Source organism: Lotus japonicus, chromosome 4, assembly GCF_012489685.1.
Source record: "Lotus japonicus ecotype B-129 chromosome 4, LjGifu_v1.2".
Classification (NCBI taxonomy): domain Eukaryota; kingdom Viridiplantae; phylum Streptophyta; class Magnoliopsida; order Fabales; family Fabaceae; genus Lotus; species Lotus japonicus.
The window spans coordinates 10,619,710-10,763,389 of record NC_080044.1 but is presented as its reverse complement, the minus strand read 5'-3'; the positions used below and the strand labels follow the sequence as shown (position 1 = coordinate 10,763,389).

General features: G+C 36.4%; 11 protein-coding genes and 3 long non-coding RNA genes across 17 annotated transcripts; 8 read left to right on the top strand and 6 right to left on the bottom strand.

Annotated features, from left to right (window-relative positions):
* Positions 1–5,391: 5,391 nt before the first annotated feature.
* On the bottom strand, positions 5,392–9,764 carry LOC130712275 (translocase of chloroplast 101, chloroplastic). The gene is made up of 2 exons (XM_057562108.1): positions 9,488–9,764; positions 5,392–5,903 (listed from the first exon to the last, which is right to left on the bottom strand). Exons 1-2 carry the CDS (start codon positions 9,762–9,764, stop codon positions 5,392–5,394), a joined length of 789 nt encoding a protein of 262 aa, XP_057418091.1.
* Positions 9,765–23,343: 13,579 nt separating this feature from the next.
* Positions 23,344–25,878, bottom strand: LOC130715959 (uncharacterized). The gene is made up of 4 exons (XM_057566126.1): positions 24,940–25,878; positions 24,669–24,856; positions 24,419–24,581; positions 23,344–23,964 (listed from the first exon to the last, which is right to left on the bottom strand). The coding sequence occupies exons 1-4, from the start codon at positions 25,015–25,017 to the stop codon at positions 23,650–23,652; spliced, it is 744 nt and encodes a 247-aa protein (XP_057422109.1). The 5' UTR covers positions 25,018–25,878; the 3' UTR covers positions 23,344–23,649.
* Positions 25,879–33,154: 7,276 nt separating this feature from the next.
* Positions 33,155–33,925, top strand: LOC130712274 (putative F-box protein At1g67623). The gene has a single exon (XM_057562107.1). It carries the CDS (start codon positions 33,155–33,157, stop codon positions 33,923–33,925), a length of 771 nt encoding a protein of 256 aa, XP_057418090.1.
* A 6,780-nt stretch (positions 33,926–40,705) lies between these two features.
* On the top strand, positions 40,706–41,979 carry LOC130715675 (uncharacterized). 2 transcript variants are annotated; one of them, XR_009011726.1, is made up of 3 exons: positions 40,722–40,840; positions 40,949–41,188; positions 41,303–41,979. It is a non-coding gene; the product is annotated as an uncharacterized LOC130715675 (long non-coding RNA). The 2 variants fall into 2 exon arrangements; XR_009011727.1 differs by having other exon boundaries at positions 40,706–40,840; positions 40,949–41,979.
* A 116-nt stretch (positions 41,980–42,095) lies between these two features.
* LOC130715673 (glucan endo-1,3-beta-glucosidase 14-like) lies at positions 42,096–44,409 on the bottom strand. The gene is made up of 3 exons (XM_057565790.1): positions 44,228–44,409; positions 43,054–44,108; positions 42,096–42,714 (listed from the first exon to the last, which is right to left on the bottom strand). The coding sequence occupies exons 1-3, from the start codon at positions 44,277–44,279 to the stop codon at positions 42,634–42,636; spliced, it is 1,188 nt and encodes a 395-aa protein (XP_057421773.1). The 5' UTR covers positions 44,280–44,409; the 3' UTR covers positions 42,096–42,633.
* A 10,113-nt stretch (positions 44,410–54,522) lies between these two features.
* Positions 54,523–58,183, top strand: LOC130714848 (protein C2-DOMAIN ABA-RELATED 7-like). The gene is made up of 4 exons (XM_057564813.1): positions 54,523–54,736; positions 54,943–55,038; positions 55,154–55,459; positions 57,970–58,183. Exons 1-3 carry the CDS (start codon positions 54,626–54,628, stop codon positions 55,457–55,459), a joined length of 513 nt encoding a protein of 170 aa, XP_057420796.1. The 5' UTR covers positions 54,523–54,625; the 3' UTR covers positions 57,970–58,183.
* Positions 58,184–58,439: 256 nt separating this feature from the next.
* LOC130714847 (uncharacterized) lies at positions 58,440–63,218 on the top strand. The gene is made up of 7 exons (XM_057564812.1): positions 58,440–59,102; positions 60,016–60,279; positions 60,861–61,377; positions 62,070–62,269; positions 62,484–62,596; positions 62,685–62,825; positions 62,982–63,218. Exons 1-7 carry the CDS (start codon positions 58,581–58,583, stop codon positions 63,061–63,063), a joined length of 1,839 nt encoding a protein of 612 aa, XP_057420795.1. The 5' UTR covers positions 58,440–58,580; the 3' UTR covers positions 63,064–63,218.
* Positions 63,219–66,170: 2,952 nt separating this feature from the next.
* Positions 66,171–70,885, top strand: LOC130715528 (uncharacterized). 2 transcript variants are annotated; one of them, XR_009011685.1, is made up of 8 exons: positions 66,171–66,512; positions 66,727–66,940; positions 68,108–68,178; positions 68,265–68,395; positions 68,484–68,583; positions 68,671–68,731; positions 69,940–70,034; positions 70,224–70,885. It is a non-coding gene; the product is annotated as an uncharacterized LOC130715528 (long non-coding RNA). The 2 variants fall into 2 exon arrangements; XR_009011684.1 differs by lacking the exons at positions 69,940–70,034; positions 70,224–70,885 and having other exon boundaries at positions 66,179–66,512; positions 68,671–68,919.
* A 25,886-nt stretch (positions 70,886–96,771) lies between these two features.
* On the top strand, positions 96,772–100,315 carry LOC130714707 (WUSCHEL-related homeobox 6-like). The gene is made up of 4 exons (XM_057564632.1): positions 96,772–97,421; positions 98,249–98,545; positions 99,246–99,322; positions 99,721–100,315. Exons 1-4 carry the CDS (start codon positions 97,265–97,267, stop codon positions 100,117–100,119), a joined length of 930 nt encoding a protein of 309 aa, XP_057420615.1. The 5' UTR covers positions 96,772–97,264; the 3' UTR covers positions 100,120–100,315.
* A 3,066-nt stretch (positions 100,316–103,381) lies between these two features.
* LOC130709991 (phytanoyl-CoA dioxygenase) lies at positions 103,382–108,492 on the bottom strand. Its single transcript, XM_057559144.1, has 9 exons — positions 108,335–108,492; positions 108,122–108,246; positions 107,966–108,026; positions 107,808–107,876; positions 106,932–107,050; positions 105,894–106,041; positions 105,645–105,789; positions 105,443–105,529; positions 103,382–103,613 (listed from the first exon to the last, which is right to left on the bottom strand). Exons 1-9 carry the CDS (start codon positions 108,378–108,380, stop codon positions 103,571–103,573), a joined length of 843 nt encoding a protein of 280 aa, XP_057415127.1. The 5' UTR covers positions 108,381–108,492; the 3' UTR covers positions 103,382–103,570.
* A 3,537-nt stretch (positions 108,493–112,029) lies between these two features.
* Positions 112,030–120,072, bottom strand: LOC130709990 (protein ESMERALDA 1). Its single transcript, XM_057559143.1, has 10 exons — positions 119,525–120,072; positions 118,887–118,956; positions 118,214–118,281; positions 118,027–118,115; positions 116,776–116,973; positions 115,586–115,790; positions 115,326–115,493; positions 114,950–115,117; positions 114,681–114,871; positions 112,030–112,809 (listed from the first exon to the last, which is right to left on the bottom strand). Exons 1-10 carry the CDS (start codon positions 119,885–119,887, stop codon positions 112,647–112,649), a joined length of 1,683 nt encoding a protein of 560 aa, XP_057415126.1. The 5' UTR covers positions 119,888–120,072; the 3' UTR covers positions 112,030–112,646.
* A 9,336-nt stretch (positions 120,073–129,408) lies between these two features.
* Positions 129,409–131,391, top strand: LOC130711973 (mitochondrial import inner membrane translocase subunit TIM17-2). Of its 2 annotated transcripts, none has more exons than XM_057561779.1 (2): positions 129,409–130,154; positions 131,113–131,391. In XM_057561779.1, the coding sequence occupies exon 1, from the start codon at positions 129,490–129,492 to the stop codon at positions 130,141–130,143; it is 654 nt and encodes a 217-aa protein (XP_057417762.1). In that variant the 5' UTR covers positions 129,409–129,489; the 3' UTR covers positions 130,144–130,154; positions 131,113–131,391. The 2 variants fall into 2 exon arrangements, with proteins under 2 accessions (XP_057417762.1, XP_057417763.1); XM_057561780.1 differs by having other exon boundaries at positions 131,096–131,391.
* Positions 131,392–137,662: 6,271 nt separating this feature from the next.
* On the bottom strand, positions 137,663–138,398 carry LOC130716082 (10 kDa chaperonin, mitochondrial-like). Its single transcript, XM_057566270.1, has 3 exons — positions 138,199–138,398; positions 137,974–138,113; positions 137,663–137,878 (listed from the first exon to the last, which is right to left on the bottom strand). Exons 1-3 carry the CDS (start codon positions 138,301–138,303, stop codon positions 137,830–137,832), a joined length of 294 nt encoding a protein of 97 aa, XP_057422253.1. The 5' UTR covers positions 138,304–138,398; the 3' UTR covers positions 137,663–137,829.
* A 3,636-nt stretch (positions 138,399–142,034) lies between these two features.
* LOC130715544 (uncharacterized) lies at positions 142,035–143,480 on the top strand. The gene is made up of 2 exons (XR_009011689.1): positions 142,035–143,148; positions 143,347–143,480. It is a non-coding gene; the product is annotated as an uncharacterized LOC130715544 (long non-coding RNA).
* Positions 143,481–143,680: the final 200 nt, after the last annotated feature.

Genomic DNA, 143,680 nt, shown 5'->3' with positions numbered 1-143,680 from the left:
ACGTCGCGGTGGTGAGAATATCAATTACCAAAACTCTATATGAGACATATAAAAAGTAAATAAAAACAAATAAAAAGGAAAACTCTAAAATACCCTTGATCATCACTAGTAACTAATATGAACTCAACTAGAGTTAACAAGAAAATTGTAAGTTTGAAGAATATATAAGATTATTATTGTTAATGTTTAAAACTTTTCCTCAAGTTGGGATTAATTATTAGATTTAAATATATGAGAAATTGAAAGTTTTACCATTAGTAATAAATATTATGAATAATATAAAAGATTATTAGTAATTAATTAATTTTTTATTAATGAGAGTTAATTTTACTTTTTCTTATTATTATTATCATTTATTGTTTTAAATTTTTTCTCATGATTAATAATGAATAATAGAAAGGTTATTGATAACTAATTAATATTGCTATTAATGTATTGGTCAAGTCAAGTTTTCCAATTGATATTGTTTCATCAATTAGTGAAATATGATGATACACAATAATTGACCCACTGAAGAAAATAATATTTATTGAGATCAAATATTACAAAAGTTGGGTTTTTCCTTATGAAAGGTTTTCCTGTGATTTCACAAATCCAATGGATTTATATAACTTTTAAACAAGTCCCACATCGGTAAGCGTAGAGTAACCTTCTGTCCAAATCATTTATAAAATGGGAGTTTAGATTGAAAGAAAATTACACCAAACGAAGAAAAAAAAACTTTATTGTGATGGGAGAAATCCTCTTAAAGGGTAAGGGAAAGGGTAAATGTAATAAGGAATGTGAAGAGTGTAAGTTCGTGCTAGTAGTTTCTTGTCACCTTTTTTTTCTTTAGTTATTTTGTAAGTTTTTTACCACCGTTTTCATTTGTGTCTTATTGAATTTGTTTTCATTCTTAGAAAAACTTCATTATTATTTGTACCTGGTTTTGAACATCTTATGAAAACCTCATTATTATTTCATTTTGTTACTGTTAACCACTAATTTGTTTTGTGATCTTTAGTTGGATTTTTCTTCAAATATATATCACCAACTTAATTATTATTTATTTCTAAATCACTTTCAGCAGAACTTTCATCTCATTCAGATATGTACAAGTTGACGTTTAACTACTTTGTGCCAATGATATCATGATTAATCGAGAATACAAAATACGTCACCATGTGGTATGACCATATATAGAACAAGCCTTATTATATTTACTATTTAGATATAAAATGATGTTTCATATTAAGTTTCGGCGCATAGCTAAAGTTTTTCAGCATGACATTTTCTAGGTAGACGAAGCTATACATACTCTTTTTAGAAGAAATTTTTATAATCTTAGATTGTTTTCTCATAAAGGACCACAAACTATATGCACTCACTTTGAAAATGGAGACATATCAAGTTTCAACCTTTGTCAGCCTTGTCCTTTTGTTTGCACATTGACATATGAGGGACATTTTAAAATTATATCATTATCTGGCGAATTAATACAACATGAAAGTGGTGGAACACTGAGCCAATCTGGTGGCATGAGAATTCTTTAGCAAGTCCAGATATACTTGTTGTAGGTCGTGCATTAGATCGGTTTAGTGTCCGGACTTGCTACAGCAAGTCTATCTGGACTTGCTAAAGAATGTTCATCCCACCAGATCGCCTCACTGTTCCACCACTATCATGTTGTATTAATCCGCCAGATAATGACATAATTTCAAAATGTCCCTCATATGTCAATGTGCAAACAAAAGGACTAGGCTGACAAAGGTTGAAACTTGATATAAGTCCCTTTGCAAACTGAGTGCATATAGCTCTGGGTGCTTTTTGAGAAAATAGCTCTAAGATTATAAAAACTTCTTTTAACAAGAGTTTTTATAGCTTCGTCCACGTAGAAGAGGTCATGTTGAAAAAATTTCGATATGCGTTGAAACTTAATATGAAACATCATTGTATATCTAAATAGTAAATAGAATAAGACTTGTTATTTATATGGTCATACCACATGTGATGTATTTTTGATTCTGGATTAATCACCATGTCATTGACACAAAGTAGATACACATCAACTTTTACATCTCCGAATGAGATGATATTTCTGCTGCAAGTGATTTGGAAATAAATAATAATTAAGTTGGTGAGAGATATTTGAAGAATTATCCAACTGAATTGAAAAATGGGTTTAAAAGTAACTAAATGAAATAATAATGAAATTTTCCAAAGATGTTCAGAACAAGGTAGAAATAGTAACCAAAGAAAAGACGGCTAGAAACTTACAGAATAACTTAAGAAAATAAAGGTTATAAGAAACATTTAGCAGAAAATTACGATCTTCAAATTCCTTCCCTTACTCTTTAAGGGGATTCCTTCCCTCACTCTTTAAGGGGATCTTCACATTTGGCGCCGTCTTTTCTTTGTCTATCTTCAAATTACGATCTTCAAATTCCTTTATTTTGAAGATCGTAATTTTCGGATGGGGCCTATATTGTCTATCTTGGCGGGGGACCCGGCGGAAGTAGAGCAATGCACAAAGGAGCAGCGGCGAGAGGCGAGCCACTACACTCTCATCGACGGACACTTGTATCGCCGTGGTTTTTCGGCGCCATTGTTAAAATGCGTGCCGCCAGAAAAATACGAGGCGATCATGTTTGAGGTGCACGAGGGAGTGTGCGCAAGCCACATTGGGGGGAGATCTTTGGCTTGCAAGGTGTTGAGGGCGGGATTCTACTGGCCCACCCTCAGGAAAGATTGCATGGACTTTGTGAAAAAATGCAAAAAATGTCAAGTGTTTGCTGATTTATCTAAGGCACCGCCAAAGGAGCTGGTAACGATGAGCGCCCCGTGGCCTTTCGCCATGTGGGGCGTGGACTTGGTCGGACCTTTTCCGATCGCCAAGTCGCAAATGAAGTTTATATTGGTGGCGGTGGATTATTTCACCAAGTGGATTGAGGCCGAGCCCTTGGCCAAAATAACCTCTGCAAAAATAGTCAACTTCTACTGGAGTCGAATTGTTTGCAGGTTCGGGATCCCAAGGGCGATCGTATCCGACAACGGGACCCAGTTTTCAAGCAATCAAACTAGAGAATTTTGCAAGGAAATGGGCATACAGATGAGGTTTGCCTCTGTGGAGCATCCGCAAGCAAACGGGCAAGTGGAATCTGCAAACAGGGTAATCCTGCGTGGATTAAGGCGACGGCTCAAGGAGGCTAAGGGAGCATGGCTGGAGGAACTCCCGGTGGTGCTATGGTCATACAACACCACTGTGCAATCCACTACAAGGGAAACCCCCTTTAGAATGACTTATGGGGTTGATGCTATGTTGCCAGTGGAGATTGACAACTTCACATGGCGAACCCAGCCAGATTTTGAAGGGGAGAATCAGGCCAATATGGCGGCGGAGTTGGACCTTTTGTCGGAAACGCGTGACGAGGCGCACATTCGGGAAACAGCGATGAAGCAGCGCGTGGCGGCAAAGTTCAACAACAGGGTTCGCGTCCGAGATATGCAGGTCGGCGACCTGGTCCTCAAGTGGCGATCGGGAGCCCCGGGAAACAAGCTTACTCCTAACTGGGAGGGGCCCTACCGCATTATTAAAGTTCTTGGTAATGGGGCCTATCATTTAGAAGAGCTTGATGGAAGGCGGCTACCTCGGTCGTTCAATGGTTTGAGTTTGCGCTACTATTATAGTTGATCGCAGGCGAGAAAGCGAGCAAGGCGGAGTCGCCGGAGCCAGAGCAAGGCGGAGTCACCGGAGCCAGATATCTTTAAAATTTTCTGAAAAGTGTTTCCAAATTCTCCAATGTATTGCAATAACAAAGCGTGCTCTTTTTCTCCGAAAGAAGTTTTTTAATGAGGCGCTCCATCAATAAAATAAAACGAAAATTCACGAAATTCGTGTCCAAAAATTCCAGGGATTCCCTGACGATCGGAATTGCCGATCGACTTAAAGAATTACGGCGATTACTAAGTGGGGCAAGCTTGATCCCCAAAGGGGCCTGCTAGAACCCTGATGGTGGCGGCGATTCCACAAATGGCCTTTGATGCCTGGGAATCGCCCCCCGGAAAATCTAATGTGATCGCCGGTCCCGTAAACGATGTGCTGGGTAAGTCTCGCCAGAATACGACGAGGACCGTTAACTAGGCAAAAGTCTTGGGACCCCCAAATGGCCATTGGGACCCAAGCATTGTAAGCCCCGAGCGGGCAAAGCCCCGGGCGAAGCCCTCGAGAATGGAGGTCATTTATCCCTTTGTGGAAAATGTTAAAGTCTTGGTGGGGAAATACCAAGCAACAAGTCCTAGTTAAAATTAGCACACAGAATCGTTAGGCGTAATTCAATCATATGACGCGTGAAAAAGTGGCGCAAGATATAAGGTCGGCGGATGGATATTTGGCGAAAGCATTCCAACATGATTTATAAAATATCTAACGGCGATATAAAAGCTATGGCGAAAAGTTGCTTATATATATGAATGGCAGAAAAGTGCATGACAAGAAGGCAGTAAAAGCTAAGTGATGTTAAAATTACATTATTCATTGTTTTCTTTCTCTTTCTCTTGTTCTTCTTCTTCCTCTTCTTCTTCAGTCGCTGTCCAGAGGTGTTGGTCGATCAGGGGAGGATCGTCGGGACCAACCAGTCCTTCAGCGGTTATCTCCTTCATTACTCCCATGGCGCTAAAGTCAAAGTTCGGGTACAAATGTTGGGCCTGATCTTTGGCGAGGTAGAAACCGCGCTCGCGGTTGTCAAGGGCGATGTCAGCGGCTTGTTCCCTCGCCTCAGTGGCTTTGGCTTTCTCCGTCGCCAGCTCGTCCTCGAGCACTTTGATTCTGGCCAGTTGGGAAGCAATCTCGGCATCTTTCGTGGCGAGGGCCTCAGCGTGAGCGCCGGTCGTTTTCTTGATTTCCTCAGATGTGGCTTGCATCACCGCCTCCATGTCAGACCTCGCCAGGGCCAGGGACTCGGCAGACTTTTTCTCTTGCTCCGTCAGCGCCTTCTTCGCTAACTCTAGCTCAGCGCGCAATGTTGCGAGCTCCGACTCCTTAGCAACCAGCATCTCACCTCTGGCGATCAGGTCCTTCTCAGCTTGCTCTTTTTCCTTCTTGCAAGCTTGAAGACTTGCGTCAAGATCATCCGCTTCTTCCTTCATCAGCACCAGCTGATCCTCCAATTCGCCGATTTTAATCCCCGCCGTGCCAATCATCTTGTCGGCATAGACTTTGTCTTTTCCTGCCTGTGTCGCCAGTTTGTCGAAACGCTTTTCCCAAGCAGCGGCGGCTTCTTGATGCTTAGCACTTTCGACCTTCAACCGCTCAGCTTCAACGGCGGCGGCGTTGAACTTCTCAAACGCGTGGGCAAAGATGCACCCAGCACGTAAAAGACTGGCAAGGGTTTCCTCCTTAGTCTCGTTGATGCCTCAGCTCAGCGCTTCTTTTTCTATGGCGTCGCGGTTGAGGTTAGTGAGCAGGAATTCTGAGGGTTCGATGGCGTTGGGGAGCATATTGTAATAGCTTGAAGAGCCGCCCTCGGGAGCAGGAGCTTGCTCAATCCGGGCTGCTTCAGAGGTAATGGTGGCGCCAGGGCAGGATCTTTCCTCTTGATGAGGCGGGGAGGGCATGGAGCCCCCATCATTTGTTGGGGGTGGGCTAGGTGGTGCGTCCTGGCGGGTGGGAGATTTCGGGGTTTCATTTTCTTTTTCTTTCTCCCCAGCAGGAGTATCGGAAGACGCAGCAGCATTGGTGGCAGCGGGTTTCTCAGCAGCCGGAGATTGGGAAATGTTGGTGTTTGTGTCAGCGGAGGAGGCTATGGCACCGGAGGAGGCGATTGTGGCGCCAGCAGTGGACTCGGCGCCAGCAGTGGACTCGGCGGCGGCAGTGGCAGAAGTAGGAGCCGGGACGGTGGTTGTCTCGGTGACCGCGGCGACGGAGGCTTCAGCGACATTTTTGCCTTTAGGCGCAGCAGCAGTGGAGGTCTGAGCACCAGGGTTGGAGGTGCCGGCGCCAGAGGAGGCTTTGACTAATTTTCTCCTCTTGGGAGCTTTGGCGCCCTCAGCTTGGTTCTCGGCACCGCCCCGCTTTTTCACGTCGCCCTCAGTGTTGAACTTTGGGGAAAAGCGAGCCATTCTCCTATCGCGGGCCTTCAGGAGCTCGGCGTTCGTGAAATTCATATCTTCTGCAACAATAAAAAACATCAGTGGCAACTCAGAAGACGAGAAAAGAAGGTGTCGATAAGAAAACCAAGCTATGGACAACCTAGGTATTTGGGAGTCCTTGAGTGGTCAGCGCCCTCAAGGACTGTTGAGCAGTCAAGGATGGGAAACGGGGCAAGGAGATTCAGAAAAGCTTTGTCGTTGGGGGACAAGGATTCCTCTGAAGGATCAGTAATCCCATTAGGCTTCTCCGTCCAGTAAAGAGGGAAAAGGGCGGTCCCATCCCTAAGGGTAAAGGCCTCTGGATAGGCAGGGTGAACCGCCACGCGAAAGTACTTCCGCGCGAAGGAGGACTTCGCGTTACTTTTGTGGGGATTCAAGCACTTCCGGCCGGCTCGGGCCTTTAAGGAAATCCATCCTCTGTTTTTGATGGACTTGGGGTCAACATCGTAGAGGTAGAAGAAACTGGTGGGAGAGGGGGCGATGCCAACCGCGGCGCATAAGATTTCAAAACACCGAATGAAGGCCCAGGCGTTGGGGTGGAGTTGGCAGGGAGCCGCGTTGATGTCGCGGAGGACGGTTTGGACGAAGGGCGGGAAAGGAAGCCTGATGCCAAGCTCGTTAAACATGTATTCATACGCAAAGAAAAAGTGGGATCTCTTTACGTCGCCGTTTGGCTTATGAAGCCAGGGGCGATCCCCGGGACTGCAAATCCAGATCCTGAGTTTGGCGTTAAACTCATCGTCATTGGACAAGCCACCCAGGGAGTTCACGAATTGCACAATGAGATCGCTATCTTGGAAGATGGAAGGTTGGTCTATAGCCTCGTGTTTGGGGGCTACTTGGACTGGAAGGGGCAGAGTGGCGTAGGTTTTTAGTCGGTAAGCAGGGATCTCCGGAACCTCTAAACGGAGGCCGCCGGCGGCGGTGGAATCAAGGTCGCTTTCGGAGGAGGAAGAGGAGTGATTAGGGGAGGTAGGGTTTGAAGCCATTTTTAGAAGGCAGCGAAGTGAAAGAAAGGAAAAGATGAGTATGTGTATGATGCAGAGATAAGGACAGTGGGACTCACCGGAGTAAGATGTGAAGAGTGGGTAGCGGAAGGGGTGATAAGCGATGGCTCCGGAACGGAAGTTGGCAGAAGGAGTCTGGTAAGCGATTAGGGAGGTGAAGAGGGGTTTCGGAAAGGGGTGATTGTAGGGAAGAAGGGTTTTTATAGGGAAAGGAGGGAGTCTGGAAGGGTGACGCGTGTTGGACGCGTGTGGAAGGTTGGAAGTCATGATGGTTTTGGGAAGGTGGGTCGCGTGTAATGGGGAGTTACTGCGCACGATGGGACGGTTATGAAAAGTGAAGTGACGGTTCCGGAGAAAGAGGGAAATTGATGTAACTGACACATCACGTGGGGCAGTCACGTGGGGCAGTTAGGGATTTGAAAGAGTTTTGAAATAAGGGAAAGCGCGAAAGGCCTCGCCACTGAAGAAACCAAACGCCATCGCCTGACAGGTGATACCAGCAACAAAGTTTAGTCGCTCCAGAATGATGCCCGCCGGCGAACGATCATGTACCTGCTCCAGCTAATCGCCAGCACGGAGCAATCGCTCTCGCCGCTTGTGGACTTGCCGGCTCGGGTTGCTCGCCAAGTCAGTGGACTGGGTGGCTAAAGATGTTAGTTCCCTTTTGCTCACGCCATGTTGGCGATATAGTTTACCCCACATTTCTCAAGTCATGTTGACAGCTTAGATCCCAGTGTACAATAGGACGCATGTAAAGGCATTTAAAAGACACACTTAGCTCTCATACTTCGAGCTCGGTGTCTTGTGGACTAGTGGACTGGACGAGCCCCTAGGGGGGCAACGCCCAGCATGTAGCCCGCCCTGTGGCGGGGCCATGGCCTTAAAATTGGGCCTTGATCTCGGAGGCCCAATTGGCCCAATAGGTAGTACCCAAGCTCTATAAATAGGAGGTAGTTACCAATTGTAAGGGACTTTTGCTCATTTGATGAAATCATACATGAAATTCAGCATTCTCTCTCTAGCGCAATTCTCCACTCTCTAGGTACTATACCTTTCATCAATGTTCATTGCAAGAACACGAATGTATATGAATTTGTACGCAAACATATACGATGTTACCCATGAAACGCGAATAATCTTGAATTTCGCGATAGTATAGAACCGAAAAGGGAGTGTCAAACTGAAGTTGGGAGTGGACAAGAACCACATTTGGAGAAGGAAGACAAACCCCTCCTAGATTTGAATATGGAACCTCTTCAGGAGCATTGATATTGAGGAATTCTTATGATCGTTAGGAAGAAATATAATTGATTTTAATGAAATAACTCCCAAAAGCATGGTAACAAAGAAATAACCACCTAAAGCTCAAATGGGGCTGCAAAGGGACATAACGAAACAACAAATTTGGGAGGACAAAAAAAAGTCCTCCTTGCCTCTCTCAAATTCACAAACTACTCTATCATCTAATCGATATTCTTGTCAAGACAGATTGAAACATGTTCAAGTATATAAGATATCATCACTCAACCACAAAGATAATGGTGTATATATGTAACCCAAATAAGGTAAAAAAATCTTGACATCATACCTAATCATATACTCATTTAATGGAAAACTCATAAAAAAAGAGACATTAACCAATGTTCAACCGCGGAAAATTTTCTTTAATCACCTTTCACATGATTTTCCAGACATTTAAAAACTAGATTGCATGCTAAAGAGTTGATCAATGAGAGAACATCAATATGATGCATTAAAGCGTACATCATAACAATCATAGTAAATCACATCATACAGAAAAAGAAAGATAAATTTTCAATGCTTTCCCCTCTCTCCTTCTACTTTCTCATGTACCAGAAATCACGACTATGCCACTTAAGGAACGTGATCGCGGCCAATTAAAAGTCAGCCACGGGCAATCTTGAGGTTGAGCAAGACCGTGCTTCTTCTTCATCTCGAGTCAGATTTTGGAGAGTAAAAAAACTTCCCGTGACAGGGTTATGTAGCAATGAAGCCACATCATCCAGCGTAATAGTCATCTCCCCGAATGACATAGGAAAAGATGACGTCTAAGGATGCCATCTCTCCACAAATGCCAACAACATGGCCTTATCCACTGACGGTAGATTGCATGTCATCGAAGTATCAAGACCGGCTGCTTTAACCCTTCCCTTTATGTATTTTTCATAATACTTTTGTTCATTCTCGGAAGCAATCCCATGATGTTAAGTTTTCAATATATCCCAACATGTATCTTTTGCATTGATGCAAGACTTCCAAACTGGATTGGCCACATGTGTCTTGTAACTCTTCAGTAAATCCGAATTAAAAAGCCCCCTTATAAAGTAAAAAACATCTCATCGACATCCTCATCCTCTTCGTCATTATCATTCTCATCATCATCCTCTTCCTAATAATCTTTTCATCATCATCATTATCATCCCCACCGTCGTTATCATCATCATCTTCCAGATCATCATCATCAATTCTGGCCTCACGCATATCATCATCCTCCTCAGCATCATTTACAATGCGAGGAACCTGTACAGATTCAGGGTCAAAAACTGCTTGAGATGCACGGGATTCTTGACGCCTTTTATGTTCCAACGCCGTCGAATGACGTCTACTCATGAGAGCTTGAAGTGGGTGGTTGATATTTTTGTCCTTGCCATTTTTGTATCAAAATTGGAATGATTCAAAAATGATACGTTGGGATAGCATCAGGGCACTAAGCAAACACACTTTTAGGTGCGTAGGTAATGCACTTTAAATCGATAAGTTAACACACTTTACAGTGTTATGTTAACGCACTTTAATGTTCAAAAAAATACAAAAGTCGAGGGAAATAAAGGCATACAGAAAACAACGACATAAACAGGTCTGGGCGTCCTACAACAGTGGTGGACGACGAACACTACGTTGGTGGTTGCGCTGGGGACTCCGCTGGGGGATGCGTTGAAAGAGAAACGAGAATGGAAAAATCATGAAAAATGAATGGTAGAAGAAGAAGAAGGATATGAAAATGGGAGAGTTTGAAATGAAATAGGGTGGTGGTTGGTTTAGAGGGAAAACTTGAAATGAAAGTGGGGCTGTGGGTGGTTTGGAGAAGTTATTTTTAAAAAGGGTATTTTATACTTTGCGCACTTTAAAGGGTGGTCTGGATAGACGTGGGTGTGGTGAGAATATCAATTCTCAAAACTCTATATGAGACCTATAAAAAGTAAATAAAAACAAATAAAAAGGAAAACTCTAATATATCCTTGATCATCACTAGTAATTAATATGAACTCAACTAGAGTTAACAAGAAAATTATTAATTTGAAGAATATATAAGATTATTATTGTTAATGTTTAAAACTTTTCCTCAAGTTTGGATTAATTATTAGATTTAAATATATGAGAAATTGAAAGTTTTACCATTAGTAATAAATATTATGAATAATATAAAATATTATAAGTAATTAATTAATTTTTTATTAATGAGAGATAATTTTACTTTTTCTTATTATTATTATTGTCATTATTGTTTTAAATTTTTTCTCATGATTAATAATGAATAATAGAAAGGTTATTGATGACTAATTAATATTGCTATTAATGTATTGGTCAAGTCAGTTTTCCAATTGATATTGTTTCATCAATTAGTGAAATATGATGATACACAATAATTGACCCATTGAAGAAAATAATATTTATTGAGATCAAATATTACAAAAGTTGGGTTTTTCCTTATCAAAGGTTTTCCTGTGATTTCACAAATCCAATGGATTTATATAACTTTTAAACAAGTCCCACATCGGTAAGCGTAGAGTAACCTTCTGTCCAAATCATTTATCAAATGGGAGTTTAGATTAAAAGAAAATTACACCAAATGAAGAAAAAAAAACTTTATTGTGAAGGGAGAAATCCTCTTAAAGGGTAAGGGAAAGGCTAAATGTAATTAGGAATGTGAAGATTGTAAGTTCGTGCTAGTAGTTTCTTGTCACCTTTTTTTCTTTAGTTATTTTGTAAGTTTCTTACCACCGTTTTCATTTGTTTCTTATTGAATTTGTTTTGATTCTTATAAAAACCTCACTATTGTTTGTACCTGGTTTTGAACATCTTATGAAAACCTCATTATTATTTCACTTTGTTACTGTTAACCACTAATTTATTTTGTGATATTTAGTTGGATTTTTCTTCAAATATATCTCACCAACTTAATTATTATTTATTTCTAAATCACTTTTAGCAGAACTTTCATCTCATTCAGAGATGTACAAGTTGACGTTTATCTACTTTGTGCCAATGATATCATGATAAATCCAGAATACAAAATGCGCCACCATGTGTTATGACCATATATAGAACAAGCCGTATTATATTTACTATTTAGATATAAAATGATGTTTCATATCAAGTTTCGCGCATATCTAAAGTTTTTCATCATGACATTTTCTAGGTAGACGAAGCTATACATACTCTTGTTATAAGAAATTTTTATAATCTTAGATTGTTTTCTCATAAAGGACCACAGACTATATGCACTCACTTTGCGAATGGAGACATATCAAGTTTCAACCTTTGTCAACCTAGTCCTTTTGTTTGCACATTAACATATGAGGGCCATTTTGAAATTATATCATTATCTGGTGAATTAATATAACATGAAAGTGGTGGAACACTGAGCCAATCTGGTGGCATGAGAATTCTTTAGCAAGTCCAGATAGACTTGTTGTAGGGCGTGCATTAGATCGGTTTCGTGTGTCCGGACTTGCTACAACAAGTCTATCTAGACTTGCTAAAGAATGTTCATACCACCAGATCGCCTCACTGTTCCACCACTTTCATGTTGTATTAATCCGCTAGATAATGACATAATTTCAAAATGGCCCTCATATGTCAATGTACAAACAAAAGGACTAGGCTGACAAAGGTTGAAACTTGATATGAGTCCCTTTGCAAACTGAGTGCATATAGCTCTGGGTGCTTTTTGAGAAAATAGCTCTAAGATTATAAAAACTTCTTTTAACAAGAGTTTTTATAGCTTCGTCCACGTAGAAGAGGTCATGTTGAAAAAATTTAGATATGCGTTGAAACTTAATATGAAACATCATTGTATATCTAAATAGTAAATAGAATAAGACTTGTTATTTATATCGTCATACCACATGTGATGTATTTTTGATTCTGGATTAATCACCATGTCATTGACACAAAGTAGATACACATCAACTTTTACATCTCCGAATGAGATGATATTTCTGCTGCAAGTGATTTGGAAATAAATAATAATTAAGTTGGTGAGAGATATTTGAAGTATTATCCTACTGAATTGAAAAATGGGTTTAAAAGTAACTAAATGAAATAATAATGAAATTTTCCAAAGATGTTCAGAACTAGGTAGAAATAGTAACTAAAGAAAAGACGGCTAGAAACTTACAGAATAACTTAAGAAAATAAAGGTTATAAGAAACTTTTAGCAGAAAATTACGATCTTCAAATTCCTTCCCTTACTCTTTAAGGGGATTTCACCCTTAACAATGAAGATGATTTTTTCATTTGGTGTGATTTAATTTCAATCAAAACTCTAATTTTATAAATGATTTGGATAGAAAGTTACTCTACACTATCTGTTGTGGGACTGGTTTAGAAGTTATATAAATCCATTAGATGTGGGAAATCATAGGAAAACCTTTGATAAGGAAAAACCCAACTCTTGTAACATTTTAACTCAATAAAACGGGCATCAAGGGGTGCAAAGTATAGTTTACAATGACTTATCAAACATCATAAGGGTATATTTTAGTCATTTTCATAAATTCTTTATGGATAAAGATGTCAAGATCAAAATTGTTGCTTCCGTAATGTTAAATAGGAGAAATATGGTGGAAATTCCCTTTATTGCTTTAGATAAGGGATACATAACCCAATGAATTTTCCGGTTCTTAATGAGGGAGATTAAATATTTCCTTTGTATCTTCCAAGTCAAAACCATCACTATTCCATCTCTTCTAGAGACTGTTTCAATGTGGAAGCAGATGTATAACTTAGTGTACGTAGCAGAGAGATGAAGAGAGATATATCTTCTTACCAAATTATGATGTTCCCTCGAGCTACACGAATGTATATGAATTTGTACGCAAACATATAAGATGTTACCCATGAAACGCGAATAATCTTGAATTTCGCGATAGTATAGAACCGAAAAGGGAGTGTCAAACTGAAGTTGGAAATGGACAAGAACCACATTTGGAGAAGGAAGACAAACCCCTCCTAGATTTGAATATGGAACCTCTTCAGGAGCATTGATATTGAGGACTTCTTATGATCGTTAGGAAGAAATATAATTGATTTTAATGAAATAACTCCCAAAAGCATGGTAACAAAGAAATAACCACCTAAAGCTCAAATGGGGCTGCAAAGGGACATAACGAAACAACAAATTTGGGAGGACAAAAAAAAGTCCTCCTTGCCTCTCTCAAATTCACAAACTAGTCTATCATCTAATCGATATTCTTGCCAAGATAGATTGAAACATGTTCAAGTATATAAGATATCATCACTCAACCACAAAGATAATGGTGTATATATGTAACCCAAATAAGGTAAAAAAATCTTGACATCATACCTAATCATATACTCTTTTAATGGAAAACTCATAAAAAAAGAGACATTAACCAATGTTCAATTGTGGAAAATTTTCTTTAATCACCTTTCACAAGATTTTCCAGAGATTTAAAAACTAGATTCCATGCTAAAGAGTTGATCAATGAGAGAACATCAATATGATGCATTAAAGCGTACATTATAACAATCATAGTAAATCACATCATACAGAAAAAGAAAGATAAATTTTCAATGCTTTCCCCTCTCTCCTTCTACTTTCTCATGTACCGGAAATCACGACTATGCCACTTAAGGAACATGATCGCGGCCAATTAAAAGTCAGCCACGGGCAATCTTGAAGTTGAGCAAGACCGTGCTTCTTCTTCATCTCGAGTCAGATTTTGGAGAGTAAAAAAACACCCCGTGACAGGGTTATGTAGCAATGAAGCCACATCATCCAGCGTAATAGTCATCTCCCCGAACGACATAGGAAAAGATGACGTCTAAGGATGCCATCTCTCCACAAATTCCAACAACATGGCCTTATCCACTGACGGTAGATTGCATGTTATCAAAGTTTCAAGATCGGCCGCTTTAACCCTTCCCTTTTTGTATTTTTCATAGTACTTTGGTTCGTTCTCGGAAGCAATCCCGTGATGTTAAGTTTTTAATATATCCCAACATGTATCTTTTGCATTGATGCAAGACTTCCAAACTGGATTGGCCACATGTGTCTTGTAACTCTTTTGTAAATCCGAATTAAAAAGCCCCCTCATAAAGTAAACCACATCTCATCGACATCCTCATCCTCTTCGTCATTATCATTCTCATCATCATCCTCTTCCTAATGATCTTTTCATCATCATCATCATCATCCCCACCGTCGTTATCATCATCATCTTCCAGATCATCATCATCAATTCTGGCCTCACGCATATCATCATCCCCCTCAGCATCATTTACAATGCGAGGAACCTGTACAGATTCAGGGTCAAAAACTGCTTGAGATGCACGGGATTCTTGACGCCTTTTATGTTCCAACGCCGTCGAATGACGTCTGCTCATGAGAGCTTGAAGTGGGTGGTTGCTATTTTTGTCCTTGCCATTTTTGTATCAAAATTGGAATGATTCAAAAATGATACGTTGGGATAGCATCAGGGCACTAAGCAAACACACTTTTAGGTGCGTAGGTAATGCACTTTAAATCGATAAGTTAACACACTTTAAAGTGTTATGTTAACGCACTTTAAAGTTCAAAAAAATACAAAAGTCGAGGGAAATAAAGGCATACAGAAAACAACGACATAAACAGGTCTGGGCGTCCTACAACAGTGGTAGACGGCGAACACTACGTTGGTGGTTGCGCTGGGGACTCCGCTGGGGGATGCGTTGAAAGAAAAACGAGAATGGAAAAATCATGAAAAATGAATGGTAGAAGAAGAAGAAGGATATGAAAATGGGAGGGTTTGAAATGAAATAGGGTGGTGGTTGGTTTAGAGGGAAAACTTGAAATGAAAGTGGGGCTGTGGGTGGTTTGGAGAAGTTATTTTTAAAAAGGGTATTTTATACTTTGCGCACTTTAAAGGGTGGTCTGGATAGACGTGGGTGTGGTGAGAATATCAATTCTCAAAACTCTATATGAGACCTATAAAAAGTAAATAAAAACAAATAAAAAGGAAAACTCTAATATATCCTTGATCATCACTAGTAACTAATATGAACTCAACTAGAGTCAACAAGAAAATTATTAATTTGAAGAATATATAAGATTATTATTGTTAATGTTTAAAACTTTTCCTCAAGTTTGGATTAATTATTAGATTTAAATATATGAGAAATTGAAAGTTTTACCATTAGTAATAAATATTATGAATAATATAAAATATTATAAGTAATTAATTAATTTTTTTATTAATGAGAGTTAATTTTACTTTTTCTTATTATTATTATTGTCATTATTGTTTTAAATTTTTTCTCATGATTAATAATGAATAAAAGAAAGGTTATTGATGACTAATTAATATTGCTATTAATGTATTGGTCAAGTCAAGTTTTCCAATTGATATTGTTTCATCAATTAGTGAAATATGATGATACACAATAATTGACCCATTGAAGAAAATAATATTTATTGAGATCAAATATTACAAAAGTTGGGTTTTTCCTGATCAAAGGTTTTCCTGTGATTTCACAAATCCAATGGATTTATATAACTTTTAAACAAGTCCCACATCGGTAAGCGTAGAGTAACCTTCTGTCCAAATCATTTATAAAATGGGAGTTTAGATTGAAAGAAAATTACACCAAACGAAGAAAAAAAAACTTTATTGTGAAGGGAGAAATCCTCTTAACGGGTAAGGGAAAGGGTAAATGTAATTAGGAATGTGAAGATTGTAAGTTCGTGCTAGTAGTTTCTTGTTACCTTTTTTTCTTTAGTTATTTTGTAAGTTTCTTACCACCGTTTTCATATGTTTCTTATTGAATTTGTTTTGATTCTTATAAAAACCTCATTATTATTTGTACCTGGTTTTGAACATCTTATGAAAACCTCATTATTATTTCATTTTGTTACTGTTAACCACTAATTTATTTTGTGATATTTAGTTGGATTTTTCTTCAAATATATCTCACCAACTTAATTATTATTTAATTCTAAATCACTTTTAGCAGAACTTTCATCTCATTCAGAGATGTACAAGTTGACGTTTATCTACTTTGTGCCAATGATATCATGATTAATCCAGAATACAAAATGCGTCACCATGTGGTATGACCATATATAGAACAAGCCTTATTATATTTACTATTTAGATATAAAATGATGTTTCATATCAAGTTTCGGCGCATATCTAAAGTTTTTCAGCATGACATTTTCTAGGTAGACGAAGCTATACATACTCTTGTTATAAGAAATTTTTATAATCTTAGATTGTTTTCTCATAAAGGACCACAGACTATATGCACTCACTTTGCAAATGGAGACATATCAAGTTTCAACCCTTGTCAGCCTAGTCCTTTTGTTTGCACATTGACATATGAGGGCCATTTTGAAATTATATCATTATCTGGTGAATTAATACAACATGAAAGTGGTGGAACACTGAGCCAATCTGGTGGCATGAGAATTCTTTAGCCTTTCCAGATAGACTTGTTGTAGGGCGTGCATTAGATCGGTTTAGTGTGTCCGGACTTGCTACAACAAGTCTATCTGGACTTGCTAAAGAATGTTCATACCACCAGATCGCCTCACTGTTCCACCACTTTCATGTTGTATTAATCCGCTAGAAGATGACATAATTTCAAAATGGCCCTCATATGTCAATGTACAAACAAAAGGACTAGGCTGACAAAGGTTGAAACTTGATATGAGTCCCTTTGCAAACTGAGTGCATATAGCTCTGGGTGCTTTTTGAGAAAATAGCTCTAAGATTATAAAAACTTCTTTTAACAAGAGTTTTTATAGCTTCGTCCACGTAGAAGAGGTCATGTTGAAAAAATTTAGATATGCGTTGAAACTTAATATGAAACATCATTGTATATCTAAATAGTAAATAGAATAAGACTTGTTATTTATATCGCCATACCACATGTGATGTATTTTTGATTCTGGATTAATCACCATGTCATTGACACAAAGTAGATACACATCAACTTTTACATCTCCGAATGAGATGATATTTCTGCTAAAAGTGATTTGGAAATAAATAATAATTAAGTTGGTGAGAGATATTTGAAGAATTATCCAACTGAATTGAAAAATGGGTTTAAAAGTAACTAAATGAAATAATAATGAAATTTTCCAAAGATGTTCAGAACCAGGTAGAAATAGTAACTAAAGAAAAGACGGCTAGAAACTTACAGAATAACTTACGAAAATAAAGGTTATAAGAAACTTTTAGCAGAAAATTACGATCTTCAAATTCCTTCCCTTACTCTTTAAGGGGATTTCACCCTTAACAATGAAGATGATTTTTTCATTTGGTGTGATTTAATTTCAATCGAAACTCTAATTTTATAAATGATTTGGATAGAAAGTTACTCTACACTATCCGTTGTGGGACTGGTTTAGAAGTTATATAAATCCATTAGATGTGGGAAATCATAGGAAAACCTTTGATAAGGAAAAACCCAACTCTTGTAACATTTTAACTCAATAAAAAGGGCATCAAGGGGTGCAAAGTATAGTTTACAATGACTTATCAAACATCATAAGGGTATATTTTAGTCATTTTCATAAATTCTTTATGGATAAAGATGTCAAGATCAAAGTTGTTGCTTCCGTAATGTTAAATAGGAGAAATATGGTGGAAATGCCCTTTATTGCTTTAGATAAGGGATACATAACCCAATGAATTTTCCGGTTCTTAATGAGGGAGATTAAATATTTCCTTTGTATCTTCCAAGTCAAAACCATCACTATTCCATCTCTTCTAGAGACTGTTTCAATGTGGAAGCAGATGTATAACTTAGTGTACGTAGCAGAGAGATGAAGAGAGATATATCTTCTTACCAAATTCTGATGTTCCCTCGAGCTACACGAATGTATATGAATTTGTACGCAAACATATAAGATGTTACCCATGAAACGCGAATAATCTTGAATTTCGCGATAGTATAGAACCGAAAAGGGAGTGTCAAACTGAAGTTGGAAATGGACAAGAACCACATTTGGAGAAGGAAGACAAACCCCTCCTAGATTTGAATATGGAACCTCTTCAGGAGCATTGATATTGAGGAATTCTTATGATCGTTAGGAAGAAATATAATTGATTTTAATGAAATAACTCCCAAAAGCATGGTAACAAAGAAATAACCACCTAAAGCTCAAATGGGGCTGCAAAGGGACATAACGAAACAACAAATTTGGGAGGACAAAAAAAAGTCCTCCTTGCCTCTCTCAAATTCACAAACTAGTCTATCATCTAATCGATATTCTTGCCAAGACAGATTGAAACATGTTCAAGTATATAAGATATCATCACTCAACCACAAAGATAATGGTGTATATATGTAACCCAAATAAGGTAAAAAAATCTTGACATCATACCTAATCATATACTCTTTTAATGGAAAACTCATAAAAAAAGAGACATTAACCAATGTTCAATTGCGGAAAATTTTCTTTAATCACCTTTCACAAGATTTTCCAGAGATTTAAAAACTAGATACCATGCTAAAGAGTTGATCAATGAGAGAACATCAATATGATGCATTAAAGCGTACATCATAACAATCATAGTAAATCACATCATACAGAAAAAGAAAGATAAATTTTCAATGCTTTCCCCTCTCTCCTTCTACTTTCTCATGTACCGGAAATCACGACTATGCCACTTAAGGAACATGATCGCGGCCAATTAAAAGTCAGCCACGGGCAATCTTGAAGTTGAGCAAGACCGTGCTTCTTCTTCATCTCGAGTCAGATTTTGGAGAGTAAAAAAACACCCCGTGACAGGGTTATGTAGCAATGAAGCCACATCATCCAGCGTAATAGTCATCTCCCCGAACGACATAGGAAAAGATGACGTCTAAGGATGCCATCTCTCCACAAATTCCAACAACATGGCCTTATCCACTGACGGTAGATTGCATGTTATCAAAGTTTCAAGATCGGCCGCTTTAACCCTTCCCTTTTTGTATTTTTCATAGTACTTTGGTTCGTTCTCGGAAGCAATCCCGTGATGTTAAGTTTTTAATATATCCCAACATGTATCTTTTGCATTGATGCAAGACTTCCAAACTGGATTGGCCACATGTGTCTTGTAACTCTTTAGTAAATACGAATTAAAAAGCCCCCTCATAAAGTAAACCACATATCATCGACATCCTCATCCTCTTCGTCATTATCATTCTCATCATCATCCTCTTCCTAATGATCTTTTCATCATCATCATCATCATCCCCACTGTCGTTATCATCATCATCTTCCAGATCATCATCATCAATTCTGGCCTCACGCATATCATCATCCCCCTCAGCATCATTTACAATGCGAGCAACCTGTACAGATTAAGGGTCAAAAACTGCTTGAGATGCACGGGATTCTTGACGCCTTTTATGTTCCAACGCCGTCGAATGACGTCTGCTCATGAGAGCTTGAAGTGGGTGGTTGATATTTTTGTCCTTGCCATTTTTGTATCAAAATTGGAATGATTCAAAAATGATACGTTGGGATAGCATCAGGGCACTAAGCAAACACACTTTTAGGTGCGTAGGTAATGCACTTTAAATCGATAAGTTAACACACTTTACAGTGTTATGTTAACGCACTTTAATGTTCAAAAAAATACAAAAGTCGAGGAAAATAAAGGCATACAGAAAACAACGACATAAACAGGTCTGGGCGTCCTACAACAGTGGTGGACGGCGAACACTACGTTGGTGGTTGCGCTGGGGACTCCGCTGGGGGATGCGTTGAAAGAGAAACGAGAATGGAAAAATCATGAAAAATGAATGGTAGAAGAAGAAGAAGGATATGAAAATGGGAGAGTTTGAAATGAAATCGGGTGGTGGTTGGTTTAGAGGGAAAACTTGAAATGAAAGTGGGGCAGTGGGTGGTTTGGAGAAGTTATTTTTAAAAAGGGTATTTTTATACTTTGCGCACTTTAAAGGGTGGTCTGGATTGACGTGGGTGTGGTGAGAATATCAATTCTCAAAACTCTATATGAGACCTATAAAAAGTAAATAAAAACAAATAAAAAGGAAAACTCTAATATATCCTTGATCATCACTAGTAACTAATATGAACTCAACTAGAGTCAACAAGAAAATTATTAATTTGAAGAATATATAAGATTATTATTGTTAATGTTTAAAACTTTTCCTCAAGTTGGGATTAATAATTAGATTTAAATATATGAGAAATTGAAACTTTTACCATTAGTAATAAATATTATGAATAATATAAAATATTATAAGTAATTAATTAATTTTTTTATTAATGAGAGTTAATTTTACTTTTTCTTATTATTATTATTATCATTATTGTTTTAAATTTTTTCTCATGATTAATAATGAATAATAGAAAGGTTATTGATGACTAATTAATATTGCTATTAATGTATTGGTCAAGTCAAGTTTTCCAATTGATATTGTTTCATCAATTAGTGAAATATGATGATAAACAATAATTGACCCATTGAAGAAAATAATATTTATTGAGGTCAAATATTACAAAAGTTGGGTTTTTCCTTATCAAAGGTTTTGCCTGTGATTTCACAAATCCAATGGATTTATATAAATTTTAAACAAGTCCCACATCGGTAAGCGTAGAGTAACCTTCTGTCCAAATCATTTATAAAATGGGAGTTTAGATTGAAAGAAAATTACACCAAACGAAGAAAAAAAACTTTATTGTGAAGGGAGAAATCCTCTTAAAGGGTAAGGGAAAGTGTAAATATAATTAGGAATGTGAAGATTGTAAGTTCGTGCTAGTAGTTTCTTGTTACCTTTTTTTCTTTAGTTATTTTGTAAGTTTCTTACCACCGTTTTCATATGTTTCTTATTGAATTTGTTTTGATTCTTATAAAAACCTCATTATTATTTGTACCTGGTTTTGAACATCTTATGAAAACCTCATTATTATTTCATTTTGTTACTGTTAACCACTAATTTGTTTTGTGATATTTAGTTGGATTTTTCTTCAAATATATCTCACCAACTTAATTATTATTTAATTCTAAATCACTTTTAGCAGAACTTTCATCTCATTCAGAGATGTACAAGTTGACGTTTATCTACTTTGTGCCAATGATATCATGATTAATCCAGAATACAAAATGCGTCACCATGTGGTATGAGCATATATAGAACAAGCCTTATTATATTTACTATTTAGATATAAAATGATGTTTCATATTAAGTTTCGGCGCATATCTAAAGTTTTTCAGCATGACATTTTCTAGGTAGACGAAGCTATACATACTCTTGTTAGAAGAAATTTTTATAATCTTAGATTGTTTTCTCATAAAGGACCACAGACTATATGCACTCACTTTGCAAATGGAGACATATCAAGTTTCAACCTTTGTCAGCCTAGTCCTTTTGTTTTCACATTGACATATGAGGGCCATTTTGAAATTATATCATTATCTGGTGAATTAATACAACATGAAAGTGGTGGAACACTGAGCCAATCTGGTGGCATGAGAATTCTTTAGCAAGTCCAGATAGACTTGTTGCAGGGCGTGCATTAGATCGGTTTAGTGTGTCCGGACTTGCTACAACAAGTCTATCTGGACTTGCTAAAGAATGCTCATGCCACCAAATCGCCTCACTATTCCACCACTTTCATGTTGTATTAATCCGCCAGATAATGACATAATTTCAAAATGTCCCTCATATGTCAATGTGCAAACAAAAGGACTAGGCTGACAAAGGTTGAAACTTGATATGAGTCCCTTTGCAAATCGAGTGCATATAGCTCCGGGTGCTTTTTGAGAAAATAGCTCTAAGATTATAAAAACTTCTTTTAACAAGAGTTTTTATAGCTTCGTCCACCTAGAAGAGGTCATGTTGAAAAATTTTAGATATGCGTTGAAACTTAATATGAAACATCATTGTATATCTAAATAGTAAATAGAATAAGGCTTATTATTTATATGGTCATACCACATGTGATGTATTTTTTATTCTGGATTAATCACCATGTCATTGACACAAAGTAGATACACATCAACTTTTACATCTCCGAATGAGATGATATTTCTGTTGCAAGTGATTTGGAAATAAATAATAATTAAGTTGGTGAGTATCCAATTAAAATAAAAAAGTATTTAAAAGTAACAAAAGGAAATAATAATGAAGTTTTCCAAAGATGTTCAGAACCATGTACAACTAAAGAAAAGGCAGTTAGAAACTTAAAAGGGTGTGCTTATGTCTGAAATAAAAATTTCTTCAATCAAAATTTGCACTATCTATAAGGTGATAATGTACAGACACAGAAATTAGAGGGAATTGCTATAAGAAAGTGTAAAATCTTAATAGTACTCATCCTCCATGTACATTATCCCTTGTATTAGTTAAGGATGCTGAAGTTTTGTTCCTCGACACTTAATCCTCACCAAATATTTCTTCTTCCCCCCAATTAGACAGTCACTAAACCAAAATCTCAGTCCCTCTAAACTACCCTCTTCTTCCCTTCTGTGAGATGCCAACACTTCACACCCTTGAACCTTCGTTCCTTTTGATAGTAAAGCATGATTTTAATATTTAATTTAGATAGACACAAACTATTGAAATAAAAAATAATTCTTGTTATCCCATTGTACACAATTTAAAGAAATAACAAAATTTCAATACATAGAAAGCAAGATGAACTGAAGACATATAACAAAAAGTTCAATACCTTCGTATCGACTAATATCATATCATTTCAATAGATGAAATTGACTTCCCCATCTCACTGGCAGAGACATTCCACTAGAGTATGGAGCAACTGGTCCAAACATTTGGACTTCACACTTCGAATTTGTGTATCACAATTAGTGATCAATCGGGTTCTTATATTATGTTTTATGTTGAGCAGATTTGCTTTAACTTGTTGTTTTTAATTGTCAATGCAAAGTTGGTGAAGACGTATATTATTTGTTAACTGTTTATAGGAACGTAAATTAATGCTCTCTAGCAAGAAAAACACTACATTTAATTTGGAGATATTAATTTCAAATTTATGGTAACCAAGACCCAAGATTAGGTTGAGGTGGGAATTTTTGGAAGATCTTCATAGGTCAGCCCACTATCTATTTTAACAAGGCAATGGATATGTATATCTAACAAGTTTAGAACCCTTGACCAAAGATTTGTTGCCTAATTTCTGCTCACCCACCTAGGCTAACTAAGATCGATTGGGAACGTGTTATCAGAATGTTCTTTCGTTTGTTTTCCCTTTCTTAGTAAAAATGAAGTGCTATGCCCCTAGGAAAAGAAACTAAGGAACTGAAGAAGACAAAGCTGCCTGGGAGGTTCCCATGGAGATGCAATCCAAGTATCCAATACCGAGGCTATGAGCTTGTGAATTTAGCTGGGTAGTCTTCAGTTCTATTCCCTTTTCTTGTGCTTGTGTCATCAGAATACTTTGCAGCTGTTTTTGCAACTGTGCTTTTATTTGATGGTTAGATTCGACGTTTCTACACACCCTTTCCTTCTCAGCCAGCAGTTCCATCCTTCTCATTTCAGCAGCAGCGATCTCGGAATCACTCGAGTTCCCATTGTTGCTTTTAAGTTCCATGAAAGAAGACCTCAGCTGAAAACAAGAAAGACACATCAATTCAATGCAAACAACACCTTTCAATCATCAACTCATATTGCTATACACATCATGCAAATTGATATCAAGAGGAATCCTCCACCATATTTTAACAAAGCAAACACATACAGCAAATCATCATACCTCTCAATCATCAACTCATGTTGCTATACATTTCATGCAAATTGATAGCCAGAGGAATCCTCACCCATATTTCAATACAGCAAGCATACAACAAATAATCATAGTTTTAAATTTTAGTCCAAAACTGCAATTGCAACCACAAAATATCACAATTTTGATCCCATTGCATATGTAAATGCAGACACATCCACGATACACGATATTTATCAGTAACTTCAAGTATCATTTTGCGTCCTTGACCGCAATTTAAAACTAGCACACCAAAAACATACATTGTTATGCTAATTTCTCTCTAGTTACTACCAACCTCATTTACTCTATTCTTCAAATTCTCCACTTCCAATTGACATTTCACCAAAAAATTATCAGCAGTTTCCTTGAATTCCTTCATTTCCACTCTCTTGGCCTCGTAAAACCGATCTTTCCTCTGGCGCATTTCCTCAAGCACCTCAACCTCATCCTGCAGTGGCCTAAAACCGTCAAACAATAATTTCACTCAACAATTGAAATTCCAGTTCAACACACACTCCAGTAGTTGGGACTAATGCTAGCTATACCTCAATTCTTGCGAAACCGAATCGTGTTTGGCTTCGAGGTTCTCAATTTGAGATTTCAGAGTGAGAATCTCGAAATTCCGTGATGCGATTTTTCGGTCGATTAGGAAGCATCTCTGCTCCATGGTTCTGATATTCTCAAGCTTTGACGCTAGGATTCGAGATTTGTGAGCTTGCAACTCTTTCTCGGCCTGGGAATGGAAATTGAGGTGAAGTTTGTTTGGTTCTCGGGAAAATGAAGAGGAAAATTGGATTGGATTGAACTGAGAAGAACCTGGAGTTGAGAGAGACGTTGGATTCGAGTTCGGTCCATTTGTTCGAGGCGTTCATGGAATGCTGAGGAAAGCGCCATTGTTGCTGGGCTCGACTGAATCACCTGGAGGAAGTGAGGGTGAAAAATCACAGCACTGAGCACAGTGTGTTTTTGCTCAGAATTTCAGTTACTCTTATACTACACTATTACTTATTTCTTTTTCATGTTCACTTATTTATTGCTATGAAAAATCAAATTTTAATTATAAAAGTATAAAATATTCTAAGGATTTTTGGATGAGGCCAACTTATTTTGGACTTAAAAGCTACTTTTAAGTCAAAGTTAAAAATAAGAGCTTTTATAAAAAGTAGAAATTGTTTGCCAATCTTTTTTTTTTTTTTTTTTTTTACTTTTTAAGTTAAAATGAACCTACTAATGCACTGGGTACCACTGTACCAGTTACCCACTACAAACATGAGCAATCCTGCGCAAGGAGTAAAACACATATGAACCGTGGCTCACAAAAACTAGCACACAGGTGACAAATACCATAAATCTTCCGGCGACAAAGGGAGTACAATAAAGAAAACTATCACAAGTCATGAGAAAAGCCAACGCGATTTAAGAAAACAATAAAATCAGATTTTGATTTAAGAAACCTATATGAACCAATTTAAGAATTTAAACACCAAAACCAATTTGAAGCATATCTTATTTCTGGGGAAAACTCACAATCATGAATTACCATGGCGATAGAGCAAAGAAAAGTAGAAAGAAGAGAAGTTTGTTTTCGCAGAGAAGTGAGTCCATTGTTATCGTAGAGGAAGACGACTGTAGTTCGCAGAGGAAGATAACAGAGAAAGAGAGTTTGCTCTTGCACAGCCGCAGAGGATACATCAAGGGTTTCAGGAGGAAGAGAAGAAAACACGATAGAGAGGCCAAGGATTTCACGAGATTTGGCTCAAGCAAGAATTAAAAAAAAGCTCCTTTTTTTCATAGCTCCTCAGAATATCTTTTTCTAAAAAGTTACTTTTAGCATTTTTCTTCAGTAAAAAAAAGTAACTTTTAAGTCAATGACTTTTTAATGAAATCTGTTTGGCCCAACTTTACCTTAAAAGTGACTTTTAAGTCAAAAATAAGCTGGGTCAAACACTACCCAAGTATCACCGCCAACACAAATGACGAATCCACTCTTCGAAAAAAAAATAATAATAATAATGACTAATCCACTCTTCGCAGGTGGTACTAAGAGGTAACGACTAATCACAGTATATGCTCCATATATTCTAAGGATGATTATTAACTAGTAAATTATTGGTTGAGTAATCATCTATATAACATAAATAATTTTATATATGTATAACATACCCCCTTCCTTTGTTTATGCATCTCTGTATTAAGATGCAGTTAGCTAGTTTATATTTTCTGTTAATTTTCCTCTTGTAATAAAAAAAATTAAAAAAATTATAACAAAGATATATAATTGACCATTGAACATATTACTACATGATATTTTATTTTTTAATATATATTATGGGTTGATGCACCCCTTGTGCGTCCAAGTATTTCTCATTAATTATTTGAAATTATGTTCTTTTGTTATGTAAGGATAAGATTTTTTATGTTCAAGTGCTTCAAGAGACCTAAGGGTATCTCAAGACATTTGAGGGGTGAGCTTCAGAATATTGCTGGATTCCTTTTGTTCATGGCATTCACGTGTATTTGGGGTTTCCTCTTATTTAATGAAGGGTTTCTAAATCTACCTTTAGTTAACTCCCTTGTGATGATCTGTTGCTTCAGTTTCTTGACTCTGATTTTCGGAATTGGTGGTGACTGGCTTGGTCAATATGTCTGTTGCACTCTGACGCTCGAACTCCACCTTGCTCAACACTATGTCCTGTGTCTATTAGATTCGTGAATTTCTCCTCTCGGTGACTTCTGCAATCCTCATGGCCTTTATCCGCAGCGGAAGATATCCAACCTTGCACCGCTGTTCGCTCCACCGTGAGAAACGGAACACTCCACTTGACCACACCGTCAAGGGATACTTTCGGCACACCAGCCTCGGTCCCACGAACCAAACGCTTTGATGCCACTTGTTGAGAGAGACAGGGGAGCCCATGGGCCAAGGAGCAAGACACCAAGAGATCTCGACGCCACATCTTAACCCAAAACCTTAAGGCATTAGGTTTATGGGTCACATCTCTTATAAAGTCTTCTCCTCACCCAAACTTAATCAATGTGAGACTCCAACTCCGTACTTGAATTCTCAACACAGATCATGCGTGTTTGGCGAAATTAGTACCCTCTTCAATTCTAATTTATTCAAAAAATATTTTCTAGCCACCTCAAAATGTGTTTGGCATGAAATTGACTGCACTATTAGAATCTTTGTGTGATCTAACGATAGAGTGTCTCGTGGTGTGCATATGGTTAGCTGGTGATGAATGCTTACCTCTCCGAGGGATTCATAAGGTGTTGGTATTAATTAAGGATTCGAGACAGCAAAATATTTCTCTCCTTGGTAAGCTAAATTGGAATTAATTTCAGAGGATGATAATTTTTGGGCTAATATTTTGAGAGCTAAATATATGAGCAATCAGGGTCGACCCGGTCTCCTTAATTGCCGTGGACCCAAATAGTTCCTATGTTTGGAAGAGTACTGGTAAATCATGGGTTCAAAGTTCAAACATCATCTTGGGGATGGAAAATCTTCCTGCTTGTAGTATGCAAATTAATTTGGTTTTAGCTTGCGTTGTAATAAAGTGAATTTTGTGCATATTGAAGATATATCATGATTTGCAGATAAAGGATATTTCAATACATGGGGCTTGGAATTTTCATTGCTTTGCTCTTATTCTTCCCGCAGACTTGAAGCAGAAGATCTCGGTTATCATGGGTCCTCAAAATCACAATGTTGATGATGCTTGGTGTTGGGAGGGGTGTGTTTCGGGTACTTATTTATCCAAACCAGCTTATTTATGAGCAATATTGCACCATTCCTCTTTGCAACAACTTGACGAGTCTTTTCAGCCGGTGTGACACCTTAAAATGCAAGTGTTTAAACATGTTATGATGTTTCCAACATGTATTTTACCACCCTTTCCAAAAAAAAAAACATGTATTTTACCACACAATATTTAAACTTTAAAGTTTGAGACACCCTATGATGTTTAAAAAAAAACATGTATTTTACCAACTTTAAACATGTTATGATGTTTCCAACATGTGACACCCTATGTTGTTATTTTATAGTATTCATCAACAATCTGAATTGGAATATGATTTATAGTTTTTTTTTTTGAATCTCGAAATATGATTTATATTTTTTTTTGAACGTATGATTTATAGTTAAATGTGTAGTAACTGATTCACTAAATTTATAAAAATAATTATTTTTTCAACTTCCTAAAGAAAGATTTAAAAATTAATTCTAGCATGTGCATATCACGTGCAGTGCACAAGATTTTTTCTTAAAAAAATTTATTTAAGTTGCAAATATAATTTTTCAATAAATAAATTTTATATTTTTGGAAATTCAAATATATTAATTATAATAAAAAGAAAGAAGCTAAGCTCGAGAATAAGACAATGTGGATTACAAAAACAAAAATCATTAACTATCCACAGAAATATACATTCACTTAATTAACCCCCCACCCCCTAAAAATATAAACAAATAAACCTCCCACAATAAAAGATAACAACGAACGGAAGCAAAACCGAAGACCTACACCAAAACCAAAGATGAATGAATTTTATATTATAATTTTAAATAAGCTATTCAGTAAATTTATATATAGATACAAAGGTAGTATTTTTAAATCAACAATTTTTTAATCTATGATTTAATTATAAATATTATTATTTTTAATTGGTAATTTTATTGATTAAATAAAATTTTAAAAATATATATTGACACTTAAATTTTAAAAAGTATTAAAATTTAACTTAAATTGTTTTGACTTAAGAGAATCTCACTCTCGTGTGATGAGTAGACCATTCAACCAGAGAAGAGAAACTGTTAATTATAAGTTCTATGAAATAATGGGGTGAGTGATTGCCTCACTCTAGAAGTAGAAAGTTCAAATATATGTAATAGATAGTTGGTTAATGTGAAAAGTCTTTGTTTTTTAATCTTATAATTTGCACTAAGATTAAAGTAATTATGAATTTAATGTGTATGTCAGTCAACAAAGCCAACTGATATGTGCTCTGCTAGGGTTTTGGAGTGGCGCACGACAGATGGGATTCTAGAGTTGCGCATGGTGGCTGCGGAGCATGGGGAAGAGAGATGTGTCTGCGATGACAGGAAGAAATCGAGGGCTGAAGAGGCTGGTAAGGAACGTCGTTGTATCAGTCTTTTTGGTGGATGGAATCTCAGACAAGGCGGGCTATAGCCAGATGAAGGAACTATTTGAATAGCATGGGAAGCTATTGTTTTTCTTCATTTAGAGTAAGGCAATGCGTGGCAAGAAAACCCGTTTTGGATTTATTTGTTTCTCCCATAAGCAGCAGGCCTTGGAGGCTATTGAAGAGTACATGGCACTCGTGTGGGTGGGTCGAAGTCGATGACTCTGGCGAGGTATCCTTTGAAGAGATGACTTTGTTAGGTCATTGTCGGCTAGGGTTTTGGACGGCAGCGAAAAGGTATCTGCAGATGCTCTTTTCTCAAAAATCTCATAAGGTAATCCTTATAATTGTTAAAATTTTCCTCGCACTTTTTTATTAGGGGGTGATGAGAGGAGAGGATTAATAATATTGATATCTTGTATGCTGATGAGATGTATGTACTTCAGATGGAGGATGGTATTTGCGGTTTATTTCCATAAGTATTGGGTCCTGCTTATCCCTTGGTTATGTTGTTTCTGAGACTTCGATGGATGTATGTGTTTGGAGAGGATGATTGCTGGACTTGTAGCCTTTGTGTGCCTGCGGTGGTCCCTTTAAGGGTTATTTTCTCGTTTTTCAGCTCACTGTCTAGTGAGACGTACAGTCCTGTGAAGGCATTCGCTTCTATGGTTCATCCATATATTGGTCTTCATAATGCGAGGATGAGGGGCATCCAAAGGAAGTTTTCAAATGAGGTAGGGAGAAAAAGGAGTTCTAATCTATCATTTCACGTGATTTGGGTCGCTGGGTGTGTTAGACGTTTCACTGGACTAGATGGTACTCTTGCGGTTGTTTGAGTAACATTCCTCTAAATGCGTGTTTTCGAGGGCTAGTAAATATGGCTTCAAGGGAAGGAGATTAGCTTATCTTGTGATGAGACTGATGAGGAGGCCATTTCCTGCAATGTGGGGAGCATCTCAAAATGTCTCATCCAAGTAAATATGGAAGCCCCTAGAGCTAATTTGGCATGGTTTCTTTTGGATGGTTATAGAGTCGGGTTTTTTGTTTGTACTCTGTTCATTTTAGACTTCATGTTTTTTTTGCCTTTGGGTGGTTTTTTTTCTTCTTTTAGGCGGGCACTTATTTTTCTTCGATTGTGTCTTTTCTGGGGTCTTCCTTCGAGATAGGTAGTATCTCGTTGCGTTTTGACTCGATAAAAGTTTTTCTTCAGAAAATAAAAAGAATTTAATGTGTATTTTAACATTAAAAAATTAACAATTTAAATCAAATTTTTTTGAAATGAACAATTTAAATCTTCACCATACATGTTTTGATGATATCTTATTATCCATTAATAATCTGAATTAGAAGAAGATTTTAAATTAAATGCATAAATCATTTACTAGTTTCACATAAACAATGATTTCTCCTATAACATCCTTAAAGAATGATTTTAAAAAAAATCAATGTGAAAAGTTTTTTTTTCTTTCAATCTTAAAATATTCAATTAGAAATCATATAATTATGAAGTTAATATGTCTTTTATCATAAAATATTTATCCTTTTCAAGGATAATATCTTATTATTTATTACTTATGTGAATCGGAATATATTTTTTACTTAAACACATGACTCATTAAAGGCTTACATATTGATAAATAGTTGTTTTACTTTGTGAAGCAATATTATTATTTATAAATAATTTAAAGAAAGTAATTGTGAGTGATAATTTAGGAAGAGTTATAAAACTTTGTAAATGTGTATTAATAAAATTTACATCCTTCAATTTTTTTAAATATAACTTAATTAAAAAAGAAGTAATTATAACTAATTAATATAATACCAAAAAAAGTATATAGCCTTGAATATATACATTTAAACATATTTCAATTATATACAATTTCCTTGATATGTTTATTAGAGAGGTGTTTTAAATTGTATTGATTTGGTTTCTTTTTCCTCCTTGAGAAGTATGTTTATTAGAGACTTTATTATTATTATTATTATGAATAAAAATATTCTTAAAAAAAATTATAAACACATTGCTCAAGCCTTATTCGAAATTGAGTTTTTTCTCCTTGAATCTCAAAGTTTAACATCTTGTGTCGCAATGACTTATTCAAGATGTGTATAAAGAAGAATACATGCAATTTGATCATGTTTAATGTCATAATAGCTACGTTCAAAAAAAACATGTCATAATAGCTGATAATAAACATATATATCATTTTATAATATGTCATGGTCTTTAATAGTTATGATTGTCGTTAAAATTAATAAATAAGATATTTATGATAAATAAATTTTTGGATCGAAATTATTTTAGAAAATGAATTTTTACCCTCATTGATAACGCAAATTCAAAATAAAATTAATTAAATAAATAATAGTAAAACAGTGATACCTAAATTTCAAGTATATCCTTCAACATTGAAATATTGTAAGAGTCAAAAATTCATAAAAATTATAATTATAATATATTAATAGCGTTTAGATAGTATTTATTAATTACGAAGATTCCCTTGTTGAACCAACCAATTAAGTATACTTCACGAAAAGATTATGAAATTAAAAAAAATCAGGGTGATTTTAAATTTTTAAAAAATAATTGAATATAATTGGTGTTAAAACTCTTACAACACCCAAAATAATATTTGTAATGTTATCAATCAAAAAAGAAAATGTGATATTTATAAATTAACACAACTATTATATAAGTTAACAAAAATTGAAATCTCATTAAATTCATAATTTCATACATGTGTAGATTTTTAAAATTCAAAATTAGTTACTGCTAAATTAGAAATTTAAGTGTAACGTTAATAGTCAAACTATAATCATAATAAAATTATTTATGATAAACGAAAAATAAAAAAAAAAATTAATTTATGAAACTATAGTGTAACATGATAAATTCAAATGCAGTTTTTATTTTCAAATAGTAATCGCCCTAGACATACATATAGCCATGGGGCATAAATGCAATTAATATTGCGAGGTGAAATTACATGTTATTATTTTTTGTTTTTGAAAGAAAAATTACATGTTATTATAATCTTGTTTAAATTAGGATATTTATGTTAGTAAAAATTAATGAAATAATTATTATTAAAATATAAATTTTAATTCAAACTAGTAATAGATTTTTATTTATTTAAATTTAAATATTTATTTTATTTGATCTATTACATGATTTTATGTTCTATTAAGAAGGATAATGTGGTTTTAGAGAATTGAAAATTGTATTTTGTTCCACGAAAATTGTGGATAAAGGCATCAATATTGATAAATATTTGTTTCATTGGTTTAGGAAATTTTTTATTTATAAATAATGAAATGACAAACTATGAGTGATAATTTAGGAAAAATTATAAAACTTTATAAATGTGTGTAACATATCGTACATAGGTAGCTTTTTTTGGTGAAAATGTTTTTTTGGGAACATCTTACATAGGTAGATTTTTAAATATTTTTGAATATTTTCATTATTAAAAAAATTATTGGCAACTAATTAATAACATTAATTTAATGCTAAAAAATTATACCATAGCTTCTATATAATATACAGATATTTCAGAAGCTATGTATTGGTTTGATAGTATCAAATTGTCTATCCAAGTAATCGGTGAGTATTTTTTGTGCTATTTGATATGTATTGTTATGTTCTCTATTATGTTTATCATGAGTGAGGCTTTTTTTATTATTAGGCTGGGTTCCTTTACTCTCCTTGAGAAATTTTTGTTGATAAAAAAAAAAACTCTCATTCAGAAATATGTTTCTTGGCGATTTTATTATTATGAATAAAAAATGCGCTTACTCAAAAGTATGATAAACACATAGATCAAACCTTATTCTAAATTTTGAATTTTTGTCTTCCAGAATCTCACACTCACCTTGTCAAGAAATGACGTCTTATTCAAGATTAGTGAAGTGGGCGAGAACAAAGAAACGTTGCGCGAAGAGACATTGCGCTCGTAAAGGTCCTAAATCTACCACTACCATTAAAGTGCTTCCAACAGACTTGTTAGTAGATGTAGTTGCAAGAGTTGCCTCGAATTCTTTCATTGACCTTCTTAACCTTAAAAAGTGTTCTAAAGATTTTCTTCATGCTACGGAGGATAACTATATTTCACAACGAGTTTCTTTGGAGACTTTTCCTTTAATCCAGTGGATTCCAAACGATAAAGCATCATCTTTCTTGAACCACTGCAGAGAATGTGAGAACATTGAAAGCTTATATAGAGAAGGGCTAAGAAAATATTTTAGTTATTCAAGTGGTAAGAATGATGGTCTTGAGATCTTAAAGGTGGCTGCTCAAAAGGGTCACAAGGAAGCAAAATATGTGTATGGGATGATTTTAATATGCTCCAAAGATGACGAGTTGAGAAAACAAGGACTCGAGCATGTGCGATTTCTAAGGAAGTCCAAGTGTGTTGTAAGTTGCAGACAGAAAGTTAGACAACTATTGAACTTTATGTGGAAAAATCATGCAATGCTTGAGCACAATCAAAGCCCTCTATGCAGCTTTAAGAGTACATGCAAAGGGTGGAGATTGAAGACGAGTAGATGGGCATTACTAGATGATGACGATGAAGATGAAGATATGAGCTTGTGTGAGTATTGTAGATGGGATCATGAGTTGGAGCTTTTTTACCGGTTGTTCAATGTTTATTAGTTATTTTAAAAAAAAATTGGAAGAATTAGTTTTTAATTAGTGTCATCAGTTTTTTTTTTAAAGCTGTCATCAGTTTTTTTAAGTCAAAAAGATATACTGAATTAAATAAAAAAGTTACAAGTTATCCGGTAGTTTTTAACTTCTTACTATTAGTGTTACAATTTTTTTTTGGCTTAAATACTCTGTAGGTCCCTGAAATTGTACCCCGTATCAAAATAAGTCCCTGAAAAAAAAATTTCCGATTCCGGGTCCCTAGAAAAATTTGTTTGATCAAAATAAGTCCCTACGCCGGAGAAGACAGTGGTTGCCTCCTCATTGTTTCCACAAACCATGAAATAACATGTTTAAAACACTCCTAGACCTTCATATATCTGATCTGGGCGAAGAAATCGCAAGAAACAAAGCTAAAACGAAGAAACCGAGAAGCTCCATAAATTCCGGCGAGAAGAAATCAACTTGCGACTGGCCTTTTCTCTTCAACTGTGACGACCCAGCCCACGAGACCACCACCACTGAGTTCCTGAGGACGAGACGAAGCCGGCCCAACACCCTGGTCGTAGCGCCGCCATGACCGCCGTCGTCAACCACCGTCTTCTCCGGCGTAGGGACTTATTCTGATTAAAAAAAAATTCCAGGGATCCGGAATCGGAAAAAAAATTTTCAGGGACTTATTTTGATACGAGGTACAATTTCAGGGATCCCTAAAGTATTTAAGCCTTTTTTTTTTTGAGAGCAAACTAATTTTATTGATAAGAAAGAAAAATAAAGATCATGAGAATATTCCTCTCAGGTGAAAAAGAAACGAGACAAAACAGTCTACTCCTTCGTTAAGCTATTTTGGGGTATGCATGACATTTGTTTTGAACTGTAATTCATATATATAAACTAAGATGAACATTCCTCAAGTTAAAATCATATTTATGGAACTTATTTTTAAACTGAATTTATTAACCTATATCATAATTTCATTTTTTTGAACATATACAGCAATTTGTTTGTGTTGGTTCTGGTTCAGTCAGGAAGGGGCTCTTGGTGGTTTGGCTAGCAACTATCTGGCATTTGTGGGTGGGCAGAAATGGCAAATTTTTTAGAGGGGAAGATGTCCAACCTATACAAATTTTTGAGCAGATCAAACTGAAAGCTTGGTTATGGCTAAGAGCAAAGCATAGAAATTTCCGTCATGCAATTTCAGAATGGTATAGCAAACCAGTTGCATGTTTTTCATGTTTATAATGTCACTCTTTCTTTGCCTGGTTCTAGTTGTTTTGATTTGCAGGACTATTTGCATGTTGGAACATTTTCTTGGTCGCTTGTTACTGGTATTTTCGTTGGGTGGCTTGCTGTGGGTTGGTGGAATTTGTTGGTTTCTTTATCTTGGATTAAGCTCGTGGGTCCTGTAATGCTTCAATTCATTGGGATGACATGTTCAAAGTTTCAAAGTATTTTGTCATGCTTGCTGTACAATGATAATATCATGATGGTGGGGCGCTCTGGGTATCAGTCATGTTTGGAGGTTGGATATTGGAGTGTTACATGGTTTTACTTGGAAGGCTTCTGAAGTCTTACTGATTGCACTGCTTGCTGTTGGATTTTTTGGCTACTGCACTTTCATGATGTTTGTAGTAAGCAACGGAACGTAGTCAATTTAATGGTACTTTATCTTGTCCTCCTTAGAGATCTCCTCTTGTTTATAGGTTTTCCCAAGGGGGTTTTATCCTGATAAGGTTTTAATGAGGCACTTTTCCTATACTCTGTCTCTAAGGAGGCGGTGGGTGGTGGGTATATTAGCTAGTTGTTGGTTCTTGATCTAGCTATTGTAATGTTGATACATTTATTTTTCTTTCTCCTGTTCTTACTTATATTGGGTTGAAGTACCCATTGTACTTCATTCAATATATACTATCCGGCTTATCAAAAAAAAATCATATGCTATTTATCGACGCAGTCTTTGATTTAAATTAATGAGAATATATAGACGTTGTTTTTAATTTTATAATTTTCAATTTATAATTATATTATTGAGAGGATTTAATATACACATATATATCATAAAATAATTAACATTTTAATGTTTAACCATGATGGTAGCTATTAATTGTGACAAGGTAATAGCGGCAATATAATAATAAATTATTATTGTGGTCAATAGTATAGAGTGTCATAAATAAAAAATCAATAAGATACCTGTGGTAAATTAATTTTTGGATGGAAGTTATTGAAGAAAATAAATTATTGCCCTCATTGATAACACAAATTAATCCCAAATAAAATAAATTATTCATTATGAATAAATACTAAAGCTCTTTCCATAAAAAAAATACAAAAGAAGGAACACCAAAATTTCAAGTAAATTCTTTAACATTGAAATCTTTAGCCAATCCATTTATAAATCTACTATAGGTTTTTCCGGTCTTGCAGTCACTTCAGGGGTTTTTCAATGGTTTTTCTTGTTTCGATCGCTTTGGGCCTGTTTTTGTTGTTGTTCTTCTTGATTTTTTCGAGGTTCTTTTGCTTGTCTTGGGTGTTTCCTTATCGGGGTTTTTCCCTGTTTATTCCTTTGGGCTTTTTGTGTCACCTTGCGGTTTATAGCAATTTTTTTTATTATTGTTCGGGTTGGCTGATCTGTATAGTCAACTTGAGATCAATGCTAGTGCTCTCTTTCTTTTTGCTAATATAATTTTATCTTTCTAAAAAAATCTACGTTTGAAATTCCATAGTGCTAGTGCACTTGTTACGCTGCCAAGGAGCAGCGCCACGAGCCAGTTCTGGCATCGTCGATGAGCACTACGACGAGAATTGAAATGGGCACAAATAGGCAACTATAAATTTAAGAAGTTTAAACCTATGGTTCTTGAGTATATGTTCGCAATCAAATCAGCTAAAAGATGATACCTCATATTCAGCAACAAGTCTTCTCCACCAATGGTACTTCCGGCTAGTGCTTTTATTTGAAATAGTCCTCCTGTTTTGGTCAGCTATTAAGCAATACGCCTAAAGGCATTGTGGCCGACCCACACGAATTTGCTCTTAAATAAAGTTATGATTTCATTCTAGTTACTTACTAACCTTATTTACTATATTGTTCAAATTCTCAACTTCAATTGACATTTCACCAAAAATTTGTCAGCAGTTTCCTTGAATTTCTTCATTTCTATCCTCTTCGCCTCGTAAAAGCGATATTTCCTCTTGCGCAATTCCTCAAGCATCTCAACCTTGTTTTGCAGTGGCCTAAAACCCTGAAACGATAATCAAACTCAACAATTGAAATTCTAGTTCAACACACACTCCAGTGGCTGGCAATACCTCAATTCTTGCGAAATCGAATCATGTTTGGCTTCGAGGTTCTCAATTTGAGACTTCAGACTCGGAGACTTGAAATTATGTGATGCAATTTCCCGATTGATTAGGAAGCATCTCTGCTCCATGGTTATGATATTCTCTAGCTTTGATGCCAAAATTCGAGACTTGTGAGCCTGTAACTCTTTCTCGGCCCGCGAATGGAAAATGAGGAAGAGCTTGTTTGGTTCTGGGGAAAATGAAGAGGAAAATTGAATTGAAGTGAACCTCGAGTAGAGAAAGACGTTGAATTTGGGTTCCGTCCATTTGCTCGAGGCGTTCATGGAATTGAATATTGAGGAAAGTACCATTGCTGTTGCACACAACTCAATCACTTGGAGGGGAATCACAACGTGTTTTCTGCCTTTAATTTCTGTCACTCTTTCACTTACTGTTGAGAATTCAAGTGTGAGTTGGAGTCTCACATTGGTTAAGAATGAGTGAAGAGAAGACTTTATATAAGAGATGTGACCTATGAATCTAATGCCTTAAGGTTTTGGGTTAAGATGTGGTGTCGATATTTCTTGGTGTCTTGCTCCTCACATGGGCTCCCCTTGAAGGTATGAAAAACACTAGAAATGGGGATTTGAATAGGGTTTTGAAGTAAAAATGGTTTCTTTTCTTTTCACGTAAACTCTCGGATTTAAGGAATGAGGAGTAAAGAGTTAAGAGAGAAACACACAAGGATTTTATCCTGGTTCACTTGAACAAATCCTCAAGCTAATCCAGTCCACCCGTTAAGGTGATTTCTTCCTTCGTCGAATGAAGGTAATCCACTAATCAAAGGTTGTTACAACTGCACTAGCACACCTTGCTCAGTGACTAACAATCCTAAGAACTAGCAAACACCAAGACATACAAGTCTTAGTCTTCTCAAGGCTACTGACCTAACCGGTCCCTTAAGGAAATACAATCAAGAGATTGAAGGTTTGTGTTTACAAGAGATTTGCTTCTAAACGAGCAGAGTGTAAAGTAAGAACAATGAAGAAAAAGATTGCTAAGAGTTTATTGCTTGAATAAAGGTTGTATTGCAATTTAGTGTCTTTTTTTTCTTCCTTTCTTCAGCCTTTAAATACTCCAAGCACAAGGTGATTTTTCCGTTGAGATAATCTGTCCGTTGGAGGGTACTTCTGGAAATTCTAGAACGTACAAGGCTGATCCTCGTAGGTAGACTGGTCAGAATAGTACACTGCAATTGTACCATTTGATAGTGACCTTTTGTCCTTTACAATTGACTTCTGATCTTCAGATGCGCGCTTCAATTGTGAACTTGTGAAGCTTCTAGTCAGAGTCACGAGGATGCTTGGATCTTCAGAGCTTCAAGTTTTCAGCTTCTGGACCGGTTCACTTCAAAACTTTTGGTCTCAGAATATAAGCACTTGGTTTTCAGAGCCAGCTTTCTTAGGTCTTCAGAATATTCAAGTCTTTAGATTCTTTGACCGTTCACTTCAGAACTTCTGATCTTCAGAATCTTCAACACTTGATTCTTCAGAGCCCATATCAGAGCTTTAATCTTCAGAACGTCTAAAGCATTAACTACCGTTCAACAGAACGTAGTGAGTGCAGAAGCGGTTTGGTGGTCAACACTTTGGTCTTTGACTTCTGATGAAAAACCCCTTTCAATCAGAATCAGAACTTGTTTGTCAAATGCACAAAAGACAAACATTAGAGTATCAAAGTTATCCATATTCAAAATATATACTTGTTATCATCACAATCTAGAGATGTACACATAACCAAATCTTGGTCTTACACCCCTGTCTCCCCCAACACACTTACAACACTATAGTAGTCGACTAGTATTTATTTATTGCTATGAAAAATCAATTGAAAAAATAAAAATCTAAGGATGGGTTGTATTGCACGCTGTTAAGTTTTTGTTAATCTCTCACACTTACAACACTACAATAGCCCATTAGCATGCCGCCCTCTAGGAGTAAGTGTAGAAACCTCTAAAGCAAGTAGGGAGGAGAGGCAACCTCAACCACAACTACCCAAAGTGCAAGAAATAAGGGCAAGGTAAAAAACCATCGAAACGAAAGGATCTGAAGTAGATCTAGTCTTATCATCGCTATGCGGAAACAAAAAACGAGAAGAAACCCCCCAGAAATGAAAATTATTCAAAAAATTTAGAAGTTTAAAGATCTCAGGACCACAAATCAGAAACGACTTTTGTCTACCCTCGAAAACCAAAGAAGGCGCATGAAGCCTCAATACCTTGGAGCTTCTCTCCATCACCGCTAGAACGTCACAACCGACTGCATCTAGCCCCTCCTCTGCCACCATCAAATCTCTCCCTTCAAAACCAATCTCAGCCCCAAAGAGAGGAAGGCTCATCAACCACTTTGGTCCCATGGTCCACACAGAGAGAGTTTTTAAAAAAGGAAAACCACCCTCTCTTAATCATCATTCCCCTTATCCTAGTCCCCGTTGGAATCTAAGACCTCAATCTTTGGAAACAGAACTACATCAGGGATCCTTATCTCCCGATCACAAAACCCAAGAAAGACATGAACAAGTCGTCTTCAACATCAAAATAGAAGCTTTCCACTACAAATTCCACCTATCTATTATATTAAACAATAGAGTGGTAAATCTGTTCCACTTCATCCTTAAACATCATAATAATGGAAGGAAATATTTACATTGTTCCATCTCATGTTGTTCCATTCATTATATTTCATCATCTTCCATTCAATTATGTCGCAACAATCCAACTATAGATAAAGACAAGATGATTGGTAAAATAATGAAGTCAGGTAAGGTTTTTTTTTACAAGCCAACATGTATTCAAAAATAAATACAAGGGGTGCTTGAACTCAAATACAAAAAAGTTAAGATCGATAGCGGTGAAAACAAAAAGAAAAAGAGCTTGAAAACAAGCTCTGAACAATACAGCAAAAAAACTAGAGAGAACAAAAGCAACAATACACCACTAACACAAACCTAAATTCAAATTAAACCAAACCACCAAGACCATTGACGCCACTTGGACGTCCCATCCCCTGCAATCCAAATGACTGCAAAAAATTATAGCCATACAATGAAGTCAGGTAAGCTAAAAGTGTTTCCAACTAATTCTAATATTTAATTTGAGATAAATAAACTGAATTAAGGAGCTCGCTATTTTTAAGTGCTCCACAATTTTACACATCCAATGCAGACGCAATTTTTACCATGTATAATTAATTAATGTGCACTTTAAAATCTTGACACTTACCGGGACTTTACACGTTTCAAGTGCTGTGCACGCGTTTTATAACTTTCGGTGCGACAAAAACCTATGTAAATACAAGGATTGAAAAATAAAAAATAAATGTTTAGGCCTATTTTAAATTGAGAACTTTGGACTTTTTCCCCATTAGGTAATGATCTCGCAACATTAAATTCTATGAAAAACACTACAAAAGGTCTTATATTGACTTCCCTTTGTGCTAGATTTCTCTTTAGATATGCAGAAGGTTTACTAATGGATTGTAATTTGTTTCAGAAGTTATTTGCCTATTTATCACACTTTTAATTCCTTTGAGGCCTTCCTTTCAGGTTTGTGCTCGTTCAGTGTGAACCTGAATCTCAGAGGTACTCATTCCATATTGTAGCGTCTATTTTAAGGTAATTTAGAGGTCTATGAGTGAATTTCAAACATGAAATCTAATATGCACTGAAATGTTTTTGTCGGCTCTTAAGCCATAAGACTTGACAATGTCGCGCGCAACCCACAAAAGTTTGCTTTCATGCATACACGACAAGGGTGACCTGCACGAATTGACTCAGGTACGGACAATATCCCGGCCCAACGGATAAAGTATTTGAGCGAGGCCTCTCAGAGGTCGGCACCAAGCCAACCATGTGCCCGGAAGCTCCACTTAAAGACTTCCCTTACACCTGCAGAAACATTGAACACAGATACTGCCCTTATAAATACAGGTTCTATCGTTCGTTTACATACCATGTTATTTTTTCTTCGCATTACTTGAGTTAAGACTCATTGATTCTCTCTTTAATCACACACTGACTTGAGTGTCAGAGTCTATTTTGTAGGTACTCCTGCCGACGTTCAAGACCAATACCACCACACTCAGATGAAATGCGATCGACCTCCATCGTAGAATCCAAGAAGAACAACAGTCCTGATTCTCGAAAGAAGAGAACCCCCCCCCCCTACTTGGGATGTTACCACCAAAAACATGTCTGCATGAAGCAGATTCTAATTAAGAAGATGCTGACACAAAAATCTTCTTGTTATATTCTATGACCCCAAGCAACAAAGATTGATATTTTTTTCCTTAAGGGTGGGTCATATCTACTTGAGAGTTTGAGGGCCTCATGTGCACTGCTACGATCATTGACGTAAAAGAGCTAAAGGCATGTTATGATAAGGCTAATATTTGATTGTCTCCTTTAAAATAGTACCAAATTAGGAAAACAAAAAGAAGGTTAAAAATTGAAAAATTGATAAAGGATCTTTGCAAAAGTGTCGGCGATGACTCTATGCTGACGGTTAAATTGCCATGGAATAAAGCAAGAGCGTCCTATTGTCCGCTTGAGGATAATAATAAAAGAAGAGCAACAAACAAAGCCTTAACTTTGTGCATCTTTAATTACATTTTCATTATATCATATGTTTTTATTGACCTTTCACCTTTGTGTACTTAATCCATTGCTCAAGTTGTTAAAGGGTCAAAAGAGAGAAAGAAGTTTATACATACAACAAATACCAACAGTTATGGATTCCACGTCCCATAAAACAGGGCTTTTCACAGTATCCAATAAGGTGATGACTGATGATGCATATATAAGGTAGGCAACAAACAAGGCGTTTCCACACACTTTCTGTTCTCAAGTAGAAGCTTATTTTTTTACTTCTTCATCAATTGGATATGAATGAAATCAATTCTACATAATCATCAGCAATATACAAAATCAAATTTTTAGGTAATAAAACAGAATCTACCTAGCTTTTTTTTTTTTTTTTTTTTTTGAAAGTAAAACAGAATCTACCTAGCTAGAATATACTAATTCTTCTGCAAAATCTTGCAGAAAAAATAATTGATGAGGTGGCTTATGGTCCTTATCTACCTAAAATAAGCTCAATGAAACGTCACCTCCACATGCTTGTTGCTGGAAAGTGAGTGAAAGTTAGAGCCACTACATGAAAGACCATATCTTCCATTGAATTGCCTTGTCTCTTCGCCGTACATTTGATTTTGTAATTGCCTCATCGCTTAGAAAGTGTGTTGGTCCTAATTGATTTCTACAAAATATGCTACCTTTAATATACATCATCATCATACTTGAGATACTTTTAAGGGGTCTCCATTTTGCAACTTGAAAGGTGCAAAATATGTACACATGAATCACTCCATAGGATTTTAGAACAGTCTTCGCAAAGCTGTACTCAACAGATACACAAATATCCCATAGAATAAACTTTGGTACTCCTTTGGTGCGACCTATATCAAAGTAAGATTAATTAGATTGACATTGATCAAAATGTGAAATCTACCTACTTATGGAATATTTAAATCAGAATGATGATATTGTGTGAGAATGCATTATCTTGAATGTAATCATGATTGCTCAAAATTAAAATCTTAAGTCATGTACTTTTTAAGATGGTCAAAAATTATTAAAGGGTCAAGAGTTCTTACATAAGAAGATCATTTTGATAAGATACATCACGTGATACATTACATGCATAGCCATTTTTTAAGTTGGTATACATACTAGGTAGCTATATAACTATTGCAGAGGTGGAAAAGAAAAAGACCATGGTTTTCACTTTTAATTACCTTTGTCACAGAGGCAGAGGAGGTAAGAGAAATTGAAGTAGATGAAGTTGATGATGCAGCAAAATCAGAAAGCCCTACATTGTAAACCATGCTTTCATCAGGTTGAAAGAGGCCAAAGTTTCTCTCCGAGGTGGCTCCAGTCTTCATATCTTCATTAAATAACGCGAAAAAATACGCCTCCAACCTCATCCTCGGCCTCAGAGGTGTCCCTTCATTCGCCATTTGCCTCCTCAACAAATTCTTGTTATAAGTTTCAGCATTCAGCAAACTCGCACCAACCTCATTAGAATCACCTTTTGACGGCCAACCGGTCTCGGAAACCCTAACCTCAATCCCATTAAATCCTAGTTTCGCAATCGCGAATGTAACCGCGTCCACCATAGCATAAAGCATGTTATCATAGTGAAGCTTGGTGTTAGGGTCAACCATTCCTTGATTATGATTGAACATTACATAGTCCAATGAAATTTTACTAGGGTCATTCTTGTAAGCAAAATAGGGATATGCATTGACCCAAAAGGGTGAGTTAGTTGCTTGCAAAAATTTCAAAAACTGGTACATGATCCCTGAGATTTCACTCTTGAAACTACCAGCTGAAGGAGGGTAAGATTCCTCGAGAACTTCTAACGAACATGGTGTTGACACATGGATGTTTGAGTTCAATCCAAACTGAACAAGCGCGTTGTGAATGTTCACCACTGCTGGAACAAGATACTGAATGAGAGTGGGGTCTAATTCCGTGTAAACTTCATTCCCTACTTGAATCCCTGTGATCTTTGTGGCAGGTAGGAAAGGTTTGATGTGGTCGTTTACCCATTGAAGTGCTTGTTGAGGGTCGTTTAACTGGCTTAGTATTTGGTTTTCAATTGTTACAATGACCTCAACGTTTGAATTAGCAAGAGAATTTAGAATCTGTGGGTTGGTGTCATAGATTCTTGTTTTTGTGATCTTCATGGAGTGGAAGAGTTGGAGAACTTTTTCCGGTGCCGGCAGATTGTTAGCTACTTGGCCGTAGTTTACTCCGAACGACGCAACGCGGCCGATAAATCCAATATCTGTTTCACAGAAAAGTAATCAGTTAAAAAGATTAAAGATGATAGTGCAACATAACATAAGAAACATGCATAGGAAACAATAAAAAAAAAAAAAACTGAAAACAGAACAAGCAGGGTACCTGCTGAGAGAAAGATTGTTAGCAAAATGTAAGTGATTGCTAATGTTGTCATTGTGATTTGTGAGTGAACAATGGACACAATGAGATTGGAGAGAAATTATGAATGTTGTATTGTTTGGTTGTTTGAAATTTGGTGGCAGAGAGGGAAATGAGAGAAGAGTTATGTTCCTTAGGGAGTTGCCCTTGTATTTATGTTCATTTGGACAAGGCTGTCTCTTTCCAACACACGCCAACTTCTAATTTTTGCCATCGACGTAAAAGCCATCAACGACGACACTTTCTTCATTTGTTCCAACAAAAGTAAAGAAGCCACTAGTAGGTCCTTTTTTTTTATAGCCCAACAAATCTTACATATATAATAAATCTTGATAGGCAATCAAAATTTGACCAAAAATATAAGAGAGGTAATCAAATAAAGTTACAAGATAATACATAACTATTCTCAAAAGGCAAAGTACAAATAAAAGAAATTGAACCTAACTTAAAAGGCTTGATTACGTTTATTATCCTCTTAATTTATGTTATTTATGATTTTGGTCCCTATAGTATTTTTCAAGCTAATCAAGTCTCACTATTTACAAATATTTTTGGATTTATGATGCACTACAAAAAACCTTGTTTTGGAGTAAATTATAACCATCGGTCTTGACTCCAACACTAATTTATGCTTTTTAGTATCTGTTAAAACGACGCAAACCGTTGATTTCAAGGTCGACACTAATTGGCTTTGGCTGAACGACGATTTGTGTCGACTCCAACATACACTAAATTCATAGGTGAACTTTGCGTCCACTCATCGTCCATTGTAAGTGATTCCTTACAAACAATAAAATCACCAAAAAAAAATTAGGGATATATTATTACCGACACTAATGTGAAGTGGAATCGTCTTATATCTAACCCCCCAGATAGCATTAGTGTCGGATTGTAGCTGGCCAATACCACATCGCTCACCCACCCTCCATGCACCCTGTCGCAACCCTCCTCCGTGGCGTAAATCCTTGCCTTGTTGCGACCTTCCCCTTGTCACTTCGATCCACACCCTGTCGCCTGCATCCTCGCCCACCATCGCCACCCCAAATGTAACCTGACCCTGTAGTCGCATGTTGTGTTTACACACGCACAATTTAGAGAAAGTGAACTCTATCGCAAAAGTAATACTATCAAACCCAATAAAATAATTGTACCACTTGAATGTAAAATTGATGAATTGCGTAACTTATTGAAATGGTTCTGTGTGGCAATAAGGAATACTCCTCAAAAGTGTCTCAAATGCATTTGCAGGGAAAACAAACCCTGAAAACTAGTATACCAAAAAGGCCTCATAGTGAAAAATAAGAAGTTCATAAGTCATGGTCAAAGGGAGCATAAGGATTTTTTGGCATATTGTTTATCAAGGTTTGCCTTTCTTACAAATGCATTTGAGACCATTTTGAGAATTGTTTTCCCTAACTCATACATGTGGATCTCTTCGGTAAACTCTTTAGTGAGGAGAGTTACAACGAAAACTTCAAAATTCTGTTTTTAAAATCTTCTTCTTGAATCGTGTAGATATTAAGGAAAGAGGTTGATTGATGAGGCGAGTTGCAAGAAGGTGGATGATAGAGAGCACACAAAATTTTACCTTGGTTCACTTAACTTGGGCTACATTCAGTCCTTGGTATTTCACCATGATTTCCACTGTAAAAGAGTATTTGAAGGACTCCTCATTGAATAAGTATTCTATGGACTTCTCCCTTTAACCCAGCCTCTCCAAGTTCGTTGTTGAGTATTAGACGAGACTCCCCCCAAGTGTTAGTTTAGTCCAACTTTTCCAAGTTGTTCAGTATTCGAGAGACTTCTCCTAAGTGTTCTTTGATCCAGTCTCTTCAAGTTGTTGAGTTTTCTTTATCAAAGCATTTCCAGGCATAACAAGTATTCTTTGCCAAAGTCTCTCTGGACTCAACAAGTATTGTTCGTTCAAGCTCTTCAGGCTTCACTAGTATTCTTTGCTCCAGTCTCTCCAAGCTATTGAGTTTTCTTGTCTATGACTCCTCCATGTATTCTATGCACTTGCCTCTTCAGGTTGTTTAGTATTGGTCAGGATTCCTCCTAGAGAGTATTGTAAGGACTCCTCGTATCATCAATTTAATGTGCTTGCTCCGTTTTTACACCTGAGTAAGGTGGATCTGATTTTACTAGTTTACAACCTTCTAGAGCATTTACCGGATAGAGCTTAACATACATTGAATGCTTTCAATCCTAACCTCTCAAAATTGATCAATGCAGATAAATGTTGGAGAGTACTTAATTGATCTCAATATCTTACTGCTTTTCTCTCATTGCTTAGTAAATAGACATTTCATTTGAGCATTATCTCTTACTTTATTTTTCAAAGGTATGTCTTGGGTCTTCAATGGAAATGACAACCTATTGAGCTTAGTGATTTTGATCTTCATTCTTTACACCAGCACTCTCACACACTTTCTTTGACTTGACTCCTCTTTTTGGTAGTAGCACACCTAATTACCACGGTTGAAACAAGACCGTGGTATTAATGGAGGCTTAATTACCACAGTTGGACGCGAAACTGTGGTAATATTAGTGGAATGAGTAGCTCACATGGTTGAGTTAAAGGTAATTGAAGATGAAGGATCAGAGTTTGAATCCTGGAGAATGATAATTTGTAGTACTAATTTACTAACAACTACTCCCTCCGGTCCTATTTATAAGCATGAAAGAGAAGAAAAAACTTGGTCCTTTTTATAAGAACCAAATGAAAGTTTGAGCTATATTAATTAATTTTTTCCAATGATGCCCTTATTAATTCTAACTTGTAAAATGTGTCTCATTAATTATTCTCTCTCTTTTCCACTTTCCAACACTAATAACAAAGGGTAATTTTGGAAGTTCATTTTAATTTAAGACAAATTTAATGCATTTTATCTAGTTTAACTACATTTCTTAAACTATGTGAATTTTTTTTTTGTTGCTTATAAATAGGACCGGAGGGAGTAACATTTTTCTATAAAAAATGAAACTGTAGTAATAGATATATTTTTTTAATTATTTCTTGGGCGTTAGCCCTCTTGATTCGTGGCAGAAGAAAAAACATATTTTTTAATTAGTGTGTTTTCTAGTAGATTATATGATATGAATTTAAAGCTTCTGACATCTTTATTTCAAGGGAACATAATATTCTAATTTACTTGTTGTTGTTGTAGTGACAAAGCAGACACATAAGATTGGTGTGTAAATTGACTTTATGATGTGAGCTAATTCAACGAGGGAAAAGGTGGAATACAAAAGGGGTTGGTCATTAGGGTCCATGAGAATAAAGTTTTTAGAGCAGAAGAAGACAAAAAAAAATGTGCTACATGCGCAATTGGTTTCTAAATATACAAGATAATGCTTATGTAATAATATGGCTAATGAGAGGCACCAAAACCTGTGTTTGGTGAATGGATAAGGAATAGAATTCAGTGAGGATGATGAGATGTGCGTGTTCTTATCTCATATCCTCTTTTATTAATACCTTTATGCTGTATACAAGCACGAATGGTTGAACATATATAAATTAGACTTAGACTTTGATGTCTTGGCAACAAAAATAGCCAATTCTTTTTTTTCTAAAACTCAACCAAGCCATACATAATTTATCTTGCCAGTTTATTAATAAGTGTGCTGTGAATAATTAACTATGATTTGAGTTTAAAAAAAATTACGAAGCCACATAGAAACATGTGTAGGTTTATACGTCTTAATCAAAATACCAAAATGGAAAAGCGTCTAATATGAATCTGGTTCACCATAGACACTAGTGGTTTCACTGGTTTGTGCCTTTATGGGTAGACCACAATATTAAAAAACTTGTGAAATTTTTTCTTAACCATTGAATATAATGATAAAATAATTGAACAGACCAAGCTACGGAAACAACCTTCCTTACCCACATAACATCTACTTCATTACTAGTGTGCCCCATCTACTCCATCGACCTGCCTGGTCGGTTAGTTGTTGTTGGCCGCTTCCATCGACCTATGTTGTCGTCGGAGAAGACAATACGAGAAATGAAATAGGAATAATTTTATCTTTGTAAACTTTTACTAAGTGATTGATGGGTGTATTTTTTTTTAATGGTCCACACAAGAATCCGTGTAAAAAGTAATGTATCAATTTTGAGTTGTATGAAAAATCTAACTCTAATCCGGTTTTTCATCAGTGTTTTTCTTACATGTTTTTCATCAGTTTGAATAAGAAAAGAAAAGCAAAATCGGTATGGAAAGAAGTGCGTAAAATACAAATTAGTAGATTCATGCGTCAAAACCACATCAATGTTTTAATTTGACACATAACATGTATATATTCAAAGCATGTATAGTGAAATATCTAGAATGTACTGCTGCAAAAAAATTAGGTGTGTGATATAATATATCAGGAGCTCATTTAAAATGAGTAACCAATCGTATATCCATCGGTGTAAGCAGGTATAACTCAACTTGCAAATTCGATCAATCTGAACTAATTCGATTAATCTGAACCAATTCAATAAATTTCAGTGAATTGGATTAGGTTGGGTTATCGAATTGGTTAGAATTTTTTTTCATTACACCCTATCACCATCAGTTTGGGTGTCAAGTTTGGAGATTGAAGATCCAATCTAACATATGCGATTCTGGTCAATTCAAACTAACCTAAATAACATAACTAAATAACATTAGGAATAATGAGTGAGTTTCTTTCTACACTTACGTGCCCTTTAGGTTTTAGTTGATTTTTTCTCAAACCGCCACTCTCTGGTGACAAAGCCTTAGCAAAGAAGCAATCTCTCTCACTTTGCTGCCATGGTATCACTTACATCCACCAAACAGTGAATGATCTCAATGGCCTATCCTTCACATTTTTTGTGATTTCTCTTTCCGAGTTATGAATCAAGCTCTCTATTTAGTTAGAAGTTCACAATCTCGACATTTTCTCTTCGTGCCTAGCCTCCATTTTATTGCTTCTGATTTTTTCTGGTTGGTTCGGTTCCGGCTCAGAAGTAAAAATTGAGAAAACCAAACAAATCCAACTCAAGACTCTTTGATTAGTTCGGAATTATGAACACTTCAAATCCAACCCAACCCCCTAAATGCACCCATAATAGTCGAATAATTATATATTCACACCTCAAAAATAAAGTGTGGAAAGGTGGAGGAAGAGAGAGATAGGAAGAAAGGAGAGTGAAAGTAATAAAGATGTGATAAGTGATTTAATTGATAGAAAAAAGAGAAATAGATAAAAATGAAGGTGGAAAAGAAGTGAAGAAGTGTGTATATATCATAACTCGAGTCTTGTCCTCCCATAATTGTCTTGTCAGGCAAACAAATTCGCTTGATCTAGACATTGTTTAGCATGGCATTTTAGTTAGGGTACAAAGAGAAGCAAAGGAACTTATATTCTCTTGTGCAATTCCAATCCTCTCGTAATATCTTTTTCTATCATCACATATACATTCATCAAGTTGTATCATTTACGAATATATCATATGGTATGTTCCTTCAACAAAAACTTTGAGTAGAAAAGCAAGAAAGTGAGAGAAGTATCTACCTGGATCTGAGCTGGAAGGTACATATATTAAAATTTGTCGTTGAAATGTCTTATTACATAAGATCCTGAATCAATATATATAAAGTAGTGCGATACATGCGTGTCATTGCTAAGAATTCTTGTGTGGTTGGCGGATATTGCCACAACTTTTCTGATTTCAGCCACAGTTTCTCAGGCTTTGTAGGGAGCTTCCTACACTGCTGGTTTTGTTTGAAAGAGTCCTGTATGTTAATGTTTTGGCTATGACTATATAAAAATAAACTAAAAATGTCAAAGTCAACGGAACCAAACTGAGAATTGATTTTCTACGAGTATATCTAGTTTGAGTCAGACATGTGTGTTACTCTAACAAAAAGCTATTTGTCCCCCCAGCTTTGCTATCGCAATAAGGCTGTGGATCGGATATGGTTGATTATTGTTCAAAGTTCAAAACGATTGTCGATTCCGTGCAAATGTTAACCAATGTCGACATATCACAAAGTTAAATGTTTGATTCTTCCATTGTTCATGCATGTGACGATTTTATTGGTGGAAAAATCTATAAGTAAATTTGTAGGATTCTTTGAAAGTAATTCTTCAATAGTTGTGGGTTGGGTGAACAATGTCTCATCTAAACCGTGGAAGCTAATTAACAAGCTGAATCTCATTGATTTTCTTCGAACCGATGTTAATTGTGTAGATGTTAGCCATACATATTGAGAAGCAAATGTTTATGAAGATGAATTAGCCAAACAAGGTTGTATTCTGGAAAGATCTATTTGGACCCTCTTCTAAAAAGGTGTTGAGAGATTTTTCTACACCGATACTACTTTTAAAATCCTCAAGATTCAATTTAGTATAGCATAGGGTTTTGTCGTATCCATAGAGAATTGCTAATACAAATGTCGTTCTCTAGTAAAGTTACTCAAGCAATAGATTTTTGAAAGGTTGATAATTGTTTCCGTGACCAAAACACATGCAAATTTAACAAAGCGAGAATAAAAACGATTGGATATCAAGATGAGAAAACTGTTGGACTTGGAGTTCACCATTTAACTACTAGTGTCCTATGATTCTATATGCAAATTCATTCCTATCTATGATTCATCTACACCAGTTCTACCCTACTACATTGATTCCTCACATGAGTGGATATATATAACTCACTTTCCTAAACATTGATTCCTCACATGTATAGAAAAGCTAAGTTATCTTTAAGCTTAGGTGTTTAAATGACTAACAAGCCTAATTCAATTCCTAGACATTAGGTTTATTAGATGGTTAATCCTAGGTCGGACTCTAGACGTCGTAGCTTCCGCTCTTACGCCGAATCAAGCGATATGTTCTAGGTGCGCAAACTAAAACATAGCATTAAGCACAAGAGACAACAATTGAATCATGTGATAGAAAGTATATTACATATAGAAATCAAGAAGAACAGAAGAACACATCATAGTTAAAGGTTACATCCAAATCCAACAAGAGAAACTTAGAAACCCATGTTCATGGATTCCTTCAAGCTTACAAGAGAAGAACTAAGATGACGGTGATGATCCGTGACGTCCGTGAACCGTGTCCAGCTCGTCGGAGGGTCAAGAATCCTTGTGCACAACTTCCCTCTTCGTTCTCTCTGAAGTTTTTCTCTCAGAAATTCCAATCTCCCCAAAAAGTGGTAAGCTTTTGCTATTTAAATGAATCAGAGTCGTGGATTTTCGCTTAGCAAAGATTTGATCGCTAAGCGAAATCCTGATAATCTCCTTTGAACCGCCTTACTTTCGCTTAGCTAGCCTTTTTTTCGCTAAGCGAAATCCTTTTCCTTCATGGGAAGGTTTGCTTCCGTTGCTAAGCGACATATATCATGGCTAAGCGAATCTCTTCTCTTCAAAATACCCTTTTCTTGGCTTGGATTTTCTCTAACTCTTTTCCTACATCAAAAGCTCACAGTCAAAATACTTATAAAGCATATTCTAACTAAATTAAACATATTACAACTAAAACTATATATATACCAAATCTAATTAAAGGAGAGTCAATTTGATAGAAATTTCCCATGATAAGTGCCTAAATTGCTATGGAAAATTAGGTAAATTATGCACTTATCAAAATGCACTCTTTTTCAGTGTTTTTTTTCTTTAACGGAAAATTACATGTAGTGTTGTTTCTCAATTTAATAAAGCTGATATTTATTAAAACATAAATAAATATATCTGTAAGAAATTTATGATTTCCGATACATGTTGTGGCTTATGATGGTGATCATGGTTGAACGGGCCCAAACTCTTAAAATTAAAGTTTATACAAAAGAATTTTTTTGGGTAGACAAACCAACCAGGAGATAAATATATTGAAACTAACAACAGTACTTTAAAGAACTATCTTTTTACTTTAAAAAAAAAAAGGAACCATCTTTTATTAAATACAACACATGTAGTAGAATCGTGCACAGACTTGATTAAGTATTACCTGAATTAGTAATCATTAATTGAGAAGTAGAGTAGAACTCATTCCTATAGTTTACTTTTTATTTGTTGTAGTATTTAGAGTGAAATGAATGTTCTTCTTTTAAGAAACGAATATTCTTTTTAAGTTTAGCACATGTTTAAAAAAACGACTTACAAAAGGCAAGTAAATAGGATGAAAGGAAAATTTTTCTTTTTTTAAGTTTAGTACATATTTTTTGGGTTGTCTAAATGACACATAGAGGAGTTTGAGTTAAATAATTCATTATCAAATCACATTGAAGACAAATGAGTTGAAAATTAATTAATAAATAAAATATAAAAATTCCAACTCACTTATCTTCAATGTGATTGGATAATGAGTTATTTAACCCAAACTTTTCTTGGGTCATTTAGACAACCCCTATTTTTTTAAAAAAACAAGACTTACATAGGATGAAAGAAAAATATACTCCGATGTACAAAAAAAGGAAAATATACGTTGTTAAATTTAATCCATTTTGGCATAATCAATTAGCTGTGTTTATCATCATCATTAGTTCATTACTATCATTCTTTAAAATAAACCAAACATGCATTGAAAAAAAAAATAGTCATCTTTTTAATTAAATATAATACAACTCAAAAAATTTTTACATATTTTTGAAAATATTCAGATAAAATTAAATGAAAGAAAAAACTCAATTATTAAATCAAAGTTTTTTTGTTCATCGTAGCATACAGGCATAACTGTTCTTTACTTCTTCCAAAACAAAAATGGGTGTCTAATGTTTCTGTCGATTATGTACCCAAAAAAAATGTTTCTGTCGATTGTAATAGTGATCATATGGGAATCGAATATGATGTGTGTCCTACCATAAATAAGAACGCTTAAATCTCTTGGTCTCACGTGCCAGCTTAGCTTTGAATGGCTTGCATGCGGATCGAGCTATGGTGAAACAATGAGATATACTTGCAGAAGAAATTCTAACGCTCAAGTTACTGACAGAGCAAAAAGAGGATTCTCAAAGTCTAAGAAGAACTCTAAGTTTTTCATGATAAATAATGGAACGACTGCGCATGTATTTATAGATCTAATGTCCATTATAACGGTCTCTTGAAGTCTTTAGGAAATATTTAGGGAGGTTCTGAGATACTAGTTGCCCCTAGCTAGGTAGCCTCACTTAATAAGTCAGAGTCTCGCCGCTCAGCCGTTGTTGGAACAAGATGTTCCTTTTCTAAATCATTTCATATGCCTCTAAGGTGCTCGCTTAATCATAAGACCTTTCGGCCACCTGAGATGCTATTGGGCTGCCCGAAGTTGGAGCCTCCATCTCGCCATCAAACATATGTAATGTAAAGCTATTCAAACTTTACTGAACCTTATTTGCTTATTAGTGTTTCCCTTAGCTGTTGTTTAGGGCTTGCAGAGGTGGAGAAATGACATGGTTTTAAGGGAGAAAACATATGGCCGCAAATTTTACTTGAAATTGGATTAGACAAGAGCATGTTGATCACCTAGAGTTCTTGTACCAGAAGCGTCTTGATTCTTCCTCTGCAACTACTGTGTTATCTCCGGATTTTCAAACAAGCTTGACCACCTCCTTAGGAAACAAGCGCACTCTGACAGCAGTGGTTGGCAACTCCATTAAGTTGTATCATATTGAATGTTGATGGAGATTTTAGTGCAACTAGCCTACACGAGAGGGTTGATACAAGACAGTAATGAAGATTGGAAGTGCACACTCATACTTCTCCTACATATCATTTCACATTTTCTTCTTCATATCTCTCTCTTCTATTCTATCATAGCACTCATTTCTCTTTTTTTTATCTCTCTTAAGGTGGATACGTGAAGAGGTGTGAAAACAATATTTTCCGATTTTATTTGTGCTTTGATATCTTAATGCATGGTCTCGACTTATTATCGGGCATGAACTTTAAAAAAGATGTATGTGAAACTAATTGCTTGAAAATTATTAATTCTATATCAATTGTTGACTCTACAATATGACATCACCATCTTAGATGAACCTCCTAAGAGAGTTCTACCGTTGTTAGCAAATATTTTAAGCTGTATTTATTTTATTTTTACATTTATTTTCTCATTAAAGATGTCTTAACTTTTAAAAAATTAAACAAATCACACTAAGATTCAATTTTTTGGAGTGCATGTCTTGAAAAGTGTGTGTTGACACCTGCTGAAAATATAACCACAACAACAAAACTGAGTTAAACAAAAATTATTTACAACCTTTATTATTTGATAATTGAATAATGTAATAATGATACTATTGGCACATCAAATTGTGCAGTTATTTTTAGTGGGTAACTCAACTAAACTTTTCCTCTCCATCATCTTGTTCCCTTGATTTTCTAGGCGACACAGAACAGAACCACAAAGGGTGATTCAATGGAAAACATTCTGGGTCTTCTCAAACTTCGTATCAAAAGAGGCTCAAATCTAAAACCTTGCGATACTCGTACCAGTGATCCATATGTTGTTGTCACTATGGCCGAACAGGTTCCAATTTAAAACTTATTTGATCTTTGATTATAATTTTTTTGTGCAACCTTGATATATTTGGTTACTGTAAATCTAGCATTCATTTGATAGAACTTTGGTTCTAATTCTAATTTCTCGGCTGGGATAATTGAAGATTTATGAATAAAGATTGGACATGATTCTTTATGGTTTATTTGTTAACACTTAATTTCTTGTTGATGCAGAAATTGAAAACTGGTGTTTTTAAAGATGACTGCAATCCTGAATGGAATGAAGAATTGACTCTTTATATCAGGGATGTCAACATTCTGATACATTTGGTGAGTATTGAAAATGTTCTATATCATGTCATGAGTAATTTAACAGGGCTATCATTATTAGAACAATTTAGTATTAAATTGTTGATGGCTTTGAATTTTTGATTTTTCCCTTCAGACAGTTTGTGACAAAGACACTTTCACGGTTGACGACAAAATGGGCGAGGCAGAAATAGACATAAAGCCGTATCTTCATTGTGTGAAGATGGGGTTGAGCGATCTCCCAGATGGCCATGTAATCAAGAAGGTTCAACCAGATAGGACTAACTGCCTCACTGAAGAGAGTAGCTGCGTATGGCGAAATGGAAAAGTCATCCAAGAGATGAGTTTAAGATTGAGGAATGTGAAGTCTGGCGAAGTATTTGTGGAAATTGAGTGGGTTGATATAACAGGTTCCAATGGTCTATCAGAGGTTGAGCTTTAGGTATGCCTGCTTTCTTCAACTTTATGCAGTACTACTTGTATTCTGATTTCTGATGTATGCATATCACAAGCTGAGTTAGGTTACTACATGACTTGTGGAGTAAAACCTTGAAGTTATTGAGTTGGAGAAGTATCTAATCTAATAATTAGTAATTAGAAATTATAATGATGACATGGTCTGTACCGGTAGTCATTAGTCAAGTAGTTTTGTATTTGTACCAAGAATTTTTGCAGGACATACCTCACAAATATAGATTATTTGTTATTGGATCAGCTCAATGAATAAAATTGGCCATATTCTCTTCTGTTAAAGGTTGAAATGGAAAAGATTGCAATTTCCTGTAGTCCTAAAACATCAAAATATTTATGAACATCTATTTGGCATATTATGTAGCAGTACTTCAATAATTTGGGAAGTGAGGACTGTGATTTAGCAGTAATTTATTTCTTCCTATACATCATTTGCTTCTTTGGCAAGTCTAACTTTTAATAAGTTGGATGGCTTTCCCTCCCATTTATGCTTGACCTTTTGGTTTTAAGAATGCTGGTTTTAAGAATTAGTGATTGCCCTTCTCTGACTCTTAATATGCAACATGAAAGTAGACAGTTAATGTCCTTCGCATTTTGAACAAGGTTCTACATTCATTCCACACCCCAATAGTCTGGCCAAATTTTTCACCGTCTTGTTAATCTTAACTTTTTCACAAAATAATGTCTGATATTCTATTAATATTAAATTTAAAAGACGGGTTTGGCAGAGAGGGTTCATAAAATATTGAGGAGAATCGCGTTTGTAAATATTTAGGACAACATCATGTGATTTGGGAGAGATCATGTAAATATTTAGGTGATCATGGTGGGATTCAGGAAATCATGTAAATACTTAGGAGATGATGTAAATGTTTAGGACATCATGGTGGAATTTAGGAAATCGTGTGTAATTGTCTAGAAGATCATGATATATTTATGAGTTTTATACGAACTAATACATTGTGAAATGTGGGGTGCTTAACGGGCATGTTCTTCATCTAGTGCCTGCCTCTCCTATTTCATTACTATTGTGGATTTATTTATCTGGTGCTGTTTGGATATATTTCTTGATTGAAAATAGTAAGGTTAGGAACATTGTCAAAAGACTCAAAACCAAGGTGCATTGGATGGAAATTTCACTTAATTAATCAACTTATTTTTAATATTTCTCCTCCCACAACATCCCTGCTGCTGTTTTTAATCTTGTCAAGATATGAGGCTCCTTGGAGCAACATATCAGACTGTTGAAGTGCAACAGTCTGATGAGTCTTACACTCCTCAATAACTCCTTAGATGCTGCACCTCTAGCTTGTTCCCTTGCCTTTTGCTTCTTTTCCTCCGACCCCAATTGAACATCTTCTTGAGATTTTCATTTGATGACTAGATTTTGTCTTCTTGGCTTCACTATAAATTGTTTCTCTTCTCTCTTCATCTGATATACAATGTTTGGAGTAGCAGCAGGCACCCTCAGTGACTTTGGTCCTATAAGATGCTTTATACAATGTTCCTCTCTTGACCAGAACATTCAACCAGGATTCCCAGCAGCTTATGTTTCTTTTTCTTTTCTGGTGCTCCCTGCTTCTCTTTTTGGCTGGTACAATCCTTGTTAACATTACATTTTTAGGAAACTGTTGATTTATAGATCCATCCACTCATAGTGCAGGCAAGGCTTATCTATCACAATTTTCTTACAAAACAAACTCATTAATTGTGTCAATGAGATATGATAAACTCCTTCTGAATGAATGCCTTTGAATGACTCCTCTTGGGTTTTTTTTTTGAGGAAGAGATTCTCTTGGGTTAATTTGAAAACGAGCACACAAGCATACACTATATACAAAGTGTGGTCTACTACGAGTTAAGTGTAGTAGAGAGTCCATTATGCCTCGATACATATGTTACAGATTTCTCTAGAAACCTTAAGCATGTATCATTTAAAACAATTGTCTATATGACGAATGCATGACTGCTTAGAAGTTGATAAATTGAAATAAACATTTTGTTGAGCAAAATGATGTGTAGTCAGAAATCTTAACGTTGGCCTAAGGCTCATCATATATAGTTTCCTCAACATTTTAGTTTCAACTCCATGGATATTATAGATGAAGTTGCATCGAATAAAAGTATCAGCTCACAGCTTCTTTGTGCAAACTACTAAACAAGAGAGAAAGTGTGAGATGTAATAGATTATAAGATAGAAAATGAGGAAAGAGATAGAAACAAAACTGTGTGGAATAAAGGTGGGTTAAAAATGGAGTGTGAATGAGTGAAAGTACTTTTCCTGTTATACATGAAGATTTTGTGGACATACATCAGACATACACGAGCGGGGTTTCTAACCGCTGCAAACGTATGTTGCAGCTAATGTGTGTTTTATATATATGAGTGGAAATATAGATATCATATATCTGACTATCTGAGTTTGTAGATTTTATGTGGCAAGACTCCTGATTTCTTGTGGTCCTTCTGATGACTCTACAGGAAATAGCAGCACGACTTTGACACCTTGAACTTTGAAGGTTTATCCGATGCAACAAATAAATTCTACTGAGAAATTGTAACTTATGGATCTTAAGGCTCATAAATAAAAGTACTTCCTCTATGTAAATGTATTTGGAGTTTCTATATTAACTGATTTTCCCTGTCTTTGCTCCAAGTCCAAATCCAGTAAAGAGAAGACTTCAGACGCTGCTAACTTCATTTTCTGTGAGAAGTTGTTTGGATGCTTCAATTGACAATAGCCACAACCCACAAACATAGTCAATTTTGTTTGAGCTAGCAATTCAAATGAGTAATGACAAATTACATAAAATCATCCAGCACGTTTTAGATCCACACAAGCATAATATGCAAGAATATACCACATACACATTTTACTCTGAAAATAAATATCACATGGAACTGAAAACAAAATAATTGGCATGCATATAGACAAAAAGAACAACAAAAATCTTAGAGATTTTTTTTTTCTCTTGTTCCTGAGATATTGGATTGTAAGGTTATGGTTGAATGCTAGTGCACTTGCCTTATCTCCTAAAACTTGCTTCTTTTTATCAATTCAAACCAAGCAAGAGCGGCAAACAAAATAAACAATGGCTACTTCTACTTCACCAAAGTACTTCTCAACATCTATTCCCAAAAATAATAACTACCCTTCTTTGCATACTAAACTTGGTTTTTCATTCTCTGTTCCATTCAATAAATCTACACTTGTGAAATCCATTGGCACTGCAAAATATGATGAAGTTGTGGTGGTTGATGAAGAAATGGACAAGATACGGCGGCTTCAGAACGGTTCAGATGTTAGAGGAGTGGCATTGGAAGGTGAGAAAGGAAGAAAAGTTGATCTTACTCCACCAGCTGTGGAGGCAATAGCAGAGAGTTTTGGGGAGTGGGTTGTGAATGGTTTGGAGAAGGAAACAGGGAACCCTGTGGAGAATGTGAGAGTTTCTCTTGGACGTGACCCTCGAATTACAGGGCCCAAGTTGAAGGGTGCTGTGTTTGCTGGTCTTGCTCGTGCTGGTTGCTTGGTGTTTGATATGGGACTTGCTACCACACCAGCTTGTTTCATGAGCACAATGTTGCCTCCGTTTGTCTATGATGCTTCTATCATGGTAGGTTACACAAACTTAGGAGTCTCACTTCCTTCTTTCACACATTTGTCATAAATCAACATTCAGAGAAACTAAACTATGTGCATATTTGAAAACACGGTAGAAAATTACTGTGAAATTAAAATTATGGTTCACGGAAGCAAAAGATGAGAAAAATTGGTTCATTATCATAATTTTGGCTCAGTGTGATTTTCTACCTAGCATCCAAACCAGCACTAAATTGTATCCATCTTGTTTTTCTTAAAATAATAATAGGAGAAAAACAGAACTGAGATCTTTTAATCATAGATACTCTCATACTTAATCATGAACTAAGTATTCCAAAAGTATCATAGAAGAAAACACAAATGATTTGACATTATAGTCCCATTTAATATTATCTTGCTTGCTTGGCTACATAGCTCTAATACATATAGCATGTTTGGGGATTCAGATTCCAGTAGTAAATTATTTTTGATCAGTTGAATCAAGATCAAATAGCTGAAATCTAAAATGACAATTATACACATATAATTGATCTCTTTAGATTTTAATCGTCAGATAGAGACCATATGGCTATAGAAGTGCAGTGAACTCAAGGAGATTTGAGAGCAAGAAAATTCAAATTGTGTTTGGGTGGGCGACGAACACATAAGCCAAAGATATTAATAGTGTGTTTGGTTTTGCGATGCGAAGCCTCAAAATCACTTGTACAAAGAAGTTACAAAGTTTAGCTTTGGAGTTATCTAAACTCTAGAATCTAGATTGTGAGACACCATCGATCCAAACACACTATGCTTTTCTTCTCCCTAAAGCTCAAATTGAGACTCCCAATATAGAACCAAACAAGCAAGATAGTACAATACAATGTGAATGTGGAAGATACCAAAAAAACTGATCATGTAAATAACTCCTACTTCATTTTGTGTTGCAGATGACAGCATCTCACTTGCCATATACTCGAAATGGTCTGAAATTTTTTACCAAGAGAGGGGGACTGACATCGCCAGAAGTGGAGGAAATATGTGACAGAGCAGCTCGTAAGTATGGAAATAGGATGGCAAAAGTGTCTACATTGCTTAAAATTCTTCCAAAAAAAGTTGATTTAATGAGTGCTTATGCAAAGCACCTAAGAGAAATCATCAAGGAGAGAATCAATCATCCTCTGCATTATGATACTCCACTCCAGGGATTTCAGGTTTGACTAATGCACCCACATATATTTGTAATTTGTTTGTTACACATGCCTCTCTTATTTAAAATTGGAAAATGTTTTGCAGAGAGAAATGAATAGAAGAAATATGGTTTACATAAATCTGAGACACATCTCAAAATATTAATGGACCCTCTTAAGATAGATGATTTTACCCAATATTTACCTTGGGGTGATTTAGACAATCTGAGAAGAAAAATAAAATTTTCTACATCATCCAAATAAATATGGGGTAAGATCACATTAATCTTAAGTGACCTAATAGTATTTTGACGTGTATTATAAGTTGAAATTTCGTGAGAAAAATGTTAAAATATTACCATCTCACCTAAAATTACGGTGATTTTACCTCATCTACGCAAGTTGTTGAAGAAAAATAAATGTTACATACATTTACAAAATCAACATCATGTATACACGTGCGAGTGCGTGATCAAATCACTCAATCACAACGGTTAATTTCTCAATTAACAGTCGTATGTGATGACTTACTTTACTCTTTACTCTTTACTCTTTACTCTTTACTCTGTTGCTTAACTTAAATTGCAATGAAATAAAATTTGCAGATAATAGTGAATGCTGGAAACGGCTCAGGGGGATTCTTTGCATTGGATGTCTTAGACAAGCTTGGAGCAGATACCTTTGGTTCTCTGCATCTCAACCCTGATGGGATGTTCCCTAATCACATTCCCAACCCTGAAGACAAAATCGCCATGGCTATGACCAGAGCATCAGTGTTAAATAACTCAGCTGATCTTGGAATAGTTTTGGACACAGATGTGGACAGAAGTGGTGTGGTTGATAACAAAGGGAACCCCATAAATGGTGACAAGCTCATTGCTCTCATGTCTGCCATTGTGTTGAGGGAATATCCAGGATCAACTATAGTAACTGATGCTCGTACAAGCATGGCTCTCAGTAGATTTATAACTGAAAAAGGGGGTCACCATTGCTTGTACCGTGTTGGTTACAGGAATGTTATTGATAAGGGAGTTCAGCTTAACAAGGATGGAATTGAGACCCAACTTATGATGGAAACTTCTGGTCATGGTGCTCTCAGGGAAAATTATTTCCTTGATGATGGTTAGTTATACTATTTTTTGGCATTAAGTAGCTCCTCAACGAAGCTTCTTCCATAATTTATTTTAGCTTTTGAATTAGGTATAGCAGAATTTACAAACATGCACTTAGAGACAGATGGAGATCATTTGTCATCAATTCGTGTCCCATTTCATGTTTTGCCAATTGTAAGATTGGATACTCTCACCACAAATTGTCTGTGAGGTAGAAAATGTTATTTATAATAATAAAAGTACAGAATATGCTAGAAATATTTGGAGGCATATTACAAAATAAGTCAATAAATAAATAAATAAATATCTCGTAGGATATTACGCCTATTTATCTCTAACACCAATAAAATTGTACCGTGTAGCAATGAATATGACAATTATATGTAATTAGTTTTTAAATAACATGATATAATTTAATTGATGGAATAGTGATGGTAACATCAAATGGGAACAAAAGATTTAGGTCTCACTTAAACCCTGAAATAGTCTAGACACCCCCCCCACACACACACCTCTTTATCACATGACATGTATGTCATATTTGTTACTTCTTTCTCTTCTCTTATTTTCTAATTGTGTGGTGTCCAAAACATTTTCGTTAAAATTGGCATAGATTCACATTATGTTTCATTATTTTAATTATCTTAGGCTGAATCTAAACCATGACAATTTAACTGATGATGTTCTACTTTTGTGATAAAGGGGCCTACATGGTGGTGAAAATTATAATTGAAATGGTAAGAATGAAGCTTGCGGGATCAAATGAAGGAATTGGCAGTCTTATACAAGATCTTGAAGAACCATCTGAATCAGTAGAACTAAGGATAAATATCATCTCTGAAGCTCGACATGCTAAAGCAAAAGGGTCGGAGGCCATTGAAACATTTCGCAACTACATCATGGTACATGTCTTGAAGCCGATTATGATTCTTTGATGTCACATCACAATGTCAAGTGAACTATGTCCATCTCTTTATTTATAAATGTTCAGATATGAATATAGAGATAGACAGCAAATTTACACGATTTCGTCTTGAAACCAATGAAACTAAACTTCATATTTTGATCATATTTGAAATGTAGATATAAAATACATGGAGATTCTTGTTTATGCAGGAAGGGAGGCTTAAAGGGTGGGAATTAGACGCATGTGGTGATTGTTGGGTGAGTGAAGGGTGCCTTGTGGATACAAATGACACTCCAGCTCCCATTGATGCAGACATGTACAGGTACCAAAGAAATTTCTAGCAGTTCAACAAATCTGATTTTACAGCTATGTCATGTTCATCAAAACTAACTTTGTTTTGACATGTTCAGGGCAAAAGTGTCAAATGATGAGCATGGAGAACACGGTTGGGTACACATGAGGCAGAGTATTCACAACCCGAACATTGCTATTAACCTGCAGTCATCTGTTCATGGAGGTTGCCTGTCTATGGCAAGAGATTTAAGAGATGAGTATGTTTTATTTCCATTCTTGCAAATTGATGTAGCATATTGTAAATAACATATACTGAATATTAAAGTAAAAAATAATTTATAGGTTGACAAGGTTTTAACAGAATTCCCCTTATTTTATTTGGTTAACTGATTTCGTTTGTTCAATAATTGCAGTTTCCTCAGAGCAAGTGGAGTTGATACATTCCTTGACATTACTCAAGTTGATCAATTTGTTGAAAATGGCCACATAGCCTGATTGGCAATTATTTGTTGTACATACTAGGAGCCTTGATGTTCTGATCACAGATCAAGATTCTGTAGCATTTCAATGTGATCTATATGTACATTGAATTACTGAACTATATAAAATGAAGAAAATGGAAGTACACAACTGCAATTATGTACATATAACAGAGAGCTTGTTCTTTAATTTGTAACAGTATCAGAATGAGTATAACTAGAAATGAATCCTCTATGTACGAGTAAATTGGTAAAATATTTTAGACTTCATTTAGCTAGAAATTAAGTATGTTATGAATCAGATAATTAGACTCCATTTCTCATTCAAACAAAAACTAACTCAGGAGTAACATTATTCCTGATTTTCTTGTGAAGTTTGCTTCATATCAACTCAGGAGTAACGGTACTCCTGAGCTAGCTTTTGTTTGGATGAGGAATGACCGGTTGGTTTGTAGTAGGCACTTGATATGCCAACTTGCATAAAATCAGTTGTCTTATTGCAGTCCCGCTTCACATGGGTTAGACAGTATGCACCCGGACTAGTTTCTAGCACTTTGCAGTCTTGGACAATGGACCGAAAATAGGAATTAGAGGGGCTTGGACGAACATAGCCCCTTGAGGAGCTCAAAACAGTTCCCCATATAGGATGGGATAGCTTGGACAACAAATTTAATTAGCACTTCACGCCCCACTCAAGACAATGTCTTCTCTTTCCAAGCTTTAAGCTTCTTCCATATTCAGTCATTGGCAAAAGAAAAACTTGGGACTTTGATCTACCAATAATGGTGCGAAGTTCAAGGTATTTCTAAAAATTCTTTGTAGCATTAACTTTTAGTGGCTGCACAAGCTCATCAATTATGGGACTAGGCACATTTCGGCTAAATAAAAGATGGGATTTGTCAAGGTTTTCTTTCTGGTCTGACACTTGCTTGTAGGTCAAAAGGATACTAGCAATCTGATGGACCTCTTAGGGTGTAGTTGTCGCAAAGATTATGCACTCATTGATAAAGAACATGTGAGAAATATCTAGTGCTCTTCTGGTAATCTAAAGATCGTGTAGGGAGGACAAAGACATTGTATTCCCGATCATAGCATAAAGAGCCTCTCCACATAATATGAAAAGGTAGAGGAGAGCGGGTCACCTTGTCGGGGGCCCTGATGGGATGAAAAGTTGCGGTGCGGCTGGCCATTAAACAGAATACAGAACCCCACAATAGTAACACACATAATTTAAAGCCTAGTCCATGACACTTGGAAACCCATTCTTTGGAGCACACCCTCTAGAAAATGTCACTCCACCCTATCGTAAGCCTTAGCTATATCAAGTTTCAGTGCCATCACCCCGTTGCGCCCATTATCTTTTACTTCATGTGGTGAAAGCTCTCAAACGCAATGAGAGCATTATCCGTAATCAACCTTCTTTGCACAAACGCACCGTGGCTCTCATCAATGATATCTGGAAGGACCAATTTCAGCCGGTTAGAAGTGGACTTGCTGACAAGATTAAAGCTTAATTGCATATGCTAATGGGTCAATTTTGCCTAGCATGAGTCGGTTGTTTCACCTTTGAGCCGTTTCGGTGACACCCTATCATTTAGAATACTAAGGCACACATTAGTAACATCTTGTCCCACAATATGCCAGAAATTTTTGAAAAAAAGTGTAGGTAGACTATCTCTCCCGGGAGGACTTGTAGAATGCATCTGACATAACGAACGACACACCCCATCACCTAAAAAACGAGCATCCAAAATAGCAAGATGTGTGTCTTGGATCTTGCTAATGTTAACCTATCATACACCAAAGAAGTTACCTTCGAAATACCAGTGGGATCCAAAGAATGACAGGGCTCCTAAAAATATTTATTGAGGACAAGAGCAATATCCTCCTCCTCCACAAACTCATGTATTGTCTTGGATCTTGCTAATGGAATTATGCTTTTCTTTTGGGACCCTTTTCCTATGGAAGAACTTAATGTGTTTTGTACCTATGTTTAACCCATGTGGCATGTGACCTTTGACCCACAAAATCTCGTCCTACTCAAGCAAGCGATCCAACTCCAACTCTATATCTATTATTTCACTGAGAGTTGGATCATCTTTCAACATCTCCTATCGATCCGCAATTTGCTGAGGAAGTGTGCCAAAAGTAGCACCCCAAGCCCCAAGGGCCTCCGTGGTACAATGTGCTCATGGGTTGAGTGTGGAGATTACAGTAGAGGATGGTGCTTGTCTTTGTGGAGCGAGATAGAGCATCGTAGAGGACATATTCATGTGATTCTGCTCACGGGAGCGAGGAAAAGCGTGGAGGGGACAGATTTGAGCGGTTGCTTTTGAGAGGCAAGGAGTGGAAAGGGAAGGAGTAAAGGGAATCGAAATCATAGTCGCATGATGTAAAGCAAGGAGTGGAGTGAAGCAAAGCAAGAAGTGAAGGGAACTGATATCACATTCACGTGATGAAATTTTAATTACGAATATCAACTTCTTGGCGATTCAAACCGCCGTTAAATAAAAAATATATCGGCGATTAAGGTCAACCATCATAAACTATCAGTTTTAAGTGCAAGCGATGGCGGTTGCCCAAACTGTCGCAAAATCAATAATTTGGTGCGGCTGTCAAATGATGGAGGCGACGAAGAAGACGATCGAAGCCACGCCAACAAAGATCTGAGTGATGGGTATGACCTTCAGCCCCACCACTGGTTCACCGACATAGAGCACTTCATAGATCTATGGTTGTACCACACATAGACACAGAGCACAAAGTTTAAGAGAAAGGTTGTGGGGAGAGGCCAGACTTGCGACACTGACACTAGTGTTGGAGAAGAATATTTAAGGTTTCCAATTTTATTTGCGGTGTCCTACTAAGACCCTAAATTCTTCTTGTTTGACTTTTAAGGCCCTCTATTTAATATAAAGAAAACTTAAGACCTCTATATATCGGTCCGGGCCGGTTATCAATGTATGTATTTAACTTCCCCAACCCGAGCCCGACCGTGATTAACCATGTGAATCCGTAAACAAATTTCGCCCAAACCACTTAACCGGCCTGATCCGCTCGTGAATGTTGTTTTTATATGTCGGGCAGTTCGATTTTGGGTCGGGCCGGTTTTTTTTTTCTCAGCCCTAGTTCTACACCTCTAAACTGCCACTGACCCATTTACTACTCGAGAATTTCTTCACCTTATCTCTGCTGAAATCTATTGACCAAAAAAAATCTCTACTGAAAATTTTCTGATTCTGATTCTGATTCAAATGCATGAACCCTAATTTCCCCTAATAGTTGCAATTGGTGCCTGATTTGTGAACCTCTTGAATCACCTGACATAGTCTCTTCGCTTACGTGTTGGAAATCCCGGAGTCCGCGATTTGGCATATGAATAAGATTGCTTCATTCATCTCCTTCTTCTCACCCTTGCTCGCGCCCTGCCTCGTTCTCTCTCAAATTTTCGCTAGCTCTCCCTAGGTAAGTTCTTCATTCTCTTAACTTGATTTCTCTTACTTGCTAAGAAATCACACTTTGACATTGATGAATCAAGTTGTTAAGATAGACTGAGAATCACATAGTTGAAATTAGACTGAGAATCTGTCGGTGCTTTTCTCAAGTTCTAGAGTGAAAGTAATTGTTTGTTGTTAAGTTCATGATCTTAAGTTTAATCTTACTCATTATTTTGATGTAGATATATAGATGTGGAGACCTCAATGTGTGCAATGATCTCAATATTAGGGAAGTTCCATGGAGGGCAATTTTTTTAAGTGGTCCACAGGTGATACATTGTTAATACCCTTTGATTATGATCGTCAATTAAGAAATCATTATGTCAATGGCCATAAACAATGAATCACCTGCGGACTACTTAAGAACGATTCACACTTCCCGGGGTATTTATGCTGGTAAGCTTACTATGTCCCTTAATGCATAATTCCTAATTTTGTGATAGTTTAATTAGAATTTGAATACTGTAATTAATTCGTGCTCGCATTTCATCACATGCTCGTTTGCTTATCTTGTTTGTGTGATTTGATTAACATGATTTTTGGCATAAAACTAAACTATGTAGACCTCTTCATATAGACCAACCAGAAAATTCGTGAATTTTGAATCAATAACTTAGGCCATAGAAGGTGTTATTACTAGTAATAAGTTGTACTAGTATATTTCTAATATGTTTTTTTTTATGTTTATGCTGCAGCTGTTTTATTTGCTCGTGACATCACTGTAGATAGATGCTTATCAGATTTTTTTCTCTGTTTCGTATGCAATTTCATCAGTAGATAAGAACATTGTAAACATGCACCCACTTGTATTTTAGCTGTACTGATATATTTTATTGTGTTCATTTCACAACTATATGATTCTGTCATCCTGTTTTAGTTGATAGCCATACATGACTTGTCTTGTGCAGTTGGTTAAAGTTCTGTTGCTTTGTTCTATCTGAAAGCTACCTAGATTGTTTCCTATTAGTATACGAGTTACCAGTGAGATAAATACTTAAAGAAGACCTTATAATGTTCATGTTCTCTGATCTCTTTTCTACTGTCTAATTGGTTTTGTTAGTCATCTACTGATGAAATTGGGACCTCTACAATTTCACAGTAAACTAATACACCAGCATTCAATCTCTCTTATGATTTGGTGATTCTGTGTTGAAACGTGATCTTTGCAAAGAAAATGAGAACAGACAGGGGAAGAGGAAGAGAAAGAAGGACCCACTAGGCTGAACAAGCTGTGTTTACTTGGTTAAATTATTGAAGCTTAATTTCCATATGCTTTTATTAACATGAGGGAGCTTAAGTATAGTACCCTTCAAGAACTAATGTCGAATCTTTACAATCTTTTAATATAAGTGTAGTGAATCCACATTCTTTGAAGTATGTTTCCAAGATCAACGCATGAAACATTAGCTGAAAAGCTATATCAAACATTTAAAGACAATAAAACTTGGACAATCTAAATTTATCTCATACTGACTTCACCAGCAACCACTATGCCAGTGATGTGAGTAACTTACATGCTGCCCTACTCAATGCTTCTAAAATCTAAATGCTCCTTTCTTTCAGGAATTTTCCCATCTTTACCTGAGGAAACTTCTAAATCAATGAAGCTCTCTTCCGTAGCCACTCATTTTAAGGTTTGTTTTCTCTTGACATGCATATAATTGCAAATTATCTGCTTTTGTATTTATGAGTTTTATTCTTAATGCATATATTACTGAAGCAACAAAACTGCAAGCTTTACCTGGAACCCTGACTACTGAGCCACACTACATTCGTTATATGAAGCCAAATACTCTTCTCAAGCCAGGGATATTCGAGAACAATAACGTGTTGCAGCAACTTCGGTGTGGGGTAACCTCAATGCCATTTTGGTCATGCTCTCTGGTTTGACAAGAGTATGTTTTCCACTGACTTTAGACTTTATGGATGCCATTTATAGGGACTACTGGAGGCAGTTAAGATAAATGGCGCAGTATATCCCACTAGATAGACCTTTGATGAGTTTGTTCAATGGTTTAGTATCTAGTTCTGAAAGCATGGTATTTTAATATACTTTCTACCTTCCTTTTCTGCTCATCTAGATGATTGTGATTGTAAAATAATTAATTGTAACCTTATGTTTACAGCCCTGACGAAGTGGCTGCGTGCAATAGGCTTCTAGACAAGGCGAACTTTAAAGATGATCAGGTGCCAATTTATCCCATCTGGAATTTCTATTAATCTCAGTTGCAGCATTAACTTTGGAAGCTGGTTAGATGAATCATAGATGATGCTACCTTTTTTCGAACACATTTTGTGCTTAAAATAGATTGGAATAAATTATTTTTTTGGATATTTTGTTTCCTTTTAAACTGGTTTAAGTGACACCTTTATTATGTTTTCTTATCATTATGGTTTATCGCACCAAATTTTTAGAAGGACCCCAAATATACGCCTTAAGGGTGAAGCCCAAAAATGAGAAGTGCTTAGTACTGGCCTATACATGTTAAGTGCTTTTTTGCTAATTATATGCTCCTAGTCCACTCGCTTTAGCCCAAAAATTCAAATGTGTTATGGTGAGGGGAGGTTTGTTTGTCAATGGAAAAAGGAAAAAATGGAGTTGTCTAGGTTACCACTTGGGCTAATTCAACACCATTTTAGGTGGGCCAATGATTTTTAAGAGAAGTTGGTTTGGAATTCTATAAAACTTTTACTTATTTATAAATAATCCTATTGGCATGTAATCCCATTAAACGGGACACGTTAACTTAAAACACAAACACCCTGAGCTGATTATTGGTGAAAAGCAGAACCATTTCAAATTTGAACTATAGTAGATACTAGATAAGACCATCCAATTTAGCAGTATTCGGATGTCTACTTTGAAACTATGACAGTTATTACAACTGAATTATGTGAGTGAGGCATACTTCAAGTGATGCAAAAGACACTTCTACATTCAGCTAGTTCCTGAATTATGTCTGAAGTTGAATTAGCAAGTGCAGGTGACACACTAGTTCCTGCTGAATTGGTGATGGAGTCTGGGATGACCGGGCAAAAGTTGTTTCTAATGATGCAAAATGATAAGCTTATATTGTTGATTTTATTTTAATTTTTTTTGTCTTGACATGCTTACTATTCCAGGCTTTGGAGAGTATTGTCGATAAAGAAACCAAAGAAACAAAGCGTGAAAAACAGTCATAAGATAATGAACAGCAATAAACAGAGTAGGAGATAGAATCCAAATAATCACAAAAATACTACGAAAACATAAGAATGAACTAAACAGCAACCTAGACATCCTTGTTGCTCAGTAGAAAGTATAGTTTCTCAGCAACTCTAAAAGACCAGATATTGAACTCTTGCTCTGCTTTCAATCTGTTCTGCTTTACGATCTGTTTCCAGTTTTTGGTCAGATTGTAAGTCCTTGTGCTATTCATACTCCACTTCTTCAAGGTCATTTCGAACTCTCTAAGGAACGGGTCCAAGACGATCACTTCCAAGCCAACAGGTTTCCTATCTTCCTTTGAATTTACTATTGCCATCTCTCTTTCTGTGAGGAAATCACTCTGAATGACATTCTCAGGCATTGAAAGACGATTGTTGTTGTCATTGACATCAGTCTCATATAACTTCTTGTGCATCACATATTTCACATCACTCCCATTCAGCTCTCTAATTTGGTTCTCCAATTCGACAGGCAAAGCTGGTGCTGGTAGCGGCGGTGCCTTCTCCCGTTTTGGTTTGTTGACATTCTTTCTTGTTTTCTTCTGTGTTGGTTTCTTGATCACTTCCTCTCTTTCTGTTTGGACCATTATTTTCTCTTTTCCCTTGGCTTCTTTCATTGTTGTTTTCTTGATCACTTCCTCTGTTGCTGTTTGGACCATTATTTTCTCTTTTCCCTTGCCTTCTTTGATTGTTGTTTTCTCAATCACTTCCTCTGCTGCTGTTTCGACCAGTATTTTCTCTTTTCCCTTGGCTTCGTTCATTGTTGTTTTGACCCTCTTTCCATCTCTGGCCAAGCCTTCATCAGCATCAGTTTGGAATTTCCTTTTCTTGTTCTTGAACGCCTCTTCAATGTCCTCTATTTGTGCCAACTCTTCTTTGGTATAAAAGTGTGGTGCAACTAGTGATAAAAGTCTAGTCAAATGAAAATGTGAGAGTGGGTTGAAAGGCACATTCTTGTTGCGTTCAATCCTAGCTGCTATGTCTTCCATCAAAGCTTTCTTCTCTGCCATTTTTAAAGCTTTCTTCTCTACCATGCTTTGTAACCTTTTCAAGACTCAATGTGGTTGTAAATCAAAAGAATGTTCAGAGGACTATTTATAAAGAGATCAATTATAACTGAGTTAATAATAATCAAATCTTTTTAGTGAAAATTAAATCTTTTGAACTGTCTTTTTTTTTTAAAAAAAAATCTTGTAAGATAAATCTGTACCAAATCTTATAATATTTGTGATTTTATTTTAACTTCTACACAAATTGCCCAGCCTTTACAAATTTAAAATAATAGAAATATAAATTGCCGTATCTTCATTCCGCACTAAGTTATACATTTATGTCAATCTATAACTTCGATTGGTAATCTTTTTATTTTCGTCATTACTTTTTTCCCTCAAGTCAAATCCGTGCCAAATCTTATAATATTTGTGATTTTATTTACAAGAACAAATTTATTTGAGTAAAATATAATATAATTTGACTTAACGCTTATACGTCATTATCCTTGTATTCATATAATAATGGAATTAAAAAAGAATGATTATAAGATATGTTTTTTACTTTAACTTTTACACAAATTTATATCATTTGTGAATTCTTATCTAACATGTTCATGCTTTTTTTTACAAGAGGAAATATAATGCTTATAAAAAAGAACAAGAGGAAATATAAAGTAGAAGAAACAAAACTAAGATCTTCCATCTAAATACAATGACGTATAAATAAACGACGATGGTTGTCTCTAAACTCCGTGATCTGTCCCCTCTTGTGATGTCTTTCTAGCAAGATAGTCCGCTTATTGTTGCTTTCATGCGGGATATGGACGACTTGATGCTCATTCCTTCCTCAACCATTCTCGAACCTCCAAGATCTCATCTCGTGCCCTGAATGTATCCACTGCTTCTGGCGCCTGCAAGATGCGCACCACCTCCATACAATTCAATGCATATATCAATCACCTAATGCCAAGGCTCCAAGCACGCAGGCCCATTTCAACAGCCCATAACATGTTCATGCTTTTTCAATAGCCCATTTGAAGTAGTTAACTATTAACATCGTAATTGACAAAAAAAAAAACTATTAACATCGTATAAATAAATCAAATTAAGTACTTTGTTTGTTGTTTGCTTTGTGATCTCCAATTAAATCAAAACTCCAAGAATAAGAATTTGTATTAAGAATCAGGTTTGAGAAATTAAAAAGTATTTGATAGTTTTTGACTTAAGATAATTGACCTCACTCTCATAAGTCATGTCACTATTTCAGGAGTTCACAAAGGAATTTAAGAACAAACAAAATGTTAAAATGGATTGAAAAAGTAGAGCGAGTGTCATTCAAAATGAGATTTTAAATTTGAGAAGTGCACACTTTTTTAAAGATACATTTTAAGACTTAACACATTTCTTTAACTTCTTAAAAAATGTGTTGAGTTTTTAAAATGTGAATTAAAAGAGTTTGATGCTAGCATTTCTGTTCAAATGAGATAAATAATAATCAAATCTTTAGTGAAAATTAAATCTTTTAAACTTGTTTTGTTTTTCGAAAACAAATCTTTTAAGCTTTGATTTATTCCAATACTTGTGATATCCAAATAAATCAAAACTGTTAGATTAAGACTCTAAGCATTATAATACCCCCACACACCCCAAAATACCCCCGCAATGTTAAATTCTCCAATTAGTTCAAACTTGTGTAATATTTATTGTGTAATATTAGTAGAAAGCGCTCCCACTGTGTAATTTCGATTGTAAACTTCCCTTTATTTTTCTCTATAAGTTTTGATTCATTCAAATTAAGTTTTCTTTTCCGTTTCATTTCCGTCACTTCACCCTCCTATCTCTCTCTCTCCTTCTATTTTATTACACCATTTATTATAACTTTCATTTTTCCTGTTTTTTTTCTTCCTATTTCTCATTCAGCTACTACGATGAAATGTGAATTACTCCCTCCGTTTTTTTATCTTTTGAAGTTTTAGGACTTATGATTTATTTCAAATCTTTTGAAGTTTTAAGAATTCAAAGTTCAATTAATATATTTTTTCCACATATACCCTTATTGTAAACCCACACCAAAACTTTTGACTTTTGGTTTTTCAAAACTTAATTATATATTGTTAGGTGCACTACCTTAATGTCGTGCAGTAATTAATGCAAAAGTTCTCATAATTGTTTTTGTTTAGGGTCATTTTTGTCCAAAAGAGAAAAAAAATTGTATACAATTACTTCTCCTTAATCTAAGAGCCAAATACTAAAACTTCAAAAGATAAAAAACGGAGGGAGTAATATTTATTATTTCTCTACTAAGATACAGAACCGCAACCTCAGCTCTTTTCACTCTTTCACGGCTTAATAGTTTTTTGGTCTCTCACTTATCACGATTTTACACTTTTTGTCCCTCAGAAAAAAAATTAGCAAAATTAGTCCTCACATTTACACACTTTTACCGTTTTAGTCCCAAATAGGGATATTTATGCAAAAAAATATGCAATGTGGATGACTAAAAGTGCAAAATCGTGATAAGTGAGAGACCAAAAGAGTTATTTCTACACCATCCACTTTTGTACTTGTTCGTCGTTTTCTACTTGGTATTCTATCTATTTAGCTGTAAACTCTAAACACTTACCAATTGTTTTTATTTCTTGATTGATTAATTTATTCACATTAATAACTAATCGTCCAATCACTTTAAAGTTAAGTGAATTGGAATTTATTTATTTTATTTATTAATTTATTAATTTATTTATAAAAATATTTATTGGTCTATTGAGTTGTAGGTTAATAATTCACATGGCTAATTTAGAGACCCTTTTTATTTAATGAGTCATTTTTTATTTTACTTAATGTTTTGAATTTTTGCTCGTTACAAATATGAAGAGCACCATGAATACACCGCTAAAAAATTAAGTTCTGTTTGGGATTTATATTTTCTAAGATTGCTTCTAGTTCAGCCATGTGATTCATAAATAAGAAGACTCTACAAGGAAATGTGTCAGAGGTATCTGAAGAATTTGGTTGCCCTCAAATGTAAAAAACTAGATCCTCTATGAGCTGTTTATCCCACACATTGCATAGTGTCCTGTTAAACCAAGATTTGAAATAGTGGGCATGGGCTCCATATATAAAAGCCTTTTTTTGCTGAGGAACCAGTTGTCATGTCATGCCAATCATGCCATGTATATAACAACCATATGGCTCCATTTCCAATACCCTCATGATCAATGGTCTATGTATCTTGCAAATCAGATACATCTTCATTCTTCAAGTGTAGCCTCCAATTACAACAAAATTCACAAGGGAAAAATATTTCGCACCAACAATAACCCCTTGGCTGGTAGTTACCAATAAGACAATTTCAGGTAATATATTTCATAACGGTATTGTCATGCTCACTATAAGACCTATTAACAATGAATGGCCACCACTGCTTTTTATTTGCAGGAGGAACACTGGTTTCCTATGAATTGAGTTCTTTATATAAAAGCATCACCTGTTAGTTAATGATATCAGTCGCAGTAGTTAAAAATAGATACTTAAATCTTTCCCTAATTTAATATAGGCTTAATCCAGTTTTTGGTCCCTAACCTTTGTTATAAATATGGCTTTAGTCCCTCGCCGGAGTAAAGGTAGGGATTGGTCCCCAATTTTTGGCAAAATGATTGGTTTTGGTCCTTTCGGCCGGTTGGGTCAACGCCGGAGCTGCGCCGGCTGATGTGGCCCTTGCCACGTCAATTAATGAGTCTTGTTAGATTTTTTTCATTAAATTAAAACATTAATTAACCTGCTTTTTAATTAATTAAAACCTGCTTCCCTCTCTCCCTAGCCATGTCCGAAAAAAAATATGAATAATGCGGAAAAAAAAATTAATTACAAAAAAGGGGTGAAAAAAATGATATTTACAGGAATGGTGTGTTTCAGGCTAGCTTGGAGCTTGCGTGGCAAGAGGGTGGGATACGCTACACAGCACGCGTATCCCAAGCACAGCATTCGCCCCACCTCAACCGAATCCAATGCACCATCAATCCGTCAGACATCTTTCATTCCCAAGGAGAGAATCAGAATCTCTTGGCATTTATGGCATCCGCCCCAAAGCAAGCACATTCATGTCAGGTGAAACATGATGGCTGACCGGAGACAGGAAGCAGCCGTGTCACTAGATACGCGTGATACGAGGCGTTGTTAGTTGTAAGGAATCTGCGTGGTCTTAAGCGTATGCTTTGTTTCCGCTTGACCTAAAGCGCATGCTTTGAGTGGGGAACAGAAGTGACATGACCTGCACGGGGGAACAGAAATTGTATCTTGCGAGTCATATGAGGCGAATGATTAAAAAAGTAATAAAAAAACACTATATTGCTCACACTGCGAAGTCATTATGCTCACACTCAAAAAAACAAAGTTACAATCGAAAAAAAATTTGTTGAGCTCATTTTGAATTCCAAAAGATGAACCAAGTAATTGCTTGTGTGTATTACAATGGTAGATATTATGAGGGCAGTGAAGGTATGGCATTTGAAGGTTTGAAGAAGATGATGCGTTTGAAACGCAACATCACATTCAACAACTTGAAAAAGTTAATTCATGAGAAGTTGAAGCTTGGAAGTAACCAAGTTATTTCCTCCGTGGGCTTTAGGTATTTGTCCTCATCTGACCCAGTTTAGTATACAGGTCTCGTGATAGTGGATACTGATGATGTGGGGATCATGATGGATATATTTGCTCAGCAGTGTGGCCACCAGTCAGTGGTAACCATGTTGGAGCTTTATGTTCAAATTGATGAGGCAGGAAGTTCATCAGTACCTGTTTCAACGAATCCTACAACCACTCATCCGACGTTAACAGACGAGGGTGTCACACAAGTGGAGATCCATGAAGCTGAACCAGAGAATGTTCCTACAGTTAATTTGGATGATGATCATGATGATCTCCACCATCACCTTATTGACAATCCTGACATCATATATTCAGAACCAGAGGGAAGCGAAGATGAAAGAATGCTTCAAGATTCCGATGGAAACTCATCGGACTCAGACCAAGAGGGTGGACAACATACAACACCTGATCTCCCTGTTAATTCTCAAGTGCACGGTATATTCAACCAACTTATCCTATAAATTACTGAATAATTTAATTAAGCATGTACTAATTTTTGTTTTATGTCCAGCTATCCCAAACACCACACCATTTTGGAATTCTGCTCCACACTACTCATATATCAATTGGGATCACCCAGATGAGGAGACGGATTTTTTTCCTGGTAACGATGTGGGTGGATCATGGGAGTTAGGTGATGATTTGTATGTTGGTTTGCGTTTTGAGAGCAAGGAAGATGCCAAGATGGGCCTTAAGTATTATTGTTTCAAACGTCATCAAACCTATAAGATACTCGAATCCAAACCAACTTATTTTACTGCCAATTGTCCCAATCATTTGGATGGATGCCTTTGGAGGATGAGAGCACACATGGACAAAAATATCGATAAGTGGGTTATATCTAGGTGGGTCGGCCCTCATACGTGCGTCAATCCGATGAGATCGCAGGACCACACCAAGATGACTTCCGATGTCATATGCTCTTACATATTGGGTATGATTGTTGTCATCTATATAATTTCCTTGCTCTTAAAAGGAATATTAACTTATAATATCGTTAATATGTTACAGGCATGGTAGGTGGTCGGCCATCTGTCCCCATTGCAGCCATACAAGAGAGAATCAGCGGGGAACTTAACTACCAAGTGTCATACATGAAAGCATGGTTAGCGAAGCAAAGGGCACTTGCGAAGGTGTTTGGCATTTGGGAAGAATCTTACGCAGAGCTCCCAAGATGGCTTGGTTATATGAGTTCATTTTCCCCAGGATCCTACTACTATATTTACACAGATGCTTATATCGGTGTAGATGGTTTTGTTGATGGTAGTGTTCGCAAATTTCGTCGAGTGTTATGGACTTTCAAACAGTGTTGCGAAGCTTTCAACTATTGTAAGCCGATGATCTAGATAGATGGCACTTTTATGTATGGAAAGTATAAAGGAACGTTGTTGATTGCCACCACTCAGGTTGATAATACTGTTCAAACTCACGGGACCCACTACCACTGTAATGTTGCTCTTGTTGGTAAGGTTGCTGAAATGCGAATGATGCCTCCTGTTGCTGAAATCCTGAAGCATTACCATGTCCCTGATACGAAGACCCATCACCACTATAGTGGTACGATGTGTAGGAATCACCAGTATGGGTGGGAGCCAACCAAAATTGCCCGGAAGGCAGCTGTTGGGGTACATCAATTATAACTGGTTTAGCTTTTTCTTTATGTTTTTCCCGTCGGGAGAAATCCTTTCCTTCTTGCCTTCCGAGCTTTGGGTGAAGATTTTGTGCTACCTCAGGGATCTGAACAGGCTCCATTGGCGGCGCTTCTAGCGGGGGAATACTGATCCGCCCCATCTCCTCGCATAACGCAAGGCAATGCATGGCCCGCTTCTGAAGGTTATCAATTGTGTACCTCCCTTGTCCGATCAGCGGCAGCCCATACCAGATGTGATGGATATTCGCAGCCTACAATTAGAACAAAATAAAATGTAGGGTAGGGTAAGCATTAAGCATAAATTATATTAAAAAAATGTATAGATTAACATAAATTCAATAGGTGTGCATAACATTACCAATTGACCCAATGCTGCTCCTTTACGTGTTAGCCAGCGACGAGAGTGTTGTGAATACCACCTCATGTATTGATCACTGCCTTGTGCAAGCCTTATTAAACTAGGGCCTTCAGCCAATTGGTGTTGTTTGTTTTCCCAAGCTACAATAAAAGGTGTCAACTTATCAACCCAATCCCAATCATGTTTTCCCGACAGTGACATGTCATGCACCTTATCGTCTTGGAGAGGTTTGTTAGGAACATGTTGCTGAAATCCAAATTGTTGCATCACCCGATCAGGCTGATGCCATTCAACAATAAAAAATGATATCATGGGTGCAATACATCTCCACAAATGCATGTTGTCCCGACATATTGGAGATAGTTGCTGCAAGAGACTATGTGGATAAGGCATCCACACAAACTACATTCACAAGAAGGAAGAGTTTAGACTTGGACAAATATAATATCGCAGTCATATATCTTTAATGACAGGTACTCACTTGTTCAGTTTTAAGTGTGTCAAGGTAATGCCTCCAGTACGGCAACTGATACTTTATCCAGTCAGCATCTTCTTTCCACCTATATAATAAAAATAAGTTCGGTTGGTATAAGTTAGGATGATAAACTATTCAAATTTGAAGTAACAATTGGTTGCATACCTGGCTCCAAGAGAGCAACCTTCTTTGATAACGTTGAGTTCTTTGAGGGGGCCAACATCAGGAAATCTCGTCCAGACCCAGAACTGGATGAGTTGTACACAACCACCGATCTCCACACGTGAGATTTTGCTTGCATTACACATTTCCTTATATAGATGGGCAAGTACCGCAGAACCCCAACTATATTTTCCAGCTTCCTGAAAATTCCTCAAAAGAGGAAGATATCTCAGAGGAACATGCGACCCGCTATTGTCAGGTAAGAGAAAACCTCCAAGCATGCGCATGATGTATGCACGTGCAAAACATGCCAAATCCTGAGGATTGTCAATGAAGTCTTGCACATTGTTAAAATTCTCATTTATCCACTTCATTTTCAACGCACCTCCTCTAATAGCTTCTGTTGGGGGTCTCTTTCCTAAACATTCTTCAACGATGACAGGCCAATTACAAGAGGTGGGACCTGTGACAACGTCACCATCAATCTTCAAGCCCAACTGAACTGCAATATCTTGAAGAGTTATGGTGCATTCTCCAAACGGGAGGTGAAAAGTGTGCGTCTCGGGACGCCACCTTTCAATGAACGATGAAATCAAGGGAGGGTCTGGATAAACATCTGAGACTAGCGCACAGTGGTAAAAACCCGCAGCTTCAAGGTGACCTCTGATTGCATTGGGAACGCTACGTATGAGTCTCTCACGCACAACTCGTGAATCACGTGATCGTCGAACTTTGAGAATTTTATTTGTTTGTCCATTCCAGACTTTATCTGAAATGTGTGCTCCTTCCCCAGGAAGATACAACAAACTAGTGTTTGTGGGCCCAGGATTGATCGTCAATTCCTCTGCCATTGAAATTTTACAGAAGCTTGTAATGGGATTAACAACTTTGCAACTATGGAAGAAACTAAGAAGGAATGGGAATGGAGAATAAGTGAAGTGAATTTATGAAGGTTTGGAGAAGAATTGAAGTGAAATGAAGGTGTTGGAGAAGAAGGAGAGTGGAATGAAGGTGTTGGGGCGAATTTACTTCTGGCGGTCCTTTTATAGGGGTTTAAACCGCCAGAAATGGTTGATCATGCACTTTAGTCAAAGCGTATCATGCATACGACTAGGTCCACGCGTATGCCTGTCTCCCTGTCTCCTTGTCTCCCTGTCGCCTGGCAGCCGTGATAGATGTGCCTTGACTTCGCTTGGTCCCAAACGCATCGAGTATGTGCCTTGACTTCGATTGCTTCCAAACGCATCGAGTCAAATGCGCATGACATGATTCAGAGATTCTCCTTGGGAATGAAGGGAATCTCTGACAGATTGATGGTGCATTGGATTCGGTTGAGGTGAGGCGAATGCTGTGTGCTTGGGATACACGTGCTGTGTAGCGTATCCCACCCTCTTGCCACGCAAGCTCCAAGCTGGCCTGAAACACACCATTCATGTAAATATCATTTTTTTTTCACCCCTTTTTTGTAATTAATTTTTTTTCGCATTATTCATATTTTTGTTTCAGCCATGTCAACCAAGGTCCAGAACAACACAGATTCTAATGCAACCCGAACCTGATAAATCAACCCCGAAATAGGATATTAAAAAAGTTTACATTTTTTTCAAGACCCAGAAACAGAATTGAAAAAAGGTGAAAAGGGAAAGAAAAAAAACCTTAGATTTTTCTTTCATGGTTCATTCAAAGAAGTTCAGAGGTGTCAGACAGCGTCATTGGGGTTCATGGGTATCAGAAATTCGACACCCCCTTTTGTATGTTTCTTCACTTCTTCTTACTATTACTACATTATTCTCAATCAAATCAAATCACCTCAACACAACATACCCAGTTTCTAATTATTGTAAAGGTTTTGCCTTTTTCTTTGTTAGATTGTGAATGTTTGATTTATTAGCTTATTCGTGAAACAGGAAGAGAAGGTTGTGGCTAGGCACATTTGAAACAGCAGAGGAAGCACCACGAGCGTATGATCAAGCTGCGATTTTGGTCTAGATCAGTGGCTTAATTTATTTGAAATCTTAGCATTTGCAATATGGATCTGGTGAAGAAAAGGTGAAAACCAGTATGGGTTGTGGTGGGGAGATATGGGTAGGTTGGGGTAGTGATATGGGTAGAAAATGTTAGATAATATTACATTATTTTATTATTTAGGTTTTATGGGTAGTATAGTCTTTTACTCTTGACCTATTTATAGTTTGCTTTGTCTCTTATTGTAATACTCTTAGATTATTGTTTGCCTCCAATGAAACCCTAGCACATCTTTCTCTTATGCTCTCTCTTCATCTTTTCTATTTTTCCTTTCTATTTCTCCTAACATGGTATCTTGAGCTGGTTGTAAATCCAACTATTATGCTATTAGTTATTACGGATTTTGTGCTCCACCACGTGATTCTGGTTTCTTAGCTTCGTCCCTTGACATAGTTGCGCTTTTATTTTGGCTAAGAGTCGGTGTTTGAAGGATTGAGACAAGGCTTTGCAGATAATGAACAATTGTTTGATTTTGTGCTCCACCACGTGATTTTAATTTGCCTTGAAATTGATATTGGAACCTTGTGATTTTCTTTTGGTTGGTAACGCAAGTTGTTACATGCTGGAGTATTGGGCAGATTGGAATTACCGTACTGTAGGAACCTTGTGATCCACTTGTTGCTGTGTTGCTTCTTTGTTGGTCACTCTCTTGCATCAGATTTTGCCTTTAAATCGGGTAACACTTACTCTTCTCTTTTATTTGTACTTGTTCATCTCTATTTGCAATGGCTGGTGAAAAGGATGATTCCCTTCAAGCTATTAGTGTGCAATTGAATGGTAAAAACTATCCGTATTGGAGCTATGTACTAAAGAATTTTTTGAAAGGCAAAAGAATGTGGGGTTATGTTTCTGGAACTTCTCAAACACCAAAAGACAAGAAAGATGGAAAATATGAAACGGAGCTCGAATCTTGGGAAGCAAATAATTCAAAGATTATTACTTGGATTAATAATTCTGTTATGCAGTCTATTGGCTTTCAGTTAGCAAAATTTGAAACAGCGAAGGAGGTTTGGGATCATTTGAAAAAGTTGTATGCGCAGTCTAATTTTGCCAAACAATATCAGCTAGAAATTGACATTCGGGCTCTTCAACAAGATAACATGAGCATTCAAGAGTTCTATTCTGCTATGTCTGACCTCTGGGACCAGTTGGCTCTCACTGAATCTGCAGAACTGAGTGCTTTTGCACCGTACACTAAACGTAGAAAGGAAGAACGTCTAGTTCAATTTTTAATGGCTCTTCGGAATGATTTTGAGGGGATACGTGGGTCAATTCTGCATCGTAATCCTCTTCCATCTGTTGATTCAGTGGTTAGTGAATTGATAGCTGAAGAAGTTCGCTTTAGGTCTCAATCTGATAAAGGAAAAGTTGACAGAGGAATTCTCCAAAGTCCAAATTCTTCTGTTCTTGCTGTCCCCCCTTTTAAAGGAAAATCTCATGTAAAAGTTGGTCTTGATGAATGTAGCTTTTGTAAGCAAAAAGGGCATTGGAAAGCCCAATGTCCAAAACTGGTGAACAAGGCACAACAAACACAACAATCCTCTCAATGGAAGCCTTCGAGTCAGTTCAACCAAAGCAACTTTAAGAATTCCAGGCCTCCAGCACCTAATACTAATGCAGTTACTCCTGTGTTTGATGAGAGCAAATATGTTTCTGGTCCTTCCTTAGATGATCTTACTGCACAATTCAACAAATTCCTTGCTGCACAATCGTCAGCCATGCTTGTACCGTCTTCCACGCACTCATATTCCATGTCTGTTATGTCTGCTGCACAATCTTCTGCCGAGTCCAACATAGGTTTGCCATCCACCAGTCCCTCAGGTATTTTTCCATCCTTGTGGATCCTTGACTCTGGAGCCTGTCGTCACATGTCACCTGATCTCAAATCATTTGTGTCCATACACCCTGTTTCAACTGTACCTATTGTAACAGCTGATGGCACACCTCTACCTGTAGCAGGAATTAGTTCTGTTTCCACATCTCGTTTATCTATTCCAGATGTCTATTACATTCCTAAATTATGTGTGAGTCTTATTTCTATAAGTCAGTTATGTGATTCTGGTTGCTTACTTTCCTTTTCTTCTACCTATTGTTATGTGCAGGATTTGCGGTCTCAGAGGCTGATTGGGACAGGCCGTAGATATGGGGGACTTTATGTTTTGGAAGAGCTACGAAGTCCAGATGTTGCAGCTACTAGTGCAGACTTGTCGTCCTTTCGTTTGACTCTGTCCTCTTCTAAGTTTTATTTATGGCATTCTCGTCTTGGTCATGTTTCTTTCTCCCGTTTGAAATACTTAGTTTCTACAGGAGCTTTAGGAAAGTTGCAAGCTAACGATATTTCTGATTGTTGTGGTTGCAAACTTGCTAAGTTTTCTGCTTTGCCCTTTAGTAAAAGTGTCTCAATTTCTGTTGCACCTTTTGACTTAATTCATTCTGATGTATGGGGTCCATCCCCAATTGCTACTAAAGGTGGTTCTAGATATTATGTATCTTTCATTGATGATTGCACTCGTTACTGTTGGGTTTATCTTATGAAACATCGTTCTGATTTTATAACTGTCTATCATATGTTTCGTGCTATGGTTAAAACTCAACATAATGCTATTATTAAGTGCTTTCGATGCGATTTAGGTGGTGAGTATACTTCTAACAAGTTTACTGAACTCCTTGCATCTGATGGTACTTCTCATCAAACGTCTTGTACCGATACTCCTGAACAGAATGGAGTTGCTGAAAGAAAACATCGTCATATTGTTAAAACAGCTCGTTCTCTTCTCTTGTCTGCTTCTGTTCCTAGTGAGTTTTGGGGGGAAGCTGTCCTCACTTCTGTTCATGTCATTAACAGAATCCCTACCTCTCTCACTTCAGGTTTGTCCCCTTTTGAAAAATTATATGGTTATGCTCCTGATTATTCTACATTGCGCGTCTTTGGTTCTACTTGCTTTGTTCTTCGTCCGCATGTAGAACGCAGTAAGTTGTCATCTCGTTCATCAATATGTGTCTTTCTTGGGTATGGTGATGGTCAAAAGGGTTATCGTTGTTATGACCCTACAAGTAAAAAATTGTATGTCTCTCGCCATGTTGTGTTTCTTGAACATATTCCTTTTTACACTGTTCCTTCTAGTACCCATGATCTTACCAAATCTGATCTCATTCGCATTGATCCCTTTTCTATAGATTCGGTCATCACAGATGCTCCCCTTGTTCCCCATAGTCAAACTAATTCTCATGTTGAGCTTTGCAGGGTCGACACTAGTAGTTCTGCTACTTCTGAAGCTTCATCTGCACCCATGCCTCCCCAAGAAGCTTCTGAGATTGTAGATCCTCAACCTCATCGTCCTCAACGTGATCGTAAGTCCACTCAAAAGCCTGATTTTGTTTATTCTCTCTATTCCACTTCATTTGCTTCATTTTTAACCTCCATTCATAGCTTGTCTGAGCCCTCCTCCTATAAAGAGGCAATTCTTGATCCTTGTTGGCAGCAGGGTATGGAAGAAGAACTTTTTGCTCTACGTAAGACAAATACTTGGGAACTTGTCTCTCTTCCACCAGGAAAAACTGCAATTGGTTCTCGTTGGGTTTATAAGATCAAAACCAAGTCTGATGGGTCAATTGAGAGATACAAAGCTCGTTTAGTTGCTAAGGGGTTTTCTCAGCAGTATGGTATGGATTATGAAGAAACCTTTGCTCCTGTTGCTAAAATGACCACTATTCGGACCCTTATTGCAGTTGCGTCTGTTCGTCAGTGGCATATTTCTCAACTAGATGTTAAAAATGCCTTCTTGAATGGTGATCTACAGGAAGAGGTTTATATGGTTCCTCCACCAGGTGTTTCTCATAATCCATATGAAGTTTGCAAATTGAAGAAGGCTCTCTACGGGCTTAAACAAGCCCCTCGTGCTTGGTTTGAGAAGTTTTCCATTGTGATTGAATCACTTGGTTTCACCTCCAGCCCACATGACTCTGCATTGTTTGTCAAATGCTCTCCTCATAGTCGTATTTTGCTATCTCTTTATGTTGATGATATGATTATTACTGGGGATGATGTTGTTGGGATTACGAATTTGAAACTTCAATTGGCTAAACAATTTGAGATGAAAGATTTGGGGACTCTTCGTTACTTTTTGGGAATTGAGGTTGACTATTCCCCTCGAGGCTATCTCCTCTCTCAATCTAAGTATATTGTCACCATTCTTGCACAAGCTCGTCTCTCTGATACTCGAACAGTTGACACTCCTCTTGAAATGAATACTCGATATAACTCATCTGATGGTGTCCCTTTGGAAGATCCTACTTTGTATCGCACTCTTGTTGGCAGCTTGGTGTATCTTACCATTACTAGACCCGACATTGCCTATGCAGTGCATGTTGTTAGTCAGTTTGTTTCCTCCCCTACTACAGTTCATTGGGCAGCTATTCTTCGCATTCTTCGTTATCTTCGGGGCACTCAGTTTCAAAGCCTCTTATTCCCCTCTTCTTCCTCATTGGAGCTGCGTGCTTACTCTGATGCTGATTAGGCTGGTTCTCCCTCTGATCGAAAATCTACAACTGGTTTTTGCATTTTCCTTGGAGATTCTCTTATTTCTTGGAAAAGTAAGAAGCAAGTTGTTGTCTCTCGATCTTCTACTGAAGCTGAATATCGTGCCATGGCATCCACTACTGCAGAAATTGTTTGGTTGCGTTGGCTCCTTGCATCCATGGGTGTCTCCCTCTCTGCACCTACTCCTATGTATTGTGATAATATGAGTGCCATCCAGATTACTCGCAACTCAGTCTTTCATGAACGCACCAAACACATTGAGATTGATTGTCATTTCACTAGACATCATTTTCAGCAGGGGACTATCACCTTGCCCTTTGTGTCCTCCTCCATGCAGCTTGCTGACCTATTTACTAAGTCTCATTCTGCTAGGCGTTTTCGTTTCTTGATTGGCAAACTCTCGATGCTTTCTGTTCCTGTTGATGCATCGTGAGTTTGAGGGGGGATGTTAGATAATATTACATTATTTTATTATTTAGGTTTTATGGGTAGTATAGTCTTTTACTCTTGACCTATTTATAGTTTGCTTTGTCTCTTATTGTAATACTCTTAGATTATTATTTGCCTCCAATGAAACCCTAGCACATCTTTCTCTTATGCTCTCTCTTCATCTTTTCTATTTTTCCTTTCTATTTCTCCTAACAGAAAAAAGGAGAGAAACAGTAACAGAAGCAGAGAGAGAGAGGGCGTGAAAAATAAAGAAAGAAAGGGAAGATGGGGGTTGGGGGTGGTGGTGGGGTTGGTGTTGTGTGAAGAATCAGTGGTGAAGATGGGGATGAGGATGGAGTGTGTAAATTTCTGGGTTTGGGAGTGTAAAAAGGAGAAGAAGATGAGGAAGGATGATGGTGTTGATGATGATGAAAAAAAAATCTGGGTGAGGATTTTAATTAGTTAAAAAGGAGGTTAATTAGTGAGAGTTAATTAATGTTTTAATTTTTGTGTGTCTTAATTTTATTTTAATTTAATGAAAAAAAAATCTAGCAAGACTCATTAATTGACGTGGCAAGGGCCACATCAGCCGGCGGAGCTCCAGCGTTGACCCAACCGGACGGAAGGACCAAAACCAATCATTTTGCCAAAAACTGGGGATCAATCCCTACTTTTACTCCAGCGAAGGACTAAAGTCATATTTATGACAAAGGTTAGGGACCAAAAACTGGATTAAGCCTTTAATATATAAAATACCTAGGACCAGCTTCACTATAAAGGGTATACGATTTATGCAATTGAACAAAGAACATTGGAGGGAAGTCATTAACATATAAACAACAAGTCTATCAATCACAATGCAAGCTATATATGTTTCTTAATTATTAGTTAAAAAATAGCTGTCAATTAGTAATTAGTTAGAAAATATCATCTGACGAATTTCACTGCTATTTTCTTAGTATAAATTAAAGAAATTAAACCCAAAACGTCATGGTCAAACACAGGAGCCAATCCTTTTGACTTAAAAATTCTATTACTTTCACGGACTTTACAGTTTGCATCATGTTTTCTTAATTTAACTCATTTGTTTCTTAGTGCATGGTTTTCCTATATTTCCTGAGCTTGTCGCTTGACTTAATATTATCAATATTCAAATTATAAAACCCACTCTTCCTAGCTAATCATTAGATATTGTTGTTTTGAGAGAGAAGTGCTACTAACTCCACACACACTAGTCACAAGTATACTGTAATTATTAGAACATTCCCGTGGAAGTACAGAGATAATGAAAATTTGTTGAGTGATTAATACACTCTGAAACTAAACGGTTATTCAATACGAGTAGAGATGATGATCAATCATCAACAAAAGGCTATCATTGCAAAGTTGTATGAATGTGACCCTCATTAATTCACATTTATAGAGCCTTTATTTTAGGCAGTTGATATTATTCATAAAATTATCATTCCAGCTAACTTTATTTCTATTGTAGGACCTTTATTCCCCCCATTAAGGACAAAATTGCTTCCTCAGCATTTGAAGAAGCTGTCCGTACTAATGAGAGTAAAAGAGGGGGACGGGCTTGAACATGGCAATTAGAGCCCGCAAGTAACAAGTCATATATGCAAAAAAAAAAAGGATTCAAGTGATTCCAACGGCTAGAGACACTCAGCAATATTTACGCATTCAAGAGATCTAAACCATTTGATCAAAATAAGTCAGTTAAAGGTTTTCATCAAGATTGAAGTGAACAATAACCTTAATTTCTAAGTTGATTGATTAAACGCCTTAGACTTAAATTGATGATTGTGTGAATTTAGAGAACCCTGACGATCGGGAATCCAAAAAAAAAAGAGGTGTGATACACGCAGTGGCGGAACTTGAACAAAATTACTGGGGGAGCTCAAATAAATTTAAATATATAAATTTAAAGAGTTATTACTTTGAACAAAGAAAAAAACCAATCAAATATTTTAAGTTGAAGGCACCACTACTAACCTCCTTTGATTTTGATTTTTGAACATGTGGAATTGTGGATTGGAGTTGCAGCCCTTGGATGAATTATTTTGTCTTGAGCCAATGACTATGAGCCGTGAGAAGTGAGAAAGATGAAGTTTTCAAAGTGCAAATCCAAAAAGTAAAGTTAAAGTGAGCTTTTGTCAATTGTATTCAGAAAGTACTAAAATATTAGTATTTTATTTTTTTTATAAACTTTTTGGGTAAGTCTCCTACTTTTTCTCCTTTTTCTGGTACTATGAGTCTATGACGTTTTTTCTAAAGAATTTGGTACTTGAGTCGGTGACATTGACATAAGTTTTATTAGTTTTAAATTTTTTTTGTGTGTATTAAATTACTCTCACAATTTTAACCCGTGTGTGGTGAAAGTTAAATATATTTTCAAAAATGGGGCTCCTAAGGATCAAAGACTCAACATATAATTTAACAACAACTTTTTACCACTGCAACTTACACTTGTTAGATATTATATATATGATTTTATAGACTATATAATATATATCCTATATACTAAAAAAAAAATTGACCAAATCTGTGGGGGAGCTACAGCTCCCCTATGTCAACCTTAAGGTCCGCCACTGGATACACGAATTCTTCATATGAGATAATTATATTCGAGTGGGGAAAATTCTCGTCATGGTAGAACTATCTCTTCAAATGATTGCTTTTCCTATTCAAGAGACTCAAATCTAAGACATTTCTTAAGGAGAATTAGATATGTACCACTTAAACTAGAGGGTGTGGAACAATAAACTAAATTTATTTATTTATATATTTTGTAAGTAAGACAGAGAGAGATGAGGTTGTTGCATGGGTATGAGTACATCTTTAACTCACATTTATGTAGGTGTTTATAGTAGTTTCAATGTCCAACCAAACATTCATTTCATGGGGAAACTCCATTTTCCCAAATGAAGAGGAGCGAGAAAGGGAAGGTAAAGCATCTTATCCTTGAAAAGAACATTGAAAAATGATCAGAAACTTGTAATATCTTGATCTCTTGACATGCATTCTTTGGGTGCATGGTTCTATGGAGAAATTTTGAAAAATGAAAGCAATATGGAAGAGAGTGATTTCCCCAATGCACGAGGATGTTTGTAAGTTCATTGATCAACTGAATGAGAGGGCCAGAAATGTATTTTTCTTCAGAAAGAGTGCCTCATGCATTTATGAGTAGGACCATAGATAAGGTTCATACAAAATTTTATGCCAATAAATATTCACTTGGTTATGAGTTGCAGTGTCCTAAGCCTTGAGAAAACGTGTTGGAGCATCGAGACAGGCATCCTGTTTGAGAAAAAAATTGGTGCATTTAAGTCAAAATCAGATGGGAACTTCTAGGAATAATCAATCAAAGAAGTTCTATTCCCCCAACAAATAGTTAATGCCTCGCCAGAACATGTTTTATCTTAATCCTTCACAGGCCATGGAATGGATCATTAGTAAATTATGGTGCACGTTATGCTGATCAAATGGTCAGGACTCTTCTATAATGATATTGATGAGCATAATGTCAAGGATATACAACCCCCCTCTACAAGGCACAAAAACCAGCAGACAGGGCCGGCCCAACACTAAATGAGGCCTAAAGCGAACTTTAATGAAATACATTTTTATCTAATAATTTTTTATTTAACATGTCTTATTTATAAAAATTTGAGGCATTTTCTTTTTATTTGAGACCTTGTTTCCAAAAATATGAGGCCTTTTTTTACTTAGTAAAATTTATTTATTTTTGGAGGCCTAAAGCCCGCTTGGGTCGCTTGACCCTTGGGCCGGCCCTGCCAGCAGAGAGTCGGCAATAACCCAACCTATGAAGAGGAACATCCATACTAGCAGAGAACAAAAGATGATTAAAAACTCCCAAAGCAAAAGGAGAACGCCCAAAGCACCAAGGATAACTAGAAAACCCCCAAAGGTCCCCAAACACTTAAAGCTCTTATCCTATGACGACCTGCGTGCATTGATCTGAGCAGCAATCTGGTATTGGGAAACATCGTTTGTGCAATCATAACTCATGCCCAAATACTTACCCGTAAAAATACCCTAATCAAAATGCCATAACTCATAAGGATCCGACAGCTCTGTTGGCAGCACCCCGGGAAGGAGAAATACACAAAGCATCTCCTAAAGGAAAGGTCGAGAGTCTCTCCACTGCCGCAAGATCACTGGAAAACCCCGGGGCAACAAAAACAGGGTCAGAAGCAACATCATCAACAGCGTCATGCTCCGAGGTGGCAAAGGAAACCGAAAAAGGAACAACAGCAACATCAACATCATCTATATAGTTAAGGTTAATTTGTTTCACCAAAGAAATTGATTCTCGTGGCATGTGATTTCTTGCGGTCTTATAAAGACCGCCGAAACTAGCGCTCTTTTGATTTTAGCATTTTTATTTAAAAATATTAAAATCCGATCCTTTCAAACTAGATTAATGCGTACCATCCGGTGTCCTCGAATAATAAGTGTTTAGAGTTGGAGGACATTTAAATTAGAGTGTGAAAGGTCCACGGATCAATTTCTAAATGATGAAATTTATCTTTCCGATGTAAAAAAAAAAAAACATACCATCCGATTTGATTCCGTTTCACTAGTTTTGCAGGTTCTGCAGGTCCCGTCTTATTTTTACAACAATTGTTAAGATGGTTATTAATTGAAAGAATTTCAAACTAGTAATATAGTAGTTATGAGACCAATAAGGATTGTTATCATGTGCAAGGTGCTTAATAATTATGATGTTAGGCGTATATATTGTTTTTCCTTTTGGGTGCACAAGACTTGGCATTAGACATTGAGCTATATAGCGTAGTAAATGCAATGTCAGTGATGATCGATCTGTCCAATTTCCTAATCAATTATGCCTATGTATCTATCTATCAAAACAAATATAGCTTATTTAATTTTAATAAAAAAATCAAGAGAAATAAAATAATTAACAAGGAAGATGGAAATTGTGATCTTCAAATTATTTTTTCAAATCCTTGCCTCATTGCTTTGAATGTAAGAAATTTAGCACAAATTGGAGTACTCAGTCACTGAATCAATGGCATTTGCAGTGTTCAGCTAGCAGCAGAAAGCTGAGACTGTAAAATTTAGTGTACGTTGTACTTATTTCCTAGCTTTGCTTGTGCACCACATCAATCAGAGGTTCACTCATTCAGAATCACACATATAGTAGTTTAATTTAGCTATGAAATAACCCACCAGCACAAATTGTAGCAGATCAAAGAAGAAGAAAAAGAGTAGATGAATAAATTAATAAATTCACACACTGAGTTTTTCTATTTTGAGCACAAGGATACAAAAAAGAAAGCAGAAAATTTCATTACTGCAAAAGAAACGAGAGCATTAACACTAGCCTCTCCGTTTTGTTACAGACTGCACAATGCACATGGTCCTCATTAAACACACTCAGTACTGAAAAGGCTAAAGCTATGCTCTCATTCTTCGTTCCCAGATCCATTATAACATAGGGATATGCACTGGAATCTAACTAACTACCATGACCATGCATTAAATTAAAACACTAGCATACAAAATTTAAATCTTCATTCATTCCTACCATGGAAGGAATTATGGAACGGAATTGAGTAGTAGTATCTAGTTGTGCAGAGGATTTGGACCGGTGTGAATAATTCTCTTGTCATCTCCATAAAGGGCTGTGTTTTCTGCAATATTCTGAGCACTTGAAGAAGAAGGTGGATGAAATAATGTTGTGCTGAAACTATGTTTTTTGTTGAGTACTCGCCGTGGAGTTGAATGAGTGGTTTGAATTTGATCATGGTTGTTGATGGAGAAAAGCAAGGATATAAGAGCAAAAACTAACATGACCCACAAGGAGAAAATTGCAGCTCTAGCTAAAGAAAGCCTTGTAATTGTCTCTGATGATCTTGATGATGTCCTTTCTTTTTCTCTGCTGAAACTGAAACCTATCATGGCAGTTAGTTGTTGCTGTTTTTGTTGTAGGTGGTGTTGTTGTCACTCAGTGTAGCAGCAGCTGCAGCAGCACCCACAAGACCACCATCAAAGTGCACAAAAATGATGTCTCTTTGTTTGACCCTAGCACACACTCACACAAAGGCAGCTGAGTGTGGAAACTAGAAGCAGGAGAGAGTGTGATTTGAAATTTTTGGACAAATTCAGAAAGCAGAAAAAGGATTAGATAGAAAGAGAAGTGAGACAAATAAATAAAAAATGAAAAAGAGAAAAACCTAAAAGTTTGGGTTATTTCCTTGTCTTGTGGGTCTAGTCACATGATCTCGACCCTTGATTCCTGGAAGGTTCTTATAATTCTTATATTTCACTAATGAGTCCTCGTTGGACTTTGCACCTACCGCTACACACGGGTTATGTCAAGTCCTTATGTTCTCTTTAAAATCTATAGTACCAATTTTAAATACATTCATGTTTAGTAGACCACTTAACAGTGCATCCACTCGATACTTTTACAACAAAACTATCAGCAGTCAATTGGCAGCAGTCAACAAACCCCAACATAAGTCATTTCATGTGGATTTTCTAACAAATTTTGTGAATTTTGCTTTAAAAATTAAAGGAATGTGCGTACCTTTGCTGGAGCAGTGGTGATGCTTGGTGACGAAATTGGTGGAGAGTGAGTATCTACAACGTCTAACGTCTAACGTCGGGTAAACCTGCAAGTGACACTTTGATGCTCAAGTTAGCTGATCAATATTAGAGTGAATATCTAAAAGTTTAAAAGAGCAATCTGTAAGTAAATGAACAATTCTAAGTAATGGAATGATTTAACTTTTATTCATAAAGTTTGATATATATGAATGACGTCAACAAAGGTGTTTAACATTTATTTAATCCTTGAAAGTAGCTTATGAGATAGTAGTTTTATTTGTGTAGTCTTTGAATCATTAACTATTAGCTTTACCCTTATTTGACAAGCTGATTGGAGGAGTTGAGACCTTATTTTAGTTCTCCCGCCCGACCAACTCGAAATTCCCACTACAAGAAACTTTTTATTTAGCATCGACTTAGTTAGCAAAAAAGGACGCTGACTTTGATTTACCGTTAACTTGGCATAGACGTTGGAGCTGACGTTCAATGGCCTGAAGCTAATTTATAGCGTTGGCCCAGTGGTCGACACTACAATTTAGTGTCGCTTTAGCCAACTTTAAGCTGAAACGACTCACATGGGACGATGGCCGACACAAATTCTTAAATATTAGCGTCAATCATATAGGCTGACGCTATAGATGTTGTGGAAAATCAAAATGTTTATTTCGGTTGTGCCCCACGCTAAATTAGTTACATACGATCTTTTATTCTATCTATACAATCAACAATAAACATGATATTCACATTTTCACATTTAAACGTAAAAAAGAGAAGAAAAAGAAGAAAAAATGCTCTTAAATTTTTTATAAGATAACATAATATTATATAATTAATTTGTCGCATTACAAATATTTCGTAGACCCATCAAAGATTTTTCCTGAAAATCTACCACTGGATTCAACACGTTCATAATATTTTGCAGTTTGAAGCTTATGAACCATTTTTTTAAGCTTACGATCAATGCATAGTAGTGTTGGTCACCTTTGTGCACGCTTTCCATCGACTAAGCCGACTCTGAAAGTTAGAATTGGTCTTGGAGCCAACTCTACAAGTTAATTTCGACGCTTAATCCACACCGAAGCTGATGCTAAATTAGTTGTTGCTTCGGTTTTTGGCCCTTTAGCGATCGGCTTTTGGCCAACGTTATTCAGATTGGTTTTTTTTTTCAGTGCTTCCATGCATGAATACAATTGTAAAGGCAATGAACAACAACATATTCATGATGATTATACAAAAGTCAGAATAAGCTAATTCCCTAGCATGCCTTAAGGAATTCTTTTGTTTATTCTACATAACTTGCTTTATGTTTTTTGTTTTAGATTTTTCCTTCCCTGTCTGTGTTTGCTTGGTAAGGGTGTGGGACTGTCCAGTATTAATACCCGATGTCTCCGGAATATATTCAAATTTGGAGCGCATTGGGAAACAAACTCCACGGTCGTGTACTATTTTTCCCCATCTAGAGATTATTTGGCGGTAGGGGCATAATATTTTATAGGTACCAAAATGAAATGTAAAAATTTATTGAATGAATCATCATTTTGATTTGTAAAAGATACCAGGTCGTTTACTTTGGTCGTTCTTCGTGGGAGAGTATCCAATGATTATTTTGTTGGGGAGCCACAACAATATTATAAGAAAAAATTATTCAATGAAACATTAGACAAGCTTTAAAGAGAAAGAGAGAAGAAGGAAGAAACGAAGAGAGAAAGAGGTGGAAAAGAGAGTTTAATACGAAGGTTGTTTGGTATAATAAAAATAAGATAAAGAGAAGAAAATAAATGATGTGGACATTATCTTTATTCTCGTATGGAAGAAAAGCATGGTCGAGTGGATACCGTTGGCACACATTTAATGAAACATTAAAAGGTTATCTAAGAGCATCTACATTCATCATACTCACTAAAATATCTACACTTCATTTTTTACAATTTTCCATAATGTCACATCATCTACACCACTTTACTAACTTTTTACTCCAACCCAACAACTCTTAAAAGTTTCTATAGTAGATCTCACCATTAAAATCACATTTGTATATTTTATTATTTATCTTCATTTTATCTAATTATATTAATTGTAAGTGCTTGTAATAAATACAAGCTCATTTTTCAAGTCTAGTGTAGAGTATCTATTCTCACATACTCATCTTTGTCATGTTGAAATTGAATATGTACTCCAATAGTAATAGATACTCATATGAGTATGTATTTAACATTAGATACTACCATTGGAGATGCTCTAAAGATGATCATCATCTTGAAAGTCACGAAAATAATGATCATTATGTCCACAAATACATATTTGGTTGTCCATTGCTTAAGCATTAATCATTTTTGTAATTCATTATTCTTCTAAGACTTTGAGATTATCTCTTTGATCTAGAAGTTTACTTGAGCGTCAAAGTGTCTTTTACGAATACGCTCCCCCGCCGTTCCTCGTCGTGCTCGATCACCAACATTACCACCGTAACAAGAGCACTTAGCATATAGCCACCACATGATCAAAGGAGTGCATTTTTTGTCAACTTTGAAAAGCGAAATGTCTTACGTTGGTTTAAATCACTTCCAACGTCTGTAATCAAAGATTGGGATGATTTCTTTCAGTTATTCCTTCAAAAAAAAATTGCACGAGAAAAGTTGAAGTTTTCCTCGCGGGAATGATCATCTTAAAATGAGAATTTCATCGGAAACCTGGAGCAACAAGAGAATGAGTCACTCAGTGACTTTGTCCCATGACTTCACAAAGGTAGCCATAGGACCATAGTTCAAACTTTGAGGAGGGATAATTTTTTATTTGAGACAGGTTTCCTCCTTCAGAGACAATTATGTTCGAGCTGAGAACATTCACATCATGGTGAGGCTAACTCTCCCAGTGGGGGTTGTTTCCATCCACAAGACTCGAACCCGAGACCTTATTTAATGGGAATCAAGCATGTACCACTTGAACCATCCACCCATTAGTGAGGAGGATAATTTGTACTAATTTACTAACAACTAACATTTGCCTATAAAATAAAAAACACCAATTTTTATGAGACCCTTTTATAAAGTCCTTTTTGAAGGAGGTAGTGGGTGGGTAGCCTTGCCATTTCTAGGATCCTTGTCTTTGTACATGTCGTCTTTAGTTTCTTGCTTCTTTTCTTCTTTGTATTGGGTTGAAGTACCCCTTGTACTTCACTTCAATATAATTTTAATTGCTTATCAAAAAAAAAAAAAACCACCAATTTTTTACTTCTACCGATCAGTCTTTTGGTTTTTTTTTTTTCACACGGTTTCATTTAAAACAGCCCATAGATTCAAAGAAGGCCCAAATACAAAGAGAGTGAACCCTTTCGACCAAAAATAAGTGAATCCGATTTCAGTCAAACATGCTCAGTTGCTCACTCCTTCTAATTGACCAAAAACTTAGCTGGATGCTCATCACTTAGGTCACTCAATCTATTAGAACTGTTGACCAAAAAATCTATTAGAACTCGATGGTGCACTAACAATCTCATTTTATTGGATTCATAATTCACATTCAATTTCTCTTCTATCTTATTTTAACTCACTTTTTTTTTTTGTTAACTTTCACTTCTTTACGTATCACATCACATTTATCATTTTTCTCTCTTCTATAAGTGAAATTGAAGTTAACTCATCATTGAATAACTCTAAGAGATACATAATAATGCAAATCCCTTTTAAAAATAACAACTATTTTGAAAAATGTGCGAAAAAGTAAAACAACAATCGTTTAGAAATAGAGTACCTAAGGGTGCAAACGGGTTGGGTTGGATACATTTTTAAAATAAATAGAATCTGAACCAATTAAAATTGTTCGGATTGTATTGAGTCAAATTTTATGAATTTTATGAATTTCATGAGGTACACCTCCAATTTGAATCTTATAATAACAAAAAAAAAACATAATAATAAAAATTGACTTACTTTCTTAGGGTACAAACTACGAAGAATGTATTTATTCTACACGGACACACAAATAGAGCTAAATGATAAGTGGGGATAACAATTTTCACTTGCATATGGAGATTCATGTGGAGATTATCCCATTTGGAGTCTCATCTTGGGTAATTTCCCCCAAACCTGAGGATGGAGATGAGAAATTTCAAAACAAATTTACTTTGGTTAATTTTGCTTTTAAAAAATTTTAAAACTCAATAAAAAAAATTGTCTAGTAAAATATTTTCCTTACCCGCAACATTTGAAGGGGAGACAAAATTGAGTTTCCATCCATTCCCCTCCTCTCTCATCTTTAAAATGAAATCAAACATGATAAGTTTAAAAAGAATTCACCCCTACGTTCGCCTTCAATCAAACACGATGATAGAGAAAAAGAAGTTAATTTAAATATATTATAATTAAGTTAAACTCTTTATGTCCTCTACACTCTACTACTTTTATTAATATAGTTAGTTTTTTTATATCCAATTTCCACCCCTTTCTTATCTCACATGTTGCTATTACATCACTCACCATTTGTCACTCTCATCTCTCTTTTTTTCCTATCTTTTTCTAAAAGTGAATGTGAAATTAGTGTCAACAGAACATTTTCATAAGACAGATTCGTAGATTCAGTAAAAGGCAAGCAGAAAACCAGATCAAGAATGATGTCAAGGACTTCAAAAATAAGCATTCTTGAATCTTTTGCTTCGATTGGCTGTGGCTACCAATGATAACTCTGCTCTTCAGATATAGTATACTTTCTCCAAATATGCTTTCAATTAGAGTTGTTATAGCTGAAATTATTGAAGATTAGGGAAGGGGAATATTTTGAATGAATTGACGAAAATGAGCAAAGATATTATCAATGGCAATGCGTGTTGGGCCACTTAGATTAGTTTAGATGTTGTTTTTCACCTATTTAAGGGGGAATCTTTGTACAATCACCACATCTTAGATCACAAAATGGTTGGAGTTGTTGATTGCTTAGCAATTTTTAGATAATTCTCTTTTTCCATTTGCAGGTAAAGTTAAGTGATTGTCCAAAATTGTAGTGTACATATACAGTGTCAAATGTCAGGTACAAGACAAAGCAAAGAAAGTACCTAAATGCTAAGCAAGTTTCCTTTGTGTACTAGTAACTTGTGTCTTAAATCTCTTGACAAGAGTTCATTTGAATGCAAGAGTGAAAAGCACCAAGCACTGAGAGAAAGAGAAAGAGAGAAATTAACCATGTGAGCGTGTTGTATTGACATGGGGAAGATGCAACTTTATTAACACAACATCATGTTCATCATGTTGTGTCCTTTTACACAAACACTTAACTCTCCACATCTTTCAGAATTCTACACTTTTCCAGTTTCTATTTCTCTCTTTTTCCTCTCTCCTCTTCTCATGATTTAGAGTACATACTTGGGTTCTGTATTATCAGTGTCGTGTATTGTAGATTGGTCAACTCTTTTCTTTCCTTTGCTTGTTGCTACACAACACCTATAGCTTTTACTACAACAATCTTTCTTTCTTCCTATAAATAAAGTGTTCTTTGCTCAACTTCTTCGCCATTCTATCTTCCTCACTCAAGAACCCCAAATTCAAACTGAATAAAACAGAGACCTTACTTGCCAATGTGAAATATCATGTACACAAATTTGTAGATTGTGGAGGTGCCTTGATTCTAAGTAACCTCAACATGTCTGATTCCTTCACTAGCTTTTTTCCTGCCACTCCAAATTCCACCCATGATTCCCATGCTCCTCTTAATATGACTACAATCTCCTCAATAGCCCAACAACCATGTTGTATTTGCAACCATTGCAGCAATCTCCTCACCTTCAATCACCATGTTGGTAAGCCAAGTTTTCTTAAACATCTCATATTATATAAAATAGGCATCTGTTTTTTTTGTTGTCGATAACGTTCATCTAGCCATTTGCTTCATTCTAGAGGTCTATTTAAAAACTTTATAGTAATTCATGGGAGCAGACTGTTTTTAAATCACCTCCAATCAAAAGCTTAAGATAATATTAAACCCTATTATTATGATTTTTAGTACTATTTTAAGTTTATTGAACTCTTAATTTAAGTGTTATCTAACTTAGCCTAGTATAAACAATCTCATTTCTTACTGGACTGGATTAATAGTGTTTCAAGGTAAATGGGTTGAAATTTCTTATAATTCGGATTATGTTTAACTTTGCTTCAAAAGCTAGCTTATATATGAGGATTGCTCTACTTTTTATAAGAATTTATTTAGCTATATCTCTTTTCTATATGACACTTCTAAACACATTCGTCACGCCTAGAGCAGGACATGTGTAGCATGAAGTTTAGAGATTTTAACATCTGCGAATGATTCTTTCATGAGTGTCTTATTAAACGAATTCACAATAGGCTTTGATGTCATATTAGAATTCAGGTAATGTTTAACTTCACCCAAAAGCTTAGCTTAGCTGTGAAGATTTCTCTACTCCTTATAAGAAGTTTTTATAAATTGTATGTACTTGAGTTTTTATAAATTATACAATTGATCCACCTAGGATTAGTTTTTTAACCACAGAAGATAAGTTGGAGAACCCATTGATTGTAGTCATACTCAATATCCGAATTGCTCCTAACTGCATCAAACTCAGAAGTACGAAGTAACACTTAGCTATGTGATGTCTTGTTTTTACAGCTCATGTTGTAGCAGAGGAAGGGTCATCAAGCAATGGAGGGTCCCATTTGCAGCAACAGCACAGCTCTAGGTGGAGTCCAACACCATTACAGATATTAGTCCTTGAGGAATTGTACAGGCAAGGCATGAAGACACCATCAGCTGAACAAATCCAGCAAATCGCTTCGCAGTTGCGCCGGTTTGGCAGGATCGAAGGGAAAAATGTGTTCTACTGGTTCCAGAATCACAAGGCGAGGGAGCGCCAGAAGCGTCGCCGCCGTGAGATGGAGGGAAATGTTGCTGCTTCTGGTACACAAGGTAAGAAAAACAAGTACGTTATGGGAAATTCAGAGAAAAAGTAAGAGGCTTATACTGCTATTATAACGTTTGGGAATGTGGGGCAATTCAAGGTACTTTTTATGGTCAAATTATTCCAACATTACACATCATGTTGGATACACAGTGACAAATGACCCTCAAACCAAAATCATGTTGGACAGAACTCACAGAAGCAACTTTTCATTAAGACTGTCTTCCATGATTTTGGCCTAACCTGTTTTCTAGGTGTATCTACACATGCACTTAGCGTGTGTTAGGTTTCGAATCATTTCTGGCCGAATATAATCAATTCCCAATGAAAATATAGTTGTTTGAGAGTCACTTTGAAGAATTGATTTCAGTTCCAACATCAATTCTGGTAGAAGCTAGTGAGAATAGCTTATTTGTTGAATTAGTATTTATGATATTTTAAAACTGAATTTCATAACATTATCCAACAAAAATAACTTTTTCATAAATGTATCAAAATATAAATCACTTGTTTTTATCTCACTTTTACTTTAATTAATTTTACCAAAATCAATTTGACCAAAATTAAAAATTAAAGTGAAAAAAAGTTGATCCAAATGAATACAAGTAACAACAAAGATAGAGTTAGAGAATGGTTTTGTTTGTGTATGTGATTTTTTAGTGTGCAAGATTTGACATTGAATTTGTTTTGTTTGGATTTTGGCTACAGGGTTAAAAGAGACAGGTTCTGGTGTAAAAGAGGCAAAGAAGTGGGCATCCACTTCAAACTGCAGTGGACATGCAGAGGTCTGTAATTACTCTTGGCTTTGTTCAGGGTACAACTACAACATTTTATTCAGCTTTGTTATACCAGATAGCAATAATAGGGTGAAATTATTAGTTCAGTAGGTCAAATAAAAAGATAAAGCCAAAAAGGAAAATACTCAATATTGAAAAATAAGGAAGAAAACAACAAGAGCTTTTGTATGTTGGAAAAAAGAAGAGGCTTCAAAAGCTGCTTTTTTTTACTTTCTGTTGGGGCTGTTTTATGCTAGTGTGTTCAGACTTTGATGGACCTGTGATTTGAATGTGAATTTCTCTCAACAACTCACCCCTCAACCCTCTTCTCTCTCTTTCATTCTGTCATTCTTCCCATTTTTTTGTTAATTTTTTTTACTTTCAAATTTACCATCTGTTATTTGCAGGAATCAGCTGCACTGGAAATTATAGCAGAAAAGGGATCTATTGAGTTGGCTCAATTAGCAGAAATACAAGCTAAGTGCCAAAATATGGAAATGCCTTTTTTCCTTCCCATTTCAATGGAAGCTACAACTTCAGAATCAGCACAATGCAGACCACGCCACACACAACTTTTGACCCATGAGACCTATAATTTAACATCTGTGCTCAATAGAGAAAGTTATTTCAGCTATTATAATGAAGAAAATGAAGATCCTAGGACACTAGACCTTTTTCCAGTTAAGAGGGATGACCAAGATGGCAACTGTTTCGATGAGAAGAAATCTATGTTCTGTGCCAATGCTTCCATGGACTCTGAAGTCAATTCCAACCAGTTTTATGAGTTTCTTCCTCTAAGAAACTGAAAAAAGCTGGTATATACCATGTGATTTTAGAATATGTATGCAGTTGCTAAACCTTTTTTTTTTTTGCTACAATGACTAATTTATAATATGCATGACATGTCTATTTTTGTTGGGACTCGCAAATCTTTGGTTCCTTATTCTCTCTTGCTACTTCATGTAGAAATGACCAAACCTGGGAATTTGATTGAACCAAACATTTTTGTCTTGTTGACTAACTTCACGTCTTTTCGATTTTAGAGCACCCTGTTTAGGGAAAACATGTTCTTTGCCACATCTAAACTAAGTCACCCATGCCCGGGGCTTCTAGTGTATACAAAAAAAAATACTTTGTGTAATATTATACTGCAATTGAGTCTTGAAGATTTTAAAAGTAGTATTAATGTAGAATGACCGGTATTTGATGCTAGACACCACAGTAAATTTTAAAGCAACAATAACAGAATGTACGTGAGTGCATGCAATAATCCAAAAATGCAAAAAGAAAGACTCCCGTGGTTGACATTGACCCACCAAGAGTGAACTGTGAAGTGATAGATCATCACTCCTGCCCTGACCACGAAATAGAGTCGTACATGCATCACCCCAAACGAAAAAGAAAAATCATTTTTCATTTACGTGCAAATGAGGCAGTCATAATTGAAGAGTGAAAGAAAGAAAGGTTTGTCTACGAATATGCAAAACTAGAAGTTGCAGGTGTTGTCATCACTGCATGTCTGCTGCAAACATTGTTAGATAGGAAAAGGACATGAACACCACTGTTGTAAAAGAAATGGTGAGAGAGAGTGTGCAAACTGCAAAGTGTTGAAATGGCGAGGCTGTGCGTAACACATACATTGCAGCATGCAATCTTCCTTAGACTCTCTTGTCAGTCTCAATCTCTTCCACCTCCATGGCCATATCACATCACTCCCAACAACAACCCATTGCTCCTGACTGTGATACGTTTTTATCTAGGATTTGTAATGGATCTGTCTTTTAACTCGTCAATTATGATGATGTTGAAAGCTCATCATTCAACCCCAACATACCAGTACTACAATACTTCTTTTTGTAACAATTAGTTGAGGAGTTGTCTATCTGGTTATCATTATATGTTGTCGGTTTTAGGATAAAAAATGGAGTTAGAAAAAAACACTTTTGCCCTTATATATACATGGCAAATGCTTTTAAAACCAGACCTCTGAAAGTCTTGTTTCAAGATTTATTAACTGAACCATAAATAAAGCACATTTAAATTCGATGGTAATTAAATAATTGATGATTATACTTAAACATTCACTTTTTGGTTTCAGATAATATTTCCGCATGCACAATTTCAGGCAACACTTTGGCGGTCAAAAATTGCCACTTATAATTTTAGGATGTCTGATAAAAATAAATGGTATGAACATTTTCATTAAATAATTTGTATTTCATATATAGTATTTAACAATAAAATTAATGTTTTAATGAAATGGGTTTACATAGTAAGTACTTGAGAGATTAAAAAACTATAAGAATGTGCTGATAGCGTTCAAATTTAGCTTCGGCCATGACACCGACGTTAATTTTGGCTACAATGTGTTGCACAACCGACATTAAGTGCCTGGCCTTTTTCTACTAAGAAAACTCCAAAACTTTGAGTTACATAAGACAATGCTAACTCACGTTAATTGGTTAAATGATATTTAGCATCAGTTTAAGTAGACACACTAAACCCACCACGAGCCGAATGAGAGTCGGTTTTCGATAACGCAACGTCAAATTCTAGGCGACGCTTAGTTGCTAATGTACTTTTGCATCGCTCATGGCCGACGCAAGTTTGTCAATGTACGATCCTCTACATAGAGCCCGAGGCCTAGTTGACCGACTTTAATTTGACACAGTGATGTGTCTAATGCAATATTACGTGGCTGACGCTAAATTTTATTGGTTTCTAGGCCCCACCTCCATTACAAGCCTCCTCCACTCTTCTCTCTCTTATACCCGAAACCCTCGAATGACATTAGGCATGTTACATTATATATATGCATTTTTATTTCTTTGACCTTCAAATATGAGGTTGCATATATTGTTAGATATAACATCTCACACTTTCACCTACTTGTGAGACACACACGTCACGTGCATGTCAAGGTGATAATTGAGAATCTTCTAATTACTATACTTTATAAAATAGTCTTATTTATGTTTGATAAAGCATAGAACTCTCTTCTATTCGAGGAGTTCAATTCAATGGTTATTGAGCTACTTAAAATTTACCACTCATGCCAAAATTTTAATATATTATTATGGTTTTTCCTATAATGTGTTATAGCTTAGAGACAAAAAAGGACGATGTCATATATGTTCTAAAGCATCTCAAATGTATCGGTGAGCTTAGTTCTCACTCATTTCTCTGTCACTTGATCACTTGAACTTGCTTAAAAAAAATATTAATCACGTTTCCCATTTTATAAAGTTCCTTTAAATATTTGAAATCGTATTATAATATTATTGTCATAGCTCTATATCTAAATCCAACACTATCTAAATTAACTCACACTCACTTTCCCCTCCTTCCTTCCCAAATTCACGACATCAGCTTCTTGCTTTCTCTTCTCTCACCCTTGTCGTGGCAGCAGAACCAAGGGCCAAGTGCTCAATAATAGCATGATTCCTCACTCCCATGTGTCCTACCTCTTCTTGTCTTAGTACACATATACACGGACAAAGCCTCATCACTTCACATATTCGCCACTTTCACCACATGTCAAGGAACACTACATCCTCTCTCCCTCAACATGCGAACTACATACCCAACCAATGCCATAGTCTCCAATTCTTCTCTTGCTTTCCGTTTCACGGCAGATTCATAGACACTACCACCGGCATGGAAGAAGGGCAGCCACCGTGAAGGCCATCACCGTGAAGGAAGGGACTAAGCCACAAGCTCCATCATATCACCTTGTTTATCCTTGGGTAAAAAGCTTTTCCTTTTACCATTATATGGGTCTAATTATACTTGCATGTTGTTATATATAGCCATTTAGAGCTTTGATCATACATGCAAGGTGTTATCTTACTAGTTGATGCTGTGATCATGACATGCAAAGTATTCCTTTCACTTAGTTTATCACTTTTTAATCCGTTGAAAGTATCTATTTTGACTAATCTATCTCTTCATTCTCTTGTTAAAAAGTGAAAGAGAATGTTCAAATAGTGAAAGAAAGATTTGAGTATTTGAGAAATACCTGAGTGTTAGTTTTATTGGGTGTAATTGAGTTTCAGGAATTGGGTGATATACTAAGTGAACTTGTAATTCTATTTTATCAAAGTAAAATTATTCTCATTGCTCTTCGGCCGTGGACATAGGCAAATTGCTGAACCAGGTTGAGATTGAGATTATTACAGCGCTCAAACATTTAAATAAATGTTAAGAGTACAACAGTTTTTGTGATTTAACTAAATAAATAAAAGGGCTTATTGATGATCAGCTGACATAGAGTGGTTCTGGCTCCACTTTCCGTCTGATCCTGAAAGAAAATTTGACAGAGAGAAGCAAGTGTTTTAGCATTCAGAGGTAGAAACAAATGAAAATAAGATGGCGTTGTACCAATTAAAAGTAAAAACAGAAAGAAAAAAAAAATATATATATATATATATATATATATATATTCACATACCAATCAGAAGTTTCAGAACCTTAATTAACTTCTAAGACGGAAACTAAGCGTTAAGAGGAATAATGGACAGATTTGTCTTTGATATTTTAGTAACTGAGATTATGCAAGTGTGAAAATTTATCAAGAAGTGTCTATTTGGGCAGAAAAGAATTGAGTACCTAGGCCATCACTGGGCAAGGAGTAGCAGCAGACCCCAGCAAGGTAAAAGACATGCTTGATTGGCTAATTCCAAAGGATATAAAGGGGATGAGAGGTTTGTTTGGTTTAACAGTGGAAAAATAGCTTGGCCACTTAATCAGCTAAAGAAAGATATCTTCCAATGGGGATCAGTAGCTCAGGAGGCATTTGACAAACTCAAACTGACCATGACCAGTTTACCTGTCCTGGTTGTACCTAACTTTAATAGGGAATTTGTAGAAGTCCACCCTTACACAGCTAAGGAAGTTGCAGAAGTCTTTGTGAAGGAAGTTATCAGGCTGCATGGATTCCCTTCAACAATAGTGTCAGACAGGGACAAGGTTTTCCTTAATCCTTTTGGTCAGAATTGTTCAAATTAGCTGGGGCTGAGTTCAGGTATTACACTATCACTCAGCCATTAAGACAACACCCTTTGAGGCTCTATATGGCTAGACACCTGTAGTAGTGAGAGGTGATGTGGACAGGGTTACTGCAGTGGTTGAGGTTAGCAGAATGACTCGACGGCCGAAAGAAATCAATTGCTGGAAGAACTCAAGGATCCATTAACTAAGGCCCAGAACAGAATGCAACAACATGCTAATAAGAAAAGGGATCTTCCGTTTGAGGAGGGGGACATGTTATATCTCAAGATTCAACCTTACAAGCTAAAAAAAGTACCTACGAGACTGAATCAGAAGCTCAGCTCCAGGTACTATAGCCCTTATGTGATCACAGCAAAGATTAATGCAGTAGCCTATAAGCTGAAGTTACCCGAAGGCTACAAGGTCCATCCAGTTTTCCACATTTCCTTGCTTAGGAAGTCCATCAACTCCACTGCTCAGATTAAACCACTTCCCGCTTGTTTGAATTAAGAGTGGGAGCTGCAACCCGAGCCAGAACAGGTGCTGGCAGTGAGGCTCAATAAGGAAGGGGCGCCAGAGGCCTTAGTGAAATGAAAGACTCTTCTAGATTTGGAAAATACATGGGAGTCACTGATAACCATGAAGTAGTAATTTCCAGAATTCCTCCTTGAAGACAAGGAAATTTTTGACACTAGGCCAAGAAGATTTACTCAGGTGTATACAAGTAGGGGTAAAAGGAGGAATTATCCTTCTACCCACTAGCACTAACTTCCTTGCTAACTGCCTTGCTGATGTGGTAGTGGTGTAGGGGAGTGCATGTGTGTTGAGTGTGGGATGTGTGAATGAGACAGAAAAGATTGTGTAGGACAGAGGGAGGGTGTAACCGAAGGGTGAGAAGAGAGCCAAGGTCGGCAGAAACACTGTTTAGATTGGGAGGGAGAGGCAGCCTTCAATTTGCCTTAGGGAACTCTACCTTATTTCTTGTATTTCATTCAAGCTAAACTAAGATTCATCTCAGTTCTAGCAGTACAGTTCATATATAGCAATACAGTTCCATTTTCCTTACTCTGTATCTGGTAACTATCAAAACCTCTCAACAATAACTAAGCTCCTAAAAGATGAAAAAGCTTCTTAACTCACCAATTTTCGGGTGCCCATTTGCAGCCATCAGTATCAACAACGTGCAAGCTGTACGCGTGTCTTGATTTCGGGGAAAGGTTTTCAAAGCTGTCATCAACATAGAAGGCAAGTAAGGATGAAATAACAGGAATTCAACTAAAAAGGAAACTTTCATTTAATACTTCATGATATACATTATATGGAGAAAATTGTTTTCACAGACCTTTGGTGGATAAGATCACCATGGATGACAACCAAAGACCCTGATTTTACTTCAATAGGAACAAAATCTTTTTGATCATAAGATGGTGACGGTCGATCAAATTTGACACCATTTTCATCTCTTAAGAATCTTCTTACAAGCCCATCTACAGAAACCATATAATAAAAAGGAAAAAATATTAAATCTGATCAACCATAGCAAATGATAAATAATCCAAGTGACAAATAACCAAAAGGAGAAAAAAGCTACTTTTGTGAGATCCAGGAATTGCCCAAAGGCAACCATTTAATTTGGTGGCATCTTCAATAGCCAGCCACAGTCCTGTACATGTTTGAGGTTCAGTATAAAGAAAGGAGCTATCCTGGTGTGGCACTACTTCACCCCCAATGCCTGGTTGCTGCAGATAAAAATTTCACAATCAGGTAATGAATGGTAATCTAATGGTTAGAAACTCTATGTGGCCACTTTGAAATTGTGGATAACCATTTCCGCAATTATTTTTTAAAATTTAATTTCCAAACATAAAATACTTTGTGAAATTAAACAAGACTAGCAATTACTATCACCATCACCATAGAAATGAAAAGATAAATCAACTCTGGTAAAACAGGTTGAAGCACAAATACTCATCGTAGCACTATTGATAAAAAGAAATTCAACCAGCTTTAATATCTTAACTGCACATAAAAATGGGTAGGGATCTTCAAGTCTAAACTACAGCACTGTTGAGATAACTAACACAAAATATATCCATAACGTATCCAAAAGACCATAAATTAGTATCAAATTCAAAAGTATGCAAAATAAAACAAACATATGAGGTAAGTCAAAAGTAACTTTCACTAATCTAGCAACATAAATACCATATAAAAGTAACAAAAGTTTTGTGTATCACATTAACGACCCCATACCAAAAATTTCCATGTACTATCTATAACATCATAATTTTCCAGCAGCACTCAAGCATACACCAATTGATAGCAAATTATGATCCAGCAGCACTAAAGCATACACCCCTTGATTGCAAATTAAAGTTGCAACTAAACAGATAACAATAATAAGGGGCAAAGTGTATTTGCCCAATCAGAATACAAAAATTTAAATAACAAAATGTCACAATCCCATTACCCCCTATCCTCCCCCCAAATCCCCACCAGTAAAGAATAGGAACAAAATAGAACACTATGGTCAATTAATACACGTATCCATCAGATAATACCATAAAATTCTAAACTTAAGATATTTTAAAGCAAGAAGTCGAACATCAAGAAGACAGAAAAAATATACCTTGAATATGTACATAGACTGCATGACTGCTGGCCTCTTGTAACCCAAGGAGTGCATCAAACTTGAAAATTTCTGAGAAGAAGAAAACTTCTTGAATGCCGGCTCAATCTCATGAAGTGCTACACAAACAACACAACCCCAGGCCACGAAAAAGAAAAGTTAGATTCAGAGGATACTGAATCCATTTAAAAGGAATAATCTCCTTCCACATCTATTACATTCACCAGTATGCACAACTAAGTTCAAATAGAGAAAAGTAGTGCCCCTATGTTCACACATATTTCCTGAACACACTAAGGTAATTCTATGATGGATCATATTAAAAACTAGTCAATTATTAACAATCAGTACATGTTATTTATATTAAGCTTCTGATATGCTAAAATTAATTTGCAGAGAAGCTTATTTAACTTGCGAACCAGATTTTTCTTGGTCTACGATGGACAAAGCCAACAATTTAATACAACGACATATAGTTTGAACATAGAAAGCAGTGCCCCCATGTTCACACACTTTGCCGAAACTAATGAAGGCTTCGTTTGGAAGAGCTTGACCTTAACTTATGGCAGAAACGCTTATATAAGTACTTGTGAGAGCTTATGTAAAGAGATTATGCCCTACTCATAAGCTATTTTGAGTTTATTTTCAAAATTGTTCATATTAGCTTATGAATAAGAGCCGGTGCTTATTCATAAGCTATTTTCAGCTTATTTCAATAAGTTCCTTAAATAAGCTTATGAATAAGTGTTTATAGGATTAGCGCTGTATTAAGTTGTTAACCAAAACGCACCCAATTTCAACTACATATAGTTTGAACAAAGACTACACCAATTTCTAATTCCTGGAGAAGTATCAGAATATTCAAGGCTTTCTTACCATGGCCAACTTTATTAATGGATAGTTGCTTCGGCTGCTTTAAGTCACCATTATTTCCAAATGCTTTCTCTACAAAAAGGCAAAAAACAATTCAACTTTAAAGGAACCCAACAGATTACTAGTACAAAACATAAAAAAGATGAAATTTTGTTCAATACCCTCGAAGAAAAACGAAACTCTCTCCACGCTATCGAAAAAGTAATCATCAGTCAACTTTTGCTGAAAAACAGTACAGATATTATAAACAACACAACTCAAACCTTAAAAAATGAAAACTTCGAAGAAAATAAGATAGAAAAGAACATATTATAAACCTGGTTCTTGGTGGAGAAAATAGAGGCGGTGGAAGAAGGATCAAAGTTATCCACTAATTGCTCCATCCTCTTCATCATGCCTTCAATCTCATCCTCACCAGCAAACGATTCAATCACAAGATAACCTGAAATTTTGATTGGTCGATAGAGTGAGTACAAAAAAAGTTGATTACGTTCAAAAGGGTAGAAAATTGAAGCCAAAACGGGTGTCACCTTGAGAGTTGAAGAATTGGAGTTGATCAGAACTAAGTAGACCCATCTTTCGTTTTGCCTCACAAATGAGATCCAATATTCCAATGTCAAATTTTTAATCCTTGAACTTGGCTAAGGTGATGATTATATAGGATTACAATCTCAGAGTCAAACTTTGGTAGAAAATGCTAGATGGTGTGAAAGAGATTGATACGAACCGATTTGATTGGCTATTAATTATATTTTATTGAGTTATGGGACCCACCTTGAGATTTTCTAAATGTTTTGATTGGTTAAAAATAACAAAAATGATTGGTGAAGTTATGACACTGGGTTTGTGGCGGTCATAAATCACTACAAATTGTAAATACTGTATAATTTGTGAGGCAGTTTGTAAGGGTTCTCACAAAATGGAGATGGGTGTGTCGACCGTCATGGAACTAAGGAAGGAGGCCAAAAAAGAAGACAACTAAGCATGAAGTGGAGTTTCAGATTCATCCCCTTTTTCTCCCCAAGAATAGTCAGAGTAGTTATTATTATTCTCCTTGATTTCCTCCCTAAGTCATGTAACCTCGTCAACTCATTGAATTCATTTATTACTAGGATTGTGGGTTCACCAACTCTATAAGGGGGGAGCCTTTGTTGTATAACATATGTTCACTCGATTAGCTTCTTTGCTTTGCCTTAATATTTTATTCCAGAACATTGTGCCCTACTCGAAAGAGAGTAATGATCGATAAACACTTCAAATAATGTTAGACACCTAAACATTCTTAGTTTGTGGGGTTAAAAATTGCCATAAATTAGTTTTTAACGTGATGCACATACTAAGAGTGTTGGATGTCTACCACTATTAAAGTGTTTACAAATCATTTTTTACTCTTAAATTGACCAATCATTGTTGGCATTGCTGATTTATTTTTCTACCAGAGACAGAGACAGAAACAAGTTTAGAAATTTAAGTTTTAATTTTGCATATATTTTTTATTTTAAATAAAAAAAATTGAATTTAAATCATTATACTTTACAAAATAAAATTTTATTACTTTTATTTTTAATTTTTCAGTTTGAACAACAAAATATTCGTTTATAATTTTGTAGATTCTATCAAATTTATTAGGTATATTTTTCTTATTTATTCTTTTCATCTTTCATATTTTTATTTAATTTATGATATTTTTATAGTATGCTTGGATTGACGGGAGAGGGTGGAATGAGATGGAATAGAAGAGAGTGTTTATTATATTTCACTGTTCGGTTTTGTTAAATGATGATGGAAGGTGATGAAATTGACTAGTTACATTGCTAGCAGATTCTTAGAATAGGGGATAGATCAACTGTATCAAAATCACTATGAAGTTTATCTAAAGCATCTAGCTCCAAACCTCCTCCACCACCAACTTAGTGCTTAATGAATTGTTGGGAGAAATATGCAACCGTATTTTGAAAGAGGGCGATATCCATTAAGGACAAAAAAAAATTAGGAAATGAGTGAGATATTTTGAGTATTTGACCTATGTATGATTTATTTTAGCTTCTTTATTAGGGTGCACATTAATGGAGAAAAGCATGTTTGATTAGTTTCACCAGTTTGCTTCGTCTTTTTTCTTGCTTTGTAAACATTAGTAACCTTGTTTTTACCATCTTTTAACATCATGAAATCTATTCCACTGTAGGGAAAGACAAAAAAAGTACTTTTCTTGTTCTCGCTACACAATATTATCTAGCCTTGCTATTTGCTAATATGAGGTTGTCTCAAATAACTGCTTAAAAAATTTACATCTAAATGTCAATGACTCAGCAACCCATAAAAAAAGATTAGGTATTCAATAATTTTTTTTTTTTGAACTTCAATAATTATTAATTAAGATGAAGAATGAAATAAGTCCAAATGCGAAAAAGGAACACCAATTTTTTTAAATATTTTCTTTAATTTATGGCTAATAAGGTGAATTATAACTGTTTGGAGATGGACATGTCACGGGTTATTTTATTTTTTTGAAAGTTATGTCACGGGTTCTTTAGTTATTTTTCTTGTTTATTTTTTACAAGTGTTAAATTTGAGAAAAAAAAATATGAATAATGTGAAAAAAAAATTATTTACCAAAAAAGGTTAAAAAATCTTATTTACAAAACTGGTGTGTTTTTGGAGAAAAAGCCACGGACGCTCGGCCCTTGACAAAAACCGTGGCCTAAAGTTTGGGAATGCCACGGTTTTCTAAAGTGTGGCCTGAACACCGGTTATAGCTACGGTTATAGAACCGTAGCCTATACCTTCTTCACATTTTCACTTTCTCCAAAAAAAAGTTGTATAAATGATTTTTATACGTGTATTATATTTATTTATGTTCTTTATAGATATTTATTTTAAAGAACAAAAATATATATGAGCTTTTTATTTATTTAAAGGTTTAAAATATAATAAACTCGTGAAATTTAAATATAGGCTCTTTATTTAAATATTTATAAAGAACAAAAATAAATATATTAAATTCATGAAATTTTAAAAATATATAACAATTTTAGTGAAAATATTTATTTTAACCATTTAAATAAATGAAAAGCTCATATTTACTTTTTGTTATTTGAAATAAATATCTATAAAGAACACAAAATAAATTAAACTCATGAAATTATACAAATATATAACAATTCTTTTCTCATAGGTGGAAATAATTTATACGAATTTTTTTGGAGAAAGTCAATTTCAATGTTAATGTGAAGAACTAATAGGCTACTTTCAAAAAAAAGAATTTATAGGCTACACTTCTGTAACCGTGGCAAGAACCAGTGTTTAGGCCACACTTTAGAAAACCGTGGCATTTTCCGTCTTTAGCCACGGTTTGTATCAGGGGCCTAGTGTCCGTGGCATTTTCTTCAAAAACACACCAGTTCTGGTAAATAAGATTTTTTTAACCCTTTTTTGATAAATAATTTTTTTTTTCACATTATTTATTTTTTTTTTCTAAATTTGAATACGATGTAATCAAATATCAACAGATTAATGAGGAGTATTTAGTAGGTTTAGGTTAAATATTTTTGGAAGAATTGTCTGTGTGGCTATTCCGGTCTGGAACTATCAAGCAAGGGCTAAACAGTTTGAGAGCGATAGAAAACTGACAAAATGAGAAAATGTGTGAAAAGTTAGATCCCCCACCGCTTGGGTGGTGTCTGATATTTATAGCTTGGTTCTGACCCGCTTGGGATCATGGGTCGCCCAGCCCATTATGTGTACAAGTATTGCAAAGCCCACAATATTACAAAGTTGGTAAGCCCATATCAGTAATGCATATTTCCTAAGCTCTCGACACTTATAGAATTAGTGCGCCCCCTAAGCCCATATCAGTATATGTTCAATTTAGCAGAATTTTCTGTTGTATAAAAATTAAAAAACAAGTTGCGTAAACAAGACCATATTGTTCTCTTATTGAGGGAAGTGCATTTCTTGGGGGTCTAACATACTTATAGGAATGTAAATTTTTTTGCCTACTTTTAATAAAAAAAAACGCAGAAATATTAATAAAAAACAATATTTTCCCAAATATGCACTTGATCTTACCCCTCTGACAGAAATATGACTTGAGAGCATTTGATACGGCAGGATAACAGAAATCATACGATTTTACCCCTCTGAGCTATTTTTTCTCTAGACTACAATAATGAGTAAACTTCCGCTATTGCTGGTTATGAATGGATAACTAATACATTCACAGGCATTTTCACTTAAACAATGAGGCACTAATGTAAAAGAATAGCAAATGTGCTCAGATACAGGCATATAACCAACAAAGGGCCCCTCAATATGAGGGAAAACAAAATTGACATGGACCAAAAAATAATGAAAAAGAACCTAAAACAGAACAAGAAAACAGTATGGCAGGGCCCTGAATTGTGTGAATGTACAGAGTTATAGGTTGCTAAAGCACTAACACGTGAATTTCCTACTCCAGGTAATGATGTACAAGCAGGGTGTGAAGGAATGTGAGTTTGTCATTTGGCACTTTAAATAGCTTGTTGATACAGCAGCTGCTAATTCAATATGAAACATAGCTCAGTCAGTGTTCTGTGAGAGATTCAGCAAAGGAACGGTTTTCGTTCTGCTCTGAATTGGCATCATGTGCAAAAAAGATGCCACTCCTTTGAAATCCAAGCCAAATATGTAATCAAATCAATTAGACCTCGAACAAAATCCTTTGATCTCCACACAAATGGAGTGTATGGCCCCTGACCAGATGGAGAGGGCAAAAATGAAACAATCACAAAAACGGTCAGCAGCAATGCATCCTCAGAAAACCATATGTAACAGAAACACCCATCAAATTCTGAGAGTAGATCAAGTTGTTGATGAAGATTTTGAATCATCAGTTCTATTTACACGGCACATACAATCTGGGCATGGAAAGCTATATATAGAGTCATTAGGTCTTTTGAGCTCAACTCCCTTAGAATCACTGTGTGACCTCATGCTTAGCAGTTGCCGCTTGAAACTTTTCCATCTGGAAAGTAATGAATGTAGAGGAGGGACACTTTAGAAACATTTTATAAAGAAAAAAATTCTTGAAAATCTTTTCTAAGAAAAGCTCCAGACCTCATTGAATACATGAGAACATTTACATCACAATAACCAAGTTATATAGTTTTGGAAAAACAAAAGTACAAACTAAACATATTGTTGAGATATTAGATATGTTTTTGTTCTGATAAGATAAGATTACGACAACTATTATCGTAATATCATGTACTAGATAAAATTAATATTGTAAATAAAGTTTGGCATAGACTACGATACTTATTGTTGAGTAAGACAATGAAACTTATCTACATATAGTACTTCTAACTCACGTGTAATACACATCAAACTGTTCAAATTAACCAAATACTTAAACTTTCAAGTTGGTACAAAACAAGGTATAATGTTTGGAAAAAGGCCCACAGTATTTATGCTGATAATGTTCAAAGGTTTTATTAGACTAGTCATCTAGTGGCAACCCTCCAAGTAAGTGGTCATGACCTACCCCCTCTTATTTGAATCATGCTCAATCCACTGTTGCTAAACTAAAGTTAATGTTGGTTAGCGATGACCCACAGAAGGTGTTGGCGAAGGTAAATAATGTTTTTAGTGTTCATTCTTCATGGTCTTCACAAGGATTATGTATCTGTTCGGCATCACACCTTGACAGATCCCAGTATCCTTACAGAGGAAGTACTCAAAGATGGTCTAAATCGGATTCCTCATCAGAAGATGTGGACGAGGTAGTGGTAGAGGAAATCTTCACTGTACTATTGTAAAAGAGATGGGCACACTTAAGTTTTAAGATATTAGATATTTTTTATTATGATTAGATATGAGATTTGTTTTTTATGGTAAGGATTATCATGCTATCATGTACTGGATAGGATTAGCTTTGTAAATAATGTTTGAGATAACTAGGAAACTTATTGAGATAGACTGGAAAACTTATCTATATATTTTACTTCTGAGTCATAGGTAATAGTAATACAAACCAAATTATTCAAATAATTCAAGTTCTAATTCATATTCTGTATAGATTACCTATTGCAAACTCAACTGATTCAACTTTTTCCTCTTAAACACAATTGGAGGTACAAGTACAGTTAAACACAGTCACAAAAGCAATTGCTGCATGAGTAGAGTCATTCTTCCATGGATATTTGTTGCTGGCCAAAGCATTGCTGATTAGCCTGATTTAGCCAAGAGTTATTGTTAGGGTTTCTAAATTATAGTCAATGGGCCTGTTATGATTGGGCCTAGGTTTGTTTTACCTATCTCTATTAGTTAGTTTTAGTACGGTTCTGTATTGAGTGTGTTTTTATTATTTGAGTTGGGCCAAAGTCATTAGCTTAGTAGGGTTAGTTTATTATAAATAGGAGTACTTTCCTTAGGTTAGAGTGTGATTGGAGTATTAGATTTGTAAAAGGGCTCCACCCTTGGAAGGGATTCTCCCTTGAAAGAAGGTTCTCCTTCTTATGAATCCATTAGGATTGTTTTTGTATCCCTCTCTCTTTATCTCTTCTCACCTTCTAGTTTATTTTCCAGTTTTAAATATTCAAAAATTACAAAAAATTATTCCCATCCCCCCCCCCCCCGCGCCTACCTTGTGGTTGCTGTTAGGGCTTTCTCAAATCCTAACAGTTTTCCTTGTGAATGCCCCTCCAGTTCAATGAGTGCTATCATTATAATAACGATATTATCATATGAAACCTTGTAATGAAACCAACTCCTAATGATGTGGCTGGGGGAGGGGGAATTTTATTTTTATATTTTGGGAGGGGGGGACTTGTCGAAGTTTATTTAACCTTGTAAAATTGAACAAAAAGAAATATGCAGGTGTGTTACGATACATACCCTATATTCGGATTATCATACAATAATGCTAACTTCCGCTTATCAGGTTTAATTGTCTTGGAGTGTCCACCGTACAAGTATCTTCTGTGGCCCAGCAGAAAATGAGGGAAGTTACCCCCCTGAGTTGTGACAAACGCCTCACTGTGAAGACAAACTGTGTAATCTATGGCAGCCATCCTTGAAGAATAATTCTAGAAGAAGTAACTCAGTCAAAATCATAGCACTAAATCAATCCGGGCGTGGACAAATAACAGATTACAAATCTGTACCTTAAATGGAGCAAGTTCCTCTTCAGAAGCTAGAGTCTCCTTAGTATGCAAATTAGGAAACATTTCTAGTAGTGGAGCCATTGTTTTCTCAGCATTGTATATTTTTCCAGATGCCAAAAAGATAGATGTGTTTTTCGTGAAACCCATCCCCCTCAGCATCAGGCCAACCTGAAGAGGTGGATGAAGGCATTGACTATAATTAAATTAAATGCAATTACAGGAAAAACTTAACAAAATTTGCTGTATAAGGAGAACCTTCCAGAAAACTTTTGAAACTGCTAACTAGACTTACAATTTCAAAAAAGAAAAAAAAACAGCATTGCCTAAAATACTCTTGCTTTTCTTAAAGTCTAAAACCACTAGAGTTGATAATTACCTCTAATGGGGTGAGCGGACACTTCCCATTGATCCTGATTGCTCCAGGACGTATAACTCGCCCAGGTTTTGTGAATTTCCCTTTCCAACCTCTTTCTCTTGCTGCAATCATGTCTTCACGTTCCTGTTTTCCCCCATCAAAAACACAACAAGAGAAAGCAACCATATCCTGCGCATGGGAACACAAGTGACATAAGTTGAAGCAAAGATTAATAATTAACGGAAATGTTCATAATTAATACTAATACACATTCATCTAACCTCTTCAAAGCGAAGATGTACTGAGACATATTTACCACCATTAATGGCGCTACGTTTTCTCATTCTTTCAACCAAAGATTCAGCTGTAGTTAATAAAGGACTTGAAAACCGTAAAGCCTCATAATTTGCTAAGCATCTGAGACGTTGAACAACTGGAGGAGCATCAAATGACAATCTATTTGCAAAAGGTGAAATCCTTATAACCCTGCCAGAATAAAGTTGAATCCAACACATAAAAACTTCCAGCCTCCTTATCTTAAGATATAAAACATATATGATGATAACATTCCTGCTAAGGTAAACATTTTTGCAGTAAAATTATCTGCTATTTGTTACAGACTTATGAACAGCACCGCATCATGTGAAAGCAACCCTCCACTACTGAAACTGAACCGAGGAGAATTTTCGCGTTGCCTCTGTCGCACCCGACGCCCCAAACTGCAGCAAATCGCCACGATTCTAAAAGGGGGTAAAATCCTCTCTTTACCCATCCCCCAATTTTCGGAGGTTTCAAACAATTATTTTGGCGTATGTCTACGATTTCACCCTCTTTTTTCATCGGAACAGCCTTTAGGGTTCAAAAACTCGTTCTAAGCCTTATTCAAGCTACACCCACTACCCCCCCCCCCCCCCATCTTGACACAAATCACCAAATCCCACTGCTTGGCAACATTGTTTCCATTCAAACCCAGCCTTTCCCTGGAAATCTAGGCCACACCCACTTCTCCGTCCTGCACATACTCTATTCTGTTGTTTGTTTGCATGTCCTCTAATCCTTTTGCAGTTTTCACAAAAGTCTTTCAGGTAGGAGAAAGATCTGTGCTCTTCCTCCATCTCTTTTCTATTGAACACCCTTCTTTAATCTTCTTTCTGGTTCTTTTTCTTTACTATTCTAATCCTCATTTTGCTCCACCTACTCAACCCATCTCTGCTTTCATGTGATTGTTATTCTTTTTCTCAGCCCTTAATGATCTCTACTTGAACTGATTTCTTTTTTGACTTTTGTAGTTTTGTTGTTATTAGCTTATGTATTTAGCTCAAGAGGCCATAACACCATAACATTGAGCACTCATGTCTTTCTTCTCCATACCCCTTGGACAAGTACCAATTACTTCAAACTGTTTAACTATCAGAGATCAATAGCAATAAAGAAATAATTCATACAACGAGCAAAATAATCATAAACTCACTTTTCTTCAAGTAACTTCGGCAGGACCACATCTCTGTAATACTGAATGGATGACCATGCCTTGATCCTGAAATTGTGAACGTTTGTCATGTTGCTGCCAAATCTTTCCATTAGGTACTCGGGAATCTTATCAACCACCCGTACATCATTTTTCAAGGTATTGACAAAATATTCTTCATCATAAATGTCCCTGAATTTGCTGGACACAAGAAACATTAATGGATCAGAGTAGTCTTTTTAAAACTAAAAACCCTAAAAGCACTGATCCATCTGACAAAATAGCTTACCAGTCTTTGTTACAAAACTACTAAATTAAATGACTATCAACAAAAATATTAAGATTTTAGTATTTTACAATCTTTGCTAAATGTTTTAACTGCTTAATTAACAGATAAAGAAAATCTTAACAAGTAGTTTCAAGTGACAATCTATCAAGCATCTTAGTAATCCAATTTTCATCACACAATGCGTATCTATTGCATTTGAGGTAAAGCTCAAGTTCTTACTTAGAATAATTGAAACAAGTCAAGACCTTTTATGATTAAAGCAGGTGTATAATCAATTTCCTATTTGTCTTATAGTTTTTTTTTTAAATTCAAGTCAACACTTTTGACATCTACTTATAGACATTCATATTTGGTTTTGCTGAAATTTTACATTAAAAGTTAGCCAAAAGAGCTCTCTGTATAAAGGTGTTTCATGGCTGTAATAGGGTATAGATAATTTTTTTGGTTATGGAACATTTTCTTCCATTTTCCCTGGTTGCTAACCAGACGATCAACCTTCTTTTGGCTGACTGTTCTCCAGTTTTCCAGATCTCTTTTGGCTGTTTTTTTATTTCCCATTATTTGCCCATCCTTTTCTCTCACAATATCTCTTGATTGCAGTAGATTCATTCCATTATGGCTTTTAGCCTAGATTGTTTCAATTTTTGGGAGGGTTTCAACAAATTATTTGTTGAGAACTTTCAGAATTTTAACCTAACTTGATTATAACATCTTGTTGGATGTCAGTTTGACACTTTACGTGCTATGTGTGGTTTCTTATCTGATAGAAACCAGCCAAGGTATTTATCATTATCCTTTTGCGGTTGTACTTCCCTTTTTTCCTTTCTACCAATAACTTTTTTTATTATTTTAATACAGTATGCAGAAAACACGTGTCAAAAAAAGTATTAAGCAGTACCAAAATGAACCGTTATACTTTTCTAGTCCTGAGAAACTTCAAATAAATTATAGAAAAAAGAACCAACCTTGGATCTTTCCATATGCTATGATAATGGAAGTTGGGGATCACAAGGGTAGCATTGAGATATCCAGCTACAGCAACGGCATTGCAGACCTATAAAGCATTTACATCATTCACAAAATAAATGAGTGGAGAAAGAATAAATTATGATTTAAATATTTGAAAACACGGAGTATACATAGAGCACTAACAGATGTTCTTTGCTGATTTAAGCCACCATTAGCCTCTACATATATGTATCCATTTGATTCAGGCAGGCCTATCAACAACGTAACAAGTATACATTAATACATTATACAGGCAGAAGATACAGCCATGATTTCATTGATACACACACACAGCAAAATCAACATCATTTTATGGCTAAGGTCGATAAGAATGGACCACTTCATAGATTAACTGACTGTTTAGTGCTTTCAAACCACCCCCCCTCCTTCCATACCCACCCTATGATATATATTTTTTTCTGTCGATAGAATAAGAAAATCTTACTAGAGACAAGAGTGGATAAATAATTAAATACAATGGTCAAGAAAAGATATCCTTCAAAACAGAAAAGACTAGAGGCAACAAAAAGCATTTAACGACTGAAGAATGTAGCAAAAGGCTGCCCCAATCTCTGAGTGTCAGTAAGAGCAAGCTCTTAACACAACTGTCAGCAGAAAACCCAAATATGTTATAAACATAAGTTTGGGGGCAAAGGGACATTCTAAAAACTACAAGCATTGCGAAATACTTGGTCAGTCTACCTAAAAGGAACAGACAAATCAATGATACCAAAAGCACCAAACAATTATATTGAAAAGATGAGGGAAAATGGAAAATGTCATCATTTACTGCGCATCAGTACAAATAGTGTAATACCTTCTGAAGATCTGTTTACACATGGTTTCCATTCACCGCCTCTATATGGAGTCTTCCATATTGTGGATATCTGAAAGGAAGTTCAATAGCTTGTCAAGTACAAATGAATATTATACAACTAGTACAAGTCAACTCCAACAAATACAACTCCTACACTATAAACAAACTCCTATGTCTTGACACAATAATAACCCTGATATTCTAAAACAAACAACATACTAGAAGGCTTTCTAGTAGCTAAAGAAAAGCAACATTAAACCCAAAACAAGAGCGAAATCAGAATCAATTTCCTCGATTCGATTAGAAATCTGTTATCACACAGTTTTAAAGTACTTCATCAATCAATTACTTGCATCATTGCCACGCGATTTAAACCTGGTAAACAATTTGACTAGAAAAAAAACCATTACAAAAGCTGAAAAGCTGCTCCGCCGCGAGCAAATTACAACAAGTCCGAAGCTATATTTCAAATCTACATCAGAATAGGCAAAGAGTTCATACTCAATTTCAAACATTCCAAATATGATATAAACAAAAATGCTTGCATCAAAACAATTCCAGACAGAAATTCGATAAATTCCAATTGATCATCAGATTTGTGATTGAATTGGAAATAGAAAAGGGCAACGAAATCGAACCGCATCGGCAGAGGAGTTATCGGAATCCATATCATGGCGAAGGTTGGCATAAACCTGCGGACTACGGTAGAGAGAGCCAGGTGCAGGGCGGTGTTTGATGACCGGAACGACGTCAAACGATGCGGTTCCCATGTAGAGGAGCATACCGGAGATGTAGATGAGGGGAGCGAAGAGGAACACGCCTTGTCGCCGGAGAAGCACCGAAAGCAGCATCCAACTGAGTCGCTGCGCGACGCCACGGCCTCCCGGAGACAACTTCCCTGGCTTGGAGCGGGCGTGGCGGAGCCTCGGCGACCGCAGCGGAGACGGCGGCGGTGACGGCGTGGAGTGGCCGCTGCTCGGTAGCCGATTGTACGGGTGCATTTCGGATCCACCTCTCTACATCAGAACCCTGTCGCTCTATCAAAACGGCACCGTTTTTGCGTGCTCGGAGGAAGAAGAAAAGAATGAATTGAAATTGAAATTGAAATGAGAAAAGAAAACGACTAGAGAGAGAAAGAAGAGAGAGAAAGCGCGCACGTGGGTTGGGTTGGGTTGGGTTGGCTTGCTGGGAATGAAATGCAATTATGCAAACTCAGACTTGGTTGGAGGCTTGAAAAAGAAAGGTCTAATATTTTTTTGTTTTTTATTTTATTTTTATTTAAATTGTTGCGTGAAGAAAGGGATCATTCATGATGAATGAATGTGTTGCTTTATTTATTTATTTTCTGAGAGTGGTAACAAAAACATTCATCTGGTTTTAGGAATTTCTCTCATCTCATTTTCAGAACAAAGTACACAAACAAATGGACCATCATGATTTTGGTTCTTGACCTTGCGACACAAACAACAAGATAGAGCTTGATTTGATCATGAGTCATGTGCCTTTTGTGGATTTAATTTATTCTTCTTTTTTCTAAACTTTTCCTCTTCTTCTTTTTTGTGAAAAATGTTTAGTAAGCGGCTTAATTGCGTTATTTGCAAAGAATCTGACTTTTTTTACATCATTAAATGGAATTTAGAAATATCCATTTTCTAATTTCTCTCATCTTATTTTGTAATAGAAATCATTACCAATTGCCTTTTTTTCAGCAAAATGAAAAGAAATAAATATCTGCAATGATAAATATAATCCAAAGACTTCAAAAAAATGTCTGGATATAACTGCTGGAGGATCTCGAAAATAGTAAAAGATTTCCAAATTTCATAAGTCAAATTTGCTAACTTATTAGCAACACAATTAATTTCCCTCACTTAGTTTGTTAGCAACACAATTAACTTTCATCATCGCAAAGAAGCACAACACATGAGTGAATAAATTAAAGTAATCACGAGTAATTCTCAGAATTTCAACAATGAGGTGTGGGAGAATTCAAAACATGTGGACTGGTCGGGTCCTTAAAATGTAGGACCCGCCATACTTGTGGACTAGGCGGGTCCTTAAACATAGAACCCGACATAGATATAAAGATAAGGCAAAAGAACATCAAGGTCTTGCTTGGGCGGGCACGCTGCACGAGGCAAGGTTGCCAGTATAGGAAGTCTAACTTCTGCGAGCAAAGTCGCTCGCGTTGAGGATGAGCTTATATTTGTACTTTAGAATCAGGAATTAGGCCTTAAATACAAGGCTCAATTCCTCAATTAGCTTAGGGTTTCATGTTTTCCCCACTATAAAAAGGAGGTCATTCATTGTACTCGACGCTTTTTGCTCATTTATCACGTGGTACTTTATTCTTACATCATATTTGCCATAATTGGGCTATGCTAGGGTTTCCAAGTCATTCTCTAGTCTTAGGTCTAGAACATTGGAGTCGTCTGTGGCTCTGACCTACCTACTTTTTCCATTGACGTTGAGAGGTGTACGACGTGAGTCACACACATCATGCATACAAGATATGACATTGTGCACCACACACGCGAGGTGGCGGCCGACATGGTGAACGAGATGCTGATCATATCTCGGTTCCATTTTTGCAGCCTAAACCTCAAGTGGAGTAAGGCTTTGTCGGTGGCGGCTCAGCTGCAGGTAACGTGACCCCGGGCGGTGCCGATTCCAGATCCAGCTCATGGAAATGGCTCGGAACCGCCGATTGGCCTAGATCTAGGTCATGGAGGAGGCGATGCTCCGCCGCCGAGCCTAGATCTAGATCCTAGGGTGGGTGGTGTACCTTCAGGTGGAGTAGATCTGCAACAGGGTGTGACGCCAGCGGATTTGCGGCAGGTTCTTGATACGATCCATGCGGTTTAGAGGTAAAACAAGCATTTGCAAGCTCAGGTGGAGTATTTGAGTCAGATGCAGGATTCCCACCATGGATGTCATGTCGAGGCAGAGGACGTGGTGGAATTTCAGCCTTTTGCACTGGTTGTGGCGACTGTGGAGATTTCTGAGCATCTCCATACTTTGACGCTAGATAAGTACTCGGGCGAAACAGATCTAGTGGACCACCTACGCTATATCAACACAAAAATGGTTATTAGCGAGGCCACTAATTTAGTTAAGTGTAGGTTGTTGCCTTCAACATTCAAGTAACGACGATGACCTGGTTTATAAAACATTCGCCCTATTCAGTGCGTAACTTCACTGATCTTTCTACAAATATTTTGACTAAATTTTCAGCAAACCAAGTGCAAAAGGTGACTACAGCAATTTTGTTCAATGTCTGCCAATATCAAAGGGAAATGATAAAAACATTAATGGTGTGTTTTAGCAAAGTGTCAATTCAACTAGAGGATGCAAACCCACTGGTGTAGCTGCTATTAAACATGGCCTTTGGGCGAGGTCCTTGAACAGTGACTTAACTAGGAGACCCGCCCAGGACATGTCGGAGTTAAGGGTGAGGGTGCAGGAGTTCATATTGGTTAATGGTTAAGGAGGATGATCAACAAAAGAAAGAAAGAGATGAGTGGCAATGAGACATGGAAGCAAGTGCAACTCCTCCAAGTCAAGTGGAACATCAACGACCGCCCAAGGATTCTAGGCCAATGCAAACGCCGAGCCAGCCTTGGGCAGCACCATACCAGCAATCTAGACAATGACCCCAGAGTTGAACTTGGCATAGGCCCACCCAAGTTGCGCAACCGCCACAAGTGGCACAACCAGTTGTACTACCTAAGGCGATGTCCTCCCAACAACATCAGACTCCACTAAATGCACCTCTAAGTGTTATATTGCGTGTTGTGGGACAAACTAACATGGTCCAATATCCAAGGGCACCTAGGCGACCGTCAGCAAATGTTAACACCACAGAGTGATGTGATTTTCATAAAGTTGTTGGGCTACACCATTGATGCTTGTAGGACATTGAGAAAGTAAATAGAAAGATTAATTAAGGCGAGACACTTAGTGAATTTTTTAATAACATAGCCACCACATGCGGTCCCATCGTTGGCGCCACCTCCAACGACGACTGAGAAGGGAAATGCGATGGCGGATGAGTTGGGAGAACTTGGTGGTCATTGTTCTTCCATTTCCGGTGGTGGAGGATGTTTGACAAACAAGCGAGAAAGAGGTATGTTGAGGTGGTAGGCTTGTGGTTTGATGAATTAGATAAGGAAGCTATTCAATGTTTGACAACAAATATGACAGAGAATCATAAAAGAAGATAAGTTGCTGGAAGGTTTTCTAGAATTTTTTGTTTTGTGGCATTGTTGTGGGTTTCTTTTCTTTTGCAAGGGTTTTTTATGAATTTTTGGTTGATTGAGTTTTGTCCTTGTTTTGTGATGTGCCAAACTGCAAGTGTACAGTTTCGCCCGGGGTTTTAATTTATCGAACCTCAAGGATTGTGATAGTTTACTTCCTAATGTTACCAAATTCTCGCTGTAAGGATGAAAAGCGAAATTAAAAGAGGGTTTACTTGGTTGATAGAACGAAGTAACAAGAAAACGTGGAAAAGATAATTACTGATTTGAAATCACTTAGAGAAAAGCGCACCGGGGAATTGATTTCGTTTACCCTTGCTATGTTTCTACCCGCTACAATTATATATGAAATTAGTTAAATATGTTCCTGGTGCTAAGCCTATATGTTTACTTGCTAATCCCTTAGTCAAGCACCCCTTCTAGTTAATTAGTGATAGCTAATTCCTTAGTACATAATCCTAATTAACTAGAGATTCAATTTCATGTTCAGGCAAACACAAATAAATTGCTACCCTTATCCCTAAGGCGTAGAGACCCTTATTCAATTTCTTCCTAGATCCCTATCATCTACCAATTTCCCAATTGTGCAAACGATAGCATGAAACCCTTTCGCGATTGGATTCAATAGAAGTAAAGAAGAAATTCATGAACTAAAATAACCATTCATATATAACTGAAACGTATCAAAACATAGTTTAGAGAAAACTACACCATATCCCCAGTACAAGAGAGGATTAGTTCCTCATAGTCATAGGAAACAATTCAAGAAAAAGGTAGCAAAACATCAAAATTACAATAGAAACCTGTAAGGGATCCTAAAGAACTCAGAGCTCTGCCTCCAAAGGTCTCCCCAAATGTTTCAACGTGAAAAGATTCATAAAATAGGTTAAAAACGCATTTAAATAGAGTCTGGTTGTCATTTCGAGCAAATGCGCGAATTCTGTGAAGGATCTCGCGCAAAACTGGCGCAAAATATTTCAGAAGCTAATTCCTTCGCGTAAATGCGCGAGATGCAAGAGGAAATTGGCGCAAAACTAGCGCAAAGAAATCCAGATTGCTCCAGACTTCGAGATTCTTGGCTCTCTCCCTTGATTTGCTCATTGAGTCCACATCTTCTCCTAAAATAACAATAATAATAAAGGAAAATAATTAAAAACCAATAATAGAGATTAACTAGAAGATAGAGTAAGATACCGAATTCAAATAACTTGATTAAATCCTAATGAAATCTATAAAAATAACATAAAAAATATAGAAAAATACTAAAACTAAATGAAAACATTAAAATGCATGAACTAAGCCTAAAGTGTCCTAAAATGACCGAAATATCCTAAAAACTATATTAAACTACATGCAAATAAACCAGGAAAATAGCCTTAAATCCCGGGTCATCACACCCCTATACTCAACGGCAGCTTGTCCTCAAGCGGAAACTTAGGAAAGCTTGTCCTCAAGCACAGAATAAATCAATTCCAAATCAATTGCCAGCACTTTTAAAATACAAGATACACATCCAACAAATAAAGATCAATTCATGAGCATACTAGTTAAGAGAAATAAGGAATCAAGTCCAGAGAAAATGAAATCAATAGGACAATGAGACTCAGAGTTCACATCAAAACTCACAAATTTAATCATCAATCATCAATTATTTAGTGCATCTGACAGTACAAACACTATGCTTCAGTTCTGATAATCAATCAAATCAAGATCAGACAGTGTCATGCTATGTAACAAGAAAAAGATTCTCACATGTTGTAACTTGGCCAAGGTGTAACTTTTGGTAGGATAAGAAAATGATAATACAAGTTTACACTCACAGATAGTTAAGTGATCTATTTGTTCTTTCAATTCAGAGCATTCATTTAAAGCACTCAAGGTTCTTTCTCTCTACTCTCCTCTTTTTATTTTACAAATTTTGCTCTTTTTTTTCATTTTTTTTTCATTCATGTTTTCCAAGCATTTTGCTTCATTTTCATGCACACTAGGAGAGAGAGGGAACCGACACGCTAATATTCTTTTTTATTTGCTCAATTCACAATTGAGATCACTTAACAACTCATGAATATTTCCAAAGTTAGGGACCAAGAAAATTCACATTTAGGCTCAACTCGGGCAACTAAGGAATAACTGAAACAAAGTCTGAATGCCATCAAGAATGCCTAATAATCTCTTAACAAATCACAAGCATAACACTATCGAACCGATATGCATGTCAAAGCAGAACCAAGAAAGTGTAAGCAAGTTAGGAATCATCAGAGATCACTCATCACTCAGCAGAAAACAAGGGGTAAAGAGATGAACCCCAGTGAACTCCTATCAACACTATCTATTGAAAACATCACTCAGTCCTAAAATTCACTTACTTCTATCAAAAGCATGTCATGTCCAATACATTAGCTGCACATGTGTATCACAATTTCCATAAAAACAAGGCATAGATTCAGAATTGAAATCACTTGAGTAGTCAAATACAAATTAAAGGTGAAATGACTACGGGATAAAAGCATATGCAGAACTAGTGTGCAATAAAATGTAAATGCATGATCATGAAATTAAATGAGAGATGAGTGGCTGATTAAAACTCCCTGTACTCAATGCAAAGAGTGATAGCTCCAACACTCTGTTAGCTGGGCCCTCCAGCTCATATTAATTCCTGTAAATCACTTAGTCCTTGCAAAAATGAGCACACAAATTAAAAAGACCACAATTTTAACTCAAATAACTCATGAGAAAACTAAGACTTAATAGAAAATAGAACCTCAAATTAAAAAGGAAAATCTTTTAATTTTTTTTTAAAGAAACGAGATCTGGTGATATTTCTTTTAGAATAAAAACGAGATATGTTACCTTTTTTTATTGATGATATATATATATATATATATATATATATATATATATTAAAACAAAACCTGTGCAATTGCCCCACGAGACCATGGAATTTGCATGAGTTTGGTGCAAAAAATTTCCAGAGGGGGGGATACCTTGATGCACATGCACTGTGGATGAAGGGAATTGCACGAGTTCCGTGCAAAACTTGAATTTTTTTTTGTTTTTTTTAACTAATAATACTAATAATGAACTCATACTAAAATTAAAAAAATGCCCTAAAATAAATAAATAAAACTTACTCTACTACGCAAAATTTTTCTTGGGTTTGTCTCCCAAGAAGCACAATTTTATAGTATTTGTTAGACTTTCCCGGACTCAGAAAACTATCCAGGGTCTATTGCAAATTCGATTAAATCATTTTGATCATGCAAATTTTCACATAAGTTCATCATCACAATGCATTCACTCTCAAAGATCATGGCCAAATAAATCAACTTAAAAGTAAGGAGGCTAAGGAAATTCTTATCAATATATTTCCATGAGTGCGTCTTTCCCTTGCCATATTCACCTTTGATCCATAGGTCATTAAGATATAGGCTTAGACTTTGAGGCTTACCTGAATTAATCATCAATTCATCTCCATGCACAAAATTCTCATTGAAGGTTTCTTTTGGTTCATAGTCACTCAATGCTTCTTTCGCTTCACCCATTGTCATGTCTTTTTCTAGTTCTTGACAAATTGTGAGTTCTTCTTCAAAAAATTCTTTCTCTTCTTCCTCAATGGCTTGACGAGAGATATTTTCTTCAACTAACTCCCAATTCTCATTTTCTTCAATTGGTGCCTCCTCACATTGCTCCAAGGAATCACTTTCATGACCAATAGGTGATTCATCATGACTTTGATGACCTGCTCGCGTCCGCAGAATGCAAGATACTTTTTCTCGTAGGACATTGGATTGGGCTATCCATTCGTGTTCTTGTCCATGAGATACACTTTCACGAATACACTTCCAATTAGCATAAAATTCTTTCTCCAACTGCAATATAACACGCCTTTTTTCAGCATATTCTGCTTCAAGTTTAACTCGGACTTTTCTCTCGAACTCCTCCTGGGCATTCATAGCTTCAATCTTAGATTGCAGCTCCGCTTCATACTTAGCCCGGATTCTTGCTTCAAACTCCTCTTGTGTTTCAATCATGGTGTTCGCTTGATTGTACCTTGCATGCACTAGCAAACAATAGTCAGTAGCACCCGCACAAGAGTAATAAAATTAAAAAATAAAAGTCCTAACAATTAGATTCAGATAAAATAGAAAATAAACTAAACACAATCCCCGGCAACGGCGCCAAAAATTTGATGTACCAAACTGCAAGTGTACAGTTTCGCCCGGGGTTTTAATTTATCGAACCTCAAGGATTGTGATAGTTTACTTCCTAATGTTACCAAATTCTCGCTGTAAGGATGAAAAGCGAAATTAAAAGAGGGTTTAGTTGGTTGATAGAACGAAGTAACAAGAAAACGTGGAAAAGATAATTACTGATTTGAAATCACTTAGAGAAAAGCGCACCGGGGAATTGATTTCGTTTACCCTTGCTATGTTTCTACCCGCTACAATTATATATGAAATTGGTTAAATATGTTCCTGGTGCTAAGCCTATATGTTTACTTGCTAATCCCTTAGTCAAGCACCCCTTCTAGTTAATTAGTGATAGCTAATTCCTTAGTACCTAATCATAATTAACTAGAGATTCAATTTCATGTTCAGGCAAACACAAATGAATTGCTACCCTTATCCCTAAGGCGTAGAGACCCTTATTCAATTTCTTCCTAGATCCCTATCATCTACCAATTTCCCAATTGTGCAAACGATAGCATGAAACCCTTTCGCGATTGGATTCAATAGAAGTAAAGAAGAAATTCATGAACTAAAATAACCATTCATATATAACTGAAACGTATCAAAACATGGTTTAGAGAAAACTACACCATATCCCCAGTACAAGAGAGGATTAGTTCCTCATAGTCATAGGAAACAATTCAAGAAAAGGTAGCAAAACATCAAAATTACAATAGAAACCTGTAAGGGATCCTAAAGAACTCAGAGCTCTGCCTCCAAAGGTCTCCCCAAATGTTTCAACGTGAAAAGATTCATAAAATAGGTTAAAAACGCACTTAAATAGAGTCTGGCTGTCATTTCGCGCAAATGCGCGAATTATGTGAAGGATCTCGCGCAAAACTGGCGTAAAATATTTCAGAAGCTAATTCCTTCGCGTAAATGCGCGAGATGCAAGAGGAAATTGGCGCAAAACCAGCGCAAAGAAATCCAGATTGCTCCAGACTTCGAGATTCTTGGCTCTCTCCCTTGATTTGCTCATTGATTCCACATCTTCTCCTAAAATAACAATAATAATAAAGGAAAATAATTAAAAACCAATAATAGAGATTAACTAGAAGATAGAGTAAGATACCGAATTCAAATAACTTGATTAAATCCTAATGAAATCTATAAAAATAACATAAAAAATATAGAAAAATACTAAAACTAAATGAAAACATTAAAATGCATGAACTAAGCCTAAAATGTCCTAAAATGACCGAAATATCCTAAAAACTATATTAAACTACATGCAAATAAACCAGGAAAATAACCTTAAATCCCGGGTCATCATTTTGGTTTCTTTTTTGTTTGCAACTTTTATTTATAGATTGCGCTCTCTTTGAAGAAATTTATTTTTGCTCTTGCTTTTATATAAAGATATTTATTTTTGCTGTTAGAAAATATTAAAGGTGTATTCGTTAGAAGTTATTTTAAAATATTCCCGAAAAATTATGTGTGAGAATTATGTATTCGCGTATTAGATACAAGTTTTGAGAAAATATTTTCACGCATAAATTATTCCAAAGAAAGTGTTTTTATCCATCGGAAAACTAGTTGCGACTACAAGACTATGGCACCACTAACGAATCCTTGAGCAGCAAAGTCCCAAGGTCCCCCTAGATCTGATCCTCAATACGAATGCCTGCGATTGTGCTATAGGCTCCCTTTCAAGCTAACCAGTCAGCAACACAATTCCCTTCCTACGAAATTAAGCTCACATTCACCCACCAGTCACGCAATATCAACTCCACGATTTGACGCAAAACCAGAGCTTCCGCATGTAGCTCAATATTGTCTGCACTATAGAGGACGGTCGTCTACCAAATTCTTAATTCCACACATTTTACTAAATTTCTATTCCTCGAAATATAAAATACCTATCAAACAATACAATTTACTCTGAAATAAATTATGCTCGAGTATTCTCAAGAATGTTGTTTCATACCTTCAAACAAACACTCATTAAACATATTTTGCTCTTAAGAAAATAAAAAAGATATTTATTTATTTTTAAATCAAAAGTAAATAATCGTGTATTATTTATAACCAGGAAACGCAAAAGAAAAGAGTGAAAGGGGGGCGGCGAGATTCACAAAATCCAAAGCCCTAGAGAAGAAGCAAGGTAGCAGTAGAACGATGGGAACTCCAGAGACTTCTAGGGAACCGTGCCCCGATCGCATCCTCGACGACATCGGCGGCGCGTTCGGCATGGGCGCGGTGGGCGGCTCCGCCTTCCACTTCCTCAAAGGCCTCTACAACTCCCCCAAAGGCGACCGTCTCCTCGGCGCCTCCCAAGCCGTCCGCCTCAACGCTCCTCGTGTCGGCGGAAGCTTCGCCGTCTGGGGTGGCCTCTTCTCCTCCTTCGACTGCACCATGGTCTACCTCCGCCAGAAAGAAGACCCCTGGAACTCCATCTTCGCCGGCGCTGCTACCGGCGGCTTCCTCTCCATGCGACAAGGCCTCACTGCCTCCACACGCGCTGCGGCTTTCGGCGGCGTGCTTCTCGCTCTTATCGAAGGTGCGGGGATCATGCTCAACAAGTTCCTCAGTGCTCAGCAGCCCATGCCTATGATCATCGATGAGCCTATGCCTCCGAACGGGTTGCCGGGTCTGCCGGGGATGCCTGTTCCTCCTCCGGGGGCGGATCCTGCGCCGCCGCAGAATTCGTGGTTCGGTGGTGGGTGGTTTGGGAAGAAGGATGAGGTTGCAGCTGGTGGTGATGGAGGAAGTGAGACCAAGGTTTTGGAGAGCTTTGATGCCCCTCCTGTGCCCAATTTCGAGTACAAGTGAATTTAATTTTGGTCAGTATTGATTGAAAATCTTAAAGATCAATTTTTTTGAATTAGGGTTTTAGTTTTATCTGTTTAATTTGGAGGTTTGGTTTGAACCTTACTATTGTATCAGCACGTATAATAGTTTCGATTTGCCTGGGGTTCTTGTCAGTTTATTATTTGTTTTTATGATATATGTAAGAGTTTTTCGCTTACTTATTATATAATTAAGAGCAACAGAATAAGGATTAGTGTTTACATGCTTTTGATGTGAAATTCTGGATATTTTTTTATTAACTACACTGATTAATCTGGATTCTGTTGATATATGTGACCTTGTTTGGTTGAGTTGAAATTAAAAAGATAACAGTTTGGTAGTCAGGTTTGATTGTATTTTTAATTTTTGATTCAACCTGCAAGCTTTGAATGTTGGCTTTGGTTTGGTATTTGCTTCACTTTCCTGCTTAGTTTCAATATGATTGATATCATTCTGCAAATTTGATTATTGATTGTTGGCAATAGTAGATATATGGCTTCCATTTCGTTAGTGGAAGCCAGTGCTTGAAGGTAGGAACAAATATATTGGAGGGGTTTGCGTTTGTGGTCTATGTTTCCTGGGGCAGAGTCAAGCTTGGTTGTATTTTGATTCAACTTGCAAGCTGTGAATGTTGGCTTTGCTTTTGTATTCGCTTCACTTCCCTGCTTAGTTTCAATGTGATTGATTTCCTTCTACAAAATTTAATTTTTGACTGTTGGTAATGGTAGATATATATCCCCTCCAATTCGTTAAATACATGTGTTAGTGTAGGACAGTGCTTGAGTGTAGGGAAAAATATTGGAGGGGGTTAACTTTGCAGAGTATGTTTGCAGGAAATGAGTTCTGTTAAGTTCTATTGTGCTAGTTCTATTGTGCTATTGCGTTTTGTTTCATGTATTGAAAAAACTAGTAATTTACACTGATTGGTGTGAAGATGTTATTTGTGTGCAGGGTATAAAGTTAGGCTTGCAGGGTTGAATAGTGAAAGTGCCTTGTAATTCTAACAGGCAACAATAAGATGTTAAACGAGAGCAAGAAACCTTTTTGATCGTTGGAGTATGGTGCTTCCTTTATGCGGAGGGAAGTGAGAAAATGATTTGTTTCACTCTTGGTTGTTAATACTTGCCCAAATATAATTTTTGTAGAATGATTCCAGGTCATTGTGATATTATATTTTTACTATGCCTTTTAGGCGTTTATGCACCATAATGTATTTAGCTTTCAGTTCTATGTTGGGAATATGTGTCAGCATTTTGGTTCTATAGTTTTCAGCTATTTTGTAGTTCCTCTATTCTTGTACGATAATTTTATCACCCACTGCTCCCCATATTTGCTCAAGAGTAAGTGCACTCTCCCCATGTTTGCTTAAGAGAAAGTGCACTAAGAGTGGTTTCCAAATTGCATTTAACCCCGTTCCCAGTTGACCCTTTGAGGTTAACAGAATCGTCCACAGTGCAATTCACGAAACGGATCACACCAAGCAACATACAAAAAATGAATTCTTTGGGTGTATTTGGGATCTACTAGGTTTTCATATTAGGGGAGAGGTGATTATGAAGAAGTTACTTCTTGGGGTTAGAAAGAAGTAATTATGAGAGAGGTTTAACCAATGTTTTTGACATCCGACCGGTCATTGGTCTAGTGAAGGCACTGTGTTCATTGTTCATTTGTGGAAATTGATTACCAAACAGAAGGGTTGCCTTTGGTGTAGTCTTGATTTGTCATATGAAGTTACTTCTAAGAAGTTTGTTAAGATTTCCACGCTGTTTACTAAATGAGGCAAGCCATTGGTGAGCTCCTCAATTTTTTTCAAGCTGTTTGACCTCGTCTTAAGGGCAGGGTTCATTACTTTGTGTCTCAACTGTTCATTTTCACTAACTAGTATAGTCATTTTCTTGTCAAAAAAAATTAAAATCTTTGTGTTGTAAATACAATTCTGTAAAAAGTCTATAATCATTAGTGAGAATGTGAGTCATGTAAGAGTTCATCACAAGCTTGATGTATATTTTCAAAAATTACCTCAGTTTTTTCATCTTCTGGAGCTTTGTGATTGGCCATGAAGCAAAAGATTGCTTGCATCTTCTTCACTTCCATTTGAGTCTTCATCAAGAACTTCCTAAGTTGCCATTAAACTTTTCTCTTTCTTGGAGAAGTTTCTTTCTTGGCTTCAGCCATACTAAACCGACCGCCCCCAGCCCACGAAGTTTCCGAGAGAGACAAAGTTAATCAATTAAAAATAAAACCCTTAGATTTAATCCTAATCCAGGCCAACCTCAATCATTCAACTTTAACCCTGGCACCCAGTCTCCAAGCCTCCACCTCCACCTCATCTCCCTAGATCTCGCAAATCCGACGCACATTCACCAGTCCTTCTCTTCCTCTCTGTGGTCATCGTGTTCCACCACGCTACACCGCCTCCTCCTCCTTGAGGTCTCACGCCATCACCACGACCCATGGATATCCAACGCCGCCATGACCTTCTCCCTTTCTGAGATCCATTGCAGCCACTGTTCAATCTCCTCTTATTTTGGAGAATCAGAATCCCAGCTCCCTTCCTTCATTCACGGTTTTACCGCTCCAGCACTAGAGTCCCCCGTCGTGCCGTTGCCACAACAATCGTCACACCACCTTAGGTTTCTTTATTTAAGATGAAGAGTGAAGATGCACGAGATCTAAGAGATATGTTCTTGAGTTCTTCCACCTTTTGTTTTGATTATAATTGGCTTTTATATTAGGCTGATTTAGACAATGAAGAATCTAATTTGTGTCAATGACTTTTCCATATGTTACTGAAGGTCAGTGCTCATCTCATCTTCAATTTTTATTTTGGATTTATTCTGGACGTTGAACCCGAAAGAAATCACCCGCCCAAACCGTGAACCGGCAAAACCAAACTCGATTAACCGTGGCAACTGGGCGGTCGACGACGGACCTAGTGGTTGTGTGATTTTCACTTAATCAAAACTGAGGTTCTGGCCCGAAACCACTTGTTGGACAACCCTACTTAAAATCATGGGATTTTTCTTCTTGTTTTTGTCTTCTCCATTTAGTTCCATTTCATGAACTTTAGAGATTCAATAAACTCATCAAGTCTCATTGCAGTGAGATTTTGTATTTATTAAATGGCTATAACCTTGGGTGTCCATTTCCTTGTTTCTTGTTCAGTAATCTTTCTCCCTGAGAATCTAGATCCATATTTAGTTGTATGAAACCTCTAAACATAAAATAAATGAGTTCATGTTTATGCTTTTTGAACATTTCGTATTGATGCACGAACATGGTAATCTTGATTTCCTTCACTTTGTATATGCTTTCCTGTGTTGTGGCTAGGGTATTCCGTATTTTCTTGCCTGTTGAAAAACTATGGATTTTAGGGTTAAATATGTTTATGGTCCCTGTGTATTGAGGACAGTTTGAGTTTGGCCCCTATTTTTTTCAAAGTAAAGCAACCATCCCTCCGATTACACTTTTCGTAACAAACCACCCTTAACTCCGCCAGTCCTTGCCAAATGCCACTAGGGTGAGTAACCTTTTTTTTGGTCCACCGGTACTCCATTATTTATAACCATCAGATCTTAGCATCTTGAAATATTTTTCAATTAAATGGCCAGGATTTAATGGATGATAAAAGGGCAAAAATGTAAATGAGAAACCCATCTTTCCCAACCAATCTTCACTGACCCTGACCACCACAGGAAGAACCCAGAAACCAGAAGGCAAGAACGCATAAACCACCAAGGCAAGAACCCAACACCACCTTCCAGCCACCGTGACCCTAACCGCAGCAGTACGAGGTTCTTCGCCTCCATCAACCTTGTCATATACCCCACCATAACCTCACTTCCCAACCTCTGTACCAAAGCCATGTGTCTAAGAAGAGAACCAGGGTTTTCAAACCACATCTGCAATATAGACATTGTGAGAGAAAGAGAGATTTAGGAGAAAGACAGAGATGAGATCAGAGAGAGCCAAGGTGAAGCAAGTTCTGGGTTGAAGCAAGATCTGGGTTAGATCTGTCAGCGCTGAATTTGTTGTTAGATTTTGTTTTTGGAGAAAACATAGTTCTCTGAGCCAATCGTCGATCACATCGTCAACGTCCTCGCTGATGACGACCTCGATTTCGGACTCGACAGCGAAGGCGCCTTCGATGCCATCGGCGAGCTCCTCGTCGTCGTCGGTTGCGTCCCCGACCGTCGCACCGTTCGTTCCCAAATCCATTCACCATTTTTTCCTTTTTCCTTTCTGTGCAGAAATGTAACGATTGATTTCTGGATTTGTGATTCTCAGGCTTGCAGCAAGCTCTCTGATAAGTTGGGGATTTATGATTCTCAGGTCTTGAATCTTGAGTTTCTGTTTTGCGAGGTTGAAACTTGAAATTGATGCCCATGAAGCTTAGTTGATCTTTATAGAGTAATGTTGCAAAGTTTGTCCTGTTCATTTTTTTTGCTGGGTTCTTGCTGCTCTCAAGTGTTATTTGGATTGTGGTTTCATTTAGTAAGAGTTTTGAGATAACGTTATGAGTATTGGTTCCTGCATAGAGTTGTTATGAAATCGACATAGTGATAGTGGGTTAATTTTGAAGAAGAGGGTGAAGAGGGTTGCAATTCAATGATAAGAGTTTTGGGGTTAGAGAAAACAAAGAATCCATGAGAGGGTGCTGTTGGAGATGATTGAAGTGAGAGGAGAGAGAGTGAGAGGGAGAAGGAGAAAAGGGGAAAAGTCTAAAAGCCCCTGAATGTAAAGTCTAAAATGCCCATGGAGCACCGGTGGACCAAAAAGAAAGTTGCCCCTCAGGTGATGGCATTTGGCAAGGACTGGCGGAGTTAAGGGTGGTTTGTTACGAAAAGTGTAATCGGAGGGATGGTTGCTTTACTTTGAAAAAAATAGGGGCCAAACTCAAACTGTCCTCAATACACAGGGACCATAAACATATTTAACCCTGGATTTTATCATATATTCTCATAGCAAGATCTAGAAAGAAGTTGGCCTTAGCGTTTATTTGCTATTACTTTTGCTGGACTTGTGTTTAGAGATTCTCATGGATTGTATTTAATTCGCTATCTTATGGTTAAAGCTCTTTAGTCTCTATTATGACCCACATATCAATGTGATGTGATTCAATGAAGAGCCTCATCTAGTCTTCAAATAAAGATAGCCTTCTCCATCGTATGGACGTGCTCTGGGTTAAATTTGGTTATGCCCCAAACCAAAGGTTTTGATGAAGACAATTTTTTATGCAGTATTTTTGTAGGGGTAAATGGTCACATTGGTCCTTGAATGTTTGCACCGACTTCAGAATCGTCCTTGGATGAATTTTATTAGGCTCGCGGTCCCCAGATGTGGCAAAAAATAGTCATATTAGTCCCTGACGTTAAAATCCCATAACGTCCGTTAACCCAATTAATAAAAGTCAACATTATCTTTCTAATTTTCTTTCACTTTGGTCCCTTTCTTCTTTCTTCCACCCTCTTCACCCCCTCCTTCCATCATTTTCACCAAAACCCAATTTCAAAATTGAACTATCAGCATATGTTTCCAATTGGATTCTTGAAAGGAAGCACAAAAGGAGATAGGGATCTGTAAACAATTCTCCACTGAAATCAGAAAGGCCAAAAATTCAACTTTAATCACACAGTCAAAATATTCATGAACCCATTTTCAAGATGAAATATTTCTGTGATTCCCATTCCATATTTTCTTTCCCAGAAAACAAAAACATACACTTTCTTTTCATCCTTCACCAGAATCAGTGAAACAAAAAATTCACCCCTCCTCTGTTTTCATCCTCAAAACCAGAACAGAGAAGTCAAAATGCAACAGTAAACCCAAATTTACACACAGAATTCATGGTTTTCATACAAACAACACTTTCTCTTTCAGCTCAGGACTAGTCTCACAACCCATGAAAACAAGACCCAGATGAAAAAAAAACAACAAATACACACAAACACTCAGAAAATGTTGCTCTTCTGGTGAGCCAGCAAAGACCCAGAAACTTTTTTAGAAGCTTCAACCATGGGAATTCGCTGCAAGAGACTCAGATCCACATGGGGGTTGTAGAACAATGGTTGCATTGACTTTGTGAGGAGAATGATAGCTAGCTAGCTAAACTAGTGACACACACAGTGAGGTTCTGAAACAGGAAGGGATGGTGTTGGTTTTGTTTAATATAAGGAGACAATGAGATCGTTGAAAGATTATGGATGTGATTAATGGGAGGAAGTTGCTTGGTTCGTACCCGTGTTGATGTTGTTGCAGAGTGAGAGTGGCAAAGATGGGGGTGGGTTTTGGTGAAAATGATGGAAGGAGGGGGTGAAGAGGGTGGAAGAAAGAAGAAAGGGACCAAAGTGAAAGAAAATTAGAAAGATAATGTTGACTTTTATTAATTGGGTTAACGGACGTTAGGAGATTTTAACGTCAAGGACTAATATGACTATTTTTTGCCACATCTGGGGACCGCGAGCCTAATAAAATTCATCCAGGGATGATTTTGAAGTCGGTGCGAACATCCAGGGATCAATGTGACCATTTACCCATTTTTGTAGTACATATTATGTTTGCTAAATTCAAGTTGAATCTTCTAATAGAAGGATAACTTTTAAAAATAAGATCAATGTTCTGAAGACTTTGGTCAAGCATTTTAATGACCCTTCTAAATACTCAACGTTTTGATGGTTTGAAAGGTAAATAAACAATCACTTAATAAGACGTCATCAATCTTATGAAGAGTTAATTTAATACAAATTGTCAACCTAAAAATCAAGCTCATGTGAAAATATATGATTATATTAAAAGGAACTTTATGCGCTTCATTAAAAAGATCAATGCCAACCTTACAAAAATTCTCCAGAAAAACGACTTATATCGAACGATAAACTAGTTGATAACATCATAGAAAAACAAACTCAATATTAGTTGAAAATGATACATGACAACTACTTTCAAATTCAGATCATGCCACCCCACCAGTAAGGTAACACGTCTTGTAGTTGGTTAGCTCGAAACCTAAGTTTAAAGCCCAAAATTATCCAAGTTTTCTAAACAGGTTTAGAGTCATCATCAATGGTGACTAGGCGATAATAAAAATGATGCTATTAATCAATGACAAATATATCTTGGCAAAATGAATTTCAAACAGCTTTGCAGACTTGATAGAAAAACCACCTCGTAGAGTCGGCTATACTTCCACCCCTTAGGAGGACTCCGAAAAGAGGAGGAAGATGTTCAGAAAGCCACCAACAAACATGGGAAGTCCTAACACCATCTACGCAATGTGATGCACTTGAAGTATAAGTAACAGTGAAATTTGACTAAACTTATATCCATTGCATAGTTGGGGTTCAATTCTACTCACAAAATGACTAATCTTCACTACCAGGTAGAAAATTTATTTCTAGTTGAGTGCAACCTTGTAATCATTATATGAAATTCAGGATAGTGAGGTTAGCATCCAAGTGAAATTAACATATTGCAAAAAGAGAACAAAAACATGACCAAACACTAGATCAAATAAAGTTTCATATTGCAATTACTCAGAATACAACTAAGCAAAACTTGCTTAAAAAATTCCCTTATAAATGTTGGTACCAAATTGCATTCTCTAAATGAGACCCTAGATTATTTCTAAACAATCCACAATCAGCATTCCCCATAAACACAAACCTAATCTCAATCACGCAGAATGCCCAAAATGTCCTCATCCCTGAACAAAAGAAACCTGAAAAAAAAAACAAAATAGAGAAACCAAACCAGTTAGCAAAATTGAAAATCTAATGATAAACAAACAGAACACGAATGATTTCAAGAACATACTCTTTGTCGTCGAGCTTGATTTGGGAGCCACCGTACTCCGGCAAGAGCACCTGATCACCTTCCTTGACAGACACCGGAATCAAGTTCCCAGCTCTGTCTCGGGATCCGGGTCCAACTGCAATCACCTTCCCTGAATTAAGCTGTTTCAAAAACCAGAAAAATCAAAATCGATTCAACCACCCACAGAAAAATCCCGAAAATGAATTGAGAAGAGTTCAACCAAACCTGGGAAGATTTCTCAGGGAGAAGAATGCCGCCGCTGGTTTTGGTTGGAGGAAGAATCTTCTCGATGAGAACGCGGTTGAGGCTGGGGAGGAAACGCTTTGCCATCTCTGGAGAATTAGGGTTTTCTGCAAGTGAGGAAGAGTGTGTATTGTATTTTAAACACTGAGCAGCAAAGGGTTCTTCTGGATTGGAATGGAAGATTCTAGGGACAAAGGTTGGAAAAGCAGGGTTTAAGGGTTTCTGGGTTGGGCCAAGCCCAAGAGTTCATGCTTTTTTTTTTGGTTATTTTTTTAATATTCAAATTAGTCCGTGAAGTTGTAAGAGAATTTGATTTTACTCCTATGTTACTCCTATGAATAAAAACGTTTAGTCTCATGGGTTGTTCGTATGGAGAAGCATTTGTTGGGAGAGACCTACCCACTTAACGTGATCTTAGAGCCTCGGGGGATTAGTCTCATGACTGTTGGTTGTGGGGATACCTTGGAAAAAAAAAAAACGTTTAGTTGCGATTATTTTTACAATTGCTGGCGGTTTTTGACCGCTACTAAACATCATTTTTCCTTAGAGAGACTAAAATCAAAATCGCTTACAAACTCAAGGACTAATTTGACTATTAACCATTTTTTTTATATATCAACATAAATTGTACCCTTCAACCTCTAAGGATTGATCCCTAGACTCTCCCACCCAACCCATAATCTCATCTTTCTTTTCAACCAAAATAAATCTTTATCCTTTTATCATTATTGTTTTACCAGAAACATTCTTATCATTTTATTAGTTTTTGTGTGACTAGAATCCAATCAACTTCACTTTGACAAAAAAAAAACTAGCCTCTTAATAAGAAAATATCAAGCTTTCCAATGATATTTCATACTACATGTGGTTTTTTATTTTGAAATTCTACATGTGGTTATTTTAATTAAATAATAATTTAATATAAAATATTTTACTGTGTAGAAAATCATTTTTTTAGGTAACACGTGTAAAAAAATAAGGCAATTTCTTTGGTACCCATTCAAAATGAACGGGTACCATACCTTTTACTTTGTTTTGCCTTGATTTTAATTAGTATTTTTTAAATTTACAACTTAATCCTTTATCATCTTACTGCTATTCATATGATCAATAATTACTAATTAGACATTTGTTTGAGTTTTTTCTATCATCTTTCCAATCAAACAAAATAAATCTTATCCTTTTATCAGGAGTAGGATTGTTTTACTGAAAAATCGATATCCTTTTATTATATTTTGTCTGACTGGATTCCAACCAACTACTTTTTGACAAAAAAAAATCATAAATAAACTAATTACGTTCAACTACCGTCAAGTTTGTCAATATAACATTAAACTCCAAAGGTTTCAAAAGTACACACTTTTCACTGTTTTTAAGTTTCTCCAACACGAGATCCTCTAAAGCCGCAAGATATCTGCAAGTAGAGACTAAACCTTCTTTACTGGGTTAAGTTTCTATTTGCAAGTATCCTATCGCTATTTTTCAGTTCGTGGTGTAAACGTAAGGGTTGTTTTCTTGTGGGGGGGGTGGGGGTTTAGAGGTTTTTTCTATAGTTGCTGGATTTTTGTCGGCTCTTTTTTAGTATGGTTAGTTACTGTATGCATGTTGAGAGGGAATATTTCTCAACTCGTATATATATATATATATATATATATATATATATATATATATATATGAATTGTTATTCAGATCTCCCCACCCCTATTCAGACTCTTGAAAAAGTGCAAAAATACTTAAATACCCTTAATGAAAAAAAATATAAGAAAAACTCACCCCCTCCTCACATTCTCTCTCCTCTCTCCTTACCTCTTTCCTCTTACTCTCACCCCCCACCACTTCCACCCACAACCACCGCCACCCCTATGGCCGCCGCCACCACCACCACAAGCCCCATCTTATGTCGTTTTTAAAAATTGTTACTGTCGTTTTTAATTTTTTTTCTGCAAATAAACGCACTTTAGAAGTGCGTTACGCACGCACTTTAAAAGTGCGTCGTTAACGCACATATAACGTGGGACGTAAACGCACTTTTAAATGGCGAATTGCTGTAAATTTGTACAGAACTGATGTCAGATGATTTTTAAAAATTATGAGACTCCACAGTAAATCAAGTTAGAATATTTGGAGATTTGTGGTGGAATAAAAAATGTTTGAAATTCAAAATAAAATACCAGATGAAGGAATTTGGCTAAATTACACAAATCTTAGGACCTTCAAAGAAGGTGCTAAGTTATGATCGTTTGATTTTTCTCTTCAACTTTGCAGTTGGTCGACTTCGCATCCGAGATAAAAAATTGTCCAATTTTCCAAACCGCACCGCTCCTGATTCTAAAGCGGCTGCTACAAGGTGTCGGAATTTGGAGATTCTGACTGTATATTTGAGCTCAGAATGGTCCTATTACCTTAACTAAGAAGTGTCAGTCCTAATTTTCTTCCAGAAATTAAACAGAAAAAAAAAGAAATCAGTTCGTTTATCTCGCACTGTGAAAAGTGCGACCAAAACGCACGTTGAAAGTGCGTGATGGACGCACCTTCCAAGTGCGTGATGGACGCACTTTCCAAGTGCGTTTTGGTCGCACTTTCACAGTGCGAGCGAAATTTTTTCATAAAGGGTTTTTTCGGATTTTACGAATTTAACAGGGGTCTGAACAGGGGTGGGGGGTCTGAATAACAATTGCCTATATATATATGCTTGGGGAATGCATGCTTCTAAGATTTATTTTGCTATAACTGGGGATGCATGCTTGTAAGGTTTATTTTTATAGTTGTTGGTTTGGGATAGATCTTTGGATATGCCATTTGTGTCATTGGGTGTATTATGCTCAACTCGGTTCTCTCAAGGTAGTCAAATCGAGATACGTATCGTGTATCGCTTGATTCTAATTCTGTGTCGTGTATCGTATCGTAACGTGTATCGTACGATACGAACACAAAAAATTTAAGTCATAAATTAAATAATGTACTAATATATCATATAAATATAGTTCAAAATAATCAAAGATCCAAGTCATAAGTAAAAAAATAGTCTCACAAAGTTCAAGTTCAACCTAATTCCAAGCCATAAGCCAAACTAAAGTACTAAACATCAAAGAGATGAAATTAAATGCCCACTCCCTAATTCCCAGCCATTAAATGGCTGCTGAAGTTGAACGTGAAACGGTGAAAGAATAAAAGAAAACAACACTTTTTAGGGTAATTTACTAATTTTAAATAAAAATTAAATGCTCACTCCCTAATTTCTAGGAGAGTAAGATGAAACGACATTTGAAAAACTGTTTTTGTATCGTATCGGGATACGTATCGTGTGATACTCATGCGATACGTGCGATACAGGTCACGATACGAACACAAAAAGATACGTTCATGGGATACGTATCGTTTGGTTGATTTTCGTATCGTATCGGGATACATATCGTGCGATACGCACGATACTGACTAGCATGGGTTCTCTATTTTTAGAATTTTAATTAATAAATCTTCCTTTGGTTGGTTAATCTTTTTTTATCTTTTCACTTCAAATTGCATGTGTTCCCCATTTTGTCTCTAAGTTACTTTTTTTTCTTTCAGCAATAGTTTATTTTGACATTTCCTCTAGTACAAGCAAAAAAAATCATGGGTCAAATACAGGAGTGACATGTACCGGTAGAAAAATTACACTTGGATTATTTAGGCTAAACTACACTTTTGGTCCCTCACATTATTCATTTGTGTGATTTTGATCCCAAATAAAAATCATTAGCATTTTTCATCCCCTGTGTTTAATGGGAAATTTAAAAAAAAAAAAACTAAAAAATTAACAATCCAGAACATTCTTCATCTTCTTCCAAGTTCCAACACTCATCATCTTCAACATAAAATTTCAGAAAACAAAAAATCAATCTCCTCTCAAACCCAGTCACCATCAAACAACACCTTACACAAAGAAATCGATCTCCATCATCCCCATGACCTCAATCATCTTCATCATCTTCATCCCCACCAAATCCATCTTCATCCCCACCATCCCTTAAATAACACAAAATCTCCTTTCTTTCTTAAACACCAAAGCACCACAACCCCAAATCCTTTCCATTTCTCCTTTCACTCAAAGAAATCGAACTACCACCACCTAGATCTGAAGCAATTCCTTCTTCGAAACCACTTCCTTATTTCCCTAAAGCCATTCGCCATCACTTCCTCCTCTTCTTCGAAATTAAGATCTAGCAGCACCACCACCACCTAGATCTCGCAGCGCCTCCGTCACGTGGATCTCCACTCCGCAAAGCACTGCGCCATCACCACTTCCGTTGAGCCCATAGAATCATCGTCGCCTATCTCCTTCTCTCCCTGAAGCTCTTCACTCACCGACTTGCCGTTGTCGCGTTGCTTAACTACTTATGTGCCTTCTTCATCTCTACTTCAGTTAGAGGAAGAATAAAGCCAAAGAAAAATAGAGGCAAAGAAAGAGAGTGGGATCGAGGGAGGAAGAGAGATGGAGATGGAGGACCCGAAGGGAGGAAAAGACGATGATGGTGGTGGTGCTTCGGTGACAACGAGGAGCGGCGGGGTGGTCTATGGCAGGTTCAGATTTGGGTTTAACAGAGGTGGTTCGAAATTCTGGGTCAAATTCCCACCTCTGAACAAGATTATTTTTGAATTTTTGGTGGGTGACGGAAAATGAGTATGCAAATTTTATTACTGGAATTTTTTGTTGCTTAATTTAATATGGGTTTGTTGTTGGGAAGATTGTGAATTTGGGTTTGAATTTGTGAGAAGATGAAGTGAGTATTCTAGGAAAAAGTGGTGGAAGCGACGCACTGATCTGGGTTGGCTTTGCAGATCTGAAGGTGGTTTCGAGGTTACTGTTCATGATGGATTGGGAGTGGAGAATATGGGTCAGGGAATGACTTTGTTTTACATACATAATTATTAAAAAGTGTGAGGGCATATTTGGTAAGCTAATATTCAGTTGGGGTCATAACTTAAATAGTGTAAAAAGGATCTAGTCAGCACTTATTATATTAAGTGTTTATGCATTACTGGCACACCTCACTTCTGTAGCCTATACTCACATGAATATATGGGCACCCAAGCATGCATCGTTTATTTTTGTGTCCGAGGAAAATAATTGTATGTTATTTTGTATTTCAGGATTCAATGGCAGATGGAGATGCTTGATTTTCAAATATATTTCATCAGTATTAAGGTGGTTGGAAATCATTATTTGGTAGATCAAAGCAACATGTTTTAAATTTTCGGCTTAAAAGCATTTCATGCCCCTGATATATTACGTTTGTGCAAATGTCGACCATATTCTTTTTTCGTCTATGTTTGTACCCTTCATGTTTCATAAACGTGCACCGTTTGCCCCTCCATTAAAAAAAGGTGCCCTTCCGTTTAAAAAAATGTCACGTCAGCATCCTACATGTCACGCCATGTCATTAAATAAAAATTTAGAACTTAGGAAAGGGGGGAGTAGGGTTCG

Bases quoted from the DNA above. Each gene is read 5' to 3' on its own strand.
- LOC130714847 (XM_057564812.1), top strand. From the start codon at position 58,581: ATGGCTACTTCTACTTCACCAAAGTACTTCTCAACATCTATTCCCAAA. The intron at 60,280-60,860 runs GTTTGACTAATG...TAAAATTTGCAG, and splicing joins CTCCACTCCAGGGATTTCAG to ATAATAGTGAATGCTGGAAA. The intron at 62,826-62,981 runs GTATGTTTTATT...CAATAATTGCAG, and splicing joins GCAAGAGATTTAAGAGATGA to TTTCCTCAGAGCAAGTGGAG.
- LOC130712274 (XM_057562107.1), top strand. From the start codon at position 33,155: ATGACGTCTTATTCAAGATTAGTGAAGTGGGCGAGAACAAAGAAACGT.
- LOC130714848 (XM_057564813.1), top strand. From the start codon at position 54,626: ATGGAAAACATTCTGGGTCTTCTCAAACTTCGTATCAAAAGAGGCTCA. The intron at 54,737-54,942 runs GTTCCAATTTAA...TTGTTGATGCAG, and splicing joins TTGTCACTATGGCCGAACAG to AAATTGAAAACTGGTGTTTT. The intron at 55,039-55,153 runs GTGAGTATTGAA...TTTTCCCTTCAG, and splicing joins TCAACATTCTGATACATTTG to ACAGTTTGTGACAAAGACAC.
- LOC130715959 (XM_057566126.1), bottom strand. From the start codon at position 25,017: ATGGCGCTTTCCTCAGCATTCCATGAACGCCTCGAACAAATGGACCGA. The intron at 24,857-24,939 runs GTTCTTCTCAGT...TTCCATTCCCAG, and splicing joins AACGTCTCTCTCAACTCCAG to GCCGAGAAAGAGTTGCAAGC. The intron at 23,965-24,418 runs GTTGGTAGTAAC...TCTTGTTTTCAG, and splicing joins TGAAGAATAGAGTAAATGAG to CTGAGGTCTTCTTTCATGGA.
- LOC130712275 (XM_057562108.1), bottom strand. From the start codon at position 9,764: ATGAGTAGACGTCATTCGACGGCGTTGGAACATAAAAGGCGTCAAGAA. The intron at 5,904-9,487 runs GTTTTTTACTTT...ATGTCGCTGAAG, and splicing joins GATGAGGATGTCGATGAGAT to CCTCCGTCGCCGCGGTCACC.
- LOC130714707 (XM_057564632.1), top strand. From the start codon at position 97,265: ATGTCTGATTCCTTCACTAGCTTTTTTCCTGCCACTCCAAATTCCACC. The intron at 97,422-98,248 runs GTAAGCCAAGTT...TTGTTTTTACAG, and splicing joins CACCTTCAATCACCATGTTG to CTCATGTTGTAGCAGAGGAA. The intron at 99,323-99,720 runs GTCTGTAATTAC...TGTTATTTGCAG, and splicing joins ACTGCAGTGGACATGCAGAG to GAATCAGCTGCACTGGAAAT.
- LOC130715673 (XM_057565790.1), bottom strand. From the start codon at position 44,279: ATGACAACATTAGCAATCACTTACATTTTGCTAACAATCTTTCTCTCA. The intron at 44,109-44,227 runs GTACCCTGCTTG...TCTGTGAAACAG, and splicing joins AACAATCTTTCTCTCAGCAG to ATATTGGATTTATCGGCCGC. The intron at 42,715-43,053 runs GTAATTAAAAGT...ACTTTGATATAG, and splicing joins CCTCTGCCTCTGTGACAAAG to GTCGCACCAAAGGAGTACCA.
- LOC130709991 (XM_057559144.1), bottom strand. From the start codon at position 108,380: ATGGGTCTACTTAGTTCTGATCAACTCCAATTCTTCAACTCTCAAG. The intron at 107,877-107,965 runs GTATTGAACAAA...GCCTTTTTGTAG, and splicing joins AGTTTCGTTTTTCTTCGAGG to AGAAAGCATTTGGAAATAAT. The intron at 103,614-105,442 runs GTGAGTTAAGAA...ATTTTCTTTCAG, and splicing joins AAATGGGCACCCGAAAATTG to GATCAGACGGAAAGTGGAGC.
- LOC130709990 (XM_057559143.1), bottom strand. From the start codon at position 119,887: ATGCACCCGTACAATCGGCTACCGAGCAGCGGCCACTCCACGCCGTCA. The intron at 118,116-118,213 runs GTTAGTGCTCTA...AATGCTTTATAG, and splicing joins TAAATCAGCAAAGAACATCT to GTCTGCAATGCCGTTGCTGT. The intron at 114,872-114,949 runs GTACAGATTTGT...TACTTCTTCTAG, and splicing joins AGGAACTTGCTCCATTTAAG to AATTATTCTTCAAGGATGGC.
- LOC130711973 (XM_057561779.1), top strand. From the start codon at position 129,490: ATGGGAACTCCAGAGACTTCTAGGGAACCGTGCCCCGATCGCATCCTC.
- LOC130716082 (XM_057566270.1), bottom strand. From the start codon at position 138,303: ATGGCAAAGCGTTTCCTCCCCAGCCTCAACCGCGTTCTCATCGAGAAG. The intron at 138,114-138,198 runs GTTTGGTTGAAC...TTTTTGAAACAG, and splicing joins TCCCTGAGAAATCTTCCCAG to CTTAATTCAGGGAAGGTGAT. The intron at 137,879-137,973 runs GTATGTTCTTGA...TTTTTTTTTCAG, and splicing joins ATCAAGCTCGACGACAAAGA to GTTTCTTTTGTTCAGGGATG.